The sequence below is a fragment of the Cyrtonyx montezumae genome, unplaced genomic scaffold (assembly GCF_038088225.1).
Source record: "Cyrtonyx montezumae isolate F1298 unplaced genomic scaffold, pur_monq_1.0 scaffold_8, whole genome shotgun sequence".
Taxonomy (NCBI): Eukaryota; Metazoa; Chordata; class Aves; order Galliformes; family Odontophoridae; genus Cyrtonyx; species Cyrtonyx montezumae.
This window is the reverse complement of record NW_027072089.1, coordinates 27,218,088-27,362,266: the sequence shown is the minus strand read 5'-3', so window position 1 is coordinate 27,362,266 and position 144,179 is coordinate 27,218,088. Positions and strand designations below refer to the sequence as shown.

The 144,179-nt window shown below is 38.1% G+C and overlaps 2 protein-coding genes and 1 long non-coding RNA gene across 8 annotated transcripts; 2 read left to right on the top strand and 1 right to left on the bottom strand.

Moving 5' to 3' along the window:
* Positions 1 to 52,320: 52,320 nt before the first annotated feature.
* Positions 52,321 to 57,810, bottom strand: LOC136058411 (uncharacterized). Its single transcript, XR_010623131.1, has 3 exons — positions 57,723 to 57,810; positions 53,365 to 53,488; positions 52,321 to 52,385 (listed from the first exon to the last, which is right to left on the bottom strand). It is a non-coding gene; the product is annotated as an uncharacterized LOC136058411 (long non-coding RNA).
* Positions 57,811 to 57,954: 144 nt separating this feature from the next.
* PKIA (cAMP-dependent protein kinase inhibitor alpha) lies at positions 57,955 to 91,497 on the top strand. Of its 2 annotated transcripts, none has more exons than XM_065751829.1 (3): positions 57,955 to 58,018; positions 85,457 to 85,634; positions 89,038 to 91,497. In XM_065751829.1, exons 2-3 carry the CDS (start codon positions 85,484 to 85,486, stop codon positions 89,115 to 89,117), a joined length of 231 nt encoding a protein of 76 aa, XP_065607901.1. In that variant the 5' UTR covers positions 57,955 to 58,018; positions 85,457 to 85,483; the 3' UTR covers positions 89,118 to 91,497. The 2 variants fall into 2 exon arrangements, with proteins under 2 accessions (XP_065607901.1, XP_065607900.1); XM_065751828.1 differs by lacking the exon at positions 57,955 to 58,018 and adding an exon at positions 58,133 to 58,332.
* Positions 91,498 to 112,344: 20,847 nt separating this feature from the next.
* Positions 112,345 to 138,662, top strand: ZC2HC1A (zinc finger C2HC-type containing 1A). Of its 5 annotated transcripts, none has more exons than XM_065753619.1 (10): positions 112,345 to 112,531; positions 123,616 to 123,689; positions 124,395 to 124,511; positions 124,690 to 124,825; positions 125,220 to 125,368; positions 126,359 to 126,458; positions 127,339 to 127,447; positions 133,026 to 133,148; positions 137,006 to 137,113; positions 137,729 to 138,662. In XM_065753619.1, the coding sequence occupies exons 1-10, from the start codon at positions 112,345 to 112,347 to the stop codon at positions 137,913 to 137,915; spliced, it is 1,290 nt and encodes a 429-aa protein (XP_065609691.1). In that variant the 3' UTR covers positions 137,916 to 138,662. The 5 variants fall into 5 exon arrangements, with proteins under 5 accessions (XP_065609691.1, XP_065609687.1, XP_065609689.1 ...); XM_065753616.1 differs by having other exon boundaries at positions 112,402 to 112,446; XM_065753615.1 differs by lacking the exon at positions 123,616 to 123,689 and having other exon boundaries at positions 112,345 to 112,446.
* The last annotated feature ends 5,517 nt before the right edge of the window (positions 138,663 to 144,179 follow it).

Genomic DNA, 144,179 nt, shown 5'->3' with positions numbered 1-144,179 from the left:
TATGCTGAATTCAGTATATGCTGAAACACATCCAGTTTACAGTGAACTCTGTGCTTATGTGTTAACTTCAAAGTCAATCCAATGGCATTTCCCTGGTTACTGGACCCCACAAAACTGACTTCAAAGCAGTAGTTGAAAAGAAGTTGTGCTGTTCTTACACAGCCAATTCACGACGCTGCAGAATACAGTATGAGGAATGCTCAAAAGCTTTAAGCTGCAAGAAGTGATGATAAGCATCCACTGCTTGCTATGAAATACACATTCTTGGGTTTGGTACTCGTATTTGAATCTATTCAATATTATAGCTAATAGAAAGTCTTCCTGAGGAATCAAATAATATAAGGCCTGGCTGCTTAAGAGCTGTATTTAACCTTCTGTACAGTTAGGAAATTGAGATCACACAGGATCTCCTGCCCAGTGTCCTCAGGTTTTTTCACTTTTTGATTGTATTGGTCCAAGTTCTTTCAAGTCTCATGTTTCTGTAGTTTCTGCTTCACCTGCTTTACCAGGGTAAACTTATCTATCTGTGCTTTGCACTCTACATGTGACTTTAATAAGCTTCCAAGCCTGAAGCTCCAGGTGCAATGAGCTCAGTGAAATCAATGGGAAATATCTGTGTGCACCAAAGGCCAGATTTTGATCCATTGTGTTCGAGCAGAATGATCCTCATTAACCTAACAGATAAAGGCAGCAATGAGCGGCACTTCTGTAATATCCATGAAATCACTATTTCATGATACCAGCGAAAGCCCACGGAGGAGGTTTCTTGGTTGCAATAATTAATAATTTACAAAAAGCTTTAACTAAGCAAGACATTGCCCACCTGGAAATTGGAATGAAAGGATATTAATGAAGCTGCAATGCAGATGGTCATGTTGGAGGTGATGAAGAATTTATTAGGGAGACAGCCATCAGAGCCTGTGTAGTATATGAAGCATAAAACTGCTATAACTAATGACAGCAAGTAGTTTAGGCAAGTAATGGACAGCACAGCTACAAAAGGGAACATGGAGATATATTATTTAGTAATAAAGTTCTCATAAAAATGTGAAATATGAAGTAGAAAGATTAATATGATTGCACAAGCCATCTTAAATATCCGTATCCAACTTCTCCATTTTAAAAGAAGTAGACTGAATTTATGTCCACCCAGCAACATGTAAGTCACAGCGCTTATTTACATAGTTTATGCAAACTACTACAGATCTTTGGGCTTAATTTATTGAAATAATGTTTGAAAGTGATTTAATTTATTGCATTAACAATAGAGCAGATGTTATATTTCTACCTGCCAAGTGATCCAGGAAGTGTAGGTCAGGTTATCAATCATCATATCATACTCCAGAAGATTCAGGGACCTGCAGGTTAGCGGCTGCTCTGCTTTAATAATTCCAGACTTCCCTGAGATTGACTAATAATCCCCTTTACTTCTCCACTGTCAAAATTAATCTTTGCACTAAACCTGGGTGAAAGAGCTTGCTGCAGAAGACAACACAAATAAACATTTCTTGAGACACTGTCTCCAGCACTTTGTATGCAACTGGAGCTAGAAAATACATTTTATTAAACCATCTCTTCTGTGGCTTTCTTTTAGAAGTAAAAGTATTTAGTAGTCGAAGAAGTATTTTAGATTATGCTAACACTGGCATGCTTAGGCGAGTAGGGGGAAATTACTGGAGATTCTGGGTTATTTTTAAAAGCTGTTTAAAGCTTGATTTTCTCTCACTCATCTGAATTCATAATACATTAGGAAATGCGTCTTTAATGCACGCATTGATCAAGCTACATAATTAGAGGAAGCCATTCTTTTTTTCCACTTCTTTTTAAAATGTATGAACGCTCATCCCAGACTAAAACCACTGTACTTGAATGTGAATTTTTCATCTAAAATAAAGCACTGTTCTAGTGCAGATACTCTGTACTATAAAAAGGATTGTAAATTGCTGAATTTCAGTCCACAGTATGAGTTTATTCTTCTCTCTAGATTAAAAAGAAAACACAATTCTAAAATATTCTTCATGTTATCAAAAAAGGGGATTTTTCTGCATTTGCCCAAAGTTATACTAATCTTTAGTGAAATTACACTATCCTGAGATTAGTACTGAATAAAATACAAAAGGATTTTTTTGAGAACATTAACTGATCTTTCATCTAGAAAGCCAACTATTTTTTCAGCCAATCCTTTACTTCGTAAGGTCTTAATTATGTTATTTTTGCATCCTGGCATTTTTCTATAGAGAGATACTTCTGGAAATGGCATCAGAACTGGGAACACAGCAACTCTGGCTTCCTGAGACCCATTTGGAAAGGAGCAGGAATCTAAATGATATATTTTTGGTAAAGACTGTCAAAAGATGCTCTGTCAGAGTTTTCATAGCCCTCCATTTCTGTGCAGAGAATTAAAAATGGAATTGTCTCCCAAGGCCAAGGGTAAACCTTCAATGCAAATCACTCAGTCTCTGGTACTAAGCCAGTAATTAAGCAGTGAATAAAGTGTCTATGTATATGTAGATAGATATCTAGATAAATAAAATAATCTTTTTTAAGAACGTTTTTCTGCAGGGTACAGATAAGAAGCTAAGAACTGTAGATTGCATTCAGAATCTTAAGCTTTGCCTACAAACACAGGTGATAGACTTCTGTAATGGTGGTTATGGAATGAATATATCCTGCATCTCAGTCTAAGGACTACCCCATGTGTGTATAGCATTTAAGGAAAGGGAAAACTTGCACTGAAAGGCATTTGCATAATTCAGAAACACACTAAAGGAAATATAAAGGTTTATTTTGAAATGTCAGCAGTAGTATTATGTTCACCAATTCTGGGTCACTAACTATTGAGAGAATTATAAAATCTTCTAATGGGTATTAGTATGAACAAATCTATAGCTTTTGTTGCTTTGAGGCACTTGTTTACAAATCATATAATGCCTGCTATAAGGAATATTCCATTGGGGCTTTAAACCATTTCTTTTTTTATTTATCTCTTTTTTTCTTTTGGAGGGGTAAAAAGCTCAGAAAAAAATATAACTTACAGGGTGGATAATTTTCTTTTTTCCACAGCACACTGAATTATTCTGCTACCTGGATGTAGTTTGTCATATTTAGTGGAGGAGTTTTTTGAAACATAAATGAATAAAATAGTTCATTTAACTGTTACTGGAATTTCGCTCTTTCCCCTGGTGAGTGGTTTTGCTGGCCTTGTAATACTGTTTTGGCCAGTTGAAATCTCATGAGTTATGAGTGTTATTTCCTTACAATTGCACATATTTTCCATATTTCACACAAACCAATTATTTATCACACACATATACATGTGTTTCAAATTATTTTTAAATTAGTCCCTTCCTATTTTATACTGTTTTTAAATTACTCTCAGTGTTTTGAATCTTAAAATAAATGATCTATTCAGTGCTTGCTAATGTTTTTTGAGATTTCATGGAATAGCTGCTGGTTTGTTTACAAAGACCATACTTTCTCACCCATGCATCTTATGCTCATGCACCAAGGGATACTTGGGACAGGATTCTTCCTTTCTCTCCTATGAACAGTGCAGATTCTGATCAGTATAGTAGAAACCAGGAACGCTTGAGGTTCAAGATATTCCTATAAATGTCTTCATTATCCATTTTTATTTTTCCAGATGGCAAAGACTGCAGTTCCACATGTCAGTCCTGTAAGTACTGGGTAGATGAGAAAGGCAAACATGACACTTTAACGAGATTTTTATACATATAATATTTCATATACACAATAGACATATGAGTTTTTATTTATGACTTATTATATAAGTCATGGATTTGTGTAATATTTTAAATTATATATTTCTATCATTTCTATATTTATCTGTGTCTAGCATTTTTTCAACTCTATACACATTCATAACCAGTTCTGCTATGTTTCTCTAAACTCCCTCTAACTGGTCACAAGTAATAGGCTGTCCTCAGTGCCCACAAGGAGGTTGTACCAGGGCTATAAACAACAGGTTTATTATCTTTTTGTTTTGCAAAGTGACACTTCTGTAGATTCTGCCTAGTATTGCGTTGAGCCTTAGTGCTGTCATTCTGCATTGCAAATTTGTGCCTATTTTTCTTTCCATGATCATTCATGAGCCCTTCTGTCATTATTTCTTTCCAGGTTTCATTGTGTCTGTGAATATTTGAGTTTTGAATTTTATTTACCCCAGAGAGATATATGTGGGAGTTTTGTTTTTGTTTTGTTTTGTTTTGTTTTTCCACAGTGAATTTCATTTACTTGTTTTCTTGTACACTTTTTAACTCCTTTAGCTCCATTTACAATTTTTTTTTTGCTTTGTCTGTAGCTGACTGCAACGCTTTTCGGTTTAGTACCACTGATGAATTGCACAAATAAACCTATAACCCACTTCAAAATCAATGCAAAGAATGTTTTAGAACTTAAGCTCCTCCCTTTTCAGTCTATGGCAATTTATGTTTTTTTCTTGTTTTATGGTTCTGCAGACATATTTCAAGCTGTTTTCATGAGACAAAGTGCCAAAAGCTTAACTAAAATTCAAACTTCTACTGCTTTTCTTTCATCAGTTTGTTTTACCTGCACTCACAGCAAAACATTATCATCTTTGTCTATCAAGATGTCATTTTCAAACTTCATTCCTGCTCTAGATTTAGTCTCATGAAGATATTACCCATGACGAAAGTGCTGCTTCTGTTGCAGACCAGACAAACCGTTTGGAAAGTAAAACCTTTTTTGCTTTTCTTCGAGTGAAGGCAGTTACTCCATACACTCTCTGAGCTTCTAAGTGGGATGTTATGAGAAGATGCAGAAAACGTCTTCTCCTTCTTTCACTTCTGTCTGCCATTACCTCTTCTGCCTTCACATATAATTTGAATGAAGTTGGCTGAAGAATAAAGGATGGATGTAATCTCTGGATGGCTGAGTAGTCTAAGTTCCAGTGAGATTTTTCTTCTCTCAACATTTTTCCACTACTCCTCTGGGATAAGAAGAGAATCTTCAGAATATAATTGTCAAAATCACTGTTCTTTTTCCCTTTTGAACTTCTTTTGTTTTCTTTGTAGTGTTCTCATAGTTAACCACATTTCCATGTCAGATCAACAATAATTGCCTGTGGCAGGGTAAATGAATTTCCTAATTACCTTACTACCAGTTGGCTTGTACAATTTGTAAATGTTCCACTCTTTCAAGTACTCTTTTGTCTGTTCTCTATCAATTTATATCTGAAAAGGTCATCATTTGCTTGTTACATAAGCTTTATTTTTTATGCTTCTTACTTAACAAAGATCTTTCAAAGGACAACTGAATTTCAATAATTTTTAACCATTACTAATGTCATCATCTCCCCCTCTTTCTTTCAAGGTTATATTTTCTTTCAAGGATTTTTACTTCCTAAAAATAATTGTAGTGTCCTTTTCATTTCCTTAACAATTTTAGCATACAAGAGCTAAAACAGATTCATTTTTATTACGCAAATTTTCCTTCTACAAACTACACATTTTTTCAGATATTCCTCATAAATTTAGGTTCATTTTTCTTCTTCCAATTTTATGTTCTGAAAAACATGAAGCTTCAGAATATATGACAGATTATTTGGAAAAAATACCAGTATAACTATTTCTTCTTTACATTCATCTTTCATCACAGGTAATGTTGATCCTGAATTAATGCAGACTTAAAATAAGTTGCCTTGAAGGATGGCAGAGCATCCTAATGAACATCATGCCCCACCACAGAATGCAGTCTGTGCTAGGGGGAAGTAAATGTTGATTGAGTACTATGTAATTGTAATTCACTAATGTTGTATCTATGCTAACTTTTATTTGTTGACGTTCTTCTTTACTTTTACAAATAAAAAGTTATGTTACAATATTGCCTTTACCAAAACCACCCTTCTAGGTGCCACTTAGTCTTATTAGGACTATAGATGAATTCCATCATTTCCGTTTTCCTGGCACTTGCTTTTTGTTCCCCTTTCAATGTTTTTTTTTAAATCCTTGATGATGATTAAATATAATAATTCTCCTCTTACTCAGTGTTTTCTATTTCATGAATACTTCATCCTCTATTTTATTTTGAAGCTACATGCCAGGTCATACGGCAGGCTGTAGGGTAAAAACAGTGGATGAATTATAGAAATTTAAGAATAGAGTGATTTCATGAAGAAGATTCATCACAGACTGGATGAAGAAAAACAAGATAAAGGCAACTTATACTACTTGTTAAGTCTGAAAGGGACCCAGGACTAAGAAGGTTAATCATGTGTGAGCAACAGGGAACTTACCTAGTCTTGCCCTTAGGGAATCACCTTAGCACTAAAGAGAAGGAAAAAAAGAAAAAAGTAAGAAAGAAAGAAAGAAAGAAGAAGTAGTGAAGATTTGATCTTGCTTTTGGTATCAGATGTGGAGTCTGTGTGTGTTTCTGAGATGCTGAATACTCTTTGGTTATCTGTGAAAGGTAAACTAACATTGAGCAGGTGGTGAAGGTTATCAGTGTCATACTGACAGTGCTTACAGCAATGGCTTTCAAAAAATTCCAATGTGACCAAGGAATTCTAAGAGAACTTTAGCTAAAATATAATCTAAGAGGGAACAAAAAAAAACAAAAGCAAACAAACCAAAACAAACAAACAAACAAAAAACCCTCACCTCTCCGGAAATACTCAGCACATAATGACAGCAAGTAGCTTTCTGCCTAGACTGCTAAGTGAGATATAAGGCAAATATTTAACATAAAAACACAAAAGTTGGAGGTGGTTTTAGAAACTACATTATCAAAATGAAAGAAAGTTTTAAGAAAAAAAAAATCTGGAACAGGAAGCTACGCATCAGTTTTAAGAAATTAAAACTCAGGGAAAATACTGTAAGAGTTTTATTTCAGTAGATAGTCTAGGTGTTATTCCAAGAATTGATTCTGTAAGGTAAAACAAATATTGAAACATTGCACTTTTAGAAAATATCTGCAATCAACATAAGGCTTTATGGAATTTTCTTTTAAAATATGAGACACATATAAAATCTAAATATCAGAAAATTCAAACATGATTTAAATAATTAAAAAGCAGTCTGTCATAAGACATGCCATATTGGAAGGAAAATGACTGTCCATCAGAAGTGTATATAGATATAAAATATCTCAGAATGCATGACATACATATGACTGTGATGTGTCCATCACAGTGCTTACATGTCCTTAGCCAGCTGTACAAGGGATTTTAAGATGAGAAAGGATCATCAGTCATCTATTCTGATTTTCTGCATGATAAAGGAATAGCATTTTCAAAGCGCATACATAATTTAGAAACATATAGACTGTGGGGTTCTCGTTAGATGCCCGACTCCTACCGATTCCACGTTTGATAAATGACATTGAGTATCTTAAATCTCTAAGGTCCAGATCCTCAAAGGCACTTTGGAAGCTAATTCTCCCTACAATCAAAGAAAATCAAATGCCTAAATGTCTTTGAGGACCTGGGCCTAACCCATTTTTGAAAAATTTGCCCTTTATGTCTCTCTTGATAAAGATAGGTGCTGTTAGATGAGGAGCCATTTTCATTTTCCTTCATAAGGAGGTGATAATGCAGGCACTTGTCTTTAAGCATTCATCTAGGAAGTGGATGACTTGGAATCATCCCTCTCCTCTGTGTGAGGATATTCTAATTACATCTTCTGCCTCCCAAGAGGATGCCCTAAGCGGTACTCTGTGCTAAGCCATATTCTACACTGTTCAGGAAAGGGTGCATTATCCACTGTCTTTTGCACAGTTAACATGCAAGAAGTAAATTCATGATTCAGTGGGCGACAGGGAGAAACAAGCACAAACATGACATACATGTGGAGAAATGAACCCTGGTCCCTGCCTGAGTTCACAGTTCATCTGTATTATCATTATGGCAGATACAGCGGTGGGTGTAGGAACAGGAGGTCTAACTGCTCTCACCCATCAGGGAAGTGCTTTAGTCACTGGGCTTCTCAGAGAACCATCACCAACATCAGTGCAGTCATTTGGATGGATCTTCTTTCCCTTTTTCACCTGTGTAGATTGTCTCCTTTATTGAACAAGAGGGAGTTTGAATATGTTTTCAGGAATTTCTTTTTGGAGACTTAAGCAAGGCTCCTAATCCTCAAGGACAGCTAAAATTGTATGCTCTTTCTTAGAGCTTTCCTCATTGTCTACTGTCTGCTGTTGCTAATCTCAGGTGTTCCTTGTTAAATAAGTAGACTTTCTGATTCTAATTCAAAGGAATGTTACCAACAGCCTCCACAAAGTGTCAATTGCCAGGTTACATTCTACAATACTGTGTATTGGCACTGCTGGCATTGCATCTAGCTTTTAAAATCACAGAATCACAGAATGTCAGGGATTGGAAGGGACCTCAATAAAATAAAAATAAATTACCAAATATCCATTGCTAGATGCAGTATTAAGACACTAAATAACACAGCTATCCTTTCCAAAAATGAACAGAAATGTGGGATCAGGAAATCCCAGGAAAATCCTAACATGAAGGTACTCTTGGGAGTGCAAGAAACAACTTCCCAAGGTACAAAATGATTAGTACAGTTTAAAAATCTCTCCTGACAAGTGTCTGAACAGCTAAATGCACCTTGTCTAGCATGTAATCCATTCCCCTCAAATCAAGAGAGAAGAAAAAAAGAAAATGTTACAAATGTGTTGATTAATGAAAAAATCTAGATGGGAAGATCCTGTGCCATTTTCCTTCTGCTGGAAAAGCACTGGCATAGTCTATTTAGAAAGATCAACAGTAGGCTTTAGGCAAGACATGTAAAGGGGACACAGTAGGCCTGACCCTACAGTTATCCTATGATTTATAGTCATCTTACAGCAATGTACTGTATTTGACATTGGCTAAGGGGTTAATCAGTTCTGAGCGCTGGCTTGGTAATAGGGTCCTGCCCTCGGGGTCTGTTCAATCAATCAGAGTTGTCCAATGCTGTAATGCCTCAGTTCTGAGTGTAGGCAGATGAGCGTGTTGTCTTTCAGCATCCTGGAGGTATATAGGCTTTGAGAAGTGTAGTCAGAATTCCACCTAGATCAGGGCTGTCAAGCTCATTCCGCTGAGAGCAGTGAGAATAACAAGTGAGGTGACCATGTTGAAACAGGGGTCACCACCTTCTCTGAGGGCAGCCTGAAGCCTTGGACCTGCTGAGAATAGGAAGCTGCAGCCATTTTGAAGGAGGAAAATGCTTGGCCACAACCTCTCCAGAAAAAAATTATTCAGGTCTTGATGGATAAGAATAATCTTATTTTGAAGAATAGAAATAAAAATGACTATTAATTTGAACACTACTCAAAATTGAATTGAACATTGAAAATTTGAATAATTCTCAAAAATAGCAAAAACAAAACAGACGGCATATAAGTTCAGGAGGAAATGAAACTGGCGTATTTCAGTAGACAGTAGAGAGACTTGAGACAATACTCAAAAGCATAAAGAAATATTATGTCATAAGCTGTAAGAAACTGGCTTGGGTTTTCCTGTTGTTCTGCTGTACAATATGGCATCTAGCTTGTAAAAAATCATTCTTAACCTCAGTAAACAGTTCAGTACTTATGTACAACTTTTTAATCAATTTCTAAAACAAGTAAATTACCTTTAGTATAGGTGGAATTATCTCAGAAATTTTGGTTAAAATATGTTCCAGAGATGTAAATTGGCTCCTCACACACAAAAATAAGAAACATAGCAAATCGAGATTTAGCCTCAAGAAAACTTTACTTTATTTTGCAATTAAAGAAAAAAGGGACATAAGCCGTAACGCTAATGAAGTTTGGTTTCCCCCAGATATTGTGGTTTCTTTCTTAACCTCTTCCTCTTTCCTTTACTTGCTGATAATCTCAGGATTGCCTTCATGTCCCTCTGATACAACCTGTTGGTCAATGGAGCAACTGCTTGTATGTTGAGCAGAACATGTAAGACCTCTGCTCTGTCCATCACACCTATGTAAGGAGGCATGGATTTTCACAGAAATTGTAAGAAAGCAGTTGTCATTGCCACATTAAAGCCTACTTCAAATCTTACTATTGATAGTAGTTGATGGAGACAGATGGAAGTAGCATGAAAATATTTAAAAAAAATCATTATTTTAAATAATACATTTAATCCTGGTGCTTTTTTTTTCTTTTGCAATCTGTGGTGTATTTTTGAAAACTGAACATGTGAACATGGAGGTAAAGTAGAATCAGAATGCTTTTTTTCTCATGAACTTGATCCTGCTGTGATACAGACATCACCACTAGTACTACAGTGCCAAACACAGCTGGATGTGTCAGTAGCTACGCTACTCTCTAATGTGTTGTTGCTACAGAATGTATCCACATCTACCTGGTCTACCTGGTCTACCTGGTTTTACATTTACTTTTACCTTGAATATAAGGGGAATTTCCAGCATCACTGGCAGTGCTGGAGGTCCTTGTATCAATCACTGCCTCCAGATAACTTCCAGGAATAGCTGGTACTCATAAACTAAGAACCCCCAACACACACATGTATTTATAAAACTGACTATACTCAAAATACAGTGCATTCCAACAGTACATATGTTGTGCAAAGCAGTGTGGCTGCTGTGGAGAAATGAGATGATTCACATGTAGCAATGAAGGTCAGAGCTGCTGTAAAGTATAGAGAGAGAGCACTTTACTTAAATATTTTGTTAATAGTCATTCACAAGTATATCTGAAGAAAAAGAGTAGCTCTCTAAAGATAGTATTCCTTATTCACCCTAATTATAGCTCCATATGAGATTACCCAGAAGTAGGTATCAGAAGAAAGCTAAAGGAGCTTCCTGTGGTAATGGTACATATGTGTGAGGTCAAGAGTTTTTCAAAAAGCTTCTGAAATACTCTCTGAGTAGAGGAGAAGTGGAAATGTGATCCTTCTCTCTGGGTGGTAAATAGGAGGTGTAGGAAATCATGTGTGTGCATATGGGGAAAAGTGAATAAAGGTTTCTGCTAGACCTCAGTACAGCTTTCAGCAGCCAGTATTTCAAAACAGAAACAGGAACACGTTTGACACAACGGCATACGCTTGGTCTTTTCAGTAACAATAGAGAATATCGTTTACTTTGGTCAAAATAATATTGATGATACAAAAGCTGTCATCCTTAGAGTGTGGTTTTTACCATTGGGTTCAATGGGGCCAGGTAGAAAATCCATTCTTACTGAAATCTACAGTTAACAAAACATACACATGTGGGAATCATGCGTATTTCAGAGATGGTTCAATATCAGTTTAAAAACTTAGACCTAATGAAGTTGCATTTACTATTGTCCTAAATAAGCTTAATAATTGTGTTGCTTTATTTTAAAACCTCTGTGGAAGAATGACTACACACATTTCAGTGCTCTAATTTTTTTTTCCTTTATTTGCATGGTGTCACGCTCCAGTATAAAAGAAGGAGACGAGGTTCTTAGATTATGTGTATACCCGGCATGAGATTAAGAGGCAATGGTTCAAATGTTGGTCCGACCAGTTTATTACCAATATTGACCAGGGAGATGGGGAAGGGGCACAGTGTTACCAATAAGGATGATGGGGAAGGGAAGGTGAGCGATAGGAAAGATAGGAAAGAAGCAAGGGTTTGTACAACGCGGGGAAAGTCAGCAGCCAGGATCCCAGGGGCTTCATGTGGATCCCAGGTTCCACAGGTTGCAAGCGGCTCCGATGGTCTGAGGCAGAAGAGCAGGGGCAGCAGAAGCGGGGAGAACAGCAGCAGCGACGGGCAGCCCTTGAGCAGCAAGCAGCTGTCCTGGAGAAGCGGCACCGGGTCAGCACGGGAGAAGCGGCGTGGGGAAAGTTCAGGAACAACATCAGTCAGCACCGGAGGAGCAGCGAGCAGTGATCAGCTCGTGAGGGTTCAGATGGTAGAACACCTCGAAGGAGCGGCGAGGTCCAGGAGAAAGCAGCATGTCTCAGGCAGCAGGCCCAGGAGGGAGTTCAGCAGCAGGGATCAGCTCATGAGGTTTCAGATGGAGGAACATCCCCAAAATCTCATGGAGGCCGATCCCTCTTTTATCTTCCATTTTTGCTGCCTACATGACAAATCCCATGCTAGAGTGCCAGGCAGGCATCTCCTGTGATGGCTATCTCCCCACAGAGATGAGTACCACACAAAAGAGTGTTCAGCAGCCATTGAGCTGCAGCTTATCTCTCTTTTGTTGCCCCAGGACATGCACATCTGCTTGTCCCTTAGACAAAGGATTTCACAACCCTTGCCCAGGACTAGCTTGGACATGTTCGGACATGTTCATCAGCAAACTTTGAGGCAATGGTATAAAATAATAGTCTCTTACGCATGGATATAGATCGCTCTTCTAATATTTTATTTTATTTTATTTTATTTTATTTTATTTTATTTTATTTTATTTTATTTTATTATTTTATTTTTTATTTTATTTTATTTTATTTTATTTTATTTTATTTTATTTTATTTTATTTTATTTTATTTTATTTTATTTTTTTATTTTTTACTGGAGCGTGTTGTTTGTATCAACAAGAGTCATCTGCATTTATGGCAAAAGAGCTGCGGGTGTCCACGAAAGGAAAAATGGTTGTTTTGTATGGGTTGCCTCACAACGTTTCCTCCAAATATAGAGGATGAAAAAATACCTTTGTTTTTCCACTATTAGTCATTTCTGATATAACTGACAAAGTTTAGAATAATATAGGAACGTAGGACTGGTATTGGAGTTTTGTTTTGGTGAGTTTTTGTGCTTGTTTTGCTTTCTTTTGTTTTCCTGGGGGGTGGAGAATTTCTTTGTCTTTCTATTTTACACTATCTGTGAACGTTTTAATGATTTTAATTATTTTCTTCAGTTATTGTTCTTTCTTTTCACCACTGGGGGACAGGGGAGCTTAGTTAAACTTACATAACCAGCACAGAATTACTGGACACAACAGACAGATTTAGCTAATGAAACAACATTTTACAACGTTTCTACTGTTTTAATACATTTAAAGTTGATAATATATTAAATGCAATAGTGACTCCAGTAGTGGCTCTCTATGAAGACAAGTAAGAGAATAATAGCAATATATCAAGGTAGTTGCATTTTAAGCTCAAGAGAACTGACTGCTGAGAGAAGGCAGTAGGGCCTTTTGTGAATCAAATAGCCAAGGCATTATTATTAGCATTGAAATATTTCAGTCATTCTAAACAAGAACTAATTTGGGTAAAACAAAAATAACAAAAATAAAAATAATAATAATAAAAAAAAAACATGATTTCTGGACAATGTCATGAAGTTGAATTTAATGTTCAGAAAGGATTTTCATTACATATGACCAGACAGATGTGTAATGGAGAGAGTCTTTTTAACTTAGGATGCAGGATCTCTTTGACATCTCTTTCTTTGACATCAGCATTGTAATCAGCCACCAATGCTGCCATTTCAGCAGACAGTACAAAATTACCAGTCAAGAGAGAACAAAAGGAGGCAGTTGATCTTTTTATAATGCTTTTAAATAATGTTGCAATTCACAAAATGAATGCTCATGTGGTGCATCAAGTAGTAGAGCACAGTACGTTGAAGCTTCCTTTAACAAATAAAATATTTTTAAGCTAACTGCTCTTGATAGGAGCATAATGCATAAACTGGCCATGGTCTGACTGTAATTACAAGTCCTGGAGAAATAAAAAGCCTTCTTCTTTATGTAGATCAGTTTGCCTTTGGTTTCCAGACCTATATTTTCTGTGTAAATACTTCAGACCTAAAGCTGCAATGAACCTCTGTGGGTTTTATTTTTTTTCTGTTAAAAAACTTTTCCGGAAAATAAAAAAAATTTAATCTCTAATAGCTTCTTATTCTATGCACATGAGTCTGGAGTTTAATAAAAAACATTTGTCACCAAGACAGACATGATTCTGTAACAAAAGAAGTTTTTCCAGTGCATAAGAATTTTGTATCCAAAGATAAAATTTCCAAGATTTTACTACTTCTGGAAGAAAGTGGGCAACTTAAATAAAAAACAGAAACCACTCATGACTCAGGGATTTCAAAAGAAATCAATAATTTTGAATAGTTGATACTTTATTGATACAAAATACATCAATATAAAGGGAACTGAATTTTAGAAAGTACTGAGAGCTCTTCCTGATGTACACAGAGTATATTAATTGCAGTGAATGCAGGTAACATGCTGCAACCATTACAACAGTTAAGACAATGTAAATATGCTGCTGCTGTAGCCTTATGGTCACACCCATTACTGATGTCCTGCGTCATTGAAATACTTGAAAATCTGTTAAGTAAAACTGTCCAAGAAATTCTGTCAAGTGCACTCTGGTCCACAGTTAGAATGTGAGGTAAAATCCTGGAGGTATGAGTGAACTTGATCCCTTAAATCAAAATCTAGAGATCGGCGTAAACCTAAATGACACATCAGTCAGATCTCTGATTGCTTATCAAATGCCTATAAGAACATATGACTTCTTGCCCATATTGCTAGATTTTGTCCCCCAGAAATGAAAAAAAGGAAAAAAACCCATAAAACTCACAGACTGTACTGAACACTGAAAGGGGGAAAAAGTGCTTCCAGGCCACTGCTAGTAACCCTGAAACTTATGTTACAAAAGCTGCATGAAATCCTCCTTCCTCTCCTCTAGAAATAACTAATTTAACACCCAGAGATTTCTGTAAGGGAAGGTGAAGGTAGAGCAGTGGTTTGGGAGCAAGCCAGACTGCTCACTCCTTACAGGCTGAAGTCCAAATCCCAGAGCTGGGAGCGTGCCTTTGGAGCTGAGGGCTGCTGAATCGAGCTCCTCACCAATGAGGTGAGCAGCACCATCCACCTAACAGGATGTTCCTGACAGTTTTGGCTGAAAGATCCTTCAGGCTCTGTTGCTGATCCTTATCCAGTCACTGCTGATTTCAGAAGCAGATTAGATATTCAGTGCACATGAAGACACCTATAGAAAGACAATTAAATGTAAGAGTCTTCGTTTTGTGATTATTTCCATCACAAAGTAATGATTTTACTTAGTTTCTAACTTCTGATTTACTGAAACTGATTTAGAAAGTGGAACTAAAAATGTAGTGTAGTGTTGTATGTTTTGTTTTTTTCCCAAGGAACATACATCGTTAGCACTAGACATATTCCTTCAGTAATGTAAATAGGGCTTGAAGTCACTGAAGTTGCAGTTTGGCCAGTTAGACTTTACAAATAGTAAAAACAAAACAAGAACTTTACTTACCCCAAAATGGTACAAGTCCCCAACTACGACACATATAAACTGTAGCTCTTGTATAATTAGTCTCTCAATATGTCATTCATTAAAGCCATATGTTTTATAACATGCTATGTTTGTAATAAGGCCTTTAATAAGCCATTTTAAACAGACTGGGATATGATGACTGTGGCATAGTCTCATACAGAGGATAAGCAAGTAGTTGTATTGGATGTAAAGAGTAAGGCACAGTCCTGCATCCTCAGTCTGACTACTATAGCACATCTTCTCTGCGTCTAGCTTTTGCTAGACATATTTAGGAACATCCTAAGTAAGTATTCGTCTTTCTTCTTGGATATACATTTCTCACGGGTCTGGACCCACCAATGAAGCTGAGGAATAAAGTATCCAACTAGGACACAGGCTGTCAGCCAAGAAAGGGGCAGAGCGTATGTGTAAGTTCAAGTAAATGGTTCACTGGATCTTTTTACTGCTTTAAGTTTTACTTATGAGCTTTGTTGGATTGAGTCCTCACTAAACTTACAATATCAAGTAGAAAAACAAGCTTCTCACAGCTACTCAAGAAGCTGAACAACCACAAGTGGGAAAAGCCAAAACCCAAGCATCAGCAGTTAGGAAGCTAACTATTATTACCTTTAACACCACTGGAAAAATTCATTCCAGACTGGTATCTGGATTCTTATTCAAACAAGAATAATGATTACATTAAGTTTTCTTAATATTGTAGTCTGTGTGTAAATGAAATGTAATGTTAAAATGTCACCTATTTGGAAGAAAATGACTTAGTGTATGTTAGACAAGCATATTGACAGAATGATATTTCCTGCTTGAAATCAAAAAGAGATCTATGTTCCTATGGGAATTCATAATGTAGCTGTAAGAAAATAAATAGGCAATTGTACATTAGGGTGTGTGTAGGGGGAAACTTTTCAATAAGGTTGCTATTATTCTATTATTTTTAGGTGAACTATTTCCAATGATAAAATCTTTTTAAAAGAGCTGATTGGCAAGAAAAAGTGAGTCATTAATTTGTATATAAGGTTATTGCTAGCTTTTTGAGTGGTTGTGTTTTGTTTTGTTTTGTTTTCTCCACTTTCCAGAATTTCCAACACAATTGCATTTCTATTTGTTTAAGAGATGGAATAGCTTTTGGAAGGCTAAGAATTGTAACTGCTTACCATGAAGTAATCCCTATTTTCCTGCAGGGATTGGATGGTTTCCTCTGAAGTCCACAGAAAATTTCCAACCACTGCCTACTACCTAAGCAAACTATGTTTCAATTCTGAAGGTTATTAAATTTTCTATTACATGTCCTATAAAAAAAAATGTTGTCTACAGAACTCCAGAGCCCTCTAGTGCTTGTGCTTCTGATTCCTGTGTATCTTCTCAGGAATAATTCCATCTATTGTAATGGAGTGAATCACCAGAGATTAATTCAGCTTGCTGGTACAAAACTGTTGCTGCTTTCATACATGCTGGTACCACAGTAAGAAAAGCCAGTGTGAATCTGACAGGGTGGTGAGATTGTTGAAGCTCTGGACAGCTGTGATTTCCACACATTGGTTCACTTCTGGGTAAATGATCACTAATCAGAGTCACCTCAGTAGTAGTGTACTACTTTCTGGAGCTCTGCTATCTGAGAAAGAACAAAACACCTTTCATACAATAAGTTCTATGTATAGATTATTTACAGGAGGCTTCTCAAGAATGTACTGGAGGAGCAAACAATCCTCCTGGTCAAAAACTTTTCTCTGGCACATAGCCCACACTTATGGAATCAAGATGGAAAGAGACTTCACTGAAGTATAGCTCTTGCACTATTCAGAGACACCTTCTCAAGTATTCAAACACATACACACAAAATCCAGCAGGATTTTTCAATAAACTGTTAAATAAGAGCCTACATTATGCTTTAGCAATAGAAAATCACAAATTTTGGATGGATATTTATAGTAGTCCTATCCTTAACAGGAAAATAATGGGCTCTGTTTGTTGTTTAAGTTGGTTTTGGATGAATTAACTTAAAAGGAAAGAAGAAAAAGCAAAACTGTAGTTAGCATCTATGTACTACTAAAACTATATTCCCAGTGTAAATCTCTGGATTCAGACATTTATAACTTGGAGAAGTTCCAGTCATTTGAACTTTATTTCACAGCTATTATTGTTTTAGAGAACTGAAAACAAAAAATACCAACCATTTCTGACTTCAAGATGAGGGGAATAATATCAGAGATAGTCGGAATAGCCATGCCATGCCCTTTGGGGGGAGGCACACAGACTCTTATGGAGACACCACAGAGGTTTCATATGCTACATCTCTTGACTCCCATATTACGTTACTCAGACAAAATGGAAGTTATTTACTTATATGTTGTTTTTTTGTGACCACAACACATTTTGCAACATCAGGGAGATCAGAGAGAGAAGGGTCACACATCAGTTCCCATGACCAAATAAATGTTGTTCATGCATTTCATGTGACATAGCTATTGTGAACACATAAGAAGGAATACTTTTATTTTGGTTATATGTGAATGTATATTCAGAAGAGCTGAAAAGTTGTGGTATGCTTGAATAAATGGAGCTGGATTGTTTTCATTATAGTTAACCACCAGCAAGCATGGTGCGCTTAGTTTGATTATGGATGTCCTATACCATTAAAAAGTTGGAAGAAGAGTAAATAGAAACAAAGAGGGTCTTTGAATTGTATTTTGGATAATTGATTTCTGACATTGAAATCCCCTTAAAAATTACTGTTCACATGTATTAGATTCATACTGCTTTGATTTTGAGAATAAATCTCCTCAAAATTTTCTCTACATTGTACAATTCAGACATATCTTAAACTGTAACTTCAGACTGCCTGTAGCCACCTCTGCTCCCTGTTCTGGTGTTCCTCTTCCTGAGCACAGGATTAGGTTTTGCCCCATGCTTGGCAACAAAAAAAAAAAAGAGAAAAAAAAAAGCCATACGCCCCCAATGCAAACGAGTAAACCCAAACACACAGGAAAGAGAGAAGTGGCTCAGACAGATAAGAAAGGATTGTGGAGGATGAAAAGGAAAGTGCTACGAGAGGATAGCCAGTCATAGGACTAGGAAGCCAGGAGTAATACTGAGTCTGGTTTAGAGAATGAGACCTGGGAAAGGACTCTGGAACTGACTGAGCAAGGCTGGTTTACAGGCTTATAACAAAAATGGTAAAATAAAACCAAGGAAGAATCAGGTCAAAAAAGAACAGAGAAATTGGATATTGGAATGAATCAAGAATGATTTATCATGCAGACTGGGTAACAATCTAATGATGGGTATGAAAACCTTAGCAGTAGAAACTACAACCTATGAAACCATCTGCTATCTCTGCATGTACCAGAGTCCCTACTTGCACAATATGCAAATAATGAGCAAAAAATGAGACAGTCATTAGGCCAAATGATGAAAATATTTTTGCCATTCTAGAAGCATAATTTTAGAGTGTTTTTCACCATAGTAGCCATTCAACAAATGGCTTTTGATATCATAATGCTCAGTGCTGAAATGCTTACAAGTTATATACTCGGCATATTCAAACAAGGAATTCATAAGGCTGAGTCAAACATCCAACTGTGCTCTACACTGTTTGGAAGAAAAACTGAATCTCTGGATTATACAGAATATGAAGATGCATATTCCTGCTCTGTCAGACAACTTCAGTGTACCTAAAATGTCTTGCTTGAACCCAAGACGACACCTGCTCCGTGGTCACAGCTCAGTGTTCCAGGTGCCAAGCACCTGAAACCACTTCTTCCACTCATGTACCAGTTTGTTTCCAGGGTAGTTTAAATATTAGCCCTTAGGAAAAAAAAAAAGAAAAAGGAAAAGGAAAGAAAGGAAAGAAAGGAAAGAAAGGAAAGAAAGGAAAGAAAGGAAAGAAAGGAAGGAAGAAAGGAAGAAAAAGAAGGGAAGAATGAAAGAAAAGAAAGAAAGGAAAGAAAGAAAGAAGAGAGAAAGAAAGAAAGAAAGAAAGAAAGAAAGAAGAAAGAAAGAGAGAAAGAAAGAGAGAAAGAAAGAAAGAAAGAAAGAAAGAAAGAAAGAAAGAAAGAAAGAAAGAAAGAAAGAAAGAAAGAAAGAAAGAAAGAAAGAAAGAAAGAAAGAAAGAAAGAAAGAAAGAAAGAAAGAAAGAAAGAAAGAAAGAAAGAAAGAAAGAAAGAAAGAAAGAAAGAAAGAAAGAAGAAAGAAAAAGGAAGAAAGGAAGAAAGAAGGAAAGAAATAAATAAATAAACTGCAGAACTAGAACCCACATGACCCTTGGCCAAATTCCCAAACCATTATTTACAGGGTCAGGTTCCTACTCTCTGGTCTGATGGGCTTTCTCCTTCTGGCTCTAATATATCTCAGTGTTAACAGGAAGAGAAGTTCAGACTTGGTCAGATCTCTCCAGGGACCGCTGGTACAGATGCCCTCCTAGAGTACAAAAGCTGAATGTGAAAATCCTCTCTCAAATTGAAGCTAGATCAAAGAACTCCTTTGGTAAAGAGTAGAATTACTTTATTAGGCTATCATGCAAATGTGGCCAGCAGCATCAACTTCCCCTGCACTTGTGCAGTCAAAAAGATATGATCTCAGTGAGTCTAATTAGCTGCTCATCTCCTGGTCTGCTATATGTTCCAGCCTGACATATTCCATACTCTCCAGAACACTGAATAAAGTTTTTCTTAATTATCAGTTCTAGCTACAGAGTTTCCTAATCTCATGTTTAAACCGATTCTGCTAGTCTGATTGAACCACTGGGAAAAATAAAAAATAAATATGTGACCACCTCATTAAATGCATTATCCTAACTACACTTTAGATGACAAAAAGTTACATACACAGCCTTTAACTGCATTTTCAATTTTTGAGTACTTGTATCTTCCACTGCAAAAGAGGTAAAGTTATGCTTCCATGCCGTAAGCTAGATAGCTGCAACATAGCAGCAGTCTAATTGAAAGACTTTACTATGAAAGGGATATAGGAATAACTATATAGTACCTGTGCAAAGAAAATTAATAATACGAAATAAAGAAAAAAAATATTAAGAGAAAAGAGTGCCCTGAGAATTAGAGCTATATTTATATTTGGATTGCTGAATAATTTCCCATGGGAAAGGAAAAGGCGTTCCAATGCACTTTTATAAAAGTTCCAGTCAAATGTGGACATTCTCTCTCAAAGAGTTCCTAAATTAAAAAGGAAAACCTAATTCTCTTCCACTTCTGAATAGACTTTCTGTTTTAGTGGTACAATGGTTAATTTCTTACTTACAGTGGCACAAACTTGTACCAAATCTGCTGACTATAGAAGAGGAAGAAATCAAGTCTTTAAGGTGCTGAAATTCTCCTATCCACTATGTACATATAGACTTCAAAAATCAAAATGATTTTTGTTCTTTACGATATTTCTGATTACATTTCAAAGATGGTTCAGCACTCAACAGGGTAAATAACAATTTCCTGGCTCAGTGAAAGCAAATTCACATATAAATAAAACAAATACTCAAATCAAGACCATCTCTGCTGGAGATACTACTTGATTAGTAGAGACCATGTTTCATATAGTTTTCTGTAAATTAGAAGGAAGTTGCTAAGTAAATAAATTAGTGACATGCTGGTCTATATGTACTTTCAAGACCTTCAGTTGGATCTATACAATTGCTGTAAATTGTGGAAGACTCCATCAATATCAGTGTCTTTTAGATTATTTTTCCTCCTTTGAAAACATTATTCAATAACCACCACTGTTATGGCTAAGTATTTATCAAAATTTTGAGTTTTGTTGATTGCATATCCTATGAGATTCAACTGTCAGCTGAAACATTTAATTCCTGTGCACATAGGGATTATCTCTTCTCTACAGTTACTTCATTTAGGAGAAGTGTGATAGCCCAAGTGTAGAAAAATGTAAGTTCCCACTGGACTTGTCCACTGCAAGAGTATGCATTAGAAATCCCTATTTGTAAGCATCAGATCCCAGTAAATGTTGACAGAGAACACTATTGCATATGGTACATTTTTATACTTAGCTAGATCTACTCTTTGAAGAGAAGGAAAAAAAATATTTGGAACCTAATATTGTTTAAATGCATGGTTCTGGAGTTGCTTTAAATATAGTATTTTAGGGTTCAGTTTGGAATGAAGTAATTTCAAATCTGAGTACGTTCACTCATACATTAGTGGGTGTAGTCAAATACAGACCCAAGACTGCTTGCAGCTAAGCTGGAAAATCTGTGAGAACTTGCAGAAACTTACTTAAATTGAATATTACACTTCCAGGCAACTTTTTTAGGTAGAACAAGTGTTTGCAGGAGAGAATAAGTTAAATTCTTTCCCTGCACACACAGACAGAACAACAGGAGTTATGTTAAAATAAAACTGACTTACAACATTAAAAATACTACGCTTTCAAGCACAGTAGCTGTACTATAAACTTAACTTTTTGCAATAGGATAAAAGAAATAAAATTCATTTTTCCAGACAGTTGCTGCATTTGGGATTTCAGTAGGCTCTCAAAAGTCAGATCACTGGTATATTGTACACACTGGATGAAAGTTTGCTGTTATTTCATTCAAGTGAATGAGGCTGCATATGTATATTTGACAAGACAAGTAAGGCCACACGGATAATCAACTGGACATGTAGATCATTTGAAAAGTCCTTACTTTTCCTATTTTGCGTTCTATTTCATAATGAAAACCAATGAGGGACTGGCTGGCACCATCTCAGAGTACATTGTGGTTTGTTTCCTCATTATGGAAATTTGTGGTTAACTTTGCATTTTGTTTTTTCTTTTCAACATTGTCTCATTGTTCTCCCTCCTTATGCTTAGAAGTATCTTGTTCAAATAAGAAAAGATACTATTTCCCTGTAGAAATAAACTCAGGCACACTCATGAAGAGAACTATTCATAATATAGGGTTAGAATTAATCTAAAAAATGCCCACTGTGTTACAGAAAAGACCTCTGATTCATGAAACTATACTGAATGCCAGCTCAGCCTTCTGAAAGAGCCAATGTTTTACTGTTACAAAGTTTAGACAAATATTTGCTTCCCCACAAGCATTAGTCTGAATATTTAAAGGGGTGCTCATATTAAGGCAGCTAATTTAGGCACTTACAACTATTCTATCAGTTTCCAAAGGTGTCGATTTAGTTGATAGTGAGAAACAGAGTCCCATAAGGGCTAAAGCCAGCTATAGGGCTGTGTAACTCTCCACTCTGTTTGGAAAGTAGTTAACAGCACCGTTAGGGATGCTTGGAAACTAGAGAGAAGAATCATGCTGTTTTACTACAATAATATTATTCATTCAAGCTTCTCTGCCTCTTGTCCAAATAAGAGTTTCTTTCATTCCTCTTTTGCCATCATATCAGAGAGAAACTCAGAAAGATTCATGGAGGGCAAGTGCTGTGTCATAAAGCGAAAGGAAACAGATGGTCACCCATGACCTGAACAGTAACACTGCAAATAAGCAGTGAGGGCTGAACATCTGTACTTTCGTTTCTACAAGTAATGGAAGAGATGGGGTCCTTTGCTCAGATTCATCTGAAAGTTTTTCATAAGTTTTAATCTATAAAATAAATAAAATATTGATTTGTAGGCAAAAAGATAAACTTTGGCTACTACTCCACAAATACGTAACCTTACAAAAATTTGGAGTTTCATCTATACCAATAAAAGGCTGAATTTGGGCCACAGAAGAACTCTGTGTATGTATGTATGTATGCTTGTTTCATAAAAATTCTGACCTAAACCATGAACTGAAGCAGAATGCCAAGCATTAGAAGTGGAAGCTCAAAAGGAAAGCCAAAGAGAAATATAATCACTGTGGCTTATACATGGATGACGGAGTATTCCAGAGATACTTTCAGTATCAACGTATTTCCACAAAGATAACAGACCTAACAATCTAGTCAGAATATTCACTATAACATTCCATTATTAATTTAGAGTTGCTTTGAGTTGTTTGCTTTTTATCTCTAGCAAGTGATATGCTTTCTCTCAAAGTGGTATGCTGATCAATATATAAATTAGCTTACTTGGAACTGGCAATTTGCCTCATACAAACAGCAGAAATATCACATCCTAACTGTGATTCCTCTCTTAATAATGCTTCATTCCAGAGAGCAAGCAGTTTGGTTCTTCTGTTTGTTCTTTTATTTAAATGAAGGAAATTAAAAAATAAAAATAAATAATTAAAAGAATAGGAATGAAGATAAAAACCTATTTTACAATAGAAGCTGTCAAAAAATATTAATCAGTTATTACTTCAGTTCCATAGGTCTCATTTTCAATTATTTGCTTTAAGCTCAGTACAGTAGTTGCACTCAAACCAGTTATCAACAGTTCATCATGAAAATAAAAGAACAGATGAGTATCCATGCGGGTATGTACCTGTTGTGTATTCATCAACCTTGCTGACAGAATAGAGAGTTTACTTATTACAACTGCAGATAATGACAAGATGATAATTATTGACAGGTTATACTTTTAAAAATAAAGAAGCATAGCCTATGTGGACACTGAATGAGAATAAGAATAATCATCAGACATCTTGAAAATAGTACGTATGAGGAAAGATAGAATATTTTGGTTGGGTGAAAAGTATGATAACATAGTCCCAAAAATAGCGAAGATGAGAAAAAATCTAGTGGAATTTTGTTTAAAGGGCAAAAAAAATTGGGCTAAATAACAATAATCCTTTATAATAATTAAAAAAAATACAAAGAAAATTAAGCACTAATGAACATTGGCTGGAGAATTTGTGGAACTTCCTAATTCATTAACATTTAATACTATAGAAGCAAGGAATCACCAGGAACAAAGTAAATAGAATTGCCCAAATTGACCATATGTGAGTCACAGATGAAGTGTTCTGGCAAAGTATCTTGCAGGACGACCCATAATTCTTATTATTCTACTTAAAAAATATATTTTAATAGATGATTAAGTCAATATCTAAAAAAAACTTAATTGCTAAATATATTTATATTTGAAAAAAAAGAAGTATGAATTTAAGTATGAAAACACTGTAACTGGAAAAGTACTGCAGCAATAAAAGATCATAGAGAAACACTGAAATGCTATTATCAGCTGCAGTGTGATTTTATTTTGATACACTACCAGAAAGTATGGCACTTTGAACAACATAGTAAAGTTGAGTAGCACCTTCAGTAACCTGGATGAAAAGTATGGAAACTCTCCCCAGAGATAACAAATACCATGTGATAGCACTTCAAAGTAATTGTTCAGGGATATCTTTAGAGTTTGGATGTGAACCACCAGTTTACAGTCACTTGGAACCAGTACTCATCATGCCAGATACTACAAGTTCCCTAACCATAATCCTTCCACTTAGCTCTCTCTATATTATTAATATGAATGAAAATGTATTTTGGTCTAACCTAGATAATACTACATTACATCTGAACAATGCTACTACACTTGAATAAAAAGCAGTGATTTTTAATGAAGTATATAAATGAATAGGGATGGTTAAAGTGCTCATATATTATTGTGACAGAGGCCAATATAATATGCTAGACAGACAAATGTATCAAATTGTACACCATCAGATTCATCATATTCATGACTTTGGAATTTGTCTTTTTAATGCACAAACATCAAAAAGACTGGAACATATGAAGGTTCACAAATGCAATTTATCATACAAACAAACTGCAATCATATCAGATTGAACAAGGTTAGCCTTGGAAGGAAGAAGAAATGTATGACAGCAGGGGAGGATTCATCTGATCAAATGTAGCCTCCTACAGTGTAAATCTGATCTTGCCAGCTGGATTACCCTTCTTGCGAGTGGAGAAAAACAAGTACACATAGGGTGTTATTCTTCACATCTTATTTAGGATAGGTCAGATTAATTATGTCCCGCAGTGCCTTTGTCTTCCTTTAGACTATAAATGGAGCCTAGGAAACGTAGTTCAAATGTGGACAGTCAGACTGCAGGCTTCTAAGGTGATGTGAGATGAATTCTACTCTTAACAACCTTATATCTTCCGCATGACAACTCTGAAGTTATGCAGAAAAAAGGGAACAACATGAAAAAAAAAGTAGTTTGTCAAGAAGCCAGTATTTTTCTTGTAAAGTTTTCAGATGAAACTTCTGACAAAAAAATTAGCCTGCAAATAGGAAAATATGATAAATTTAACAAAAAAAAAACCATCAACTAGCAAAATATGATAGGGTGCTTGCTGTTTTCATTTTTAATAATCTTTGTAAAAAAAAAATAGTTTTTCATCCCAAATTGGTTTTTAAAATAAAGGTGTTTTGTTTTTGTTTTTTTTTTCCCCCTCTAATGAGAGGTACTAATGAGAATCTAAAAGTACAGCTATGGACTCAACTCCATCTTGGTGTGTGTCTTTGTTGACTTCACTAGAATTCCGCAAAATGAATTTGACCTTGGATGTTTTCAATCAGTGTGTTCCAAATGAGAAAAAATTGTTGTTAGTAAAGACCAAAGAGGGAAATAAATCAAAGGCACAAAGGGCAGTCAGTCGTCCAATTCTCTCTGATTCTCAGTGGGAATTGGGTGCTTAGTATCCTTGAAAATCTCCTCTTGGGATTTGAAAATGAAAAGAGAAATGAGTGACCTCTTTTACCTCCCAAAAATTGCTCAGTGAAAAGTTAGGCCTTTGTATTGTTTTCTGGGGAAAGTGAGTGAGATGGGGAGACTGAATAATTGCTGATAAATAAAATTTTCCTGTAGTGGATTACTTCAGTAAGTAATGAGAGTGCGTTGTGTGGTGGAGGGATGTTATTTTCTTGTTTCGGCTTTCAAAATGAATGTTTGAGCTAGTTTTCTTTCCCTTGAGCAAAGGCAAGATACAAAAAAATAAAAATAAAAATAATACAGAAATCCATGCATGGATCAAAATAGTTTAGGTATTAAAAGGAGTATGTATGTTAGGTTTCTGTAAGGACAGTCATATCTCTTAAAAAAGGGGCATGGGAAGCCTGTACCTTTGCAGGATTATAGAGGTATTAAATGAAAAGACCAGATTAGTCTAGTAATATATGTCTTCTTTACCATTCATACAGTAAGTTATCTACTTCTTTTAATCAACCAAATTGAAAACAAATATACATTATTTTCCTTTGCACATGGTGTGAGAGGTAGGAGAGAAAAATACATATAGACAAAAGTTTAAGGTTAAAACACAAATCTCATTACAGTTGTGACGATGAGTCAGAGGTAAAAATGAATTCAGGTCTCTGCATCACTTTGCCTTAACCCAATCATCCATACAGCAAATTACCTGGAATGATTAGATTGCAGAATTGTACCCATGGGCCCCTTCACCGTTAAGCAGGGGGTGCTAGAAACTCTGCTGCTGCTTCAATAGGAAAGAAAAGAGTAGCTAACGTTATACAAGATGTTTCTGTTCTGCAGCAAGTGCCAGGAAGGCTGCAGCGTTTAATCCCTGCAAGGGAGTTCCCCTGTCCTTCCTTTTTAAAGTGTATTTGATTGAAAGCTTTTTACTTATTCCTCCCACAAAAAGGAAGGTAAACACAGCTGTAGGATTTTAATGGCCTGAAGATAAGTGCACATATTTCTGTTGTTTTGGTATTGCAGTCTGTTGACTGAATTTCAAAGAAAGCACTAACAACAGAACAGTGAGGAATTGTACTGACTCAGGAGAGGCATTAATATTCAGACCATTCTACCAAATATGCTTGGGAATATTTTCAAGCATAATGAATTCACCACAAATTCCTGAATTACTACACATTGTATGCTAGCACAGGCAGCTGGTGAAATCTGAGGAAACTGACCAAAAACAAGGTTATACATTTTATAAATGATTCAGGCCTCAAGCTCCCCTTGGCTAAGTAAGAAGATGCAGCCAGGTATAAAATGAATAGAGGGGCAATGGCCTTTGCTAAAACAATATAAATGAACGCATTCATGACATGGTTCTGGCATGTGACTGAAGTCACATATCTGAAGTCATTACTCGTATTAAGTACATTGTGTGAATGCTGACAATGAAGAAAAGGAATTATTTAAGGTCTGTGCTTCTATTCTGTTTTAAAGATCATTAGGCTCCACAGTCAGATTACAGCTTGCAGCTAGCATATACATTTCTGGGTGACAGAAAACTAAACTTGTCACATGATGCTCTGGATGCATGCAACTACTCCACGAGAAGTAGAATAACAGACATGCTACTGAAACTGACCGGGTAGAAGGGTTGTGTAGGAACTGAGCCGTAATTCAATAGGTATATGTGCAGGCAGAGCACATCAGCTATTGGTACAATGATTAACTATACTTCCCTACCCTTCTCCTATGGACGTGAAGGAAAGGATCTTCACCACTGCCATTATACATCTACCATGCCTCTGAAATATTACTGCTTTACCCAGACTCTTCACAGTTCAGTATCCAAGGAATCACTTGATGAAATTTTCTTCAGACAGATAAGTAAATATCCTTTTCTCTTTAAAGTCTCCTTTAACTACTGGAACTCTGGTTCTGAAGAGCTATGACTCCCACGGATAATAGATCCCTAAATATGCAGGAAAAGACTCCTTTCTTTTCCTGGGAACCACTGAGGCCTATTAGAGAAGCACCCCAAGTAGAGCAAAAACAGATAGAAGCCTAACACAAGTAGTTTTTACTGATTTTATCTGATAACGCCATAATCCTCCAGTTCAATCCACTCTATCAGAATGAGCAAATACTATACTACAAAAAAACAATAGGAGACAAATTGCAAGGTAACATTTATAAACACGACAGCTGATTCCTAGATTCATGACCAACCTACCTCACAGTTCCCTGGTGAACAATAAAGCAGAAAACAGACACAGTTTCTTAACTGAAGGAGGGTGTTTCTTCTGGACAGTACAACCCTCTGTACAGTAATATAAAGGGATCACCTGTCCTGAAAAAGCTTATGATGGCTGTTCATTCGGGGACTGCCTGCAGGTTCACTGACAATATTATTCACCCTCACACAGCTACTTCCATATCTTGGTCTCGTAAAATAATATACATAGTAAGTAGAGCATGGACCAAAGCAATGAATAACTGAGTAAACCACCATTCAGTTGCAACCCATCTGTGTTATTCATTGTCTGTTATATTCAAAGTATACATCTAATCTGCACTCAGCATTACTGCCAATTGTAAATAAATGGAGCAACCATTCATATAGATGGCTGATCAGACATATTTATGCATATAATGCTTAAATTAAGTGTCTGCATCCCTGTCTGCATGCATGAGATGTCCCTGTGTTCAAGTATTTTACACATACAATTGCACAACTAAAAAGTGTGGAGAAAAAGTAGGTTTAAAATGCAATAAGAAATAAAGAAAAACTGCTTTAAACATAAAAATAGCATTTCAGGACAGCATCGTTCTAGTGTATTTAATTACTGCTTCCAGTATTGCTTGTATTTGATTAGCTGGGTACTTGGGGCCTTGAATTTCTCATGATGTTTTCAGCAAAAGGATTCACAAATATCTATCACAGCCTGCTTGTACCATGAATAGAAAGGAAAAAAATAGCAAGCACAGAAATATGAGCATTTTTAAAATAATAATCCTTATGTACAGGGCTGCAATATTCTCAAACAATTTGAAACATAAAAATAAATCCTTACTCCATGAAATTGAAAATCTTCACAAAAAACCTTAATTGCAGTCTGCTTCACCACAGCAGTCAGTACCCAGAAAAAAAAAGAAAAAAGAAAAAAAACAGGCAATTCTCAGACAGCTTTTGCAGCCTTGGCTCAGTTCTCTAGAATGACACAGCTGCATTTACAAGGAATACTCTTTTTGTCTGGCACAGTCTTTCTTCCAAATCCTGAACACAAAAACATAAAACCTGTGATCAGGTTAATAGCACCAAATCAGCTGAGTACATTGGTTTTCCACTGGTGTCATGGTGATGGGGAAGCTGGAATTCCCATATTCCATCGGTATGAATCCTCCAACAGCTTGAATTCCTAGTACTATGCTTCATATGGATTTCACCAGCAGACTCAGACAAGCGACTGTAATATAAGGAAAAGCCTGACTGAAAACACATCGTGCCCTTGGAGAGAAGTTGGATTTTGACCCAGGTTTTGTGTCTGCTCCCAACCTATACTGGGAAGAGTCAAATCATGACCTGACTTTCGGGCAAATCCCCAGCTGGCTTGTACAGTGATAGTCCTGGCTCACTCCTCATCCATTTTCTAGCTTTGGAGCTATAGTAATCCTCTCTGTTTCAGGCCCAGCCAAACAAGACTATATTTAGTCAGAGCTATGCAGAAAAGTCTCTCTCTTCCAAGTACATTTTAACATAAAACGCTGAAGATAATATCTTAACAAACTGGATATTATTTCACACAAATTCCTTACCGTACACACTCAAGACATAGCTAGCAATATTACCTCTTCTAATGAAATGGATTCTTGAGAGTTTGATAAACAAGGAATTAGAACCACCAACTGCATTGACATCCTAGTAACAACGTGACTATGTCCAACTATTCTGTGTTTTAAAGTATTTACAGTTTTCTCTGTAGAGATCTTATGAATCTTTGAAAGAGTTTATAAACAGAATTTTTATTACAGTTTATATGTTCTCAAAGATTAAGGTGTACAATAACTACTTTATTTACCAAGTCTTCTAGTAAAGGGGCAAACATAATAATAGCAATTAAAATGGAAAACAGCAGGAGCACTGAGCACAGCAGTCTGGTTACAATGGAATTCCTGCTGGTAGGACAACAGGAACACATCAAACAAGAAGCAGCACTGAAGAGAATGGAAGCCAGCAAAAATAATGAGCTTTTAAATCATAAACAGAAATGGACAACCTTCTCTTTAAACAATGTAGAAAAGGTGAATATAAAATTCAGTTACATTAAATAGGCAGAAAGCAACTATGAATAGAAACACCTTAGACAAGTTATTATAGAATGAGGGCTGTTTGCTGCATGGTTGTCAGTGAAAATGTATTGCTCTTATATTCCTTTCAAAATTAAAATGCTGCATCTGGGGACAGCTGTTGACTGATAAGGAAAGACTGCCTGGATTTCAGTGACATTATTTCTCTGCAACAGCATGTGGAAATTAATTTAGTTAAAGGGTAGACATGAAAATAAAACTGAAATAGAATGCATTTAAAGATGCTTTCTTCCAAAATGCAGAGTTTTTATTATTATTATTAATATTAATATTTTTTATTATTATTATTTAGCTTTTATTTCCCTTCTGTTTCTGGTGCTGAAATATGTTTCTTCCAGATGACTCTCCTGTTCACAAATCTGAATAACTGAGATTATAACACAGCAAAATGACAGTTGTGAGCATAGGAGGATTCTACACATATTTTGATTGAGCATTTACATTCTATATCCTATTTTGTAATGCTTTATTTGAGTAGAGTGAATATCAGCCAATACAAGATTTGTCTGGAAATGAACCAGCAGCCACACCTTTGCTGTCATTTGGGCTGAATGCCCACAGATTTAATGGAATAGTATACCTGCCATATACAAAATACTCATTTTACAACAAAATGAGGGTTGTTTTTCTTCTTTTTTTTTTCCTTTTTTTTGTTTCCCAGAATCAGAAGGAAAACCATAAACAAACCAGTTATCCATCAGCTATACTGGATGATGGTTCTCATACATCAATATTTGGGGTATTTTTCCTGGAAAAAAAATGTTTTTGTGTTTGTTTTATGTCTGTATTTCTTGCCTGGGAATAAATTCATTAAATATTGCCTAACATTCTGTGAGAATAAAGCTTCATTCCCATCGTTCCCAATGGAAATCTTAATTATGGGTTGCCGTGAGAAGCTGAATTATTAACACACTCATCAGTTTACAGTTTCTACAACTTCTTTAGATATATCAGAAATGGTGGTTCTTCTAGATGCAGAAAGTGCCTAAAGAATCCATAGATCAATGATTTATTGTATAACAGAGGAGACAGTACACTTTTTCCCTCTACTCAGGAACAGAGCTCAAGAACACAGCAACTGTGTTCCCTAGATGTTCTGTTTCTGATGAAGTCTTATTGCTATGACAGTGCTCTACACAAACTCATATGGCACAATATTAAAAATTTACTCTTTTATTTCTAATGCTCATCCCCTTTCACAAATCAAAACACCCTAACTACCCAAGATGTTCAATCTATTTTAAATGAGGACACACTAACTTTCAATATCGTGGCAAAAAAAAAAAAAAAGAGTTTTACAGAGCTTTACAAAGCTTTACATCTTTTCAGACAAAGAAATTTTAAAAAAACATAAAGTTTGCAAAAGGAAGCACTCACAGTAGAAGTACCATACAACCTTAACTCTGTCCTTTCTATACGTTACTGTCATCTTTCTCCACACATAGCTGCTGTTCTTATTAAAACAAAAGAGTCTTGTTTTCTCACTCAGTGCCTAGGATGCATCATGCTCAGGGAACACAAGCTGTGTGATACTCCACTTGACCTACAGAGTTTATTTACTGTGTGCTGCCAAAGCCCCTCTGCAAGCACTTTCACACAATTCAATACTCAGCCTTCTTCACTGTCTAGCAGGCACACAGAGAGGCTGAACATGAGCGCACTGAAGTCAGTGAGGATTTTTCTACAAATTTCAGTGCACACTGACATGCCCTGAAGGATGCAAAGGTCCCAGGGAAGAGCAGAATAAGATTCCTTAAGCAGGGGTGGCAATGTGACAGACAGCAGCGGGGCAAAGTTTGAGTGCAACTCCTTAGCCAGATTCATTGTCCTCTGTCTACCACTCATCTTGTTTGAAAAGTAAAATGCTCTGATCTGAGCAAAAGAAAACTCTGAGAAATACATATACTGTAAGTCTCTATATATTGTCAAGACTACTATGTGAAGAAAAGGATTTTCCTCAAAACATTGTCTTTCTATTTATACACAGATATAGTGTCAAGGAAGAGAATCTGGATCAGCAACAAACAAACAAACAAACAAAATCCAACATTGTACATGTGCATTGCAAAGTAGAGAAATAAAAACTGATTTTCATGAATTAATAACAAATCGCTGATGCAGTCTCAATTCAAATCTCTGTTTCCCTGCCTACCACAAAAACACCAGATTGCTTCTTTTTTTAAAATTAAGGTATTTTCATGAAAAAGTGTTTCCTATTCTTCTCCCTTCTATTAACCCTTTCCATTCTTGTGGGTTGAAGCACAGAAATTTCTCTTGTTAAAATTCCAATAGTAAAAGTGGATCTGCAGCAGCAGCCAAGCAAAAATCTTTAAGTCTCAAAAAGGAACAAAAAAAAAAAAAAAGAAAAAAAGTGTCCAGGAAACTCTCTGAGATCAGTTTAGTCTGTTTAAAACAATTCAGAACTGTTCTTCAAAAGAGATTACCCTAGATCCCTCTTGGAAGTTTGTCTATACTTCTTTATTTCTGCTGCGCTGAAATTTGTGGAGATGCGCTGCTATACATCTAACAAGATCATAAGAAAAGTGATCAGGGTGAAAAAAAAGATTTAGAAATGTAAGAACTATTCTCCGTTGAAAGCCTGGTATGACATAAAGAAAAGAATCAAAAATGTTATTTTCCCATGTCCTAATCACGTCCTAATCATACAGAAGAATCTTTATGGAAGAATAGCTTCTCCTCACAATGTTAGTGAGGAGTAGCTGGCCTGACTGTCTTCAGATTAGCATCCCAACATTATTCATCTCAGAAAAACATCTATTGATGTAGCCAGAAACTTACATGAGCCAAAAATAAGCAAAGCTTGAATAACTGTGCCAGCACATACATTCACAAACAGTAAAATTCGAAGTTAAGCAAAGCAAAGAAAATCTTTTTAAATCCTGTGTTAATAAAGATGCTTTGGGAAATATTTGCAAACGAGTAGTTTAAAAGTTACTTAATAATTTAAGAAAAACAACCCAGAGAATTAAGACTTGTAACATACAGAAAAGCATTAGTCACAGAAAAACACAGAGGATTTTGACCCTGACTGTAACAAGACAAGGCTTTGACCTCTGTTTTTTTTCCAGGGCAGACTCAAAAGCAAGTTTTTGCCAAAGACAACCTGTTGTTACAAGACACCAGGCAGCTAACAGAGCAGCTTAGATGCATATTCAATATACCGCACACCTAATTCTTTAGAAATGCTACTGACAACAGTTGATCAAAACACAAGCCCATGAACCATTCTAAATACTAACTGTCTCTAACTAATGCATTCACTGAGTTATCTTCAAACACTGTCCTTGCAGAAAACTGTAAAACCAGACAGGTTTGTTGTTGCTTTCTTGGGCTGGCATCTCACTTCTTTTATCAAAGCTAGCATTTCACAGCCTTCTATGAACAAAGAAAGTGTTTGAGTCAGAAAATTTTTCTTTTCTCTGTAAAGAATGAAGCAGGAAATACTGTTTTCCAGAACATTTTATGTGCCACTCTTGAGAAATCAGAATGCACCAAGGATACGGGAACATGAGCGATTTCTTAACCAACTGTGCCACCGTGAGGCCAGAGTACACAAGTACACTAAAAATATGGGTATCTTTGGTATTGAATGTTCTTTTTTTTTTTTTACATTAAAAGCTTTAGTAAGCATATATCCTACATTTTTGTTTTAAAAAGTTAGAAAATTCAAAATGCATATATTCAAAATGCAACAGTAGAGAAGTATTATTTTTGTTCCAAATTAACTGTAAATATTTCAAAAAAGAACAAATGAGAATGAACACTAACTCTTGTTTCTCTTTCATTTCCTGTGTTTATGAGAGCGCATTAGAGTTTAAGAAATTACAAAGTGGGGGTTGAGATTAAAGATATTGGGTTGCATGAATTCAAGAAGGCTGCATTAGCACGAACTTCTTCACAGTTCTTGCAAATTAAACAAAGGTAGCTTGATTACCTGCTACACTGATCAGTGCCACTTGGGGCCCAGAAACTAGATATTACTACTTGAAAACCTCAAAGAACCCAAACAAATAGGTGTTCACAGATCACATTCAATGTATAGTAAGAGCATTAGTACGAGCATCAAGCACAGCAGCTACTGTGGTTCCTTGGCTCAGGGAACAAGAGGTACAATAGAGCTATGAAGTTTCATATCATAACCTAGCATTTAACACATTCTTCTAAACATGAGGAAAAGAGTCTCCAGCCCTCTACAGCCATTAATCAATCCAGACCCACTGTTCAGGAACACACCACTCTCATCTCATATGGACATAATGAGAGGTTTGGAATGGCAGAGAACAAAGGAGAACATTAATTCAAACAAAAGATGTAGAGAATGGATAGCAGACAGGAGAACATGGTCTAAACTCTGCTGGTTGTTGAGATCACCATGACATGGAGTCACACTGCTCAAGTGCAACAGAAGAGTGGTTCTTCCACTGCTAGCTAAGAGAATTTCCCAGTGTGCAGGGAAGAGAGGAGATTCATTTAAAATGAAAGGCGCTAAAGTTTACGTCATTCAGTGTCATTGCCTGGAAGCTAAGAATCTAGTCTGGAAACAGTCACTTTCCAGGTTCCATCAGGTATGTGGACAAAAAGGCACAATTCAGAGGCCTGAACATAAGCATTCAACCACTTTTGAGACACCACAAGATTTCTGACAGACCTGCATGATTCTGGCAAATGTAACAGAAGTCCAAAGAGAAACTTCTGCAGATATAGGTCTGCATGAGATTTCTGGTAATACATCTCAGCAACAGAATTTTGCCCTAAATCTCATTGCCAGCAGTGTGCCCAGGTGGCCAAGAAGACCAATGGCATCCTGGCTTGTATCAGGAATGCTGTGGTGAGCAGGACAAGGGAAGTAATCCTGCCCCTGTACTTGGCACTGGTGAGGCCCCACCTTGAGTACTGTGTTCAGTTTAGGGCACCACAGTACAGAAAGGACATTGAGGTGCTGGAGCAGGTCCAAAGGGCAACAAGGCTTGTGAAGGGCTTGGAGAATATGTACTATGAAGAGAGACTGAAGGAACTGGGGCTGTTTAGTCTGGGGAAAAGGAGGCTGAGGAGAGACCTTATTGCTCTCTTCCATTATTTGACAGGTGCTTACAGCGAGAGCGGGGTTGGTCTCTTCTCACAGGTGACAGATGACAGAATGAGGGGAAATGGCCTTACTTGGAACCAGGGTAAGTTTACATTGGAATCAGGAAACACTTCTTTAGAGAAAGGGTTGTTAAGCATTGGAATAGGCTACCCAGGGAGGTGGTTGAGTCACCATCCCTGGAAGTGTTTAAAAACCATTTGGAAGTGGTGCTCAGGGACATGATTTAGCTAGGGCACTATGGTTAGGTCAAGGTTGGACTCAATGATCATTTAAGTTTTTTCCAACCTGACTGATATTATGATTCTATTATTCTATCTGGCTGTATCAAGAATTTAAATATTAAGGAGTCATATATACAAATAACATTATATAACTGCATTTCAGTCTCTCAGTTCAGAACTAAATTTTAAACTAAGTTTTGATTTGAAATATGAGACCTTACAGTCTGGTAGATCATCTAGGGAGCTATCCAGAGGTATTCAGTGCCTTTTGAGATGCCCTCAGATACCTTACCTGGATCTTAGATGCCTCTTGAGAAGAGTTGGAGCTTCTCAGAAATTGTGTCATCTTTGTCAATCAAGGTAGACATCTTGAATAAAATACAACACTGACTCAGAGATCAGCAAATACTTTTGCATAGGCAGCTAAAAGAACTTAATTCCTCTCAGCTGAGAGGAATGCCAACTCATTGAAGCAGCAGCAGTAAACCTGCCAGATCTCACAGACTGGATTCAAATACAATCTTCATTTAAGATGTAGACATAGATGAAATGTACTCCTTCATGAGAAAGGGGTTCTTACCAGTGGTTTTCAGCCTGAAAGATCTGTGAAATGTTTCTTAAAGGGTCTTAATAGGTAACTAAGAATGGCCTTATATAAGTAGGTTTTTTGTGGTTTGATACAAAAATTGAGATTCAATTTAAGTTGTAGGCTTCACATCTCTAGTGAAAGTTATTTAGGTTTCCAGAAATCAGGAGAAATTCAATGCTATTTTTCTGTCACAAGAGCTGCAGCAGATATTCCCTCCTGAATATGAAGCTGGTGCAGAGCATAAAGCAATCCCTGAATCCCACCTTAACTGATATCAGCTGGGAGGCATACAGATGCTCTGTATCTCTGAAAAATCCCTGCTGACTATTTAGCTGACCCTTTACTCAAGGTCTGCTGACCTTATCCCTGTTGTCTAGTGCTAGTCTAACATTTCAATATTGTATAGGCAATTTTGAGATCTGAAGTGAAGTGGCAAAAAGTTTGAAGGATGACACTTAGCAGAAAATTATTATTTGCCTGTTTATGCTTCCCAAACTACTACAAGGCTGGTAAATGAAAAAGTTATAAGAAAAAACAATTAACTTTTAATTTTCTAAATTTCACAATTCTTTATACGTAAAGAGACGAAGACAAGAACCTTTAATAAACAGTGCTGTAAGGTTCCCAGTTTAGTTTGATGTTTTATTCTAGGAAGACTAAAAGACACATATATATATTATTTTCTTGAAAGTGAATGATAGTATTTTAAAATGCAAGTATATTCCAAGAATTTGCTGATTTTATTCGTTTTTGTGTGGGTGGGTGATGTTTTTCAACTACACTCTGCATATTCATACATGTGTATGCACACACAAGGCCTCAGTTTGGAAGATCTGCCTTGAAAAACAGATCCAATATCTTCCAAATTCGCAACCGCCACTAACAAGGACCACTTTGATGAGCTCCTGCCTCTCCATCCTCTGCTGCTTCATGTTTGTGCAGCATACTTCAGGATCTCTTTTCCTCTGCCAGAATTCTATTTATAATCTCAGAAGATCAAGGCCAAGTGCATAAAAAGCCAGGAGAGTGGCATGGCACAGCACCATCCACCATCCTAACAGTAGCTGTATGGTAGATGTGGAGCAGAAGTATGCCCCCCTGCATGCCATGATGAGAACTGAGGCATCTGCATGTTGCTGATGAAGGAGAGACAAAAATAGTTGTTTAATATTGTTATTATTATTATATATTTTATATTTTTAATATTATTATTTTCTAGCAACATCTCTAAATCATTATTACTATTACATATAACTGAAGACAGTAGCCAACACCAGGATTTTTCTACTTATAATAATGGCTCAGAAATAAATAGTTAACTTTTAATTCTGAACTCCACCTTTTCAGAGGAACTGTAAACATACCACAACACTATGAGAAGCCATAGCTAGGTAATATAACAGAAGGAGAGAAAAGGTAATTCTCATCCTCAGAGACAGATAAAAAATGATGCTTTAGAAAAGAAAGCTATAAGGAATCTGTGCAGCAATGAAGGCAATACAGTACCTTCTACTAGTACAGGAGCACAGGTGTACAGGTGTACATCAAGATTTAGTTTAGAAAGTGACACAAAAAATGTAGCTCACCCTTTCCAAAGGCTCAGGGAGTCTCAAGAAAGGCACAGTCTCCAAATATAGACACTGCTTTCTCAGCTTGCTAACCCATAAATGGAGGTGAGGAAGGACGGACCCTGTGTTTCCTTCCACCTGTGCTCCCTGGTTTAGCCATACTTTCTCATCTGGTGCTCCATCACTGGTCAGGCCATGACCTAGCAATTCCCATACAGAATCCATATGTATTTTTCTACTCCTGTGGAATCATAGAATAATTTGAGTTGGAAGGGGCCTTTAGAGGTCATCTAGTTGAAATCTCCAGCAATGAACAGGGACATCTACAGATCAGGGTGCTTAGAACCTGGTGCTGCCTATCCTTGAATGCCTCCAAGGATGGGTCATCCACCTCCTACCTGGGCTATCTGTTCTAGTGCCTCACCTTTGCCTAATTGCAAAAAACTTGTTCCTTATATCCCATCTGAATCTCCCTCCATTCAATTTGAAACCATTTCCCCTTGTCCTGTCACAGCAGATCCTGATAGAGTCTGTCTTATAGTCTCCCTTTAGATACTGTAAGGTCACTCTCAGGTCTTCTTGGAACTTTCTCTTCTCCAGACCCAGCTCACTCAGCCTGTCCTTGTAGGGGAGGTGTTCCATCCCTTGGATCAATTTTGTGGCCCTCCTCTAGACATGCTTCAACAGCTCCATGTCTCTCCTGTACCAAGGCTCTAAATCTGGACACAGCACACCAGGTGAGACATCACCAGGCTCAGGTGGTAGAGAGGGCAGGATCACCTCCCTTGCCCTTCTGACCATTTCTTTGATGCAGCCCAGGATATGGTTGACTTTCTGGGCTCTGAGTGTACACTGCTGGTTCCTGTCCAGCTTGCCATCCAAATACCCCCAAGTCCATTTGGCAGGGCTCTGATCTATCCTTACACCCTCCAGTGTTGTCCACTGTACTGCCAGTGTGGGTTGCTACAACTCAGGTGCAGGACTTTGCACTTGGATTTGCTGAAACTTCTGAGGGACACCTGGGTCTACTGCCTGATCCTGCCCAGGTCCCTCTAGATGGCATCCCATCCCTTGGGCATGTGGTGTTGACCACACCACACATCTTGATGTCCTAAAGTCTATCAGAGCTTTTGCCTTGCTTCTTTTTTTTCAAGTTTACTTTAATTCATTCAATTCTTCAGCATTTCAAAAAAGTAACATTATTTGAGATTACTGCATCATTTTAACACATCATATTATTTACATTCCTGAATAATGCACAAAACTTTGTGTGGTTATAGCTTACTTTTCAGTAAGATGCTTTTTTGTAATGTAGTAATCAGTTTTTTCTGAGTTTAAGAAAGTTTGACAGAATATGCTCATCATGACTCAGTAAATATTTCTCTTTTTCATCCAGCATACAGAAATAGGTACAGCAGACTGATGTTGCACTGTGGTGTACATAGAGGTACCTTCCCACTTGGGTGTGTTATAAGCTTATTAATGTTTTATAATATTTCTTTCCAAGGATATATCATGAAATAAGTTATAATTAATTCAGCATGAACATTCAGAAATGAAGTTGAAAGTCCAAAGTCGGGAAATGCAACTTAAAAAAAAAGTCTAAAAGCTTTTTTGTTTACATTTTGGTGCCAGTGGGAAGATATATTACGTTCAGATTGTTCAGTTTATTTTTGCACTTAGTTTCACTGAATGTAATTGAAAATCTCCTGAGAGAAAGGCAAATGGATTTGGCCCGGTGTGTTTCTGAACACGCTGTTTTAAGAAAATGATACAGACATTTAAATGCATCTCCAACTTCTTTATACAGATATCATTTTCCATATATATCAAATTTCACGCATACTGATTGTCTCTAGACAATTTAGAGAAAGCCAGTTAGATTCAGTACACTTTATTTTAACTTTCTGTTCCTTTTTGAGATCTGACAATACAAGAGAGGCTCTTTGGGAATTACTTCATGGCTAGATCATCCTAACTTTCACAATCCATGTGGTCAAGTCAGACCACAGCCCACACTTTTATCAGTATGGCATCCTAGTTTTTATAACGATACATAGATAAATGTACAAGCACTCAAAGCAACTAAGCAATAATTAGCATTACAAAAAATTGCTTGCATCATTGGTATTGAATTTCCCCAGTAGGGGCTTGGAAATGAGTCTATCTCTACCAACACTACCTCAATAATACTTTTACTCAGAATGGCAGAAAAATGTATTTCTACTGTTCCATTTCCATACAAAATTTCTGTCAGAAAACCATGGTTGTCATCATCTGAAATAGACAGCATTTATCTCTGACTTCACACGAAGACATTTCATGTCTTGTAAGGGATAGATATGAGATCAGATTATCAGATTTTTTTGGTGTCAAGGTAGGAGACAAAGCTTTGCAGTCCAAATCAATATCTAACTATATACTGATATTATATATATATAAGTACTATATTACTTACTGACATAATTCATAATAATATTACTCTCTACAAAGGGCTGTTTGACTAATTTTTAGATGTCTCCAAAAATTATGGATTCCACATTTTGTCATTCGTGCATATTTATAACTAAATCTTTAGCATCCAAGCAGATTTATCTAGGATGCAAAATATACTATCTTCAAAAGATAAAATTAGCTGTAGATCGACTTGACTGTACACAGTGGTGTAAATCAATCTTTTATCCACTTTCACTTAACATTTTCCAGCACATTTTACACAAACCTAGAATGATCTTTCAGGAACTGAAATTCCAGTTATTGTCATTGATTCACTAACTAGGAAGATACTGGAGGTAACTTGCCATACAGCTACTTTACATTTTCTGACTGTGTATAGGCTTTTCCCAAAATCAGTATAATTTTCTTTCAAGCAGGTTGCTAATCAAAAAAAAAAAAAGCTGCCTTAAAATGCCTGTAGATATAAAGTGTGCAGAGAAACCACTGTATAGCTTGTACCAAATCTGATGTGTCAAGATAGGACAAGCACAGGGCCACACTTCACCTCCACATGGGATGTCCCCTTCCATCACCTCAAGTGAAATGACTTTAGGCAGCTTAGGCCTCTAGATAGGGTGAAGAAGCAGCTCCATACCAAGAAGAAGTGGCTGAAGGTCCAGTGGGGAACATGATTGTTGCAAAAGGAAAGGAACAACACAAAACCATTTTTGTCTTAGAAAAAGAAGGCAGAGGCAGAGATAGTAATCTCAGTAGCTAACTAGTATACGCATTCTTGGGTTATGGAACTATAAGTGAAAATTCTAGTTACTAGAAAATGTCATTTGCGAGTGCAAATTGTAGCCTGACATCTGAATAGGAGGAAGAAAAAAATGTATCTTGTGTTTTAGATATCTAGTCAAAATATTGCTCACTTGTTCATATTTTTCAAATATGGAGAAATTTTTCTAACATTACTGATAAAGAAGACCTCACATTGCATACACCTTCCTATTATTAGCCCAGTTCCATACTTTCTTTAAATGAGGAATATGAAGCTCTCATCCTAAGCAAGAATAGGCAATAGGAAACCTGTTGCTTTACTTCCTCCCTCCCTCCATAAACAACACACCTGAATCCTAATTACAAAATGAAAGGCAATTAAAAGTTCCCCAACCGTATGCATTATTTATAGCTGCACTCAAAGGATGCATTGCATCATTACCACAGTTACCAAACTGCACAGACTGCTCATCACCAGCATAAATTCCATCTTTCCAGTATGCCTTGCCTGAATTTTCTAGTTTCTCCATTTTTTCTGAAATTTTCTGAATTTTCTCATTTCTCCAAAATGAGAGGATGAGGAAGCAGTAAAGGGATACATTTAAATTATTTCTTCTAGGCCTTTTGTTTGCCTGCTTTTCACTGCTACATATGTTCCTGAATGAAGTTCTGAGAATAGGGGATGAAGTGCTGCTACAATGAGAAAATTATTTTTATTCAGTAGCAAAAAGCCTTTATTATTGTAGAAAAAAGATCCAGCAGAAACAAGAAAAAGATTTTAACTGTTGGCTACTTGTTCCAAATTTCCAGTGACAACAAAAAGTAGGAATGTAGGAATATTCAAACATCAATTTCTTTAAGACTTCTTTCTTAATCGATATTAGAAGGATTTCACAGTTTTTAGTCATCAGTGTAACCAAGAATTTTTATATAAACTTGATAAACTGTATAAAAGGAATCAAAATAGCACAGAAAAACCATAACAAGAAAATAAACACTGCCTACACGAAAAGCATCAGCTTTTGAGTGGAAATCGCCCATTCAGAAACTTAGGCCTAGCCCTTATTTTCAAAAAGGAATCTAGGATATCAATCCCTGAATAATATTTCAATTTAAATCCTTGATTTTTTTCTACATTCAAATGTACAGAAATATAACGAGTGGTATTGCTCTCATTTTGCCACTTGAGGGCAGTCGTTTAGTGTCCTGTAATAAATGCTGCTCTTTCGTAGCAATTTCTCACTTTGCAGTTCAGCCGTTCGGAGTCATGCTGACACACAGAAATAAGCAAAGAAAAAAACACAAACGTTCTCTTCTGTACAGCCAATCTAATCTGAAATTCTTCTCAGTCAGCCTTCAGGAGAAAAAGCTAATAATTAATGCTGCTTATGACGATTAAAATCAATGACAGAAGTGATAAATGTTTAAATAAATGATTAAATGTCTTTACATGGTTTGATAAATGTTTAAATGTCAGTGATAAAAGTTTAAATAAGAATTCAAAAAGAGGAACGAAAAGAACATAGAAGAAGACTTAGTTGATTTCAGTCCACTAGGCTTAAAGGATATGCTTGGGAGAATGCAGAGCACCTGCAAATAGAGAATGGGCGATATTTCAAGGAAAAAAAAAAGAAAGAAGAAAGAAGAGAAGAGAAAGAAGAGAAGAGAAGAGAGAGAAGGGAAGGGAAGGGAAGGGAAGGGAAGGGAAGGGAAGGGAAGGGAAGGGAAGGGAAGGGAAGGGAAGGGAAGGAAGGGAAGGGAAGGGAAGGGAAGGGAAGGGAAGGAAGGGAAGGGAAGGGAAGGGAAGGGAAGGAAGGGAAGGGAAGGGAAGGGAAGGGAAGGGAAGGGAAGGGAAGGGAAGGGAAGGGAAGGGGAAGGGAAGGGAAGGGAAGGGAAAGGGAAGGGAAAGGGGAAGGGAAAGGGAAGGGAAAGGGAAGGGAAGGGGAAGGGAAGGGGAAGGGAAGGGGAAGGGAAGGGGAAGGGAAGGGGAAGGGAAGGGGAAGGGAAGGGGAAGGGAAGGGGAAGGGGAAGGGGAAGGGGAAGGGGAAGGGAAGGGAAGGGGAAGGGAAGGGGAAGGGGAAGGGGAAGGGGAAGGGGAAGGGAAGGGAAGGGGAAGGGGAAGGGGAAGGGGAAGGGGAAGGGGAAGAGGAAGGGGAAGGGGAAGGGGAAGGGGAAGGGGAAGGGGAAGGGGAAGGGGAAGGGGAAGGGGAAGGGGAAGGGGAAGGGAAGGGGAAGGGAAGGGGAAGGGGAAGGGGAAGGGGAAGGGGAAGGGGAAGGAAGGGGAAGGGGAAGGGGAAGGGGAAGGGGAAGGGGAAGGGGAAGGGGAAGGGGAAGGGGAAGGGGAAGGGGAAGGGGAAGGGGAAGGGAAGGGAAGGGAAGGAAAGGAAAGGAAAGGAAAGGAAAGGAAAGGAAAGGAAAGGAAAGGAAAGGAAAGGAAAGGAAAGGAAAGGAAAGGAAAGGAAAGGAAAGGAAAGGAAAGGAAAGGAAAGGAAAGGAAAGGAAAGGAAAGGAAAGGAAAGGAAAGGAAAGGAAAGGAAGGAAAGGAAAGGAAAGGAAAGGAAAAGGAAAGGAAAGGAAAGGAAAGGAAAGAAGTGCTATAGTGCAGCTAACTTCTGCTGCAAGAAAAGTGTTTTTGAAGATGTTTATAAAGTACTGAGAATAATACAATCCATATTGCATTATAAATAAGCACTCAATAACATATAATTCTTCAAGACTCTAAATTAAAAACGTATCACCCTAAAATATATTTCTCCTGTGTTATAACTTATGAATCAGATTTTACAGTACTTGCTCAAATAAATCTATTGAAATCTTTTCTGGGTAGAACTATGGTCCTTTATATCATCCTGAAATACTGTTTCAAGATTGATTTCTTTTACAGAGTGACCAGATTTAATTTCACTTAGTTTGTGAAGCATGCCTGAAAGCACTCTTTATCAGTAAACTTGGAAAATAAATAAATAAATAAATAAAACCTTCAAAAGAATAGTTCAAAAAGGTGCTCAAAAATTGGACACACAACACTGATAAAGGATTAATTTTTATTATTTTTCACCTTTTTTATAATTATTATTTTCAGGTACTTTGGATAGAAAGTATGACAATTTTCAACTTTCCAGCTTCTTTAAGTAATGTTGTTAAATACTTAATTTATTTCTGTATTCTGGATTATTTATAGTGTATATAATTGTTATTTTATTCAGGAGAAATAGACCTAGCTTTAAGTACGTTCTGATAGATTTATATCACTGTTTTAAGCAAAACTCATATATTAGCATTAATACTTTAAAAGCATTCTTCTTTTTTAGGATATTTCAAGAAATATTGCATAACTGTTTCAGATTGCTTGCTAATGTAAACCCATGCTATTTTAGGGTGAGATTAAACAATTCTGGAGACACACATTGACCAACACCAAGTAAACCCAGGCAAACTATAAACTACCTAAGGAAAAGTGCAATTTTCGCTATTTGAAGAAGACCACGTGATTCCTTTAGAAATAAAGTGAAAACACAAATCTCAGGAAGAAAAATTACATTTGCATTACTAATAAGCCTAATAATTCATTAATTAAAAAAATTATACAAAATAATGCATTTGTTATGGTGAAGTGGGAAGAAAATTATAGGCCATTATATACTGCAAGAGTCATCAATGTTTAAAATGCACTTCAGTGAAGATCTGATGCTTTTTGAATAAAAACAGAACTCAGTGAAGGAATACAAATAACCTATTGGCCTCAAAGTTAAAAAAAAAAAGCTTTCTCTTTTACTTTTAAATACACCAATACTCGTTACATTTAAAATTTGGTTTGGTCTGCACAATGGAATTTATGCTATTTGGAGCACAGTGACTTGCTGTGTTACATCATCTATTCACTTACTGTGGAATAAGGGAGGTGGGGAGGGAGATAGTCAGAAGGACCCACTCCTGCCATGCTGTGGTGTTATTAGCACTGACAGAAAATGAAGTTTTCCAAGAGTGATAACGAGCAGATTTTCTGTACATAAAATTAAAATCTGGAACATCCACAGGTATCTCAGGCTTCATAATACATAGCTTTATCGTAACTAGTCAAAAACACTGAAAAAATTCATATAAAAGTCTTGGGCTTAGGTATAGCTCACAATGAGAGAGTGATAGCGTGAGTTTGGATGTGTTTTCATTAATTTTGCATGTTCTGCATTCATTTATTTTTATTATCTCATCAAGAAAATGCTTATTCTCACTGAAATAGAGAAAACAACAGAGGCCAAATACATCCAGATGTTATAGTCTTTATTTCTGCCACCAAAGAGCGTCACTTGTGAGCTTGCAAATGCACCAAATATTTATTGTTCCACACAGTTTTCCTTACCTGCTTATTTAAATTCATGTAATTAATAAAAATAAGTAATAAATGTTTACATCCATACTACTGACTGAAGTGCTCTGTATTACAGCATGGCCTGGAAAATGACCAGTCTTCTTTCATTTTTAAGTACTCATCCTTATTTCAAGCAATCACTTCATTTTCTTTCGTTGGTAGCATGTGGAAAGGGAAGACTGAAACAATTTGTTTTGCAGGGCATACACTGTAATAGTCAGAACAAGTTAGCCTAAGGAAGCCTAGCCCCTTAACAAAAATCAACCACAGCTTTAAAAAATTCTCCTTTTTTAATATCCTAAAACTGTACCTATAATAAAAATCTTTGATGTGGCTTCCTAGTTTGAGACTCTGGATGTCAGAACCTGATTGTGCCCTAAAGTCCTGTTTCTTTATGTCGTAATCATGGAAAGAAAACTGGCATATAAAAAGAAAATCTAAAAAAGGGAATTAATCATTGTATAAGCAGAAATGATCAATCATACCTTTTACTACAGATGTTTAGTGAATATATCGTAGAGAGTAAAGCTTTGAAAAGTCTGTAGGTTTAAGAGTATTCTAGCCTCCTGGGACAGCATCCACTGAATTTTACTCAACTACTGAAAAAACAAAGGACTTCTAAACCAGCCACTGGAACTGGATAAGAGATGATCTTCCTTTGGTCTCATGGCAAAGAGCAGATGCATGCACCAGGGATTTTCAGAAGACAGTTTGAATGGGAATACTACTCCCCTCCCACTCCCCACTGCCACAACTGGACTAGAACTGGGCAATCTGGTTAGAGAAGCAAAAAAGAGGAGATTAATGATGTTGAGGCAGAGGTCCATCTGAGATGCTTCATCAAGGCTATCTTAGCTAGTGACTACTTAATTAGTCAGACAAATGTGCTGCTTGATAAGAGTTACAATCTGTTTGATACTGAATAATGTGCATATATCTCTAAAAGACAGGAAAACTTACTTTTTTTAGGAATACCTTTTGACAGAAATGATTAAAATTAACACTGGAAAAAGTTACTGTAAAAATACACTTTCAGAATTGCTTTGGTCTGCCTACAAAGTTACAGCTGTGATAGCCCAATACATTCAGCCACTGAGCAAGCAAAGATTTCATTTTTTACATTTACTGCAGGCTAAATGCTATCTGCTATAGACTATAGTATCTTGGAAGTGACAAATAATACTTATTAATCATAGAGATCGGCATGCAAATAATAATTTAAAGTAGAGCCATACATTATTCATTTTTATTTTGTTAAATTACATCTTCCCATGGGTCATGAGTATGTTGATAAAATGTTACTTAGTTATGCACTACATAAAAGATATACCTTCAGGAGAGTACGTTTTGCTCTTTCAGTAGTTACAGACATTTTTAATGGTATGTATGGCTATAGTTTTTGCTAAAATTATGCATCAGTTTCTCTATTGCTCACAAGTAGGACACCACACAGTCACCAGGAATACTACAAATAATTCCAGCAAAGTGTCTAGGAACAAAGCTGGTGATTTTGTGTTTTGTTGGTCACTGCAAATAAATGTGAAAACACAGAAGCTCACAAGGTGGATGCTGCAAAAGGAGCTAAGTATACCATCATATCATTTGGAGTTACTCACATGAATCATTTGAAAACAGGGTAGCATGGCTTTCTAGGAGCAGCAATGTCTAAAATATTACCCCTTAGCAAAACAGACTTTTGTTTATTGACAGTTTTCTCCTTAATAAGTAAACAATTAAGAACAGATGGAAATTAATAAAAACATTTTCCTCTGTGGCTATTGGTACTTCAAATAATAAATAAATATTTTCCTCTGTGGCTATTGGTACTTCAAATAATAAATAAATATTTTCCTCTGTGGCTATTGGTACTTCAAATAATAAATAAATATTATCCAAATAATTTCTGATAGTTCTACTTTAGTCATGCTTCAAGGAAAAAAAAAAAAAAAGGAAAAATACAGCACCAGATGGATTACTTCCCAAAACAAGCAATGAAACTGTAGCTGGAATTTTGAAAAAGTAAAAAGCTTACTATATTCAAATGACCTGAACTTGAACACAGAATTATCATCTCTGGCTCACATTGATAATGTGAACTCTTCAGGATATCCCTCTATCTGCAAATTAATGGAAACAGAAAATTAATATTCACTTCTAACTATTAAAATTATTATAATAGTTCAATTGAAGGGGACCTACAAGATCATCCAGTCCCACTGCCTAACCTCTTCAGGGCTAACCCAATTTAAGTCATGTTAATGAGGGCATTAAGTCATGTTAATGAGGCTCATTAAAGCTGACAGCACCAGCATGGGGCACCAGCCACCTCGGTAGGAAGGCTGTTCCAGTGTCTAACCACACTCACAGTAAAGAAGTTTTTCCTCACGTTCAGGCTGAACCTCCCCTGGTGCAGCTGTGTGCCACTCCTATGTCCTGCCATTGGTGACCAGCTCAGCACTTTCCTAAATTTAGGTTGTCAAAGATGTAAAAATACTTCTCAAATACCTTTTTTCTCTTCCAAAATTTCAAGATAATGGGAGCTACATCATTTTGTGGCTCTTGGATACCTAGAAATATTGTGTATGTCTATAGCTGAAAAAAACTTAAAATATTTTGATGAGTACTGAAACTTACTAATGCTGGGGACAATTTTAAATAGCAATTCGATGCACACTAACTTGTATGTATAGAAGTAAGAAGAAAATATATGCTTGTTTTTGTGTTTTTTTTTTTTTTTCCATAATGACCTTTTAAATAAAATATGTTCTTAGGTTTTCCTTGCAGCTCTACTTTATATCCACTTCCCTGGAAGTCTCTGAAACCTCTGCAAGATCCTTGCGGCTCTGACAGCAATTTCTAACCATGCAGAAATTGATTTTCAGTGTTCTGGGAATTCAGTTAAGTATCAGTCAATGCCTCTCTGCTGTATTGTAACTTTGTAAAGTTATAGATCAGGAATCTGACTTTATAATATCTTTTTTTTCTTTAATTCTAATGTTCATTAGCTCACTAAGTAATTAGGATGAGGAAAAAAAAATGTCCTAACACAAAAAACAAGTACATTGCTGCTTTCAGTCAATATAAAACAACCAGGATGATTCCAATCTTTCCCAAGGTACCATCAGTATCATCTTCCAGCTTGGCCACAGTTCTTGGCATCTGCACAAGCCCTTAACAGCTGCTTTGATATTACTTTTAATGTAACATCAATACAAAAAGACTATGCATGTTGTACTTTTCTATCTTCAAGAAAATCATACAAATATAATTCTATATGCTTCCATATACCTGTGTAGGGGATCTCCAGGCTTTCTCTTTTCAACAAGGTTGACAATTATATAAAAGACTTAAAATGTTACTACGGGCTCATGATCATGCCAAGCACTTAAGGGTTTATAAGCTTTGTTCCGTTGCTGGCATCATCTAGTGAGTGTAATAATTTTTTTCAGAATTTTATTCTTTCTTTGAATACCAAAGGAGGCAGAGTATTAAATCCAGTCATTAAATTTTGAATTATAAAAAGGGAAACATTCCTAAGAATGTAAGTTAAGGAATGAGTGGATTATATCAGCTATACTCTGTACAGAAAGCAATTTCACAAGATGTCAACATTATTGTTCCTTCCCAAAAAAGTATCATTAAATAGCAACTATTAGTTTTGAGATTCTAGCTAAATGTTTGATACTTCCTGTTACAGACATATGGACTATGAACTGGGGGTTGAACTTGATCTCTAGAGGTCCTTTCCAATCCCTGCAATTCTGTGACTCCATGAACATATTAGTGAACACATTAGTGAAGTTAGTATTTAAGGATAACAGTAAGATAAGTCTTTTTTTTTTAATGAATAAAATTAATGAGTAACAAGGTTCATTATTGTTTAAGACATTTATAGACTAGCCATCAAGAATATTTTGACATCAGTCCATATTAGTGAATACTGGCTTTATTTTCTAAGATTTGTACAAAGTATATATTTGAAAACACCACAAACACATTGACAAAGAAGTGATCAAGCATATCAACAGATTAAGGATTATAAAACATGGTGCAATATACATAACTAGTGAGTATAATTTACAAATGGATCAATGAATCACATCAGAATAACAATATTTTAAGAGCTTAGTCAAAGAAAGTGGTTATAAAAAGGCACATAGGAATACACATAACTCATCACGAAGACATTTTGTGATGGAACCGCTAAAATTTCACTTTGTTAGAAACCTATTTACAACAAAAACAAAGTAGGTAGTATTTTACATCTTTCTGTTTTACTGTGCTAGCAAGAACTACTTCCTATAATTATTTAGTAAATTTTCTACAGGGGCCTTTGTTATTAAGAAGCAGGTAGCCTCTCTGTGTTTATTTAACCTACTAAGGAGTCTGTCCTGTTAATAAGACCTAAGAGAAGTTGACATTTTAATTCTAAAAGTTGGGATTTTCTACTTCTCCTTCATCAGAGAGCTCCTTCATCACTATTTCGCCTTACATTTTGGATGTTGTATTTAATTTATATATTTCCTTTATAAGCTGCATTATGTCTTTCTGAAGAAAATGGGCTTTTTTAGCTCCATGAACACATTAATGAAATATTACTTATTTTTAAGCCAATTTTCCAATTGTCTTTTGCTGTTCTGGTTCTACTCCTCACAATATATCTTCTGAGATGTAAGATTCTCTTTTGACTATAGCATACACATTATACCAACTCTTACAGTTGATGCAGTCTTTTCTGCCTGATATTATTTCATGTGATTTGGACAACAGGCATTTCATGGACTCCAAATCTAAGCTTTGCTTCTCCTTTCACTTTGGATTCTCTTTTCTATATTTTTTTAAATGCAGAAAAGTAGTTCATGCTAGCCAAGAACTTAACTTTCCTCAGAAAAGTTTCATGTGGGCTGACAAACTTCCTTTGCTTGGCAAATTTTAATTACTTCAACAAAAGTTAGCTCTTTGTATTTGGAATCTGGGACAAGTCAGAACTTGATCTTTTATAAATCCCCCAGCATTCTTGCATCATTAGGTCAGTTCTATCCTATTTTCTATCTAACTTGTTTATACACTTCAAAAAACTTCACTTTTATGCTTATTGTCCCAGTTTTTCAACTTACTTTTTAAAAGTTCATACAGATTTTTTTGCCATATTCACATATGATATTTCTGTAGGAATCAACAACTTGAAGTATAGCAGGTTCAAGGTGGAAAAGTGTCCCGGATATCACTGTTATACCTCCAAAATTGTCTTGAATGCTGACTGCTTATTGTACTCTCTTATACGCTGTCAGTTAAGACATACTTTTAGTGTAAACTTCTAATTCAATTCTTCTTACTCTTCCAGATATCCCAGAAAAAAAAAACAAAAACAAAACTTCAGCCTGATTATTTTGATCCTTTTAATTCAGTTTATGCACAAAATCTCAGTACAACACACTGATGCAAGTGAAACCTTCAGAATGGTAAAGCACTGAACCTACAGCATTCAAGATAGAGACAAAGCCTACACTGTAGAAAAATATTCATGCAAAATGTTCAGACAACACATATATTGTAAATCAAACAAGGGAAGAAAAAAATAGAGCTGCTCAGTCCATTTTAAGAGGAAAAAAACACACCATTGTTTTTCCATGGCATTGTTATAGATAAAGAATGCTGAATAAGTGATAAACTTAGCTTCTGTGTGATTAACTGCACCAGCTGTATTTTCAAATTTTTACAGTCAACTACATGTCTTTCAGTAGCCTTTCTAACATGATGTTCTTCCACACAATGTAGACTTGAATAGACACACACAGAAGCTACCCAGCCTAGAACAAGCCCAGCTGTATCCTGGGCTGCATCAAAAGAAGTGTGGTCAGGAGGTGATCCTGCCCTCTCTACCACCTGAGCCCAGTGAGGCCTCGCCTGGAGTACTGTGTCCAGATGCGGTGCCTTCAGTACAAGAGAGACATGGATCTGTTGAAGCATGTCCAGAGGAGGGCCACAAAAATAATCCAGTGATCTCTCCTACAAGATCAGGCTGAGAGAGCTGAGGCTATTCAGCCTGGAGAAGCCTCCAGGGAGACCTGAGAGAGGCTTTTCAGTATCTACAGAGGAGCTGGAAGCAAAAAAGGGAATAGGACAAGAGGAAATGGTTTCAAACTGAATGGAAGGGAGATTTAGCTTGGATATAAGGAACAAGTCTTTTACAATGAGGGTACTGAGGCACTTGAACAGACTGCCCAGAGAGGTGGTGGATGACCCTTCCCTGTAGACCCATTCAAATGATAATCCATTCAAAGTCAGGCTGGACAAGGCTCCAAGCAACCTGACCTAGCTACGGATATCCCTGTTATTTGAAGGGGAGTTGGACTAGTTGTTCTTCAAAGGCATTTTAGAAATCAAATGATTCTACGATTCTACATCTTAATGCTTCAAATCAACATAATTCAAAATTACAGGAGTCACTGAAATTACACTTGTGATATGACACAACTTAATGCAAAAAAGCTTAAAAATACTAGTGTCCTGAATCTCCTTATTACTTGTTACTGATGTCATTAAATAGAGTCAGAATTTCCCATAAAGACAAGTAAAAGCAGTCTTCCCAAAGGGTTATTTCTCCAAAGTAAACCAACCTGGCTACATAGCATTAATAATAAGATCAAGAAGCGATCCCTACACAGATGTTCCAATTTATTCACTTACACATGCACACAAATATTGCATAATATGAATTTTATTAGGCCTATTTATTTATTTATTTTAACTTGCTGCATTGTCTGTCAAAGAGAAGAGGGAATACTACAAAGACCCTTGGTAAATTGCGGGTTTGATTTTGGATAAACACCTCTTCTTCAAGAAGAAGAATTGTCACATCTAATTAGTTAAAAGCATTCTGGTTCCAAGGCCCTTTTTTTGTATGCAGGATCAATAGAAAAACCCTTCCACTGTAACCCACTTATATAAATGTTTCCTTCCCCGAGGCTGCATTCAATTTAAAACTGGAATAGTGAAGAGTCAATAAAGACTTGACAGGGACTGGCGGACAAGAAAAATTTTTGGGCCTTTTATTATCTTACTTTTGTGGACCTTTGAGAAAGCCAGTAAAAACACTGAAATCAATTCAACCATTATATCTACCTATCACTGGGAAGCTGAAACAAATTTCCTGCAGATTCCAAACCTTTAGTGGCTGAGCCCCCTATGGGGAAAAACAAAAAACAAACAAACAAAAAAAACCACACAGAAACAACATAAGTACCAGTTACCTTTTAAAAAGCAGATTGGTCTGGGTTTGTCTCCACTTTGACAGTCTAAATATCTATGCTAACACTGAAATGATGGATTTGTTCAAAAAAATCTTCAAATTATAGAAGAAACCTCAACAGGAGAAACAACCACTTGGAAAAGTAAAAAGAGAGGACTCTTCTTCTGATTTGCTGTGCCTTGAGACAACACAAACTTGCTATGTCTTAGCACAAGTTCATTATATGGTATAAAACATTTATATAATTCTTAATATTTACTGACTAAAAATAAAGCATTAAATATATAACAGAATAACACAAGATGAATGAAATGAAACAACATGCCATATACACTGGAGGATGGTTGGGCTCGATGATCTTGTAGGTCCTTTCCAACCTAGTGTATCTATTAATCTATACTCAGGTTTGGTTGCATTCACCTTAAAATAAAGTTTATATCAATCTCTTCTGCTATTTAATCATACTAAAAGAAGTGAACACAGGAAATAAAATAAAATAGTTTTTCAGTAGAAGATAATACAGTTATAATTCTGCTATCTTTTTGTGAATTCTACTAGAAACTTGAGATGATTGGTCCAATACATTATGAGCTTATTCTATAAAAACCACCTCCCAAAGCTGTGATCTCTCTCTCACAATGTTGTTTGAACACCTTCATGTGTCATAAGGAAAAAAACTTTCAATATTTTTTTCTATAATTGCTTTCCATCTGGAAATTAAGATCTGCTCCACAATATTGTCTTTCATTGCTGCAAAAACAGCAGCTGTTGAAAAGCTCAAATTTAAACAGTAACGCAAATACAGTTTAGACTGAGGAACAAAAGTCATCTTCCAATAAGCACTGAAGTGGAGAGAAAAAAACATACAGTTAATGGAAAGCAGAGTGCTTAAGGCGCTCAAAATTGTCAGTACCATTTCCAGCTTTGTCACAGACTTCTCACTTGATCTTGCTTATTTGCCTTCAGTGCACTCCTAGTCTCCATTTGGAATGCAGAAATTCAAGATTCCTTCTTCCTTTCTTCTGTCCCTCTGTGCACTGATGATTCAGATTATGAGATACATAAGACAAACATATATATATATATACAACAATATATACAATATATATACACTTATCATGTTGTATAGCTGCATGACGTGACTGTTATGACATGCTTTTTAATGATGCTGAGCTGTCAGCATCAGTTAGCTGATGTCTAGGCTACAGGACAGTTCCTCTAAGACTTCGGCAAACAAAACACACTCTGAAATGAATAGAGCTTCAGCAAAAACTAAGCCTCTCTGTTCTCAGTGAGGGTCATTCCTCACTTTCCAAGGGCCTTATTTTAGGTATAAAAGAAGTTCTAAGGACAGTCAAGGAAGAGAAGTTGATTCCAGAGAGCCATTCCATGTTGGACTTAAGCAAAATGTAGAGATTGAAAGTCACAGTAAGGCAAAATTTAAACTCAAATCTGAACTTTATTGCCATGTGTATGTACACTGAGGACACCGTGGGGTTCACTCTTCTGAGAACAGCAACAAGAAATCAATCTTTCTCTCTACCAAAGATTATCAATGTAACTATTTTCTCATGAACATTTTACCTCACATCATGAATATGCACATTTTGTATTGCATACTATTGTATGAGATACAGAGATTTGGTTTCATAGATTAACTAAACACATTGCCTACTCCAAGTTGTGGTTGTTCTTTTTTATTTTAAATGAACGTCTGTCTGACAGTTTTCAACAAATGTTGCAATAATAATCACAAGTCTCCTGGTCCACCAGATTTTTTCCCTTTTAGAATTAATGACAATTAACTAGCTACCATAATGAAGATTGCTGTAGCTGCAAAATCAATTAAAGCACACAGAAATCCTCAGTCACAACAGAAGATTCATGTGAAAGCGGGATGCCTACAGGCATCATGAGTTTCTGAATAGACAGACACAAGAACCAGTTACAGAATTTTCCGGTACACACTCAGAAATGAAACCATACAATTAGAACAAAATCATCACAAGCTATTTACTTTCTATAAAACTGGGAGGAAAAGATTCACTCGCATCAATTAAGAATCATAAAAGCACTTGATTTGAGAATTATTTTTAAGGAAAAAGTTGCAAACTGCAACTGAGTTAATTAAAATCACTGACCAGCTTTACTCACTGTTAGCAAAATTGTTTTTTTTCCTGTTGAAAAAGGAAAGATTGAAATATAGACATCTGTTCAGCAATTAAAAGGTTCATTGGGAAATGAAAAACGTCATAATTGATGTAGAAGAAGTTCCTAAAGATGACCATCAATCACCTCAACCATTAACAGTCCAGTTATTATCTTGACTGTACAACAATCAGGAAGAACTACACTTCTGTTGGAAAATGCAGGAGTACACACCTAGACCAAAGCTTCAGCAGCCGGTAACCGAAGAAACAGTCAAGAATTGCAAGTGTGACAAAAACCAGGAAAACTATATGTTTAACCACCACCTACCCACCGACAATTTAAAAAATAAAAATAATAATAAAATAAAAAAAATAATAAAACAAAACAAAATAAAATAAAGTAAAAGCTTCTCTTAATTAGAACACTGAATTTTTTTCTTTAATTCCTCTGGATTGAAATCTGTTGCCCAACAAAGCTGAAAAGAAAGGAATGCAGAAAGCAAAACAGGAGGCAAAGCTAACACACAGAATCAAAACATGCCTTCGTCAGCTTTAGAAATAGCTGTGGCCAAAGTTTTAGAAGTGGTGGCATGTTACTGAGAAATCTGCCTAATACCCAGATCATAGAATTTGCTAGACTTAGAGTTAGGAATGGTTGCACTTTCTGGTCAGACTGATGGGGTTTTCTCATTCCTTGGCCAATTTCAACAGTTTTGTCAGTGAATGATAATCTAGAGTACACAGGAGCACACTGGCATATTTCTGCTGTTTGGCAGCTCTCACGGACTTTGTTCCTCTCCTCTTTGCTAGAAGTAATTGTTTATTATGAAAGGTCTTATGTATGCTGTAGGATTCTCTCAGCAGCACTGCATACTAAAAGGTGGAGAGTATGTTCTTTTGGAGCAAGTTCTGCTGAAAGATCAAACATAGCAACAAGCTTCTGCCCTCACTAACTTCACTCCTAAACAGGTTCCTCAGATCACTAAGACAAACAGGTGGAAAGGAAGGAATCTGGATAAAAGTTAGGATTAAAGCTTTTAATTTAAAATTTGTAGCAGGGCAATGAAAGAAATAAAGTGTAAACACTGCATCCTGCTGAACTGAGAGGATCAGCATGTAAGACAGAAAGGTTTCAAACTGAAAATGACAATTGTGGCCAATCAACACAGATACCAAGAAGAGCCTATCTGTTGTAAGATTAACTCACTACTTTGGACTAGACTCTTTTCATCACAGTTTTACTTTTTTTAATCAATTGCCACACAAATTTTAGTATTGTACCAGCTTCAAAATTTAATTTAATATCAGTCATTTTTTTTTCCCAAAAATTGTCAGGGTAAATCCAACCAGGATAAAATGAAATCTGATGACCACTCATAGTCTACATGCTTTGGATGAGGAACTTAACACACCTGATTCAATTCAAACCTATTCAAATCCTGAACAGTCTGAAAAGTAGACACACTGAGTGAACCAAGAGGTTTTTGTAAAAACCTCTTCTAAGATGTCACTTGCATTCAGCACACCCTGAAGTAAAGTCAGCAGAACTTCCCATTAAGCAACTTACTGAGCTGGCAGTTCCAGAAACCCAAAGACTTCATGTATTTTGTCCTCTGACTGTCAAATTTATTTGGACTGCATGGAAAAGGAAGATGCAGAATTCATATGCAGAGGAGACATGAGCTAGAAAAGGGTTCATTTAAGAGGAAGAGTACATTGGCTCAGGCTTTTCAGAAAGGGATGAAGAGGTACAGCAATGAGACAAAATGACACTGTAGTTGGGGAGACATGAAGAAGCAGCAAAGACTTAACTACAGAGCAACTAATATCATTGTTCTGCCATAAATTATTTGTAACTTGAAAATCCCATGACCTGTAGAAGAGCTACTCTGAATGAAGAACAAGTTACGTTATGAAAGAGATGAAGGGGAAGGAAGGCAAAATGGAATTCAAGAGGAAAAAAATGGAAGTAGAAACATGAAAAGAAAGATCTGAATAAAAGTAAAACGGGGTATAATTTACCAGAGGGTCTGGCAACGAGTGGGAGATCCTGAAAAAAAAAAAAAAAAAAAAAAAGATTGCAGAAAGAAAGCAATGATTACTAGGCAAGGAGATTGAGATGAAGATTCCTCGTGACTAACATTTGTGGGGACTGGAATGAGAAACCTGCAGGCGGAACTTTTGGTTGGAAGGTTGAGGAGGATGAACAGACTGAATTAGAAATAAGGCATGAAAAACATATACTGAGATCCTCCAATTTTTGTTCTTCTGCTGTTGACAAAATTTGACTCTGCGATTCAGTGCTACTAGAGTAACAGTAATCCTAGAATAGCAGTCGTTTAGGGAATTAGTTGCTAAATCCATCAGCCCAACAGAAGCAAGGCTGTCATGCCTCCATGTTCTGAGGTCCAGCCAGTAGCAAGTATGAGCACGTATTCCAAACTGGCAAAAACACACGCTTTGTATGTATACACAACTAAATATAAATGCACACATGGCTGGTCTCATAGATAACAGAAACACAAACACTCATGCAAGGAGAGATGGCACGAACAGTGTAATCCTGCCCTGCTCTCTGGCTCCAAACACCCCACAGCAAACCCCATACAAATCCCCAATGCTCTTCCTCTGATGCATCTCGTAACACATCCTACACTCCCAGGCAGTAAACCAACCAGCCTGTGGGGTAACCCAGAGCCTCTGGCTTGTCTGCAGAGCTGGGCATTCCTTCTGTCCCGTGAGGCTGAGGCTCCCCTAGGACAGCCCTGCATGCCCACGTGCCTGATGAGTTTAATCACACAACCCAACAAAGTGTAAACAGAGATTAAGCATCGGTGTTGACATGCAGCCAGCTCAGCACGCTCAGATCCGCCGTGGCAATCAAAGTAATAGTAAGAGAGGGAGGAAACGGGAGCAGCTCCAAATTAGCGTAACTGCGCAACTGCGCAGGCACCGGGAATCGAATTAAAGATAATGGCACAGTTTGAAGCCTTTCCATAACCGTGATAAAAATAAACACAAGCTATTTCCAAAGGGGAATTCAGGCTCTTAGTTCTTCTGTTTCACCTGAGAGACAGAGATGAACAACCTCACCTTAGTGGGGCTGTTCTCCCATGCCTACCTTCCCAGCAGTGCCAGGCTGCTGAAGCAACTCCTTCAGGAGCTCTGCTCCCGCTTCAGACTTCCCCACCACGAAACCCGCGGCGTTTCCATCCTCCCCACGCGGGCAGAGAGCGGGACACAAACCCCGTCCGTCCCCCACAGCCGCGTTCGGGGGCACAGCTGCGCGGCGCCTGCGCGCCCCGAGGCGGCGGGAGGAGCGGGGGGAGCCGGGCGCCCACGCGCGCAGGCACGAATGACAGCGGGATTTCCTTCCGAACGGGCGCGTACAGCACCGCGGGACCGCGCGCACCGCTGGTACGGCTCCGGGCCGCGGGGAGGAGCGCGGGGGCCGAGCGGGAGAGCGCCGGCCCTCGGGTGGGAGGGAGCGGGGGAGGGGGGGATGGGGGACGGCCTCCCCCTCCGCGGCGGGAGCGGAGTGCGGCGGCCCGGGGAGGGGGCGGGGAGGATGACTTCATGCCGCCGGAGCGCCGTGAATTTAGGAGCAGCAGCTGCCGTCGCGATGCGGGGGTGAAGCGTTTGCGGGAGCTGGTTGAGAGAGGAGCGAGCGGTGCCGGCAGGGGAAGAAGGGAGGGAAGGGAGGACGATGCGCTGAGCCGGCCGCTGGGAAGGTGAGAGGGGAATGGCGGAGCGGCCGCGGTTCGTCGCTGCGGGCAGCTCCGCAGCGTTGCGTTGTATCAATCGCCTCCGGGATGCGGCTCGGTGCCCTGCCCGGAGGGGTTCTGCCGGCCCTGGGGCTGCGACAGGTGTAGGGCCGCGCTCCGCAGGTGGAGGGGAGACATGTTGGGGCAGGAGGGCTGCGGGGCACGTCGTCTCGTTGACCTGCGTGGTTTGGGAGGTTGCTTTGCAGGAAACTGAATGGAGCAGGGAGACCCCGACCTAATGCTGGAATGGATTCTGTTGGCTTTTCACGGGGTCTCTGTGCTCTCTCTGTTTTTCAGTTTTCATCGGCTAGAGCATGGTTTGAAAGAAAAATGCCAGTGATGCATAAATATCTTTGTTTGGTCAATGGAAGAACCAGCCAGTTGCTTTGCCTTCATATCATCTCCTGAGTGCAACTTGCAACAGCGTAGCTTGGTCGTTGCCCTTCACCTTCCTTATGGTACAGCAGTATGTACACGAACAACCCTTCAGAGCACAGCAGGAGGGAAACAAAATTTGCTTGGCCTGAATCTGCTGTTTCTTCCTTCTTTATTGTGCCCTGGAAAAGGTTGCTCCAAAGATGGCATGTCGGTATTGGAGGCCAGGGATGGTACACGTAGGTGGATCATTAGAGTGAGCTCTAATGTGAAGCAGTGGTTAATGGCTGGCTCTGCACGCTTCAGTTTAGAAATGAAAATAGTGATTATGTAGTGAGGGAAGGATAAGGTATTTATTTTTCCATACTGAAAAGTGGAATATTAGAAGCTGAATGTTATTTTATTGAGCACCTATTTACTTACGCACTTGTTGCAAAGGATCCTGTTGTCCTGTGTGTTTATTGAGCAGCTCATGTAATTGTGATAGTTGTGGTTCCTCAGTTGTGGCTGAAGGCCTTGAGCATAGTGCTAGTGATAAAAATAATACATACGGAGGTAACAGGCAGTTGCTTGATCTGTTGCCATTATTTCTGGGAAGATGTTCAAATACATCTGTTTGCCTCGGTACTGTTGCTGGGTAGGCAGAAGGCTGATGACTGTAGAGACAGGAAATGCATAGAAAAGACAATTGAGGCTTCACAAGGCAGAAACAAAGAGTGACTGGTGAATTGCAATGTCAGAATCAGTTCAACTGATGGATTTTTCTTCTGTAGACCAGTCATTAACTATGGTCCATATAAGTTATTCTAATCATTAACTGTGGCCCCATATAAACCTATTTAAGCTCTCCGTGTCACATCCAATATATACCTTTTAAAACAGGTGAAGAAACATCCCGTTCCATCACATCTTTATCTTTCATCTACCAAACGTTTGTTGTTTTTTTTTTTCTTGTAAAATTTTTGGGAGGCTGAGTTATCGTGCGCCTGCTGCTGGTTTTGTTTTGGTTTATTTGGTAATTAATGTTTTTGTTTTCTGTCCAGAAAAAGAGTATGTTTGTGCATCTCAGCAATTGTGCTGTTGTAGTTGATTTCTCTTGTAATTGCCTCTGGCTGGAGAAAGAAAGCACGCATCTGAGTTCAGACACGTGTCATATTAGTCCACCCATTCTATATTGAGTCCATTCCTTTCTTGAGGAAAGCATCAAGTAATGGCTTCCCATTCTGTTGCTGTAAATGTGGGGTGGTATGAGTTCTTGCTAATGTTGACAAAGCATTAGCAGAGTAAATATAGCTGTTTGTGCTTCCTGGCAAATGTAAATAATGATTCAAAAGAATGTTAGTGCTTTTTAAAATAAGTGGAGGCAGGGAGGAAGGAGTGGTTGCTCAAGAGTCGTTGCCATAGAACATCTGGTTGGTTTGATGCTGAAAACTTGAATTGCTTTTGTTTTTTATCTTGTGTACACCAAAGACAGATGGTATAATCATGTCAAATGGAAGAGTGTATGCCCCGATGGATGGGGGTGGGGGGGCGTAAGTGTGTATATAACGATCAGTGTGAATTTAGTTGAATGATTTAGTTGAATGGTATCACTGATGCAAATCCATTTCTCTTTCTGAGCTCCTTCTCCTCTTTCTGTTACAATAACTTCCCTACCTCTGCCAAGCAAAGAAGACAATCTGTGTAGCAGTTAATCTGGGGCAGGAGCCCTGCTGCCTGGCAGAGCAGCCCAGTTGGCCAGCTGGTTAGTTTTGGACAGACTGGATAGCAGCTGAGACTTTGCCTTTTTCTCTGAGGGTCTGCTAGTTTAGATTTCTTCATCTAGATTAGTTCTGTGAATTTGTAGGAGCTTAATTATCTTTCAGATTTCTAGGCCACAGCCAGCCTTCAAACTGGCATGTTCATTTAGCCAAATTTATGAGCAGGGGCCAGACAGATAGGTTTGCATGAAATTTGTTTCCTTAGGAGAACAAACTGGAAAACCCTGTAACCCTGAATGCACTTGAAGAGTTTGATTTGCTTGTATTCCTTTGTGAGGCTGAAATGGAACCGTTCAGTTAATGAATTTGTCTTAATGTGAGATAGTCTGAAGGCAATGTTTCTAAATGCTGTTTGAACCAACCCAAATAACAGCCTTCCTTCTGGAGTAAGCGTGTAATGTTTGAGTTATGTTGTTACTAGGCTTGGAGTTGGTGTATTTTTCCCCAAACTAAGAATTCCTTACAGTCTAGGATGTAAAGAAAGACTGGAACAGAATGTGAGTAGACAGATATTTTCTTAACACTCACATGCACTTGATCAAAGAAAACAGTATTTTAGCTGTAGTTTACTGTCTCCATAAGAAAAAACAATTAAATGCTTTCAGATGATGCCCTTTATGTAACTAGCATTTGTAGGTGAGAGAAAACTTTTACTTGAGAACTAAATGCCAGCCATCAACTTGTATTTCCTCTTTTACTACTCCATTGATCCTTCCGTTGGATTCTTTAATCGTGGTCAGTACAAGATCTCTGTGTAAGCAGCCAGTCAAAAGCTGAGGTAACAATTATTAGAAGTTTTATTTATCTCAGATATGAAGGCTGCTCCAAAAGTAATGCTTTCTGTTTTACTGTGTTGGCCGACGACATCAGAGGTGGCTGTCAGTAGAGGATAAACTTTTCCTCCAGTACTTCATTACACTTTGTTGCTGTACGATAGATGGCAGCAGAGGGGCAGCCTGATGCAATGGCATCTGTCATGGTAGTGAAACAAAGGGGTGTAATTGAAGACCTCCATGGGAAAAAAAATTGCAACTGTTGACATTCGTTAGCCCTTGATGAATGTTTATGAAGGGCAAACAGTGGGTGTGAGCACTGTGAGGTGGTATGTGGTGTGTTTCAGCAGTGGTGACAGAAAGGCAAACCACATTTCAGATGGCCATGCATGGCACGCAGGCTCTTGTTCATAGCTGGCAAAAAAGCATAGCTAATGGTGATGGCTGTGCTGAAAAACAGTGTTTTGTAGCTGAGAATTAGTTCTGTCATAATAGTGTTATTGTGCTCTTTCTATCTGTTGTAGTTTCCATGGAGATAAATAGGAGGTATTACTTTCATAGCAACCTATGTATATCAACAGTGGGGAAAAAAAAAACAAAAAACAAAAACAGGCTTTAAGTACCTTTGTATATAGACCTAATGTAAATCATCCACACTTCACAACCCAGATCCTAAGGACACAGATTTAATATCTGAAGTACAGAGAGATAAGTGGAGAGTTCGTTTATGTTTCTCAGGAAAGCTATTTGATTTAAGTTTCTTTCTTGAAGAGAGAAAACACATGCTTGAATCTGTATTAATTTCATGATGAATAGAGAGATTAGTATCAAGAAAGTCTTTTGGTTTATACTGTTACAGAATGCCTCTATTAAAATAACATGATAATGGAGAAGGCCTTATAGTGTAAGAATTATATGATACCATAAAATATCCATGTGTTTATATATAAATGTATCAGCATGGAAAGTAACAAAGTGGACTGTCATACAAGAGTGTCGGTGCAAATGCCAGATCAAACAATTAGAGTTTTTCATCTCTTAATTCTTATTATATGGCCAATAAGATATGATAGTGTTCTTTGTGCTCCCTAGCGCACTGACAGTATGCTGTGTTTCTAATTAAACTTTATTTGTGTTGTAATAAAATGATTCCGAGTACTTCTGTCTGCCTTCTTTGAGTGAATCAAGTTTAAAGGGCTTTTATTTTAATTTTAATTTTTCTCCTTCTAGAGAAAGAATTCCCATGCTCTCCCAGGTGTAGTTCTCTCTAGTAGATTTTTTTCTAGTCATTATTAAAATGAATGTTAAAATTGTCAAAGAACAGTTAAAATAGCCCTTTCAGGATTCACGGACAGTTTGATCTGTCCTGTTTCAGAAGTATTTCAGTGTAGCTAGTTGATCTTTGAGCAGTTGTGCATTGTTTTCTGCACTGGTGCCCCAGTGATTCATTAAAAGTGATAGACAAATAGGTCTAACCCCAACATACAGTCCTAGTTTTTCTTACTTTGACTGATTTTTCTGTCACTTATTTGCTCCAGAAACTATCCCAAAAGACTCAAGAATACTTTGAAGTTATCCTGGCAGCTGTTAGTTAGCCTGCAAAATGTGCTGCAACTTTAATGAGACCATATATAATTACATAGATATATTAAGATATATATATATATTTGCTAACTATTCTCTCATTTGCCTTCTACCTCCTACAGAATTTCCATTTACACATATGGTGAGCACATAACTGTGGTGAAACGATCTCACCACCTGTTGTTTTAAAATAGCACAGATGCTTATTAATGGTCCTTCCATGATGCTGTTTATAGTACATGTTAAACCTCACTTAAAATACTGTGGATCATATTGGTAAAGGATATTATTACTTCCATAGCAGCCTTAAATTTGTTCCTGTTCAGCATCTCTATTCAGTCTGTTGATTGGTCATAGGTAGAAAAGAGGCTGTCTTTGTAGGAGAGTCAAAGCTGTCATCTTCACTGTGAAATGTGTTATTGAGTTGTATACAAGGTGTTGTGTGAAAATGGTTGTTGCTATTTGGATACCTGATCAATCCAAAGAACTACAAAATGTACGAGTACACCACTTCTTAATGCTCTGTCTTGCGCTCAGATGCTTTCAGTTCCCTTGTGCCAAGACTAGAGCAGAGCTCTTGCACTTAATGGCAAGGGAAAGTGAATAATGTGAGGAGTTCAGCCTCGATCAAGATCATCTCCTGATTTTTTTTCATTTATTTTATTTTCTGAGGAAAAGTGAGTTCCAAACTGACTAAACTAAATTTCTCTAAGTACACAGTCCATCAATTTTGTGGGGTTTTTTTTGTCCAGTCTAAAGAGTGACTTGGATTCTCTACTTTGCTTTCAGAGTTTCCAGAGTTCTGCCTAGTATGTAACTCTCCTATAACTCTAGACTTGTGAGATTGTTATTTTTCTGTCTGTTTATTGTTTTGGTACAACCTGATCAAAGTAGAAATTAGAAATGCATTCAATGCATTTTTACTTTGAAGTCATCTATCCTCAAGAGGGCAAACAAAAATTCTTGATGTCAAGTGGCAGTTCGTTATCATTCACACTTCACTGGAATGTAAACTTAAAAAGGTGATCAGAATAAACAGGCTATGCTGCTCTTAAACTTTTTGAAGTTCTTGCTTAAGGCACAGTATGTTCTTGGTGTTTGTGTGTTTCTTGTGAATTCCAAGACAGCGTTGTTACGCACTGGAGAAAGTACGTAGCAGAAAAATAAATGAAGGATACATATGTTGAGCAAAAGCTCTAGGGCTCTGCTGCTCTAAGAGTAGCCAATAAAATCATTGTTTACCTTCTGATACTGACTGTCAGATGTCTGCTCAGTCTGTCTAGGGTGAAGATAACTTCTCTGAAATAGAGATTTTGTAGCGTATCAGTACAAAGCTATCCTGTAACAGCAGAAATCTGTTATTGGAATAAGACTGCTGGCAAGCTTTCTGGTAAAGGATAAGATGAAGTAATTCATATATTACTTGTCTATTATGTATTAAGTAATCATCTTTTGATAGAGACTTCAAGCACTTGATAGCATTGATGAAGAGTTCTGTGAGCTCTAAGTAATATTTGCAATACGATTTAATTTCAGGGGACGTGATGTCCTCACTGAATGTGTTCAGTTACTCAGATTTATGTTCTCAACCTCTATAGTGTACCTTGGCTGCTATATGACTTGGTGTATGTGGAGTGTAAGGAAGTCTGTCTCCTTTTTGCCTTAAATTTGTTGCCCTATTGTTTAATGAAGAACCCGTTTAATTGTCCTGATGTGAGAAATGTTAAACAGTTGTTTCTTTTTTACCATCTTACTAGGTGATCTCATTAGATCTATTGCATTATCTTCTTCAAGAACTGTTTCTTCTTGGCCTGTTTACTCTTTCTGCATCTGTAGTCTGTTGCATATCTGATTCTTCATCACTTTGTTTTGCATATATACTTTCCTTTCTACAAACGTATTTCTGTTAGAGCATGGGAACTCTTCTTAGTGGTATGGTGATTTCTATTTACCTTTCATTCCTTTCCTAGACTTATACTATGCTGGAGTTTTTTTCCCCGCAGTTATTCTTTTGTTTGGGCTGGTGTCTGGCACCCCTGTGAAGTTCACTGTAGGATCAGTACTTCTCCTTAGTTTCATATTTCTTATGCTTTGAAACAGTGGGACAATGGCGGGTGATGGAGCTGGGCTCATGTGTGAGAGTATAGATGTGATGATCCAGAAAAGGATCCACTGACGTGTATAACAATTGGAGCATGAGGAAAAACAGAATCAGTCTCTAACAGCCAGACGTAATGTGAAATGCTTCATGAATAAAAAAATTAAACAGGCCAAAAATAGACTTCTGTGTTTTAATTAACTGTTATTTGTAAAGTCTCATGGTGTTGAAGTGGGAGAAAAACATGAATGGAGCACATGTGAACACAGAAGTTGCGTGACTCAAGGAAGAGATATGGCTTATCTGTATTATTACAGTGTGCCTTAAAAGCCTGAGGACACCAGAGCTTTTTGTCAATGATAAGTATGTTTCATGATATATTCATTTATATATAGGCTGCCCATGTTCACATTCATTTCTTAGACAAACATCAAAACCTTCTCCAAGCAGAATATTGCTCCTGAGTTGGGAGTGCACTGATTTATCTGAATAGCTGGAGAACTTCTTGAGTTTCTTTTTCTTTCATGTGTAGATTTGTCTGGGAGAAGTGCGGGTGTTGGTCTGTTGAATGGCAGCTACAATATTATAAGACAGTGAAGATTCATGTAACGGCAGTGTCATTCACTCTGAGTGATGCCATGCAAAAAAGAGCATTGCCAGCCCTGCGTTAAAGCCTTCTGGAGTTAAACTGTGGCAGCTATAGCAAGTGTGATACTACAAGGCCTGTGTGGGGTAGTGGCAGTGTTCTGTTGAATTTTAGAGAAGCACAAACACTGATAAATGGTGAAAAAGAGATGCACGCCCTCCACACAATGTACCGCACTAACCCTCAATGCGCACACACAGCTAGCGTATTTATAGAACACAAACATGAGAGCCACACATCCAGAGGGACACAGATGCTGTGTGTAAGGAATTACAAGCATGTGACATCACTTCCTTGCTAATACTTCTATTTTCATTATATATACATACAGCAATAAGTTTTTAATATACAGGCAGCTAATAATGGTGAATGATTTCATTAGCATAAGGAAGGAGTAGCATGAAGATGCTTGTGTTATGCACTAGTTGTCAGTCTAGAGGTGGATACTTTCCAGTTTTACATTCTTTGCATTTACATCATTACCATACAAACCAAAGAGAGAGATTTATTTTACTTTCCCTCTCTCAGATTTTGGAGAATCGTATTATTTATGCTGCAATTCTGATCATGGAAGACCTCAAAACACTTAACAGCCCTTCCATTTTCATTGACAAGTACAGAATGAAAAGTGTGGTTTCAACACTGTTTTCACACAGACCTATCTTGAGTAGAACTAGAGTGAGAAGAGAGGCCACAAATCTGACCAGTTTTCCTCTACTAGCTGGGTTGTGTGATCTGAGCCACTCACTCACTGATCACTCTGCATTCTTTGAGCCTTGGACAGCACTTGAGTTCTTCATTGTGTCTAGGCATCCTTGTGCACAGATACGAGGTTTAGTTGTTCAGTTGTTGTTTGTATGGAATGGGGATCAATGTTGTAATCTTCCTTTTAATTTAAGCAGCATCTGTGAACACTGAAGACCAGAACAGTTTCCTGTTATACTGTTGAGTTGTTGATTTCAGTACATCAGCTTTTGTCAACTCTTTCTCCAAGGAAGAGCCATAGCCAGACATTGACCACTTTCTATGACTTTACTCCTGTCTCAAGATCTCTGTGTATAACTTAAAGCAAACACATCCTGGCTTTTGTATCTACTTGCTTGGTTTCATGAGGAAAAAGCTGCACACTGCTATACCTAACAGTAGCTAGTTACTCATAAAGGGTCCTTCATCCTCTCAAAATCTTTGCGTCTCTGAGCACAAGACCAAGATTGGCATAAGCTCTGCAATGCCCAGCTGAGTTTTTGCACTTGAATCATCTGCAGCATACCTACTTGGACTGTGCACAAGTAGATGTCTTTTTTGTTTGTTTGTTTTTTTATTTTCCCCCGTGGAAACCAGTGTAGACAATGGGAGTGCCTAGCTCTCATCCTAAGATTTAATCATGACAAATGTGCAAAGTACTTGTGGATATGCAACTGTAACGTAACTAGAATCTTGTTTCCTGTTCTGTAGCATGTTCTGGTACACTTTTCTACAAGCAAACTTTATTTAGTAGTTTCTTCTCATCTCAAAATGATTCAAGTCACATTACCACTACTACTGCACTGAGCAATACTGCTGACTTTTTATTTTTCTTAGCTGGAGCATGATCCCTAGCTTTCTGACAAGACTGTTTTAGTGAAATTCCTACTTCCATAACTGCTTGGAAGAGGTTGTGCTTTCTCATCTGTCCCTAGATGAAGGAAGGATGCGTACTTATACACATGAGACTTCTCTCAAACATCCAAATATCCTGCCAAGTGCTGTGACAGAGCTGAAATGGCTTTGCCAACTTGTCATCGTAGTCTTGGCTACTTGAAGCGCCTTTCTGATGCGGTGCTTTGTATTATCAACTAAAATAATTTCGACTTTTTCCCCAAACTGCTTAAGTCTTCCTTGCCTGATTTTTGCTCTTTCTACAAACTTGTAAAATACATTTACTTCTGTGGCCTCCAGTGGAAGGGACATCTGTGGCCCATTTGCTATTCTGTTCCTTTTTACTTTGTGTATACAAGCTACCAAACAGAGTAGAATTAATTTTTCCCATGTTGTTGAGTACAGCTTACTCAAAAAAAAAAAACAAAAAAAAAACCCCATCAGTGACACCAAAATTTAAATGAAACTGCCCTCTGTCCTTCTTTCATGCTCCTCTACTCTTTGAGTGTTTTGGAACAGTGAAAAAAATTACAAGAGTCAAATGAAAACTTAGGTCTTTTTTCAAAACAGATAAATATAATAACTTAAAATTACCAATGTGTATCAGTCTAATGTTACTTCCAGGCAAAATAGTATAAAAAGTGATACTCCTTTTACTTAAGGCATTGAGGGACGTTGGGTATAATTAATGCCAATTGCTGCTGATTAACAGAATGAAGAAATGATTCCAACAGGAGATTATAACATGCTGGCTTTACGTATTTTTTGGAGGTTGCAAGTTTGTTTGGCTACAGGACGTAAACTTTGTGGTGTATTTCAGAGAAATCTGAAGTTGATACCATTTTATGTCTACCAACTCAAATACCTTTAGTAAGTACCTGCTGGGTTTGCTGGTTAGTTCTGGATGCCAGGCAATGTGGTGGCAGACAGTTGCAACTGAGCATGTGGTATGTGACATTCACAACATTTTACCCACTCAAACGTTTTTGTACCTGTCACAGAGGTGTGATGAATGTCTTCCAACAAGTCCATGGTAGTGTTTTGGTCAGCACTGACCCAGACTGAGCAGCTGCTTTTGAGCTCACTGTAAAAGGATTTCTAAAAATGGATTAGTTACAAGAGTTTTTATCTGCTCATTAAATACTAAAGCAAACTATCTGTTGAATATGGACTTGATAGTAAGCATTCCCTTTTTCACTCAATCTCTGCAACGTTCCCCAATGTTAGTGGGTGTTCCCTTTTTCTCCTCCGTGACCTGCTCCCCCCGAGCAAAAACAAGAAAAGCAAAGAGAATCTTTTTCTACATTCAAAGGAATCTGAATTATTAATTCAAAAGTAGTCAGGATGTTGCTTAAATACAGCCAGTTTCTCAACAATACCATAAAACATCTTTTTTCTAAGTATGTTTGCTTGTTAGATGAGTTTAAAGACAGCGCAAACAGAACAATGGATTCTCCTCAGCTATCTGAAAGGCCCCTATGACATTGTGGAGATGTTTTTTTTCTTTTCATAAGCAATACAGACCACATTTTTTTCCAAGTGTTTGTCTATGTGGCAAAGTTAGTAAAAGATCTGTGTAATTTTACTGGAGCCTTTGGTTTAACAAAAAGCTAGGAAAGAGCTTTTGTGTTGGTGCCCTGAAAAAGCTTCTGAAAAAAATGTATTTTAATTTTTTTTTTCTGTGATGTTTGTGATATTTTTTCCAGCTCTTGGTCTCTAAAAAAAGAATAATAGTTTAAATTTGGCCTTTGTGAACTTGTTTACAGCCATCTGGCTTAATCTTTGTTGTAGATCACATATTAAATCCACCAGACTTATCACTTTCTTGCTAGAAACCTATGAAACTGTTAAAACACTGAAACTGGGGATTTTTTTCTTTCTACGTGACTCATCACTTTGCTTGCCTCCTTTAAATGTTTTACACCTCATTAATCCCTTGTGATTACTTTGTGTGTCTTGGTTTTTTCTCCTCTGTCTCTGTTGGACAATATGAACTTTGTTTCGTTTGTCTTTTTGCATTTGGAACTTTGGTACAGGCTGTTCTCCCCTGCAGCTCCTCTTTCCATCCTCAACAGGGTAATACTCTTCCAGACATCAGTATGCTGCTTAAAGATCAGGAGGGCAGTTTAACGTTGCATTACCTTCCCTATTCCTCTTGCAGTAGATAAAAAGAAAACTGCTGTGAAAATAGAAGACTACCAGCTGTGCCAGATGCATGCTACCTAGTAGCATGAAGAGAACCTCTTGTATAAGGTGCTCTCAGAGGATGCTGGCTGGGTCTTTCAAATTAATTATTGAAAATGGCATGAGAAACACAACATGAAGAAACGAGAAGAAAATGTTAGCAATTAAGATGAGTAAGCTCTCAGAGTCTCTGAGAAGCAGCTTTTAAAAACACAACACCAACAAACAAATTTATAAACTATTTGTTTTTCGCTGCTGTGGCCAGAACTCAGTATGAGAGGTGCCTTTGTAGACTCCTTTGTCTTTGGCCTCTGGCTGTTCCAGCTCAGTCTGTTCTTGTATCCCTCCCCTTTCTTCTTTCTTTATTTTTCCACAAATGACAGAAATGTGGGTCCAGAGCATGTCTGAGTGACTTTCATGGTACTATTTGTCTGCAGCTTCTTTCTTAAATTGCTTGGTTTGGGCAGAAAAAATTCCAAGTCTTTCTTCGTTCGTAATGTCCGTGTACTAGTAATGAAACTCCACTGCAAAAATGCATTGTGTATGTAGCATTCATAAGACTGTTACTTGTGTGCCAGTTCCTTATGGAGATCATAGTACAGCCTCCAGTACTATGCTACCCAGGTTGTAGATAAGATGCAAGACTTATTATAGTCTGTGCATAGGTGTTAGTAGTAAAATACAGCAGTGTTCCTCTTCCAGTTATCATCAAGCTCAGGGCCAAAGTGTGTGTGTTCTTGCAAATTTAGGAGTTAAATATGGAAATCTTCATCTTCTCTTGAGAAATTAAATGTGTTTGACTGTGTGGGTAGAATTTGATGAGGATTCCACCAGTGAAAATTCCTCAGTAAAAATAATTACAGCTGGTATCCTGAGAGCGCTTTGCATTAATTTATCAGATAATGCTTTACTTTCTGCAACCTTAATTAAGCAAATGTAAATGGTTACTCAATCTGTAGCAATGTTTTGGGCTTAAAAATATCAGGGGGCATATTCCTAATTGAATATTGGGGCCAGTGTCTTCTGTTCCCCTTTTCCAAAAGAGGGAATAGGCTGATGTAAGCACAGGGGGAAAAGAGGTAAGTGTCAGCTCATCCTTGAGGACAAGAAATAACAGCAGAATAAAGACAGCAAAGTAATTAACAGGTCTTTCTGCAGAAGATGAGGTGGACTTTACTGTGCCTAATTACACAGACTGTAATTTAATAGATGCTGCCTCAGTCTCCCAGTTGGATCTTTCAGTGACTGGTTCCTGCAGTCAGTCTGAGTGCTTACATCCTAGGCCTGTGAGCAGAGATCAAGGTAATCATTGCCTGAGACCACAGGCTGAGGGAACAGATTGCCTTGTGAGGAGTCAGAGCTCTCATCCTTTGTGGTTTAGTGTTATAGATTAATCCTTTGTAGATTAGTGGCTTTGGCCTGTAATGTTAACAGTTTGTATTGTAGCAGCATAGAAAGGGGTATCAACTTGATTCTAAACCTGAGCTGTTATTCTTCAGCAAATAGAGCTTTAATCTGTTTTTATGAATCTGTTTAGAGGTGATTAAAAATAAAATATCTTATTACTTAACTATGCATCAGGATCAAGCAACTCTGGAGCAGGCCAAACTAACTTCAGGGAGTCATCCTACCATGACTCAGTTGCATGTGTAAACTGGGGGCTTTACTTCATCTATGGCATGATGCTGCTAATAACGACAACGTTTTAAGATCACTCATCATAGATTAAGTAATGTGTATGTAGACAGGTACCCTTTGCTGTAACAGAGCTTTTGTTGAGTTTGGGTTCTTGATCCAAGAAAACATTTTCGAACTGTATGTAGCTCTGTGGTAATAATAACTGGTACAAGTTGTCCACACTCACTGTGGGATTTAGCTGTGCATGTCCCTGGTTGACATGTAAAGTGAAATTGACACTAAGACAATGAGAAGCAAACTAAATAAGCATTTCCAAATTAATGCATTAATGAGTTTGTAATTGTTTAACATATCTTATTCTGATGCAGAAAAATACAAATAGATATGTGACAACAAGCACTGCAAGCTAAACTTGCTCTTCTGTCAAACCCACCCACACAGAATATATTCAAGAAAAGCTCCATCACATGCTGAAATCTGAAGACTGAAGCAATCTTGAGATCTAAATTTGAGTACACTTAATAACTGTTTATCATTCAGCGTTCAAATTATGCTGGTGTGGGGCAAGAAACAACAAAAATCAAACAAGGACTATAGAACTTGATGGCGTTTTATAATTGTGAATGTTGCCAACATTGTTCTAGACCTCACTTTCCTTCCCTGAAGGGTATTCACTTTCAATAACTCCCAAAGACTTTCTGCACAGGCCTGGGGATAGCCTGTGAAAAATATTTGTTCTGGAAGAGTCAGAAAAGAAGATATATCTGCTGGTAATGCCCATAGTGTCAGAATATGAAGAAACTGTTTTATATAGAACAGATTTCTAGACTGATTGTCCTGTACTACTTGGCTTATAATTTGCTTTTTTCTGTTTATAATTCTTTCCTTCTTTGTAACAAAATTGGTGTAGGATTATGACTCCTAGTTTCTGTGCTGATTTATTTGATATTAGTTAATCAACATTGCTTTTGGGGCTCTGTCATGGCAAATAAATTAGTCTTGCAGTATCATGTATCTGTTTCTGCTTTAAGGAAAAACATACAAGGAGGAGTTATTTTAGTAAATTATACAAGCTGAGTAAAAGCTGCTTATTCTTCTTCATGTATCTTAACAGTCTTTGCTCTCTAAGAATCTTCTCTAGTATCAGGTGCAATTCTTTTTGTAGACCTCCTCTGCCCTGTTCCTGTTGGTTTAGGGTACCCAAGATTAATAAGAAGAAATGCAGAAGAGCCTTATATAAAGCTGAGCAGAGCAAAAATCATCTCAAAGTCATAAGGGCTAGATCTGCAATACTTGATTACCACTGTCATAGCACCTGAAAGATGTAATGCTTTGCAGTTCCCTAGAAAGTTTATGCTATATTAGTAGAGCTCACAGGATTATTTGATTACATGCTTAATAATCGAACTGAAACAGTTTGTGTTGGCAACATGATCACCATCTCTATTTGCCTCAAATCAGAGATGGTGGTCTGTTCTCTTTAGCTTTATAGGGTAATTTTCTGTTACACTCTTTTTGGGTTTTTTTGTGGTATTTTTTTATCTTTCAAGTTAGCGGTTAACTAAGTCAATTACAAATGTCTCAAATAGGCTTTGTGAAGTATTGATTTAGGATCGTGTGTGTGAGAGTTGTAGTTTGTTTGTTTTCCCTGGGACCACGGTGTGTTTTTGGTGGGGTTTTTTTTTTTGGTGGTGGTGGTTTTCTTGTTTGTTTTCTGAGGTTCAGGGCTTTGTTTGTTTGCTTTTCTTTAAAATAAATCGTTACTGTTAAATTCTTGAAGTGTGTACAGTGACTGTCCTAATCCATGATGTTTTTTGTCCTGACGATGGCATAGCTCTTCACTCTAATCTTGTGTTCTAATAATACCATCTTCTGATCATCAGACTCAGAGATTTAGCACCTTTACACTTACTCTACAATCTAGCTTTATATTGTTGAAGAAAAAAAGTTGCATTGTATTTAATTTTTGCTAGGGAAAACTGGATTGTTTGCTTTCACTTTCTGTTGAACTCATCAGCTTTAATAGTTCCTTAAACAGTATACTAAGGTATACCAAGCAGGAGAATAATCCACAAGAAAATAGCTTTACCAGACCTCAGAAATCATTGCATCATTTAATGTGGAGTTTCAAGGACATAGGGAATTTGGCTAAGTTTGCCTCATTTGGCCATGAGTCAAGTGACTAAAAGATTTGTTGTGCTTCTCCCCAAAAAATTATTGGCACATGTAGATCACTGCTGTCTGGATACGGAGCATTATTCAAGTAATGATGTCATATAAACTTGCTCTGTGAAAAGGAGCGGACACATGCTGAGATATGTGGATTCAGCACTGTTCCATATAGAAGAACAGAGGAAGCAGAGATTTCTATTTCACTCTAGCTTTACAGATTCTTGAATATTTTTCCTGTTTCAGGTGTTTGAACTCTTAAAAAAATACATTTAATAATGAATAATGGAAATAAATATATTTATCTATCTTCATATATGTATGTTCGAGTAGTATATTTGAACAACCACAGTAGAGTGCCGAGCAACAAGAAAGGCAAAATATATAAGGGGAAAAATACTGTCTGATTCTGGAAGTCAGACTTAGATATGCATGACAAAGCAAATTGCTTGGGAGGAGGAGGGATATTTTGGAAATAAATATTTTTAACAGAAAAACACCGAGGCTGAGTAGGCTATGTCCAAGGACCCTCATATAGAGGCAAGACTGTGCTGAAAAGCTTTTCCTAAAATGAAGATGTCTTTCCATTTTTAGTTCAGCTCTGATTTCATCTAGATCTATGATGAAGGCATAAATATGGATTATTATGTTACACAAACACCAGTGCTGTTTGTGTGAAAACACTGATGCAGTTTCTGTCAGTTCACAAGGAGTGAAAGGTGGGAAGCCTAAGGTTGAGGCAGTGGAAACACTTTTTCAAAGAGTAGAAAAAAAAACTCAGTTAAAATTTACTTACCTAAAGGTTGCCTATGAAGCACACATCCACTGAAGTTTTTCATTCAATACAGTCAGAAAATGTGGGCATCAAGTGCCACATAGCAGAGAGAAAATTGTCTTTTTCCTTTAATGTTTTTAACAGTATAGGTGAATTCCTGACTCAACTGAAATTATAGTGTTTTCATCAATGTCAACAGCTCTTGGAATTAGTACAAATTTCATGGGTAGTGTCCTACATTTCAGCATTACAGTAAATTGAATTTTCAGAAGGGTTTGCCATTTTGTTTCACTGCTTACCCTAAGATATTTTTTTAAGGCTGGTTCTTATTCATTTCTGAATGTTGAGGTTCTTTGTAATACCTCATTTTGGCCACATGAAACTGAAAATGAGCTTCTACATACTGGTAGTTCACCGGAACTTGGCACATTACTTGTCTATGGGCAACTGTTGTTTTTTGTTGTTGTTTTGTTATTTTGGGGTTGTTTTTTTGTTTTTGTTTTTTTTTAACTTACTGCTCTCGTGGAGTATTTACATTTTTAATGAGTTAATCAAAGCTTGGCCTACAAGCCATAATGTCACCCATGCAGCATGATTGTATCTTTGGCCCTTCTTCCTCTTCTGACAGAATTCAGCAGAATGATGTGGTGTGATTTTTTATTTTTAAGAACTCAATTTTGTTACTATAGTGAATGCTTTCTCAGAAGCTGCCTATAGGCTTGAAAAGCTGATATGTACTCCACCTCCACCTTTCTTCTGGTACAGAAACCTAAAAATGTCAAGACTAATCTCATGTATAAGTTATTTAAAGTAGCAGAGAAAAGAGTCCTCACCCTTTCTCATGTAAAAAAAGAAGGCCTCAGTCTTGGGAAAACCACGCTGCTTTTGTTGTTTATAGAAATCATGGCCACAAGGATCATGGTTACTGAGAAGAACATGGAGAATATCCTGGTCTATGATTGTATAGACTGATGTGTAGACAGTAATGCCTTATCCATTGCTCATGGTAATCACATAGTTGACATGTAGCCTTCAGTTGGAATGAGACAGTCACATATCAGCTACGTGGCATCAGGGACATGTAACAAACGAGGTTCTCATGTGCCTGTGATTTGCCAGTATGAAGAAGAAAGAAACTGACAGCAGAGCAGTCTCAGCAAGCTAGTAGATTAAAAAATACACTGAAAAAGCTATTAACTTAGCTTCCCATGCCCATTTATATCTGCATAGTTATCTTGTGATATTGGTGGGTATGCTGGTGTCAGGGTATTGGCAATGGGGTGTCTTCTGAGGAGAGGCTGGGAGCTGCCCTGCAGCGTACAGCCAAGGTACCAGTTGGCTCATCTGCTGAACCCAGTGACCAAATTATTGACAGCCACCCCTTGGAAAACTAGGCATCTCTAGTGCCTGAAGCACAACCTCTCCTTCCTTCTTCTTTGACCTTAGTGTTCCCTCTGCTGTTTCTCTTACTTCTTATTCCCTCCTCCGCCTTCTTTTTTAAGCAGGGACAAAGTGCGTCACACAGGCAATTATTACTAATTAATAACAATCTAGAGTGGAGAGAAAAATAAACCAAAAACACCTTCCCCCCATTCACCATCTTTTACCTTCTCCCCCCAAAGCAGTCAGGGGCTGCAGTCAGTTCATAGCATTTTGTCTCTGCTGTACCTGCACAGTCACTTTCTGTGCCATGCGAGGTCCCTCCCACAGATGCTGTCCTTCCCCAGCTGATCCCACATAGCCTTCCCGCAGACTGCAGCTCTCCAAGCACTGCTCCAACATGGCTTCATACTGCAGGGCCCTCCTTCTACACTGATCTTGGTGCCTGCACAGCTGCTTGTCTCATGTTTCTCACTCCTCTCTCCCAGCTGCTGTTGCAAAGCAGATTTCTTCTCTTAAATCTGCTCTCCCAGAGCACACCCAACATCACTTGTGGCTCAGCTCTGGCAGCAGTGGGTCCCTCTAGGAGCAGCTCGAGCTGGCTCTGGTTTGACATGGAGCAGCTGCTCATGGAGACCACCCCTACAGATCCTTGCTACCAAAACCTCACTGTTTAGAACCTATACATACTTCAAAATATCATACTTGAAGTGCATCTTCCTTTTTTTCTTTCCTCGTTACTGCATGGATAAACAGTTGGACACTGAAGTCCCTCCTAACCATGGACTGTAGTGTCTGCCAACCAGAAAGCTGGACGGAGGCTGTGATCAGGGAGAATAGACCAGCATGTGTACAGTTTACCCTTTAACTTTTAACAGCAGGTAAAAATCTCCCTATTATCATGTTTCCCTGCAGTTGCTTTTCTTACTTTTGCTGTAGTGCTTCATATTATCTGGGAGGGCTAGGCAGAACTGACATCACTCAGGGATGACAGCAGTTCCTATGGTTTGCCTGCAGTTCAGTCAACTCTTCTGAAGAGCTGTGATTACTCTTGGCTGTGAAACTGAAAGGAGAGTGAGTGCTCCAAGCATTACTTAAAGGAAAGGGAAACCTACCTGATGTGAACTTTTTAACAGTTAAAGTAGAGAAAACAGTTCAGTTACAAAATTACTAATACTCATTCATACTGACAGAGAAAAGCGTGGTAATAAAGTCCAAACTTTTGTTTAGGAAATTCTCCTGGTTTCTGCTGCTTTCATCTGGTGTGATAGTGTTTACCATGTTGATCTAGCTCTAAAGATAGATGCTAAGTTAGGACAAGAGAGGCTTAGAGCTTGTTGCCAGCATCCCAAGGTCTTTGCAAGGAGAAATAATGGTTGTAAAGGGGGATTTCTTTCTACCAATTTCATCCATCCAGGATGGACTAGATGCTGATTGTTAATTCCTGCTCAGTTTTTTAAGTGCACTTATGTTTATTTCTACATGCTTGCTTATCACAGTCTGTCTATATGTCCTTCTTCAACATTGGTTCTCTATTTATTCTATTTCTTTATTTCTAAATCAGGTCTTTCACAGTGCAATGCAGCTCTTTTGTAGTGACATTAAGAACCATATGTGTGTTTTCCTGATGCTTTAGGCATGGAGCAACATCAACTCATACACACAGTTCCCTCCTTTCTCTGAGGCTATCTGGCACCTGACCTTTGATGAAAATGATACCCAGAAACACACACCCGTGGATGATTCTTATTCTCAGGAGTCCTTTTCCCTTTGCCAGGATTTCAGAACCGGAAGACTTAGAAAATATTCTACCCACACATACATACTTACTGTAAGCAGACAACTGGTACTTCTTTCACCATCCACAGTACACCAACAGGTAGATAGAAAGAAGGGAGGGCCTCGGGTTTGGTGTGAAAGTACTCACGGTCTGACAGTGTGAATTCTTTCCTTGGGAACTTTGTGCAGCATGAAAGTCTTTGATCTCTGCTCACGCCTGTATGTGGATGTCTTAGCTCACAGAAAACATGGCTCGTGCTTCATTACATTTTATTGTTTTTATGCGTGTATGTAAGAATTGCATTTTAAGATTCATTTTAGGCTTTATTTTTTTTTAACGTTTCTTAGTACTCAGCAAATGCTCTGACAGTGCTGTGAGGTAGAATTGGAGCTTGAACTGCTGAAAATTTGTATTGGGTTGGCTGAGTAACATTTTTTGGAGCAAACATAGTGTGTATTGTATGACAATGCTTCTTTAAAAGAAAAAGAAATCTCAAAGGATCTTGTAAACATTACAAAATTACTGCTGTCTTCCCGTTTTCCCTTTGGAAGTGTGAGGGCAGATGTGCTTCTGAGGGGGCCTTGTATCTGTTTTCTTTGGGTCTGGGAAACATCTTTTCTCTTTTTACCTCAATGCTGGACTGATGCATTGCTCTCTATAGACATAACTGCTGCTGAGCATGCTAAAATGGACAGGAAAAAAAAAGAGGATGACGTAAGATATTTCCTTTCATTAAATTCTCCTTTGTACTATTAGACCTTCCTTTGTCCCCTCTGCCTGGCACACAGTGAGACATTTGACCCTCTTGGGTTGACTGACTGATGCTTTAACAAGAGCCTTGTGTTTATATTGGTCTACAGATTGTTACAGAAATAAATTAACTTAAGCTTCCCAAATGAGCCGGCAATAAGAAAACAAAACACGTTGGCCTGCCCTTGCAGCAGCAGCACTAGAAGGTCATAATGAGAAAATTGCAGTTTGAGGCTGGAAGGACTGAATATCACAGGGCAGTTTCTCAAGGGCAGCGTGAACTTCCATGAAGTTCATGACATCTATTGTGTGATTTTAAACAGGTAGAGTTTTGCCCTCAGGAATTCTGAAATCAACATATGTTATAATGGATGCCATCTTGGAATACAGGTTTCTTCTCTTGAGTCTATCAAAGTTGAATTCAGATAAGAGGAGGTTTTTTGGGAGGGATGGGGGGGAAGGTTGGTTTCTTGTTTTATTTTATTTTTTGTTTGGTTGGTTGGCTGGTTGTGTTCTGCTTTGCTTTCTGGTGGCTTATTCGAAGTGAAGTAGAGGTTTGAGGTTTTGTTTTTTCCCTTAGTGGTAAAAACTTTCCCCTAGCGAAGAAACACGTGATTCTTCGACACCTAGAGAATATCTGTCCAGAGTGTAGCAGTATTTGAGATGTTTATGCCTTCCTGTTTCAATGCCAGAGGTACATGCAATAACCTTGTTTTTGTCCTATCAGTACCAGGACTTTCTAGGTGACCATGGTCTAATCTTTTGATAATAGTATCGGTGGTCCATTATAATGAAACAGTAAAGTATTCCTGCTGGAAACAAGTCTAAAAAAAGCGTGTTTGAGAGGATTATTTCAGAAAGCCTTAAGTAGGCTATGCTGTTGCATAGCAACAGAACCAGGCAGTCCTTAGACTCTAAGGCAGTCAGAGTACACATGGGAACAGAATGCAAAAAGGATGGAAACCTTGAAAAAATGTGAGACCGAGATGAAGACAAACTGAAGTGAAATGATATGCAGTGTAGAATGTGAATTTATCATGTGAGAGGTAATAAACTGAACTGCTGTTAAATCAAGAACTGAAGTGCTGTCAGCTTAACTGTACTTTTTTTCTTTTTTTTTCTTTTTTTTTTTTTGGTAGCTTCTAGGTAGGCATTTAAAAAAAAAGTCAGGAAATCTGGCGGCCAGAAAAACTAATTCAGATGTAAAGTAGATGTTTAATGCCTGCAAAAGAAAAAAAAAAATTCACGGAAGTGTTGGATTTGTTACTGATGAGCCAAAAGTTGACTAAGTATATTATGAATGAAATATTGAGTAAGGTATTATAAAGAGGTTGTTATTATGAAGCTACATGCCTCTCATTCACAGCTCTCCAAGCTGGCTCATGGTTTATCTTTGCCAGTACTGAGCATTGCAGTGTTATTGGGTGTGTTCTTGGCAAACTCCAAGCCTGCAGGTGGAATGTGAGATCCCAACAGAAGCACATTACAGTTTGGCAGCTGCTTTCACAAGGAATAATCTATTTCTTATTAAAAGCAAATAAAGGAGCCAGTATTTAATATATGGTAATACAGGGCTGTTGATCATCTTGGTATCCAAAAAGAAGGCTTCCCTTCCTTCTGGTGCTACTTTTGTCACTGCCCAAGAGGTTACAGCAATGAGCTCTTCTGTTCTGGATGCTGCAACACATACTTTGATGGTGAGTCATGACTGAATGATTTTGAAAGGTGGTCACATGCAGACAGATAAACTATTGCATCAGAACCTGCTGAAAATAATTACAATACACGTTGCATCTGTCTAGCAAGTTACCATTTTTTTGTACAATTTCCGACACATGCTGTGTGATTGCACATGATTTGCACGTGATTGATCTGTTCCATAACCTTTCCTCAGACCTCTCTGTTTGATCAGGACTGCTGTTAGATGGTTTAAACCAGCTTGGCAGTCATGTCTGACAGCTCCCTCAGTGCCCTTGGGAAGATCCCCTTTGGCCCCATGGACTTCTGACAGTCCAGGTGGAGTAGTGGGTCTCTAAGTGTTTCCACCTGTATCATGGGGGATTTATTTTGCTTCCCACTTCGGACTTCCAGGTCAGGAGGCTGAGTACCCCAAGGATAACTGATCTGACTGTTAAAGACAAATGTAAAGAAGGGATTGAGAATGTCAGACTTTTCCCTGACACATCATGTAAAGAATGGAGATTCTCCTTGGCCTTCCTCTTACTGTTAATATATTTCTAAAAACATTTTCTTGTTGTCCTTTACCGCTGTGGCCAGATTGAGCTCATAATGGGCTTTACCCTTTCTGATTTTCTCCCTGCATATGCTAACAACGTCCTTGTACTTTACTCAAATTGCCTGTCTCATCTTCCACAAGTGGTAAACTCTTTTTCTTCCAGAGCTTTTGCAAAAGTTCCTTCTTACACCATGCCAGTCTCCTACACCAGCTCATCCTACAGCACATTGGGACAGTCTGTTCCTGTGCCTTTAAGACTTCCTTCATAAGGAATGACCAGCCTTCTCAGACCTCTTTGCCCATCAGGACTGATTTCCCTCTCACCCCCCAGCTTCATTAACGATAGAGATCTGTTCCATTTTGTGGTCGCTCTGCCCAAGGCAGCTCTCAACCACCACATCTCCCATCAGTCCTTCTCTGTTTGTGAACAGCAGGTCTGTCCCCTGTAGGGCAGCTCCCCTAGCAGATTCTTACCATCTGTGTCAGGAAGTTATCTTCCACACATTCTAGGCTGCTTCCTTTGGAGTGTATTGTATTTCTAGCATATATCAGGAAAGTTATTCCATGAGAACAAGGGCTGGTGATTACGTGACTTCTGCTTATCCATGTCCTCATCCTCATCTTTAACAGACCCCCACCAGGATGTCAGCTTTGTTGGACTTACTCTGATCCTTGCCTACAGCAACTTCACCTTATTCCCTGCCCTGTTGGAACCAGTTCTTATAAAGCACAACCACATCTCATTTAACTGGAAAAGCACTCAAAAGTGCTTCGTATTGTCTGTATGACACTTCTTGTTTGGAGATTCGGGTACATTCTCTGATGAGAATTATGTTGATAAATACCTTTAAAGCTCTGTCTGTGTAGGTTGGCACTTGTTGACAGAAGTCTCTGAGTGAAAGAACTTGTTTGCAGCTTGAATTCTGTATTAGGAAGAAAGAGATGCTTCATGAGCAAAACCGATGACTTTTTTTTTCTTTCCTTTTTACTAAATGTCCTTGTGCATCTACTGTGTTTTTGCAGAAAGGAATATTGGACTAAAATTAAGTGGTAAAAGAGAGACCAAATCCTATGGTCATAAGTATGGTCAATCTTGAATAAGCATAGACAGAATATTTTAATCTTTGGCTTTTGGTTCTGTAGATCTCTTTAGTCAGAATATACTGAAAGAGCATTTAATGTAGAAGGGAGACATTAACTGTCTTTTTGAATTATTTCTTCATAAAAGTTATGGGCTTAAGAATATATGACTCCATAATGCTTTTTTAAGGCAGATTTAAAACGACTTTTGAATTTTTTTTCTTGTTAAAAAAGTCTGGGATGGTAACTTCATTTATTCTATTTCATTAATTTTATCAGTTGAGTTTCCCAATAAATTCCAGTAAGATATTATTGTTTTATTCCTCAACTGTGTCTGTGCAAAAACAGTACTGTTTGCATGATAGATATAATCTTTTGTGGAAAAAACATACTTTTATCAAGTTGTTGCTCTGTTTCATCTGTTTCCATCATAGCTGTCCATGCATTAGATGGGAATCTTAAGTGTACAGGTAGCTGTGGAGTAGAGCTGCCCCATCTTTAAGCCAAGGCTGAATTTGGAACCAAAATTTATCTTAATAGCATAATTATACATCTCCAAAACAGACATGCTATTAAATGACAAGTTCTCTTGTTTTTTGTTTTTTGTTTTATTTGTTCCTTTACAAAAATGGAACATAGATATTTTAAAAATGTGCTGATTGTGAAACAACATTTAGCAGCCAGAGCCAGGGAGAGTTTTATCTAAAAATCCTTTGATTCAACCTCATCATTAAGCATGTGTGAAGAAGGAAGGGAAGTAAATATTGAAGGATTGTGCCTCTTAGACATACACGGCATTTTCACTGAGAACATGGCAGCTCTCCTGTGCTAGCAGGCAGCATATGTCAAGTCCTGTAGACAAGCCATGTGTCAAGTGCTCATTCATACTCTCTGTCATCCATTTTAAAATGAAAAATATCAGCTGGCAAGAATATTTTATTAAAGAGCTTTGGAGTTCTTTTAGGTAGTTAGTCTCTTGAAAACATTAAATTCAATAGCCCACGAGCTGCAGAGACGCCGATTTATGCTGGTGTGTCACATACTTATATGTACTTTCACTTCCCAACTCTTGATAACAATATCTTTGTTGAAAACATCTTTCACTGAGTTATGAAATCTCATCAAACTGGGATTTCATTTATGAATGCTTTCACTAAATTTTGGATTTTTAGTATTATTTTTCAGTAAAACTCAAGCATATAGAAGAAGGAAAACAGTATACATTTGATAGTTACCTCGAGAAATTGGAGGTGAAAAACTTAATGGAAGTTAGGTTGCGGAGGCCAAGAAGAATTCAGAGAGCTTTCTGAAAACACCGGTGTTCTTTCTTTTGTACATACTCTCTACTGTTGTTCTTGTCATCTTTTTCTCCTGCTGAGTTCTCTGAATACTAATTGTACTCCTCACAGTGCTTACAGTAGAACTTCAGTTTCATAGGATATACAAGTAGACCCTTTGTAGGTGTTGCATGATGTGTTATATGGAATACTCTTTTATAATAACCAAGGTGCCTTATTACATGGGCTAAAATCCAAGACTGACAAGTCTCCTGTGTGCACGCTGTATCTGTTTACCTTCCTCCATGTTCTCAACCTCCATAATTATTTAAGAGCCTGGAAGTTATTCTGAAAACAGCTTCCTTAGAGAGTAAGGAGCTGGGAGGTAGAAGGAATGGAATTCTTTCACACATTTTCAGAAGTTTTATGAAACTAGGAAGCTGAGGAAAGAGGTTTTATGAAAATCCCCAATGCTGCAGTTCACATTCTAACCTTTTATCAGGCAAAATGGCTCCACAGTGGGGGAGGCTTGATATGGCAACCCTGCACATATAGCATGGGGGTTGGAACTAGATAATGTTTGAGGTCCCTGAAATGAAGAAAAAAGGTCTTTTGGAGTGAATGTATCACCTTAATGACTGTTTCTGTGACTGTATTAGAGACTGAGGGGCATTGTGCCAATCACTGGAAGAGGAGCTCTCAGGTGATGTTACTGGAGTTCCATATTTGTACTGTAACATCTCGAGATAATGCCAGTGCGTAACAGAATGGTGTTTGACATTTAAGAGAAGATGCAGACAGGAAAACTTGGAACTGATAATAAATGTATGTTTGGTAACATTCTTTTTCTGTTCTGAATGTTACGAGTAATGCCATATTGAGCCTATAGAAAATGAGCCTTTTAGGTTTTCCACAACTACATTTTTGTATGGCTTTATCGCCTGTTTCCTAGCTAAAATTAAATTAGTAAGCTTGAGGATTCCCTTGGTGCTCTCCATTTTATGGAGTTTCTCATGAAGATTATAAACTCACGGAAGTGTAATCTGTGGAGTGCAAACTTCGTACAGTCAAGGGAGTTGTTCATGGAGTAGAGCATTCCTCATTTTGCTGGCCTTATAGACACATAAAGAGCTTGTTCCATCTCAGTCATGGACTTCCCTGCTTATTCCTGATGCACTGATTTGGATCTTCCAAAGTATTAAAAGAATATCCTTATGTGGTGGTTTTGGTTGGTTGGTTTGGTTCTGTTTTCCCTCACACTAAGTGAAATTAACAACTTGGCCAGAGTGACAGCTCTGATGACTTTGGACTGACACTGCACTAGTGACAAAATCCAGGTTGTACATTCATTACTTAGATCTTGTAGTTTTTCTGCAGGCACAAACAAATAGTAATGCCAGAAGTTTTCACTTCAGGCATTTTGTATTCTGATTGTGCTGGATGATATTTTTCAGTGAACAGATCCTCACTGTTTCTTTTCACTTTTGCATTTTATACGCTTCGTTGCCCCATTGTTGATATACTTGGTACTGAAACAGCAGCACCCTGGAGAAAGAACAACTGGTAGATTTCTCACTTGCTTCAGTATTCTTGTGGTACTTCAAGAAGGAAGAACTGCACAGGAAGAAATGTACACGTGCTTGTGAAGGCATTAGTATAGTAGCAGTAGTTAATTGTGAGGCAAAGCACCATTTAGGTGTGTCAGTGCTGACCGCTTCCATTCCTTGGGTGTTTGTTGTTAGGTTTTTAGGGTTTAGTTTTGTTTTGTTTTTTAAAAAAGCAGTTTCCTGTTTCACAGTGGCTGTTCATAGGAGTAAAATTTCCATGTCAGCCATCCAGCTTTTGGCATGAGACACCAAAGCTTGATAGCCCTGAACTTTTTCAAATACGTCAGTCTTGCAGAGATACTTGATACAGTTATATTTAGTTGTGATTAAAATATGGTTTAGAACCATCTTTTGGCTTCTCAGGTAACTTACATGTACCCCCTCATAGAGCTGGCTGAAGTTGTGGAGGTGAGGGCTAGGATGAAGATGAACAAACAGAATTTGAGAGGATAATTTGGATCTAAGTGTAGGAATGAGTTGGTTCTTATCTTACATACCTATTTAAATAAAGAGTTTATATGAAATCAGTTTTGGTTTTTTTTCTTAAAGAGATAAAAAGCTGAATCTTTGGCTGCTCTTATTTGGGGCATCCTCAGTGTCCAGCTATATCTAGCTTGCAGGGCATAGCTATTTAAGCTGTGCATTATAGTTCAGCTCTTCTTGCACTCTATTAGCTTGTCTCCATTCACTTCAGTGACTTTTTGGTAACACATTCTCTTTGGTTTAAGTACAGCACCAAAATAAATTCAGAGAGGTCTATATACCAAACCAAAATTAACCATACTACAGGAAAGGCAAATGCACAAAACATATCAGTGCCTGTGCAGGAGCACATTGTGTTATCAGTCAGTACTTTCTTAATCCTTGTGCTCTGCTTTTTGTGCAGAGAAGAACTTTGTTCCACCCCCTACCTTCCTCCTACTTCCCAGCTAATATTAAAAGCAGAGACAGCTCTATAAAGAAATTATGTTGCTTAGGTCATTGCTTTTATGAAGTACTCAGTAGCATTTTATGAAGTATGATAAATGAAACTGTTTAAAATGCTGTTGTATACAAATCACAAATTCCACACCTTTTTTGTGTTTGTTCTGTTTGGGGATTTTTTTGTTGTTTCGTTGTTGGTGGTTTTGGTCTTTCGGGTTTAGGGGTTTTTTTTGTTTTTTTTTTTGCATTCCATTATGTTTCTGCTCTAATTTCTTAAGGTTTAAAGATTGAGGTATCTCCTTTTGCTGCACACACAGTCCACTTTTCAGTGAGAGCTCTCTAGTTCTTCTGTTCTGCTTCCATAACGTCATCTGTTCTGCTCTTCTAAGTGTTGGTGTTTTCTTTTCTCTCACCCAGGTACTGCTATGTGGATATTTGTTAGCAATGACTGATGTGGAATCTACATATGCAGACTTTATTGCTTCAGGAAGAACAGGTAGAAGAAATGCACTACACGACATACTCGTGTCCTCTCCAGGTGGGAACTCCAGTGAACTAGCCTTAAAGCTATCAGAGCTGGATATAAATAAAGCAGGTGAGTGCATTTTGGTCTTATAATATATTAATTAAACCTTCATGAGAAAAAAAAGTCCCTCAGAAACATTCTTTTTTCCTGCAACTAGGGTGAGCAGATGTTGCCTGCAATAAAAACCCACGTTTTACTTGTTTGTGAATAATTGCTACTCAACTAAGAAAAAACTTTCTTCAGTGAGTGCCTGATAGCTGAATCCATGTGAAGAAATTTTATAGAAGACAAAGATGTAAGGAAGAAAATAAAGAAGTATTTATTAAGACCTGGCTTACTGATAGCATCTTTTAAAAGGAATCTCTTTAATCTGAAGCCTGAAGGAGAGATCATGTGGCTGCTTAAGTTTGTGGAGGTTAGTTTTGTTTTCAGCTACCAGAGGACAGAGAAATAGCGATGCATTGTTTCTTTCATTTGAATCTTTGTTTCCAGATGAGTTATCTCTTCTCCTTTTTGGTTGTGCTTTCTCCTTCTTTTAAGGTGATATGCACCAATGCAATTTTAAATCTTAGTCCACCGCTAACGTTACCCAAATTTTTAGCTGCTTGTGCACCTTCAAATGGGAGAAAGGAGGGGCAGTATATAGAGATGGGCCTTATTTGTACTTACTTACTACAGCAACATGGCTGTACATTTATTTTCTTGTTACTTGGGTGAGAGTTAGTGAATGGATCTTAGAAATATTTGAAAGATGTTTTCTCGATTTCAGGAATTGAAAAGGCTAACTGTTGATAAACATCTCTCTTGTGGACATCAGAGATAGGCAAGAGTTCTGAGAGACAGTTTTATCACTGGACAATCAGATATGGCAGTATGAAACTGCAGTGGTTGTAGTGCTCTTAGGGGAGTGGTTCTTTATTGACTTTCACAAACTGAAATAATCTTAAATCACTGCTTCTGCCATTTCCCCCTTTGGGCCTGTAGCATCTTTTAGATGCATGCACTTATGGTTGTGCAGGGCTCTTTTTTTTCTTCTTTTTCTATCAAAAAATAAAAGTGATTAATACATGAGCATGTGTGTAGGTGTCTATTTATTCTAATGTGGGGGGTCTATCTAAAACGTTGGACAGGTATTTGAAATGCATAGTGCCTGCTTAGTTTCTTCAGCCTCAAATTTACACTGATCTTGCTTGATCTTGTCTATTTAGAGAATATACACGATTCCTACCTTTCAGTTGGCTGCTGGAGTGCTTCTAAGCCAGAACTATGTTCTTTTGTGAACTATAAAAAGAACATGACTTTGTACTTGTGATATACGTCAGTGTGCATTTTGCACATGCAGTTAACACTGAAGTGATGAAAATGGTTTAAATAGCCATTCTCCTAAATGTTAATAGATAATTCAGGGGTTGATACATAATACAGAGTTGCTTATAAAATTACCTTAGGTGGTAGATATACAGAAAATGCTAGCATACTTCTTCGGGCATGCAGTTTGAATTAGATACTATGAAAATGTACTTTTATTCATAGTACACTTTAGTGCTGGACAAAAACCTCCAGACCAGGAATACTGGAAAATACATTGATTATCATTCCTATGAGTGTTACAGTACTATCCTATCCTGACCTTCCAAACTGAAGATAAAAAAATATTTTGCATCCCCAATAGCAGTTCAGCTGATGCTTGCAGGGTGGAGATTTGCAGCTTAGATTGGAGTTAAGAAGAAAGCAAATATTTAGGAGTTAAGTATCATTTTTGTTTGAATACTACCTGTTAGAATCAAAACGTGATGAAGAAATTGCAACTCTTACTTTTAATAGCTTATAGCAATCATGTTGCAGAAGGAATAGCTCCAGAGTGTGCTTAGGCAATTTTGGAATTCTCAGAACCTAGCTGCAAAATTATTTCCACAAATGTATTGGAAGTCTGTCAGCAGAAGCATAGGTTTGTAGTACCACAGAAGTGTATTATAGATTAAATAGAGCGAGTTTTTCAGTGAGTTTGGGAGAGCTCACTTCTGAGCTTTTCTTCATTGAAGTAGTGTATCAGAAGCTTAATGCCATTTCTCTGTATTTTTGTGCACAGCATTTAATGTTTAGATAGCAAATATCCAGGATGATTTTTCTCTTAAATGCAAATATATGCATTTTTTTTTAATCATGAGTTTTGTCTTCTTATATAAAAAAACAACTCTGTTGGTTCTTTTTAACTGTCAGTATGGATAGTGAATAGAGCAGGCAAAAAAGGAAACAAAAGTGACATTACACATTTCTGTTCTTACACAGTACCAGAACAAATGTAGGAGGCTTTGTAGAAGGTGCTTGGACAACTCAGGCAAAGGGGATTTCTGTTGAGTAAGAAGTAATAGCACATAGATCAATCCTCTTGGAATCCCCTGTGATTTGGGAAATGAACGTGAGAAATAAGGAATGTGTTCTATGAATATGAATTGCAAAGCCAATTGTTCCTTTAACTCAATCTGTAGCAAACAAACATTTTGAAAGTAATCAACTTTCTGTACAATTTCTTGTCAGGTTGAATTCAATAATTATCAAAACCTTCTGAGGCATTTTGCAGCAGAAATACAGTCTGTGCACAAAACACAGCTATCATTCTGAGTGTTTTCTACTGCTCTTTGCAATGCGAAGATTATTTTCTCCATTACTGCTACGCCATTTCTTCTATGTAGGAAAGAGAAGGTATTTACAGTGTTCATCTTCATACACAGAAATAAGGCTACAGATGTACAGTGTGGTTTAAAATGGGGAAATGATAACTATCTGCGTTGAGAATTCTGCCTTTATTCTTATGACTGTAAATAGTGGGATGGCCTGCAAAGTAAGTTGTAGGCTCAAAACTGGCGTGACTTCTTTGCAACTTAGACACTAGTATTGTCTTCTCTTAACTACTGCCAGTTCAAGTAGACAGGCTTTGAGGTGTGTGCTCACTGTGTCATTGTAAGATGCTTTCTATTCTTCAGATGGTTTTGTGGTTTGCAGTGAGACAGCTGGGCCGACAGCCCTGGGACATGGCACTGACAGTGAATGCAAAGAATGAACACAGCTTTCACAAAACTGCTGCATCTATTGAAGTTGCACCTCTTTGTATTAATCTCCGTTCAGAATTGGTGTGATGAGGTTTTTCTTTTCTATTGTCATGGCATCACAGTAAAGAAATTGTCAGAAAAGCACAATTATATTTCACTTTTGTCGCTTATATCTGCTTAAGGTGTGTACCTGAAATGACAGTGGCTTATGCAGCTAGGAATTTGTTGCTGAAGGTGACCTTTGAGATGCAGACTGTAGCTATTTTAGTAGTTAAAGGTGTTATGTGTAACACGAGATACGTGTTCCATTTCAGTTTCTTTTAACTCTGTTTTTCTGATTAGTGGAAGAGGAGTTAGGGTTCTGCTAGCAAGATTTCTTTGGTATAAGGGGTTGTCACTCATCCTTTTGTTGCATCTTACAGAAGGAGAAGGAGATGCACAACGAAATCCAAGTGAGCAAACTGGAGAGGCCCAAGGGGAGGCAGCAAAGCAAGAAAGCTGACATCTGACTTTGACCGACTGCAGCAACTGCTGGATGTTTTGAGATTACAAGAGCATGCTGGAACAAATTTGTTTCCATGAGCAAGCTGGTGGAAAGGAAAGTGCATGTGTCTTCACTGCTGGAACCCACTCAACACAATGCTAAAAATGAGGGTACAAGCTGTGGCAGAAGACAGAATTTTCTCTACCTCTGTCATCAGCAATGGTTGAACATGTTATGTTTTGTGGGATAGTGTCATCAGATGGATCCCTTCATAATGACTACTTGATGGGAACACTTCTGGAAAGTAGAACAAACAGCTTATTCTTGTAGCAAATGGCCTTTGAAACATTAGAGGATCTAATTGTGTATCTTAAGCAAAGGCTTGTGTGATCCTCAGAGTTTAAAGTTCTCTGGCCAAAGTGTTCACCCATTTAGAGAACTGTAAAGAAAGCACTGTTTTTAGAACTTGCATCTGTTTTACAGCTCTGTTACTTACAATGGTTTTTGTATTGTATGACTTAGATGCTCCACACTGCCCCTTCTCAACTGCTTACGAAGAATATTTCTGTTACTGTGAATTTTTCTACCACACGTTTTGAAAGGGCTGGTTTTTTGCATAATGTGGTGATGTGCACATGGTAGTTTTAAAACGTCAACTGCTAAACTGGTTATGCCTAAACCTAAATGACTCGGAAACACTCTAATTTGTTACTAGATGAGCCTTCAAAACGATTCATTAATGTGAATAGTTTGATGTGTTTTGTGTCCTTGGTACCTTATTGCCACTTGCCTGTAGTTAGTAGCATATCAGAGACTCACAGTGAATCTTTGATGTTATTCTTCCCCATTTTCTAATTTTACTCCCAATTTCTTAATCTTTCTCCAAGCTATTTTTTTAAAATGTTAGTCCAAGTATTTTATTGCTATGGTAGTTTTAAGAATACATTTATAACCTTTTATGGGTTAAAATTCAAACAAGTTCCATGGTGCTAGAGATTTTTTTCTGGTTCGCATAGTTAAAGATGGGCCTTGTTTACAAATGGGAAAATAGCTGGCATAGGTTATTGCCAGTTATTTATCTAGAATGATTTTCAGCTTGCGAGATAGTCCAAGTAGTGGATCACGAGTTGGATCCAGCCCAGGAGGGTTACTTTGTTTTGTTTAGACCTTGGCTTTGCCTTGGGTGATCAGGCTATTGAGTTTACACAGCCAGTAGCACATTTATGATGCACCAGGCACAGCCAAGCACTAAAAAGCAGCTACAGCAGCCTTTGGGCCGAGCTGTGGAAGTGGAAGTGAGAGAGCTGTAATCTAGCACCCAAAATACCAGATTTATCACATTTCAGCTATTCCAAAATGGCAGTCCAAACGGAACATTCACTGAAATACTGCGATAGCTTTTCCATCTATTGAGATGACTTCAAATAGCAATGAATGAGTAACCTATTCTGCAGTAGCTGTGTTGATTGGTTTTCTTCCCATCCCAGCCCCAGTAGACATGGCCAGAGGCCGAACGATGCAGGATGGGGCAGTGTCACACTCCGTGTCGCTAAGGTGAGCAAAGACAATGACTGACTAGTAAACCATGGCAATCACATAAGCACTAATCACAGAGTCAAAAGATCTTTTCTTAATGGGAGGTGATGTCACTTTCTTTATATATATTATATATATTATATATATTTTTGTGTTGTTGTTGGTTTCAAATGTTACGCACTTTTTAATGTTTGTAAACTTTTACTAATGAATAGTGTGATTGCTTCCTGAATATATTACTCATCAGTTAACAAAACCTATTTGTGGCCACAGCTGTTTGTTTCTGCCATATATATCATAGTGTTTGTCACATGAAATTCTTTTGTGAGATGCGTGGACAAAAACAAACAAACAAAAAACAGAAACAAAAAAAAACAACACAAAACAAATCAAAAACCCAACCACCACCACTTCTGATTAGTATTATGAGCTCATTCATTAATGTTAATAAAACAACAACCAACATCATGCTTGCGGTTCATCAGTGTAATATTAACTCACCTTTTACTGTTTGGAAGTTGAATGCCTCACTGTCTTATTAGCTGTCAAATGCTTTATCTTCTTGGTAGCAGAAGCTGTCCATTTGCTTTGAAAATACTGTTACCTTGAAACCAATTATTTATTAATTTGTTAATCTTGATGTTCCTGAATCGGGCATTGAAGCTGAGCAAAGAAGCCAGTTGCCCTTTTGTCGTGAATGACAAGTTAGCGCCAACTAGCACTAACACCAGAAGGAAATAAGATTCTGGGGATTTATATAGTGTTACTTTATTGATGATTCATGAAATGCCATCAATAAATTGTCACGGGAAAACATAATGGAATAAGTAATACAATATATTAAAGTGTTGGCTTTTCCTTATTTTACTTCACTGCTTTTATTTTTTATTTTTTTAATTATTTCAGTACATTTTCCTTCTTCCTAGGTCTTCTCTGTTGTGGGATAAAATAATTTCAGCCATTCCTTTATTTTCTACCTGTTTCTTCCTTCTAGTTCCCTTTTTCCTTTGTTTCCAAACAGAGGTGGAGGCCTTCACTGCGTTTTGGTGCATCTTTCTGTGATGGAAAATAGCATGGAAAATTTTAGTAGAGCAGAAGGATGTTTTATGTTCCTCATCCCCCAAAAGTATCAGTGCTTGCTTTTTTACTTGAACTCTGATGGCTCTTTAATATGGTACTCTTTGAGGTGTTTTCTTTTTTTTCTGTAGCACATATAAGCAGCCTAGCTTCACATGAACCAGTTTAAATATAAAGTAAATCCAAATAGCAATGTGAAAAGATGAGTAGCCCTGATAGCTATATACTACAGAACAGTTCTAAGGAATATTCTTAGCCACTGGAATTTGATTGTTTATGCCCTTGAATTATTAGCTTTCTCTCCAGCGTGTGTCCAGCCTGCACCAGCTGAAATTTCGGAACAGGACCACTCATAAGACATAAAATATTTTCAGTATGTGCTTTGCTGTTGACCATGCTGCTTTGGAGGTGTTCTTTGAAAATGTAGATGGTGGATTTTTATTTGATGTCCGTTCTCAGTGCTTGAGTACAGATCATAGGAATATTTATTTTACCACTGCTCCACTATACTAGAATTCCTTCAGGGCTTCTGAGTGTTTATGTATGTGGTTCGTCTGTACCAAGTCATGCCTCTGTATCTTGAGTGCTGTCACTATCCAAGCAATTGCAAAGCAGCTAGTTCAAGTATAGTCTCACTTCTATTGCAGTGTAACCACACCAGGCATGTTGATAGCAGAATCATACTTTGATTCAAAGCAAAGACTGAGAGTTGCTGTTGAAACTGAGCACTGTAATACAAATTGAACTTGGACAAAGTTTGTCTTGCCTCATCAGTAGTCTCAAGGTAAATTGCCATATGACAAGCAGAACAAAGACTAAGGTCAGGGCACAGACGTGTTTGGATATGTTTCTGTTCTATTCAGTAGAATAGTATTCTAGAAGTAGTTAGACACTGTATTGAATCTGCTGTATATTTAACTTAGAGTCTTGTAGTAGAAAGTGTTTCTCATTGTCTTCTTGAGAAAAGCACAAAGTTCCCAACATAAGATAGAAACAAAGGAGCCAAGAAGGAAGCATGAAGTCAAGAGGGTCACCAATATCAGGAGGACATCTTCTCTTAAAAGTAAGCAGTGTGGAGACCAGTGCAGAAAATAGCTTCCTTCATCATAGGACAGACAATCAGCATGTGCTGGTCTCCAGCTAAAAAGAAGACATCACTCAACTTCGGTTTATAATTTATCATCAGAACCAACTCTGGATGTTCAACAGTGCTCCAGAAGACTACATGAATCTGTGGCTTGTACCGTTGAGGCCAATGAAAATAATCAGATTCTAATGAGAGAATGAGATAATACATGGTAGTCTCTGAAAGGCAGAAACAGTTAACAGCTAGGAAAATTATAGAAGTCAAGGTAGTAGCAGGAACCTTCTCACTGTTCTCTGCAGCCCGGTGGGCTAACTTGTTTTCTTTCCTGATTTCTTGTCATGATCAACAATATTATCCAGAATGCCTAAGGACTGAGGAGGTTAATATGGATGTTTGGTATGTGTCATTTATGTTACATATTGACCATAATTTACTCTCAGCAAGATGTTAGCAAACATGTTAATAGCACTGAATCAATTCCAAAGTATATGACTAAGAAGTCTAGTTGTGAGTTAACAAGAGTCAACTCAGAAAAGCAGAGAGTAAAGCTAAGCATAAATGCTCAATAAATTCTGCAGTTGAGCAGCATCTTGGTCTTTTGAAAGCACCAGAACATTATGCTGTACCCTCCTACTCTGATTCTTATATAATGGGTTGAAGCTGCTGAGTTTTTCAAATGGAGGCAGGAAAGATGTGTCAACTCATGACATGTGTATGTACAAATGACCACTTGGTATTTTCAGGCTTTATGCTTCAGTAGCCTGAAATGATGCAAAATAAAAAGACTCATACTAGCAGCATCTAGCTTACATGCTCTTCAGTAGAAGTACTGATGCAGATTAGCATCAGTAGATGTATTCAATCCTATTTGCCATTAAGAAATTCGCCAGGAGTGGAGTTGAACAGTTGGTAGCCTGATACAGACTTGACCATACAGAACCTTAAATGCTGCCAAAGTGTCTGAGATGAAAATGAATGCAAAAATTCGCTCTACATTCTTTAACTAGCAGGCAGATAATAACAGCATTTTGTATCCGTTAAATAATAAACCTATTTAATGAATGGTTAAACAGTTAATGCTGAATTCTACTTCCATGGGAAAGAAAAAAATAATTTTTATTTTTATCTTGAAAAATAAATCACAGTTTGTTAAAAAAAAAACAGAAGCATTGAGGGATGATAGAGGAAATTAAAAAAATAAAATCAGATGTAATTTATAGTAAATAGTGACATATAATCTGAGAGATGAAAGTGAGATATTGGCAGGGAGGTCAGATCTTGAGCAGCTCTACAAACCACCGTTAAGATTAAAGCTACTTGCCATTCCATCAGCACTAGTGTACCTTGAATAATGCATGTCTGCAGGTAAGCTGATCTGTTCTATGTCTGTGAGGTTGCATTAGCATGTAAATTAAGTCTCATTCTGTTCATCAAACATGGACATTATAAAAACATCCAGAGAATTTTTAAGTATAAGCAGATAAATAGATGCTTCCAAGGCAGCAAAGGGGACTGCAGATTTTTGCTGTGTAGCATACTGACAGGTCTGTTTCGTTACTGATATGGATCCATTGAAAGTCACTCTTTTATTAAAAACAACACAGATGTAATTGTGCACACACTATGATACTGAATTTCTTTGCATCAGCAGAACCATTCATTTGTTGTAGCAAAGTTCTGCTTTCACTTGGGACATCAAACAACAAGAATCTAGCCAATCTTCTGGAGAAGAGAAGGCTCCAAGCTGACCTGAGGGCAGCCTTTCAATATCTACAGGGGAGCTACAGGAAAAAAGGGGACAGACTCTTTAGCAGGGTCTGTGGTGACAGGACAAGGGGAAATAGTTTCAAACAAAAAGAGGAGAGATTTAGATTGGATATAAGGAAAAGGTATCTTACAGTGGCACTGGAACAGGTTGTCCAGAGAGGTGGTGGGTGCTCCATCCCTGCAGACATTTAAGGTCAGGCTGAAGCAGGCTCTGAGCACCTGGTCTAGCTGTGAATGTCCCTGTTCATTGCAGAGGAGTTGCAGTAGATGACCATTAAGCGTCCCTTCCAACTCTAAAGATTCTACAATTAACCATATCTCGTATTGTGGGACTGGCTGTGTCACTCTCATTGGAATCTCACAAAGTCTACTACTCACTTGCCTGTAAAATGATTTCTGCTGTCTACATTATTGTCAGTTTAGTCACTGCAGTGTAGTGATTTCGCTGTCTACTGATGTTAGAGCACAGAGCGTGAAAGCTAGCAGCTTAGAATCATAGAATCACTGAGATTGGAAAATACCTCTAGATCATCTAGTCCAACTGTCCACCTATCACCAACATCAACTACTAAACCATCTCCCTATCCACACATTTCTTGAACACTTCCCTGGACAGCCTGTTCCAGTGCATTACCACTCATTCCGAGAACGAGTTCTTCCTAATAACCAACCTGAACCTCCCCTGGTGCAACGTAAGGCCATTATCTTTCATCCTATCACTTTTCCTTTATAAAAGAGACCAAACCCGACTTTGCCACAGCCTCTATTCAGGATGTTGCAGAGTGTGATAAGATCTCCCCTGAGTCTCCCCTTCTCCAGGCTGAACAATCCCAGCTCTCTCAGCCACTCCCCGTAAGACTTGTGCTCCACACCCCTCTTTCTCTGGACACATTCCAGAGCCTCAATGTCTTTCTTGTAGCGAGGGGCCCAAAACTGAACATGGTACTTGAGGTGCAGCCTCACCAGAGCTGATTACTGCAGGACAATCACCCCCCTGCTCCTGCTGGCAGGGCTATTTCTGATACAAGCCAGGATGCTGTTGGCCTTCTCGGCCACCTGGGCACACTGCTGGGCTAATATTCAGTGTGCTGTCAACACTCACAGATCCTTTTCTGCTGCTCAGCTTTCCAGGCACTCTGCCCCAAGCCTGCAGGGCTGCATGGGGTTGTTGTGACTCGTACAGCAATGATACCTCCCTGCTGCATTAATAGTTCTCTTTATCTAGGGCTTGGAACTACTCAAACTTCCTGGAATTTCCAACTCTGTTCATTATTCACTCTGATGTAGGCATGAGACTGTCCAAATGGTAATAAATGTCAGCATTGCTTTAAGTAAGAGTACTGTATAGAAAGTCTCACAGTTATTTGTAACGTTCCATCAGTCATTATGGATCTCTCCATATATTATGCTTGTATTTACACTGAAAATACACAGGAAATGCTTCAATTTAATATCACAGACCAAGTGGGGGTGTGCAAGATAATATTGTGATATTTAGCTTTTCACAGTATACATTCATCTTCTTAGTTTTAATTTGCAAGTTACATATGAATGCAGATAAGACAACTCACATGTTTCCTGGAAATATCTTCATTTCTACAGCCTCATCTTTGATCCTGCAATGCAGTCAAAATGCAGACTGTGTAACATCTCATTATAGTCATCATTTCCCTAGCAACAGAATGATATCCTCAATGCGTTATACAGTATATTTCAGAGAACACTGCATGCTGTAAGGGAGAAAAGATGGATGACTTACTAGATATTTTTCCATCTATAATTATTCTCAACCAGGGAAACAACTGGCAGTCCCTCCAAACGCAACTACGACATCCTCATTTGTTTGGTAGCAGAAACACCAACACTACATAATAATAAAGATTCTACATAAACTTCCACCACTGCTCTGTTGTTACAGAGCTTCCTTTCCGGCAGAATAATTAAAGTGCCCCAGAAAGTAACCAGTAAATAGCACACGGACACCTCCTGGTGGCACTGGGTAGTATTTTAAACAGCAGGATCAGAACTTAAACCTACAGGAACAGATCCAAACAGCTGTGCTGGATCTGGGAAGATTAATGTGTTGAGAACTTGATATTTTTTAATTATGAGAGCAAAGTAATGGAAGTGCATCTTCTACATGACTGATTTATAGGCTCGGCTTTCATCCTTAATCTCTTAAAACACCTATTGTTTTTTAGAGCTTGTCCAGGATCTGCATCCCTACCCCACAAAGAAAACTCCCATAAGTGCTCGAAATAAACCTGGGGTTGTGCTGCAGGTCCTGCAGCTGATTCCAGCTGATGAGCAGAAACCAGAAGTGCAGCATTCTGTCTTTATACAACATCTGATTGCTAGAAGGACAGCAGACAGTCCCATCCTGAACTCAGCAATCTGACAGCACCGTCAAAATTCTGTACCCTCCTGGTGACCTTTAACATCAAAAGGCATGAATCTGAGTGCACCAGATGATAGGCTTGAAATTGAAAGAAGTCCTCACAGCAACAATGGAGAAGGAAAGCAGTTGGAAGCTTTGGGAAAGTCCACAATCTAAAATCCTTGTCCTCCTAAAGGAAGCACTTGGCAAACTAAAATTTGGTTATGACAGAATTGTCCATGCATCTCAATCACATTACATCTGCTGATGACAATGTATAATCAGTGTTGCTGCAAATCTGGTGAATAAACCTAGCTACTAAATTTTCTCCTGAGGTCTGAAAAATGAACTAGTGCTGCAGTGGACCCCACGGTAGGTAATGTTAGCATCTAAAAATCCATTTCCACAACTTTCTCATTGCACATATGTTCCATCTTCAAAATCGAGTTCTTAGGCCAATAAATCTTAGTTTACAAAACAGATCTGCATGACACAAAACCACAGAGAGAAATTATGATTCCTATACAGTAACCTACCCATGCTCTCCCAGACTCAGGAACCCCAGAACGTTGCAATGTGGCAGTTAATGACAGCAACTGTATGTTCTCATAAAATGAGAGTCCCAACCATCGCAAAGCATTATGCTTCCATTGCTCAAAGAATAGCAAGTGCTGTTTAGCTGTTTCAAACACAATTCTGCCACATGGCATTACTGGCATACATAATTGTGTGTAACCACATATCGCCTTATCAGTTGTGGATCCAATCCTTCTTTTTGGGAACACATTCTTCCTCAAAAGCTTCTTGGCTTTTCTAGAAGGTGAAAATGATAGATCTCCCAGATTACAGCTATATAAATTCCTGATTTATATATGAGAATATTCAAGGACTGGAAAATATAGGCAGACATGCCTTTCATTGGTGCCTTTTGTACTAGTAACTGGCCTATAAAAGTCAAAGCAAAACAACTTCCCACTCACTAGAGCTCACAAGATCTTGTCCATCCATCCCTGCTGCTTTAAAGCATTATTCCATTTCTCTAATAGTGATTGCTATCCATGGCTTGTGAATTCAAAAAATACTTAAAAGTTACAATTTCTGTCTCCCAGATTGTTATTCTTCCTTCATTTTTTTTAATTTTTTTACTTCTTTAAGGTAATGAAGACTATGCAGTAGATATTCCTGTCTGCTAAAACACTTTTGACAGAAATACCGAGCATGAGCAGATGTAGAGTGAATAACCCAAAAGAACAGCATCCACAGAAAATAGTGAGGTGGATGTTATGTTTTGTGTGGCTTATCTGGGTGGTATACAGACAACCAGTAAATAAAGAAAGGCTCACCTATTACAGATGGTCAAGGCTTGCCCAAAACTCCACAAGGGAGGGATCTCCAACAAGAGATCCTTGCCCAGTGGTGGTCAGCCCTTAAATGGGATCTGGGAGAGGTGGAGCCAGACTCCACCCCTTCTGGTCACACAGGTGAATTGCCTTCCCCTGTGCTCCTGTGGCTGACTCAGTGCTCGCTGAGGGAGTGAGCATCAGTGATCACTGGGATCACTGCAGGTGATCAATCAGTGCTTCAGGCTGTGATTCAACAGTTCCCATACAGTGGATGAGAAGAAGTGAACAGCTAACTGCAGGCTAGGAAAGAAGCAAGTAACCACTTCGAGTTGTACACCACGCTACTGATACAAAAATAATAGGTAACCTATAGAATGATAGAATCATAGACCTGGGTTGAAAAGGACCTTAAAGATCATCTAGTTTCAACCTCCCTCCTGTGGGGTGAGTTTCCAACCACTAGACCAGGCTGCCCAGAGCCACATCCATCTATGTTCAGCACATTCTGCAAAAATAACACTTTATTTTTTAAGGGCTTTGCAGAATTGGACACAAAATGATTTACAATGCAGTTGCAGTCAATAAGCACACAGGAAACACTACTTAACACATAATGATGTACTAGACTGGAAAAAAGAAAAAAAAAAGTCTTGGAAATTATAATCAAGCAGTACCCAAAAAGAGCACTCATCTGAGTTGTCATGCAAGGGGATAAATAAAGCACACTGGTATCCCTGGTAAGAAGCATCTGGAGCCTGCTCATGGCAGCACCCCTGCACATAGCTGCTAGGGGCTGAGCTGCCAGCTACATGCCTCCAGCAGTAATGGGCAGCTACAGGCAGCTACAAGGCTCTGTTTATAAACCTTCAGTGGCAACGAGTAGGAATTCAAAAACTGAAAGGGTCATGACAACAGTCACGTATTTCACGTTAAATTTCTCTGCTTTTCCATGGCAGAAGGAGGAGGAAGATGTATGTCATCTTGAAGCATATTTCCTTTCCATTTACTACCATGCTCTTTTCTATTTTTAGAACTGAATAGAGCTGCAAAGTTAATATAGCACAAAAGCTATCATAACTAATTAGATCAGTGGTGATATCTGGGACTGAATATGCTATTTAACATTCAATATAGCTACACATTATCTAGTATGTTTTTACCAAAGCACATTTTATACATATTAGTAAGCTAATTCTCTTTCTTTCTCTGGTTACCTACCATATATTGCCATTTCTCTCTGCTGTTCCCAGAACCTTCAGAATGATGTCTTTCTCTGTTCTTGCTGTGGTTCATTTAAAACCCTGTAACAAACATGTGACATCAAATTAGGTTGTTGTGCCCTATTGGTTTGCATTTTCAGTAACTTCTGCTGTTACTTCTGTTTTTGTCATTGCACCATTTATATATCTTTCCCCAGTTCGATCCCCCCAAGATTATTAAATATTTATTCTCAACAGGATTGATTTTCTGCTATTTTTTCTGCTATTCTTTTCTCTTTTACCAAATGATGCACTACTGAGTTGACTACCAGCCCCACCACAGACACTGCACTCTATTTTTAGCTTACTTTGTTCTATACTCACCACATGAATTTGCTTTTGAAATGGCGGATAAGTAGGCCACAACCATTTCTGTATTCATAAAAAAACTGAATGGGGACTTCTAAAAAGAATGATTTTACCACAAGCTAGGATTCATTCTTTAGTTTGCTCTAATCTGCATGATTAGTTACAAGAACCCTTGAAACCCTTACTTATATGGTATATGTTATCTGGTGGGTTGTGATGCTCCTGTTGATGTTTCCAGAGCAGTTTAGCAATTTGTGATACAATGTTGTGTTTTCCTATTTTATTTAAGAAAGTAAAGGCTTTTTCTTACACCAACTACAATCACATGGCAATTCAGTCATTCTTTTTTTTTTTCAATTTCAGCAATAGGAAAAGCAAAACACATTAACACTTAAGTAGTACAGTCAGGCTGAGGTTATTTCTGTCTTCATTCAGATAGATAAACCGCTTAATTCAAAGGTGTATCACATGTCTATTATGGAGATGTAATGGCAAGCTAGCATGTACACTGCGACAAAGATATTGCAGATAAATTACAGGATAGTAAGTAATTTTGTCTTAAAAGCTTTTGTGTTGTAGTTTGACAGCTTAGGCTTTGAAATCTGTGATTTTTATGAACCAGTCTATCAGGCTGCACCACTAGGAAGTACAAATGCACTCTACATGAAGTGAAGGTGTAGCATATGTTTAGAAGCCTACACATGGGAAAAAAAAAAAAAGTTAACCCTTCATTTCAGTCTTTGTCTTTCAGCTATGAGCTGATATCCTCCCTCATCCCTAATAAAAACCTGAAATAAACGTTGGAGGAAGAGTTCTTCCCAGACATTATTTTTAACAAAGCTCATTTAGTGGCTCTGAGTATGAACCTAGTGAGACACGAACTTACTTCCTAAAACCAGGAAGTTGGGTTCCTTTTCCTTTAAACAACCATCCATCAAAAAGAAAAGAAAACAAACAAAAAAACCCTCAATCAAAGCCAATAGTCAAAACTCAGAATCTTAAATAAGGCTTCAGAACAAAGGCACTGAGTCCCTTTGAGGCTGAAGGTAAGATCTCTTCGCCTTTCCTGCTGAACCCTCCGGAGGCCTCGCAGCATTTTACTCTTTGAAGAAATAGGGACCAGATAATCATGACAGTAGAGCATGTGTTAGTCTAACCATCAGTAACACTGGTCTTCCTAGGAAATCATTTTATCAAAAGTTGTAGCAATAATGCCTTTTCCAGTTTCTTTCCCCAATAGTCTGAAGATTAAAGCACTGACCCTAAAGGTGACATCAAAGATCAGAATAAATCCTTTACTTTGCAGAGGCTTTGAATCTCTATCATCTGTTTTCCAGGCAAGAATATATTCTGGTACTACTAAGCTCTCCTTTTAAAGATTTCCTCACTACAAACCTAAGAACTGACAGGCCTTGCCTTCTCCCAGGTGAGTGCCCTAACCACTGGATTACCTGACAATGGGTCCAAAACCACAGTGGTTGTTTTCTTGAAGGAAAAAGTAAAAAGAGCTGGGTGGATGAACTCACCTTCAAAGGAAAATATTCAAAGGGATTTACATGCTTAATAAGAGCAGTTAAGCCAAAGAAGAGAAAGGCAACTCCAAACCAAGGGGAGAGGTGCACATCCGGGACAAGTAGGCCTGAAGCACCCCTTGTGCTGTTCTCTGTGAGCTCATGTAGATCTTCTACTGACACTACTTTTGTGCTCAAAGCCCATAGTTACTCTGGGCATGATCGGGGGACAGAGTGTTGCCATAGCTGTGTCCTCTCTGTAAACAGAGCCAAATATTTATGAACTCTTCAGCTCCCAAAGGAATGATCATAAACCACTACTGATCAGAAGCATAAATACAATTTTCCCTCCAACAATCACAATAACAAAAAATGATAACATATAACTATCCAACCAACCCCAGTGTCATCTAGAATAGATGACACTCATCTAGAATAGATGACACTCATCTACCCATCTCAGAATAGCACATTGTTCTTAGAGTTTAGAAGACCAAGCAATAAACTGGAAACAAAAACACATGAAACAGAAAACTTCAGACAAAACCTTGACTATTTTATTCCTTCCATATTTATTTGGCATTAAGCTTTGAGAAGTTATTTGAAGAATCAAGAAGAGGGAATGCAATTATTATTATTATATACTTCAGTATATGAAATGATAATTACTGTTTCCTTTCAGTACTAGAAGGGAGCTTTTAAGTAGAAGGAAGATCGACTTTTTACATGGTCTGATAGTGATGTGAAAAGGGGAATGGCTTTAAACTAAAAGAGGGGAAATTAGGTTAGATTTAGGAGGAAATTTTTTATTCAGAGAGCAGTGAGTTACTGGTACAGGCTGCCCAGAGATGCTGTGGGTGCCCCATCCCTGGAGTTGTCCAAGGCCAGGCTGGATAAGGCCCTGGGCAGCCTGAGCTGGTGGGTGGCAGCCTTGCCTGTGGCAGAGGGTTGGAACTAGGTGATCCTTAAGGTCCTTTCAAACCCAAGCTGTTCTATGATGCTATGATTCTTGTTACAACCAGTCATATTACTATACTTCAGTATATTTAATGGCATTCATAATTATTGTTACAACTAATAATCAACAATAATAATTATCATTTAATATACTTAGGTATAATAATACAATAATATGTTCCTTTTTTCATGGTAACCTGAGTCTGTTAGACTTTCTCATAAAACAGTCATCTAAATAGAAACATTGTGTCATATTCATAAAGAAAAAAAAACAGTTTGCATTTGTTTAATATATGGTAAGTAATTAAATTAATGTAAGGGTAACAGACATCTACGTGCCTCCAGGTTTTATCCCTAGGACATACTCACCCTGGTGACTAACAAACCCATGAAACTGGGTGATGCCACCTCTCTATTTCACCTTCACCATTTTTTTTTAGTGGGAGGAATATAGTGGAAGGTATCCTAATTCCTCTACCTGAGACATGGTGATTTTTTTAACTTCTTATCCATATTTGCTGAGGTCAAGTGCTGTCTTCAGTACATCTAATTTTCTTACTATCCAAAACAGATATTTTTCAGATCATTAGATGCAGTTTCCTTCTAAAGGAAACCACACTGCAGCAGGCTGAATGGGAACACTGAGATGGTTCATACATACAAAAGTTTTAGTGTGTGCATATATCATTTCAATAGCTATATGCAAGTGCTTGGATCCATACTGCAAATAAGAACAACACAGAGATCCTGCAAATTCCTGCACAAAGTAGAATACTGCCTGCTGAACCATATCCAGGATCCATATCCCCATATATATCCAACTATCATTATAGCATCCATATAGGTATGAGACAGGGACCTCAGCCCGTATACAGAACTAAGAAATCCTTTATATACAAAACTAATACACAGTAATTGTACATCAGATGGCAACAACAACAAAGAGCCAATTGCCTCTAAGTCAATGGCAGCTTTCAGTCCAAATTTTTGCTTATGTTTACAGAAAAAAAAACATTTCGTTAGCAGTAACCAGATGTTTATACAGCAAGCATATTAAGTGAATGCCACAGACTCAAGTATAGGATAAAATACACAAGTGATGACTGATTAAGATAATGGATGATTAAACACAGCAGATAGAAATGGCTTTTAAGATTTTTTATGGAGGATGTACATGGAAACATGGGATTGAGAAACGCTGAAGTGGTAGTTCAAATCCAACATCCAAAGATGAAGTTATGGAAAAATGTTTGTGAATCTTGTTTAAAATCAACAAAATCCTCAAAAATAACATGAAAGTGGTGTAAGAATAAAAACAAAAACCAAACAACAAAACAAACCATACTTCAATCACTGAAAGTGTAAGCTTATGTGTAAGCCATGTGTAAGCTTATTTTCTCAAAATCTTCTTCAGTACCTAATATTAAATGAATGTCAAACTCAGTTGACTTTACAAGTATTTGGCTTTTCCTATGCTAATAGGAAAATGATTGTGATGCCGGAACAGAGAGCGGGTGTCACGGAACACAATCTCACAACTCATAATTCCACAAATGGCATTTTGTGTGATTTTACTTTCCCTTTCCAAGTCTTACACTGCCAGCTTCAGTAACAGTTTGAGATCCAAAAATCTCCAGAGCTGCAGTCTATTGTTGTTCTACATAATAGCTTCCATATCCAAATAATTTTCTTAGGCTGAATACTTCAGAGCAAAGATCGGCTTAATTCAAGCTCTGAGTTCAGTGTCTTACAGTATAGGATAAAAACAGAAATCCTTGGTTGATTTCACTTTCAAGTCCATTATTTGTATATCTTTTAAGTCAGTCAGAAATGTCATAGTTATCTGGACAGACTGAGACATTCAGTTATGTCTTATCAAATACTCCTCAATGAGTAAAATAATCTAAGATTTTTGCATTCCCAAATTCTACAATTCAATCAAATGGCAAAAAGTCACTATGAATATACTTGGAAAATTATTTTGCACTGGCATGATTCCCCTCAGTTATCGATTTCTATGATTAAAAATGAAGTATGCAACAGATAGGTTGTTGAATTCCTCCAGTATGATGCCATCAATATTGTGGGCCTATTGCTCAAACTGAAAATGTAGATGAATATTTCAGTGTTTCTTGCTGTTTCTTAGTAACTTCTTATAAAGATGTAGAAAAGAATGCTCCATGCTGTACTGTAAATTTAAATTTAATACTGTATGCTTTTCTTTTATATTAGAACCTAGAGTAATTATTAAAGTTACTTACAAGCAACTATCCATTTCCATGAATAATATTTTGCAATATTCTGTGCCAAATGTGTGAAGTAGCCATATGAATCTACAAGTATCAGGATTAAAGCACACAGTGAAATCATTTTTTTTATGCAAGGGTCTAGCTACATTGCAAAGCTGATGTGTACAGATAAAGTCACTCAGCTCACCAAATGTCACTGCATTTCTCATAACAGCTTTCATTTTTTTCGTAGATTTCAGTACATTGGTCTATACCTAAAAGGCTGTTATTGCAATACTTTGTTGTATTGGCTCTCAGAAAGGTCGAAGAGCCAATTTTCACCCTGCACCGTAAGTAGTAATTGTTGATACAACACAGGGCATGTAAGCATCTGGCACTTGGGAAAGACAAAACAAAAGAAAAGAAAGCAAAACAAAACAAAAAACCTCAGGTCATTATGAGATGGAAGGATTTCTCACCATGGGGATATACCTAATGCTTCTCATAAGAGCAAGTAAAGGGAGAAAAGGCAAAGACACATACGGAGTGAAGTTGTGGTCTTTAAAGGAAAAATGTTACAAGAGACAATCAGCAGGAGGTCAGCTCCAACTGGAGGGGGTCTGGAGAATTCATAGGTTAGGCTTCTTCTGTTTCATGTAAAAAGAGCAAATCCAGTGAAATGACACTTGTATTAGATGAAGCTAAAGGTACTATTGCTTTTAAGTTTTTCTTTCTTTGCCAAAGTGCACTGTAGAAATATTTTGACTTAAGAAGAATTTTTATAACCAAGTCCGTGAATACATACTACCAATTGGAATTAAAAATATGTAAATTTAGTCACTTAGCACAAGATTTAAAGGGTTTGGCACTGCATAATCTGTCTAGCCTTTTGTCTAAGAATAGAAGAATCATGAGATCACATTCTGAGACAGAAAACTGCAAGAAGTTGAGTATCTTAAGCAATAAATAAAAAAGGAAATGAATATAACAATATATCATATTCTAAAAATTCATTTCCAAATGACTTTACATCATTAATTACTATGATTTAACACATTTTCCTCTGAATATTAAAAAAAGGACGCTATAAAAATCACTCAATTAAAGAATATAAATTAGAATGTAATACCCATTTTAACTTCTCAATCCAAACATTTCTCTAAGAGAACGATGCCATGTTTGTTCTATCCACAAGACCACAAGGCATATGTACAATTTTCATTTTAACTGCCATGTAAGGCATTGGGATAATTCCAGAAGACTAGAATACTTTACCAGCTGCATGGTCAATTGGTTTGTACAATACATAGATGCAAGCAATTTTTGCATGCCTACACAGAAAAGTCCCTTTTCTAAGCAAGCATTTACAAAACAGAAATTCATAAACTACTTTGCACATAAACTCTTATCAAACTGCTTTGCTAAATCAGCTTTATAGTACTGTTTTGCTTCCCAGTAATCTCTCAGTTCTGGCTTCTGCCATGCCTCAGAAAACAAGACCACATCCTGAAACAAGCTCAAGAGTGTCAGCGTGTTGGATATACAACACAAATGGTGCAGGAGATTTAGGAGAAGTCAATGTCTGGCTTACATATACTGTGCTCTGATTTTCCTACTGATTTCTTAAGAACTAGGCTGCTAGTAGAGCTGTGAAAACTAACAAACACCCCAACATTTGAGAACTGTTATATAGGTTGCAAATGCCAATATATCGCAATAAGTGGAACTACTGTAGTCTATAAAACTTTAACTGTGTCTCTACTTAGACTTCAGAAGAAGAGGTTATACTAAAAAGGGGGTATATCATGCCATTTTAAAGTTCGGCATAAAAATGTAGAGACTAGACTGTTGTGGTCAATGCCTAAATCTGGAATTACTGAATTTAGAGCCCTGGCACTTGCAAATTAAAGAAGGCTCCCTCAGATAGAAAGCTGCAGCTGAGGGAGTGCTAATACTGCTTTACAGGACAAAATATAAGCAAATATAAGCACTGTGAAAGCAAAGAACTTAAAGAACCTCGTGTTTCTTCAGATCTGAAGCTTGGACCTTACAATACCAGCTTTACTGGCACCGTAAGCATATCCTGAGTAGAAGAAAGCTTTATCATATAGCAAGAGGACACTGACTCCACACCCTGAACGGCAACTCTGAACACCAAGGGTTTGGTCTCACTCTCTTCTGGAGCTCTGGTTTCTCCTTTCTGCTCTGAGCAATGACACCCTCAGGCGTGGGTAAAGGTTGATAGGAGAACATGCCCAGAAGAAGCATAGTTTGGGAAACCTATTTATTCAAAACTCCCTGCTGTTCTAACAGTTTAGCACATTCCACTGCTGTGATTTTGGTACAGTCTCTAAATATTATCCTATCTGGAAAAGCAAAACGTCAGGATTTCTTGGAAACACAAGGAAGAACATCCAACATTTCATATTTTAGCCAGACTGAGAAGCAAGAAACAGGAATGTCTACGTTCCTCATTTTGGTCCTTCTATTTTTAAAATGGCTGCTACAAAATCATGAAAGGATTTGAACTCATTAATAAATAAAAATAAAATCAGTTCTATGGGATTTATATTATAGACTTACAGACATACAGAGACAGCGCAGCCCAATCCTACACACAAGGCTGTATTTTAAGTTCTACGTTTTTCACGTTTCTGATTCAAAAAAAGATGAGGCATTTTAACAAGGAAGGGCTATTTACTTAAAAACAAAATAGGAGATCAGAAAGAGATCAGCACTAAGAGATGAGAAGCCTGCAGGCTTTTTGCAAATTCTCAGACTAATCAACAGAGAAGAAGCTATGTATTTTGTCACTTTGTCCAAAACACTGAGCTGATGAAACTCCTGATTTGATCTTGTATTTAAATTAATACAAACTTCTAATGGAAGTGTCAGTTCTGATTTCCTGAAAGATGCTGGCTACCCATTCTGATTTTGATGCAGACACCTTTCCTGCAATGGCACAGTTCATGTAGCCATGAAGGGAACCATTAGACACGCAGATCAGATGAAGGTTGAGCAAAATCTGTTCACTCAGACACTTCTCAACAATGTTCTTTGTGGCCTCTGGTCTTGTTCCATCTAATCTGGGAGTGTCACAGTGAACAAAACTATAATGTGAACTGAAAAAGAATAAAAATAAAAACTAGTCTGCTAAGAAGATTGATAGGAAAATCATGACACACCAGTTCTGAATACAAATCAGGTCTATAACCCATAAAAGAAGAACAAAAGGCACTCTTATAGTAATTCAACTGAGGAATTATTTCAGTAGGAAAGTAATCATCCTTGTCAGTAGTCCTCAATTAGTGTTAATTGTAAGAAAAAGCTTATTAGGAATATTTAAATTTTAAACACCCCCTGTGCAAGCATATCTGAATTCCCAGTAGCTAGTATTAGTGCAAAGTGTATTAATTAAAATGCCACTTTGGGAAATCCTTCTGTATCCAAAGTTCATTATTAAGATGAAAGATAGAGAACAGGTTTTGATTTTCTATGAAGATCTTAGTCATCGTGACAAGGATTCAAATGGTGGAGGAAAGCATTTGAGACGTTAATGGAATTCTGATCGTTTTACAAGACTTAGACCTTTTATGACACTTCTGACCCAAATGAGGGATTTGCACAGGTTGGCAAAGATCTAGGACAATGCATTGCCAGAGTCAGGATCCCAAAACACTTCAATCACTTTTTAGAGTGACTAACGATTTTTGAGTGCTTCAGTTTAGACGATCTTCTATACTAAAATATATATACACATATTTATTTCACAAGTCGCACTGGCCTGCCTAAACAATTTAAATGTTTCACAGCCTATTTTATAGAGCCCCTTTTAGCTGGGCTAACTGTTGGCCACATGGGTAAGGGCAAGAATTCTGTTCCCATTGCATTTTACCAAATCCTCCAGATCATCATAATTCAATTATCTCTATAATACAAGGCGCTGCATGAGAAGTAGGAAAGTAAGGCCTGCACACAGAAAGAGCTGGAGCTGTGTAACCAGTCACAAGAACTATGCACAAGGAAAGAGACAACCTCACCTACAGCAACATACCTGGGACCTGTGTATATGGTCCTCCAGTTCTTCCACAGTAGGCCTTGATGGACTCTGGCAGAAAGATCTGGATTTTGAAATTCAAGACCCTTTCAAACCTCAGAGCAAAATTCCGAGTCTCTTGTATCTTTTGAAAACAGACAGCTTTATATGACCAAAGATTAAGCTGTAACTTGCCTCTATGCCCTCAGCAGGCAGGGAAATTGGGCCTCCATAATCTGTCACAAGGTCAGAACTTCTCCCTGGCAGATGGGCCCTCTTTTATATCAACTAAAACTGAGAAACTATCCTGAGAAAATAGCCTTCTGAGAGACACTTATGTCTTTTTGGAAACTGACTCTGAAGCTAATAGGGTACCTCTATACTCCTGTCTGATGTTTGAGCTTACTGCAGAGCAACTCTCGCCTCTCTTCTTTGGAATTCCTCCCAGAATCTGATCAAATGTATTTGTATCTATGCCAGCATTTATATTTCCATTCTTCTAATAACGTGTGAATGGGGCAAATGTGACCACTGCACTTAGGGCCACGTTTCCTTCTTCCTTCTCAGAGATACTGAAGAATCAAACTGAAAGTGTTCAGACCGTATTACTGTCTAGAGGCAAAAATTCCTGTCATTGCTGCCACTGCAAAACAGCTGATACGGAAAAGGAGCTAAATATAGGCAAGGTGCCTACAAGCTTACAATAGCATAGCAAATGTAACCTAAAATGCATTAGCAGAAATACTCCCGTCAGAGGTGAAGAACTCTAAGAGATACTGTAAGATTATCACCAAGGGACAGTTAAAGATTCTGATCACATGTGAAATAAGGAAAAACTTCTTTACTCCGAGGGTGACAGGGCACTGGAACGGTTTGCTCAGAGAAGTTGTAGAGTGTCCTTCTCTGGATATTCAAAACCTACTGGGATGTTTTCCTGTGCAACCTTCTGTATGGAAACTGCTTTAACACGAACATTGGACTCAGTGATCTCCAGAGGTCCCTCCCAACCCTATGATTCTCTGACTCTTTGAAATATGAACTAACGTGGAATAGGTGGGGAAAAAAAAGGGTACCATGATGACTATAGACATGGGAAACACAGTTTATGAAGACAGTTCAGAAGAGCTCTACTTTGTTTAGGCTAACAAGGCAAATACTGAAACAGAACATATGCTTATTGACTAAAATTACATCAAAGAGATAAACAATGCGGAAAATATGTAAACTGGAAACCAATGATGGCACAAGAAGACAAAGTGGAACCAGTAATTAATAGATTTAGCATATGATTTGGAAACAATATCCTAAATAGTATATAAATGTCATAGACTAGCTTTTGGAGTAGTAAGTCTAGAGCAAAATAGTACAGGTGTGGTAGGTCAGGTTTTTTTTTGTTTTGGGGGGTTTTTTGTTGTTGTTGTTGTTGTTCAAATATGTAAATGAGATAAAATTATCAGTGTGGCATGGTGGCAATGATAATAGGGAAAGACCCAGCATTGGCCATCGTTTAAGATATGCTGTACATGTGCATATTTGCACAACAGATGTTCATACACCAGCCACAAGAGCCAGGAGGATCATTCAGCTTTGCTGCAGAAGAGCCACTTGCCTATTAACCTTATAAGCCATCTCATGTCCTTCACTTCCCAGATGAGTAATGAAATGACACAGTCAGTCAATGGCACCTTGGCAGAGCAAAACTAAGCAGTACATTTGTTTCCAGTACAGGATCCTGTCTGAAGACATCTAGGGTAGGATTTGACTACACTGATGTGGTTGTTGTCTACATCTGAGCTAGTCACCTGGCACTAATACCTGTTCACTTTGTAGTTAGCACAGAGTTACTAAGTCTAATTCTTTCTCTGGCTGCAGGTTAAGCTCTGATTCATCTCACCAAGAAACAGGCAGTATGTTTGGCCAGATGGATCTCACTCTTATCCCACAGACTTACATAATCTACAGAAACAAATTCCCATTGACTACAATGGGAAATCTGACAATTAGCTCAGCTCACCATGTTGCAGACCCTTAAAAATTGGTGAGATTAAGTTATATTCTGCTCTTGTTTCTGGTTTCTAATAAAAATAACCACAATTTTCCAAGAGAATCAAGAAACCAAATCAAGCCAAATGCTCTTCTCATACAAACCATTTGCTAAATTGCAAACATAGGATATAAGTTGTACTTACAACTTCATTATAAAGGACTTGCCTGCTGAAAGATGGAATTATCCTAGGCCTCTGCTTTTGAATTTTCAGTCCAAGTACAGAAATTTCACAAAAGAAAGTGAACTTCTGTTTGCTACCCTCATGGCTAGGTAAGTAGCCAGCATTTGGCAGCTTGGCTCATTTGAGTTTTATGTCAAAGATTGAATGGACAATTTGCAAAAGTTAGGACTCAGCAGTGTAGTGGAAAACAGCTTCCTTCTGACAGGGCCTGTAATTTTACAAACATGAGCTCTACAGATCAAAGGGAAATTTAAAACATATTTTCAACATGGTTCTGAACTACCCAGAAAAACTGTAGCTAGAGTTACTGCATATCTTCGAAATTTTTGTCTCAGTGGATGATTTAAACATTCACTTGCCATGGTTACGTGCTGAGTGTCAGGCATGCAGCATTTAGATCTATTTGCCCTAGGCTAAGGCAATGCAGAGAACATAGCATGATCACAGTTTCAGGTCCAATTTAAGTTTTACTTACTTGTCTTGCTTTGAATTACATTCCCAAATGCACTGTAATTGTAACAGTGATTCCATGGACAAGGAAATATGGATCAACCAATTTATCTAGAAGAAACAGAGCCTGATTTCAAAGTGCACAGAAAAGAGAAATAATTTTGGTAAGATTTATTGTTACTTACACTGGAGAGTTTTATTAGTTGTTTGCCAACCACCAAGACAAGTAAAGGAGCTTAAAAATTAATCCTAAGAAAATTACTGAAATGCTCTTGTTGATCCAAAGGAGCTCTGGTAAAAAAGCACCACAAAAGCACTGTTATATTTGTTAGTCACTGGAAGTTTAGTGGCATTGTTTTCCAAAAAAAAAGGCCTTACTCAGATGTGATCTTGTAGCATGAGAGGCTCTGAGTGGATAAGGAACTGGCTGGAATGCCACAGCCAGAAGGTTGTTGTCCCACCTATACCCAGGTGGAAGTCAGCAAGAAGTGTCCCCCAGGGGTCTGCCATGGGACTAGTGATCTTCAACATCTTTATCAATGACACAGATGATGGGTTTGAGTTCACTTGCAGAGGACACCAAACTGAGTGGCACAGCTGATAAGGTAGAAGGCATGCCATCCTAAGGGACCTTGACAAACTTGAAAGGTTGGTCCTTGTAAACCTTATGCAGTTCAACTAAGACAAGAGCAACTTGATCCAGGGCAATCCTAGTTACGTATACAGACTAGGAGAAAAACTTGAGAGCAGCTTTGCCGAGGACTTGGGGGTTCTGGTAGAAAAGAGACGTTACATGAGCCAGCAGGGTGCGCTTGCAGCCTAGACACAATGCCAACCACACCCAGGGCTGCATCAAAGAGGGATGGCCAGCAGGGGAGAGGAGGTGACTGTCCCACTCCACTCTGCCCTTTTGAGCTCCCATCTGCAGTACATGCACACCACACACCGTCGCCCCCTCCTGCCAGCCGGGAGCCGCTTTAAGGCAGGCGGCACGCAGCTCCGCTCCCACCCCGCCGGCGCGGCCCTGCGGGGCGGTGAAGGGCCGCCCCTCCCGCTCCGTCCGCCCAATGGGAGCGGCGGATGTTAGCGGGCCGGGAGGTGGCGGCGTTGCCAGGGCAGCGGCGGCGGAACGGGGCAGGGTTGGGCTCTGGCGGTCGGGACGCGCCATGGAGGGGCTGGAAGGTGAGGGACGGCGGCGGGGGGCGGCCAGGAAGGCCCCAGCCCTCCGGCGGGGGCCTCTCGGGATGGGCCGCGCTGCAGCTTTATGGTGCGGCGGGAGCTGCGGGCCGGGCGTCGCCTTCCCCTCCCTCTGGGCCCCTGGGGCTGCCCGGCATCGCCGCGCCGCAGTGCCGGGAAGCGCCGCCGGGTGGGCGGTGAGCGGAGGGGAGAGGCGGCGGGGCACGGCGGGCTCGGGGTGCTGGCGGGCGGGGTCGCGCTTTGTCCTCGGATCCGCTTCGCTGCCGCAGCACGGCAGGCGGGATGGGCGGTTCCGCCGCCCGCTCGAGAAGGTTATGTCCGCTTCGCTTCTTCTGCTCACGGAGGATGAAGTCATAGTACGCTCGTAATTCCTGAGCGGCGTTCGGTGCCGAGAAAACGAGGTGTGTGTTTGCTGACAGAGTGTTTGCAACTTTATCCCGTGCCAGCTGCTTCAGTGAAGATACCATCGCCCTTCCAAGTATCCCTCGCGGTGAGATGCCAGCCTAGAGCTTGAGGAGTTTGCAGCTTGCCTTCGAACTCTGCCGTTACTGTGTTTGATGAGCTGCTTTGACCATGTCAAGAAAAAGTGCAGCCTTGTTCTGAGTAACTGTCTCAGAACTGTCCTTGATGCACCCGTGCTATGCTTTGCTGGCAGTAATGGTGTGCTGGAACAGGGGTGAGCGCCAGCTAGCCTTTGTCCTTTGTGCCCCCCAGCACTGTGGGACAGCAGGCGTTATTCTCAGTGCACGTCTGTCCTTTCTGTGGTAGACGTTGTGGTCATCAGACTCTGCTTCTACGACTAGGGACTTCGGCAAGACTGTAGATCAGGGCAGCGTGATTTGGCATTAAAATCCCAAGAGGTTCTCTTTTATTCATTTGCTCCTATGCCTTTCCTCTTAGTGAGATTTGAAAGGTGATGTCCAGTGGTTTATCAAATAATATTCTGGGTTATTTATTTTTTGGCCTCTGACTGATGACAATCCGATGTTGCCTGCCCAGAAGGGAGAAGCTTGCTTTGGTTTCAAGTCAGCTATGTGTTCGCCTGCAGTTGGGACTGCATATAATCTGCAGCTCATCTATCAATTGATTTGGCTGTGAGCTAATTTAGTGAAGCCAGCTGTGTTGTGTAAGCTCTAGTACCTTCATAATGGAGAGTAGGCAGAATGGTCATCTACAAATTATGGAGGGCTAAAAATGTTTGTCATCACTGGGGTAGGATTTCTTGCTGTTCTGACTGCTGGTTTGCATGCCTTCTGGAGAAGGCTTGCATTTTCACTGTTTCAGTAGGTATAGGCAGTGGTAGGAAGAATAGCTTTTAAATTATAGCACTAACTCTCATGTTTTCTCTCAGCACTTTCAAAAGCTAGAGCTTATCAGAGTTATTTTGTTTTCCGTGGCGTGGAATGTGCCTTCACAACACTCAAGATCAATTTGAGCATAGCACGGGTAGTGAGGCATTTCTAAAACTTGAAATGACCTTTGTTCTGAAGACTCCTATCCTACACTGCTGTCTAGCTTCTTTGAAACTAAATAATACAATTTTCTGAATCTTGGGGTTAATTTGTACTACTTTCCTTTCTTTAAAGGTTGCTAAAACACAAAATGCTCCTTTTTTTAATTTTTTTTTTTGCATTAAAACATAACCCATCTGTGCTTAAGTACACAGGGCTTTTGTATACAAGTTTTTCAGTTTAAGATGTCTCTTTTGCACGTTAGGTTTGGCTCTCGTGAGGCTCATGTAGGAAGATGGACCCAAGAAAGGAAAACATAGGTAAAACCAACAATAAAGATAGACTATTTTGCTAAGTGTTCTGCTTTTCTCCACTTACTGCTTCACTGGTGACTCAGTTAAATTTGTGTTGAGGAGCACAATTGCCCAGTCATTCATAGAAGCAAGGGCTGCTCCTGAAATCTGGCTCAGCCTGCTCCTTGTCTGGGGTTAGGGCTCAGCAAACCCAGTTCCCAGGGCTGATTTGCCCAGCTGGTCTGGGGAGTTGTGAGGTGAGGGGTGTAATGAGGGTGCAGGGCAGGACTTTGGCTTTTGACTGTGTTCTCCTGGTATGTTTCCGTGGTGCTGGAAGTGCCTTCAGGCATAGGTTGCCTGGCCAGGGCTTCTTGCCTTCATAAGCTGATGCTTTATTTTCTGAAGCTCAGCAATGTAGAGGCGAGATCTGTTTTATTTCTGACAGTTCAAGCATGCTTTTAATAAGAAGCAACTTTACACAGTTCATAATGATCCTTTCCATTATGTGGAGTGTTGAATGTGTGTTAGTTGGCATGTTGAGCTGCATTAGTGACATTTAAAAAGCCAAATAGTACTTTTTATGTTGTGATTGTGTTTTTCTCACTATGAGCAAGTTTAAATGTTCAGTAAAATGGCTTTCTGAAAAACCTAAATGTTGCTTTCAGAGTTCACTTGCGCTGTTTTTTTTGATGTCTGCTTTGTTTTTTCTGTTGCAGTATTGTTGTATTACTAGACTGGTGCTGAAAGTCAGATTTAGAACTACAAAGCTTTGTAAAAAGGAATCTGTACAGACATTTCAAATGACAAATATGTTATATGCTTTGAAAGTTGCATCTCAGATTCCTGACTTGATATCTGTTACTCTGTAGCCTGTGTGAGTTTGACTGTTCATCAGTTCATTTAATTCCTTTAATTTCCTGGCAAACATACTGAGAGCAATGACTGCAGGAAGCAGTGACCTTTAAGGTGAGTTAAAAGCCCTGCCCTGGGTAGCATAGTGCTTGCCAAGTCTGAAGGCTGCTTCTCATGGTTTGGTGTGTGCTGGTGGTTCTCACTGCTGGATGGCAGGGGGAGAGCTGTCACATTGGTGCTGTTATCCCTCTGCTTTGCTGAAGATGATGGAGGGAGGGGCCCAAGTGCCAAATTCCTGATTTAAGCAGGAGCAGTCCAGTGGTAGCATTAGATCAGCTGCACTCTAGGCTCTTTTTTTTTTTTTTTTTTTTTTTCTGTGAGGCTGCTGAAGCTGAAGAAATACTTATTCCCACACTTGTTCTCAGCCATCCCAGCAGGTCAGGACGGCTGCTGCTCAGAGGGTGAAGGGCACAAGGCAGCTGTGAGTGAGGGCAGCGCCCACCAAGCTGCAGCAGCTGGGAAGGGCTCAAAGGGGATGGGTGGCTGCAGCCTGAAGCTTGCCCTGCACACGCCAAGCAGGGACTATTGCTGCCATTAAGCATTCAGGCTTTGAGCAGTCTGGGTGTGCCCCTGAGGACTGTTAGCAGTAAGGCTTGCTGTACAACATCTCCTGGGAGCTGAGGGCTGTGCTGACAGAGCTTTTGTCTCTGGACCTTTCACTTACCCTGACAGTGTCTGAGACCCCACCTCAAACAGATGAAACGTAATACTTTGGGGTTTGCCATTAGTAAGATGACTGCTGGATGCAAGTGCAAGTGCTTGCTTTATCAGGATTTGTGAGTAAGCCAATGTCTCCTTCTTTGCCTTTTTTTTTTTTTTGTTATGCTATAGGAAGTTATTACTTTATTTTAAAAACAGAAATATTAATGTGAGCTTCCTCTTTTTTTTGGTATATGTCTTTGTCTCGCCTCTGAATGTGTACAGCAGCCTCCTTAACTTTGGCAGCCATTTTCTTAAGCTGCATTTAAGGCCTCCTGCATTTCTGTAATGCTCTGGCCGTTGTGTTTTTGTTGTTTTTTTTTTTTTTTCCTCCTGAAAGTATCCAATTTATCTCAGAGAAGGAAAAATTAATTTTATGGTACTATTCATAAATCAGTGATCTGGAATCTGCTGAAGTCAGAAATCCAAAACTAATATCAATATGACTGTAGTAGTTATTAAAGCGTAGTAAGTAACTATGTGTTGTACTGCTGTGTTTTACATGTATTTGCCCCTATGGTAAGTGGTATGGTTTTTACATTTAATACAGTGATTAACCATGGGCAAGTTTAGCTTTTTTCATGACAATTATAATTTTATTTTTGATTAGTGCGTATGTCTTGGGTAAGAAACTGGGAAGAGATGTTGTACTTGAAGAAAAATTCTGAAAACAAAATTTAAGCTGATGTGGTAGAGGGGAGGGAGGTGTGTTATCAGAATATATTTCACCTTTAAATACAGGAAGTAGTGCATGTAGGCAGGAATTCAGTTGTTTCAGATCACTGTTTCTTCAGCATCTCAGAACAAACAGATCTTATCCTTGCACATTTTTAACTCAAATTGCAGAAACAGGTTTGTAGTAGTCACTGAATCCCATGGGCTGACTAAAGTAGGAAAGCAAATGTGTTTTACCTGCACTCATATCATGTGGTTATTTTCAAAAGTTGTTGCATTTCAGTGAGATCTAGTTCCAGGACTATGTTCAATAGTTGTTGAGGGAGAGCTTGCTTTTTAAATAAATTCCTTACTGATATTAGTAATCGGTATATTATTTTAACACTTACATTTAATGTATAATTTTGGTAGTACTTTGGTTTATTATAGCCATGTGATGCACAGACAAACGCACAGCCTGCAGCCAGGATTGTTGAGTCCCACTGCCTTCAAGTAGCAGTGTGTGAGGCTGAGCTTGGGGGCTGGCGGAGTGTAAGGTCAGTGTGAGGAGGCTGGACTGTGCTTGGCTACCTACTTACTGTCAGCACTGTGCTTCCAGCTGAACGGAGCCAAAATACAATTCTTCACCATACATAGATTTTGCAAGTCATGTGCTTTCTAGTGGTGAGTAGCTGATGTTAAAGCTCATTAGCAGAAGACCAAATAACGTGTTTGAAAGTCATATTGATCACAGAGTGCTACTTACTTGCCTTGGGTTTCACTGTGGTTGTGTGTCTGTTGAAGGAGAAGTGCTCACAGATTTTTTTTTTGGTTAGGCATCACGAGTGAGTGCCTCTCCAAAGTGCCTGCACACCCAGACTCAATGAGCAGAACAAATAGGAGGAATTGGAGGTCTGTGTGCAGCTTCAGGGCTGCAGTGTCGCTGGGACCACAGGAACACATCAGTGGCTGCTGCAGTGTGGATGTGTACAGACTGTGCAGGAAGAACCAGCCAGATGGCAAGCAGAGAGGTTGCCTTTGTGTGGGAGGGCTGCAGAGCATTACTGTGGGATTGAAGAGGATCAAAATCAAAGATAGCAAACAGAGCAATATGGGAAATGTTGTAAGTCTGCTACAAGCCACTTGATGAGGAAGATGACCCAGGTGAAGATGGACTGGGAGAGGTCTGCTGGACCTCACAGCTATGAATAAGGAAGCATTGCCTGCAGGGGTGAAGGCCAGGGCAGCCTTACTTGTAGTAACTGTCAGGTAAACGCATTCAGGGTCATGAGAAAAGAGGGTAGAAAGGAGAATCAGAGCCCTGGGCTTGAGGAGAGAAAGCATTGGCCTGTTTAGGGATCTGCTTGGAAGAATCACTTGGACCTTCTTCTCCACACAGTGATGCCTAGGAAAGACAGTTATTTTTAGCGATACTTAGTGTGACATCAGCTTGTTTTCATATTAGAAGTTATGCTTCGGATGAGGAAGGGAAGAAGAAAGGGTAGAGAGAGTTACAGAAAACGGGAAAACACCACGATACGCATTTTGTGTGTGCCTCTGTTACTGTTCTAGACTGTGCAATTCATTTCTCAGTCACAAGAAGAACTTGTTCACAAAATCCTCCTCCAGGTTGTCACTCTGAGGCAGAGGGGTTCTCCTCAATGTGTTATTTTCAAGGAGTAATAGAGAACTCACCATAATCAGACTCATGTTAGATGTAATAACAGTAATTTTGACAAATATAGTATACTTGCTTTGTCAGGCTGCAGGGCTGTTGGGGGAATATGCAGGAGGTAATATGAAAGCCTTTCTGAAGCTTTTCAGCTTGAAGGAGTTGAAGTTTTGCTGCTTTTTGATACCTTTAGGAAGCAGAAGTGACAGGTTTACACAAGATTAGACTCCGTTGTCACTACAGAAGTAGAAAAGAATTAATCTTTTCTCTAAAGCTAGGCATATGTAGAAGTAGACAGACTCACAGAATGGCTTGGGTTGGAAGGGACCTTAAAGATTAAAAAGGACCTCCGCTCCCCTGCTGTGGGAAGGGTTGCCACCCACCAGCTGCCCAGGGCCCCATCCAACCTGGTTTTGAACATCTCCAGGGATTGGGGCACCTACAGCTTCTCTGGGCAGCCCGTGCCAGTGCCTCACCACCCTCTGAGTAAAAAATGCCTTCCTAGCATCTCCCCTAAATTTCCCCTCTTATAGTTTAAAGCCATTTCCCCTTCTCCTATCACTATTAGACCATGCAAAAAAATCAGAAGTAGACTGGTTTATTGTGAATACCCTGATGGCACAAAAAATTTGGATTATGCAAAAAGCTGAATAGTAAAGCAAGACCTTACTGCCATTTCCTCTTGCTTGCTCTGACTCTTTGTGTGTGCTGGTGAGTGGCATGGGCTACTTAGGGTTGGCCTGGGGGGTAAATCATTCCCATCATCAATCAGTTCAGCAAAGTACTGAAAGTATTGCCCATCGTTAAGCAGAATTATGTTTGATTTTATTTTTTTCATTTTTACTTCAGACTTAATTTTATCAAAATAACAACTTGTGGAATTAACATTCTGGTTTTTCTACCATTATTGGTGTACTGTTTTTCTATGTGCATTCATCTTTTTGTTATTATATTCAGTGTTCTTTAAAATTGGTATGTTAAGCTGTTCAGAGAAATATTTCACTATTGTATTGTTTTGGGTGTCTTGGTTGTCAACAAGCTTTTTGATGGTGGATGTTGTTAGTTAATGTGTTGATTAAAAAATAAATAAAAACAGATCAGCGCTGCTCAGTGGACATATGCTGGAGTCTGATAGCCCCTGGAAAGTGATGCTGTGGCTTGATGATACAATTCCTCAGTCAGTGAGGGGAGCACATGCACTGATTTCTTTTGGTACCTGAAGCATATGGAATTAAGCACAAAATAACTAACTTCTGGGGATGTGAGCTGTGCCAAAAACAGCACGTACAATTTTCCAGGAGAATTTGGCAAGTGCTCTTCCACAAATAATTTTCAGTTGTAGAGCACTTGTCAAGTAGGTGACCCCAAAGCTGGAATTCATATGAGAGTGTTTCTGCATGTCTGAATGCAGTGGGACTTGGTGGTTCTTGTTATTACAGTTGTCTGGCCAAAGGCATTTAGTACTGTCATTGCTGCAGATAAATGAAAGGATGAGAAGGGCAATCAAACAGATCTCATAGCTTACAAAATACTGTTATTAAGACTAAGTACTGCTTAGTACTGCTTTGATCTTTGTAGTCTTGTTTCTTTGCAGCATTCTGCACCTTAGGTATGTGTGTGCAGATGTACATGGAAGTACAAGCAAAAACTGTAACAAAACTTCAATTAATAACTGCTCAGCAGTACCAAAGGCTTCTGCTCCTTCTCAGTGTGCGGTCTATTTACACAGTTACTTCTATAGTCTGTTACACTGCTTATTTCTTCATCATGACAGTAGGAGCGAATGTTTTGCATCAAATCAGACTTGTGCATTTCAATGGGCCCAGCCATTGCACAGGAGAAGATAAATCTGAGAACTGACAGCTTGTACTTTCCATTCTAAACCAGTTGCTGTATTTGAACATTGTGGGGAAAGGAGGAGCCGTTCCCCGGATATGTAGTTTTCAAAGATTTAAATACATCATAATTGTACTGAAAGCCCTGTGCTGCATCTGAGGCACTGCTGTCAAACTTCGAGGTCCACCCAAACTTCTCAGCAAAACTTCAGCCTCAAGAAGAAAAAGGACAAGAAATGAGACTGTGACCATATCCAAAAGAAATATGTGGAATAACTTACTCATGTGCAGGTAGAAAAATAAATGAACAGAAGATTGTTGTAGGCTAAGGAGGCAGAGCTCTGACAGGAAAAGTTCAGAAGTGCAAGTGATGAATCTGAGATTGGCTCATGAGGTTGTTGCTATTTTGTTAATGAAACTCCCAATCTGATGACAGTTATTGACAACCAACATCTTAGTAGGTTGAACTCTGGTTTTGAGACCTATCTCAGGCACAAAGTAGAATTGAGTGTAAAGCTGCATATGAAAAATGCTTCGTCCATTGGTATATACCTGACAATTTTGACCATAATTTTCTTCTCTCTTAGATATCTTCTTACAGACTGACATAATTATTACTGGTGAAGTTAATTAACTTCATTCCAGTTTAAAACTGGCATGTAAACTGCTGGTGATAAATTATATTAAAAACTGGAAGGAAGTGCAGCTGTTGGATACTGGATCTTCTGTGGTTGTAATCAGAGTAAATGCAGTTCCTGCACTGTTGCCAGACTTCAGAGAGCTTTGATGCTATCTTGGAGCCAACTTCTACTCTCCTACTCATGTGCCCAGTAAATCCTTTCTTCTATTTCTTGAGTCAGGTGTTACCTTTCATTTTTCCTCTCTTTCCCATACAACCAACTTGAGTCTATTACCTTCTTAATTGTTGTATCTTTTTACTTTTCTGTGTGTTGCTCTATTCCTTTCCCCTGCTCTTCTTATCTTGTCAGCTGTCTTGTTAGCATTGCTGTGCTTCTCATCAGCCTTGTCTGAAGTGGGGCATGGTTTCCTTACAGCATTTTACAGCCTTCAGTGGAAAGTGCTCATGATAGGAGAGAGTTTCAGAGCACATCTGTGGAGGTTCCTCTGCAGAGCTGTCCTGGGTTCTTGTACAACCCTGAGTATGAAGTACAAGAACTGTCAGCTAGTGCTTCTTAATAAATGGGCATCTGTGTTTTGATTTACTCTTACTTATTAGTGCTTTTAAGTCTTAAATGCACCGAGGAATGCTGTATCAGGCTGAGAGATACCTGAAGACTGCCATCAGCTGCTACACTTCAAATTGCTACTCTAGGGTAACAAACCCACCAACTTTTTTCCTGTTTTATAAGTATTATCATCTTTTATTTTAAAATTAGCAAGTTCCATGTTGATGTTGTTCACCTTTCTGTAAAGGAAGGCTCCCAGCTCTTAGAAAGAAATGTTAAAATGTTATAGATTTATTTATTTTTCAGTTCTCCATTTTTACTTAATAAATAAAAAGAATAAAAAGGAATGAATAAGAAGGGAAGAGATGAGTGCAGTGGGTTTTGGATCAGTGATCTTGTGTTACAGGGGAGGTTTTGCCAGTAGCAGTAGCTCTTAGCTAATGTGATTCAGTACCTGCCAGGAGCAAAGGAGAGTTAGGAATGCTGTAAAGAAACAGAGCTCAGTAACTGTAGCTGCAGTGGGTGCTAATTAGCATTTGTTGTGTTGATATGTCATATGTAAATACTGCTGGATTAGTTGAGCATCTGTCAAGTCTACTTTTTTTCATGGTGTATTTAAGTATAAACATAAATTTCTGAGTGAAGTACTAAGAAGAATTTGGTGGAGCGTGTAGCTATTCTTCATTTATCAGGGCAGAATATGTGAGAGTTATTCCCTCAGTTGAATCCTTAATATTAAACTATACACCTGATTACAAGATCCCTAATAGTTATTTATTTCAGCTAATTTATTGAAGACACAAATGGTGTCAGTTTGTATTTCTGTGAAATGCTTCTCTCACTTGTTCCAAGAGCTGAGAATTGTATTAGAATAATGTGTCAAAATAAATTTGATTTTTTTTTAAACAGAAGTGACTGCACTGATAACTATAAGCCTTATTAAGAGTGCTGAGAATCCAGAAGAGTGAAGGGATGAAAAATGAAAGTCTGTGCATGTCTGGTATTTTTGATTGTGAGAATCGAGGAATGCTTACAGCCATCGCTACTTTGCCTGCCCTTGCAAAAAGTGATGAGGGCTGGCTCTAGCTGTGAGAGCTATCTGTGAGCAGTTTGCACATTGTTACTTGTGATTAATGTTTAAAGAAACAGACCTGTGGAAAAAATTTCCACTATGATTTTTTAAAGTAGAGATTGGAAAGATACTGTCAACAATAATTTGAAAAAAAAAACCCTTCCTGTTACTTATTGTTAACGTGCAAATGTAATTCAGATGCAAGAATAGAGGAAAAACAAGAAAACTTTTACACTTGAAAAATGCATTTACTGGGAATCACCACAGCTGGAATGTGCACTTACTTGCCTTGATACATTTTGTTCAGCTTTCCATTTTCTGTACGAGTGGTACTGCAGTCCTAATTGACACATGTGTACCTTTAGTTGGAAAATTGTTTTCTACTGAGGAACTGGGAAAGAAAATAATTAAAACTTTGAACTTTATGTTCATATCTTTCATGGTTTCAGCTACTGATTTACTAAAAGGGCAAGTCAGTTGAAGGAACTTCTATTTTAACTGCATAAACAGAAGGGGCTGTACTGTCAGATTGAATACAGAGGAAGAAACTAGTATATCTTAAGCTTGATCCAAATTTATTCCCTCTTTATTGATGTATATGTGGTTTATTTCTATAGCTGTGTTATATTGCTTAGTAGGTACCTGTCATTCGTAAACTTTATGTAGCTTTTCACCTCTGCCACAACTCTGTTGCATATTACATACTATATGAATATACTGGCTTGAATGAATTTGGATGTGACTTGTTAGGTTTTGTTTTTTTTTAATCTGGTTCTATGAATCAGCCAGTGCTTGAATAGAGAGATCTGAAATGTTTGTGTCAACTGTCAGCTTATAACCTAGATAAAATGTCTCATAAAAATAACCTTCAAGAATTTTTCTTTCAGAGTGTAATAGTTTAACTTGATAGAGAGAAATAAGTGATGTGATGTGACTTCCATGTGTTGTTCTGACTGGTGGTTTTCTTTCAAAGACACGATCCCTACTAAGTATTGATGTTTCTCCATGTCTGTGCGTGTCTGTTTGGACTGTTGGTGAGACTTGTAGTAAATGAGTCCTTTGCATGCTGTTGTGCAGCTATTCCTTCAAAGGTGCAAAGTCTCATGTTCTACATCATTAGAACTCATGCTGACTTTTTACTGGGCTGGGTGGCTTTGAGACATACGTAAAGAGTTGTGTATCACCTTTTCCTTTCTGATCGATGCAGTCTTTGCACAGTTCAAAGGATGCATACTTTAACAGTGACAGCTGTTGTTATTGCAAAGTATATGAGGCTAACAATCCAGAAAGAATTCTTTTTAGTACAGATTTAAACACATTCTCTTATAGATGTATGTGGTTGATTTTTCTTTTTTGTTGTTGTTGCTGTTTTTTTTAAGGTGAGGTTGCAGTGCAAACTGGAGATCTGTTGCCATGTAGGATTTGTGGAAGGACTTTCTTTCCAGCAGCACTGGTAAGTGCTTTGAGCACTGTTGGCTTTTATATCTGGTAAGCTGACATGAAAATTAAGCAGCAATCAGCATAGTTAAGTAGAGAAGATCTAGATTATTGCTTTTTTTCTGTTTTTATTTTCTTCAAATTGACCATTTCCATTGTCTCAGTTGTGAAGCACCTTAAAAGATTAACTTTATTTTGGCATCTTGTCACGTTCTGAAAATTCACGTTTCTAAATACATTTTCTCTGGAGCCACAGAATCATTCCTTGTCTCTGCAAATGTAAGGCCTAACATCATGACATCTGACCTAGCAAATGGTGTGTTCTGTTAGCTGTTTTCAAAATTCCCTTATCTTCAGTCTTAATGTAGGTTGAGTTGTCCTTAAATGTGAATATGAATTTCAGACAGTTTCTGATCCATTTTACCTCCCAATACAAATGCTGCCTATCTACCTATCATTTTTTTATTTGCAAGGAGAAAATATGGATGCCTCCTTTTTTTTTTTTAACTTGCTCAGATCCCAAGTTTTTGTGATCATGTATTTGTAAGTTCCTGATTGTCTGTTTAAAAAAAGTAATGTCTGGCATAAGAATTTGAAAAGCAGTGTGACCTTACTTGAGGGCCTCATTTGCTCATTGGAATATCTAGAAAGAGGAAAACAACATTAATAACATATTTCCAAAAATAAATTCTGCATTCTCTTTATTTTCTTCTGCTTGTAGAAAAAGCATGGACCCATTTGCCAGAAAACTTCTGCCAAGAAAAGGAAGACATTTGATTCTAGCCGACAGAGAGCAGAAGGAACTGACATTCCCACAGTAAAACCTCTTAAGCCACGGGTATGTTATAATTTACTCCATATATGGACATTTTAGGCAAAATATGTATATAATACATTTTATTTCTACTGGAAATTTGTGATAATTAGATCAACTGAGATCTGGAAGAAATTTGTTATAAATGTATTTAACATGAAGAGCTTCAAACGTAAAAAGTTGTATTTTTTTTACTTCTTAGCCAGAGCCTCCCAAAAAACCATCCAATTGGAGACGAAAGCATGAGGAATTCATAGCTACTATACGAGCAGCCAAAGGACTTAATCTTAAAGATGGTGGAAAACTCCCTCCTCCGCCTCCACCATCATATGACCCTGGTATGTAAAATGATTGAGTTCCTTAAAGACTTTTTTTGTAACTTTCATATCTTGAACAAACAGAATTGTTTGCCATTCTTTGTTTAGCCTCACCTGCATTTTCTGCCATCTGAATTCCAAACTGTATCTGTCTGTGTTTGACTGCCTTCCCTGCTGAACTGCAGCTCTCAAATTATTTCTGTTTTCACATGAGTTATCTCTGATCTTCAGCTTCTCATTCTTATCAAGCAAGAAATGTCATTGGACAATAATCTTTTCCCAAGTAATGTGTATTTCATTTTCAAAATCAAAAGAGCTTAATTTTCTCTGTGCAGGTCTTTAAAAGACTTTAAAACACTTTTTTTTTGTAACACTTGTTTAAAACACATTATTAATAGTTTTTTGTGTTTTTAAGATTACATTCAGTGTCCATATTGCCAGAGGAGATTTAATGAAAATGCAGCTGACAGACACATCAATTTCTGTAAGGAGCAAGCAGCACGTATTACCAATAAAGGGAAACTGGCAGCTGATACCAAAGGGAAGGTTCCTACTCGATCACAGGTGAACTGCAGTTTTTTCTTAAATAGTAATTTGCTCTGGATGTCAAATAATGCTTGTTAAATATTTTCTGTTGCCCTTAAATTGAATTAACTGTTTTATTCTGTAATTCTATTGTTTTATACGCTACATTATTATTTTATTAAATTAGATACTAAGCACGGAAGAGGTTTTTCTACGTAAAAGTTGCAGTCAGAGGTTGTTAAATCAGATAGTAGCAGTTGCAAAGCTGGAAGTTATCAAATATTATTTAGACTCGTGAAAATGGCCAATAAAGGTAACAGCAGGAAGTATGAATGCAGTGTTTGTAAACAAAGTTTAATTTCTTTTGTGCCTTCTGAATTCACTTCAAGACTATTCCTTAAGTAGACAAATAAAGGTAGAGCATTGTTATATTTGCCTAGTGGAGGCTTAAAGAACTGAAGCAAATCAGGCCAAGGACTGCAGTTGTTAACTTAGGGATTAACAAGTGAAGAATTTTAAGTGTGTTTCCTCATTTGGTGGTGAAACTTTTTTAGGAAGCTGTGAGCAGTAAACAGACACAAGCAGTTAGTCTACTGATTCTTGTTCTATATTCTGAATTGGTATTGAGCTCACTGAGAGTGTATATGTTAAAATAGGATTTCAAGGGCAATTGTTGCCTTGGAATATTCTTAAAATTACCAGGTAAAGAAGTAGTAATGTAAGCTTTTGAGACATCTATGGGAAAAAATATACGAGCAAAGCAATAGAAAAATTGAAAGAACATACCACGTGGTTAAATGGGAAACAAAACAATCAATGCCATTAGCTTGGACAATGTTTTCTACTGGTAGCATCTCAATACGTATAAGGCAGCAGGCTACTAGGAACCATTTGTCTGACCCAGGTACCAACAAGCTGACTGCTAGTAATGGTAGTTTATTTTCCCACAGTGCCTCAAATAACTAGCTGTCATATTGCATAGATAGTTTGACTTAATTGCTTAAATTTCTAGGCTGTATTTTGTTACAGTACAAGCCTGCTGCAATTAAGAAGATGCCTTCTGCAGTGTCAGCACCACCATCATCATCGCGTCTACCACAGCCAAGTGGTGTTAGCAAAACAGTTGTAGGTATGAAATGAATTATAGCAATTTTGCATTTCTTTTCTAAATACTATTTTCAGGCTATATAGTAAAAGTAGTGTAATAGCTGGAAGGATTTCTAAAGCATTGCCAAGTGATTTAAACTGAAAGAGTAAAAACTTCATAGGAGATGAGTGTTACAAGGGTGGATAAGGTGGTTTCTGTCTTTCATGATAAAATTCCTTAAACTTTAGTACCCTGATTTTTTATTTTTCTGATTACATAAATGATGGCTTTGTACTTTATTGCTCAAGTTTATACCATTCTTTGGAGATGCTGGGGAGATGAGGAAAGCATAAGTTGGAAGTGGCACAGGTTGTTCCCTATTCAACAAGGCTCTAAAGTATGGAGGAATCTTGTGTTCTATATAATAGGTCAAATTGGGGGATTTTCTGGAAATTGAACCTGCAAAATCATTTCCTGGAATATTGTGTATTTTTGTCTAATTCTGCTCTTTCACATCAGTTATTTCTGTTGCTTAATTCTGTAACTAAATTCTGTGCTGAATGTGATCATGAATTGGTGAAAATAGACAGTCAAGCCATGTATGTTTTAATTATGTAGGTAGGTCTTAATATAATTTCAGTTGCCAATAGGATTGACATTGTACATACTTTGATATTTTAGACTTTATTTCTGAAGAAATTGAGATCTAAATTTTTATCAGAATACAAAATTTTCTCAATTGAGTATTTGCTATAAACTTCTGGAAGCTCACCTGATTATTTTTTTCCCAAGTATATTTGTTGATATCTCCATACTTCTGAAACTATTGTTTTGAATTTTACAAAAAATATTTAGTGAAGGATGTCTTTCAAATAACAAAATCTTATGTTTTCTTATTTCCCTGCTTGCTTCCAACTGTAAGGTTCCTCTTCAAGTAAAGCATTGTCTTCATCTGGATCAAGTGTTAGCAAAATTCAGTCATTATCTCCTGCTCATAAAAATACATTGGGAATGGTGAACCCACAAGCAGGGTAAGTTCCCATTTAATGTTGTCATTAATGGCTTATTTCATGTTTATTAGTACTAGTTCTAGAAGAATATTTAGGCTGGTTTTTTGTTCCTTTTGTTCTGTTTTCTGAAAGCTTCAAAGTGCAGTACTTTGAATTCACACTTTATTTATATAGGTAGTTAATGTTTAAGGGGCATTGGAGGAGGTGAAGTTCATTTTCTAATGTTAAAATAAGAGCAAAGGATGTGAAGTGATAAAATTACATGAAGTTTTCATAGTTAACAGAATATGCAGAAGCAGTTGGAACTGTACTGTTTTTCTTTGTAAAAGTGAAAAGGTTTAAAAAGACAAAATATCAAGCACAACTTCTAGAATTTTGTGAAAATAAAATAAAGACACTTCTGTTGTGGATCACAAGGTAGTTGTGACAAAATCTTTCCTCTTAGCACAAGAGAATGGACACCTTCCCTCCTCTCTTCTTTGTAAAATAGACAAGACAGTGTATGAAGGCAGTAGAATCCTGTGCTCTACAACAGAAACAAGCAATGGTAGATGTAGGTTACTAGTAGACTTCTGCTTTTCTGTTCCTGCTGCTCTCTTTTTCATGTGTCTTTCCTTCAGAACAGTAAGATTTGATAAAAGTGGTTCAAATCATTGTGAGAGACAAGCACCTACAGAGAATTGTCAGGCTATGTATGTCGTAGATAGTTACTTCTTGGTTGGGCATTGTTACTACTTCAGAGACAGCAAATAAGTAAGAGTATAAGAGTAGAGGAAAAGCTCATCTGGTGCATTTCAGGAAAATGAAATAAGTTGGATGTGAGCAAAGGGCAATTATTTTTTTTATTGGAAGCAAAGGAAATAGAATTGGGCATGATTAGAAGTGAATGTTACTGCAGACATGATCAGTGTGTGTATGGCAGGAACTGGTGATATAAGGAAGTAAGAATAGGTGGAAATATTGGAAGTATAGCTAAACTGTGGAAAGGAAATAATAGAATTCAGAACAATGTGCAGTGAGGATTAGATGGCTGAGCTGCAGAAGTTGAATTAGCACCTGAAGTAGGTCTGCAGAGCACTGCAAAATGAGTCAGCTGAGAAAAGTTGAAGGCACGTTTCAGACTCCAGTGGTAAATTCCAGCTGTTTGGGTGAAGTTCTTTCCTACTGATAGTTTGAGTAGGCGCAGGTCTTGATCTTCTAAACAAAGAGGTTTTGTGGAATGCTACCAGTCAGTTGCTCACTGAAATTACTACTTACTTTTATCAAGTTTGGAGGAAGAATTGTGATGTGACCAGATCAAATACTAATGTATGGAGAAGTGTTAGCATATGTTCTGTTTTCACATGCTCTTGCCTGCAAAAAGATGACTTCTTTTTGGCATAGCTCTCAGGTAATGTTTTCTGCAGAGAGACAATGAATACTAGCTTGGCTTATAATGGCACATAGTTGCCTGTACAGTTGCACCTTTCTTTTTTTTGTTGTTGTTTTTTAAAGAGTATGAGTGTTTCTGCCTGCCTTCTGTCCTTTCCACTTCTGTTGTTAAAAAAAAAACAAACAAAAAAACCCACCAGTGTTCCATTCTTGCCTTTGCCAAGCAGTCCTTGTGTTTAATTGGTGGCCATACTAACCAGTCTCATCACAGATAGAAGTCAGCTTAATGTGTGTCTTTTCTAAGCATTCTAATTGAGACCTTTTCTATTGCCTGTGTTGTACTTACCTCTGAGAATGAGTTTGTCAGGAGTTATGTTGAAGCAAAGAGACACAGGAGTAGTTACAATGTGAAAACCATGAGAACCATAGAGTTCTATTGAAATACCTACAGAAATCTATCAGCATAGGGAATGAGACATTAACAGTCAGTAAAGTCAGAGTAAAAATAGCATTGTACTGAGACAGATGTTAGGCATTAAAATGTTAGATAACTCAAGCTTTAGCTAAGTGCAGCTTGAAGTATTTTATTTTGTAAAAGTTGCTCTTCCTTCTGAGCTGTTACTGAAGTGAATTACTGAGCACGATGTGCACATACATTGTTTTGAGTGCAATCATTCAAATGTTAAGAATGTTACTTCTCTGGTGGTTGTATTATTTTTGTTTGTATTTGATGTTCAGGAGCTATTTTTTTTTTTTAATTTGGTTTAATTCCAGTCTTTTGCTGTAAGAAAAGACCTCCTGAAGTGTTATTCACTCCCTAAAGCAAAAATTAATTTTGTATGCTTTTGTGTATTAATAAAGTGGGTCTTCCATTTTTGCTTAGATTGTCTTAATTCCAGGTTTGCCAGAGGTTTTAAGGCTAGATAGAATTACAGTTATGATGTGCCATGTCAGGGATGAAGTAGAGGGATATGAGAGAAGGGGCACTTTAATCCTACCCTGTCTCTTCCTGTAGAATCAAGGTACTTGTTCACTCTGATGGATATGCGAAGGGACAAGAAACTAGAATCTTTGGCTAATGAAACAGCCTGATGTGATTAAAATGCTCAAGAATGCAGTTTCACTGTTGCTCGCTAGGTGGCACTCTTGAACCGCTGTCAGACGCTATTGTGAAAGGTATATGAAGCCGTCGGTGCTCTTCTGCTAAAGGTGAAAGCTAGAACAAACTGGGTCTCTCGGGTGTTTAGTTCTGCACAGGAAGAATTATGTAACTTAATTGCATATGAAGTTCAACTCCAGTATTGTAGTGTATATTTTCATTTTATAAGAACAGAAATGCAAACAAACTTTATGAATTCTGTTATTTTAACATTTTTGGAAAAATATTTCTGTCCTTCCCTATGTAGAGGTCCACATTTACATCATCATCAAAATAAACTAGATTTGGCTTTAGTGAGACTGGCTTTGTATGTGTTGGTCTTGCTGTGTCAGCAGAGCTTGGCACTGAGAGTTTCCTTTTTCTACGTTAACAGAATAAAAGCATTGCCATTTATAAATGAGTAAGCAGCATGAGGACGATGTTTTTGAGTCCTAGATAAGCAAAAGTGCAAGAGTAGTGTGTGACTCTACTGCTGTTGGAAGACCTCCGTTCACTTGAGTGAATATAGGATTTCATCTTTCCCATATTGAAGAACTGGGAAAAGTTAATTCTATGTAAATTTGTAGTTGAACTTAGATTTTGATGCATGATGTTAAAAACCCAAAGCTTGATAGATTTTCTGTAAGAGCACAGAGCTTAACACTTGCCTTGCATTTCTTGTGGAGTAGGGCTGATGTAAGCTGCCAGAAATAATAACTTTGGGAGGGAAAATTGGGTAGGTCCTTCTTATCCTTCTGCTAAGCTATCATCCAGATTCCACCCACACAAAATAAGTTTTGCGTAGCAGAACTTAACTCCTTGTGGCCAATCAGAGGTCTTTTGCATGTACAGATTAATTTTTTATCTCTGCATATTTCGTGTGTGAACATAACATTTCTTTTCACTGTGGCTTGGAAAATTGTTTTTCAGTAGGGTGAGTGTGCCCTTAGAAATTACCGTCATTTGATTTCATTTTTGAGGTAAATGTTACTGTTTAATGCTAAGCTGGGTATGGCGACTGGGAGTCACATCTGTCAGTGACACACCTAGTGCTGCTGTCTTACAGCTGAAGTGCCACGTGTACTGCTCATCTAACTCCTGTCAGTACATTGTAAATCTCACGTGTTTGCCGTACAGTACCAATAGCCTTTAATAACAATCTTCAGTTAATTTCCTTAAATGAAACTCTAACACAGCATTGTTCAATGAAATCAAGTCTAGTAAGTCATCTTGGTGGCCAAAGATTCTTTTGATTGCACTTCTATTTGCTAGTACTTGAAAGGGCTCTCCATGTTGTGGGTTTACTTTCTTTTTGTGTTAAGTGTGGAGGGGTATTGCAGTTCTTCATTTTCTCAGTCATAACTGCTGCTAGGATACTCTACAGAACTCTACAGGTGCCCAGAGTTCACCAATCATCTCTCTTTAGAACTTTCAGTAACACATTAACGTAAGGAAATCAAAACAGGTTGGAGTATGTGTCATGCTGTGCCAAAAATCTCAGTCTTTGCTTCTCATTTTTGGGAAATACAGCTTTGGTCAAGCAGAAATTGATTGAACATTTCCTGAGTTAATTAGCTTGAGCTAGAACATCTGTTGGGAGGAGTGGGAAGAACTCAAGAGGAACTTATCTGATAGCCTGCATTATTTGGGAGCTAAATTGTCAGACTAGTATCTCAGTGCTCCCTTCTGATTTAATAACGAATGACTATCGCTTAGTGCTGTTCAGTTTTTGGCTTCATATGAGGAAATTTCCTTTGATGTTTAACAGATGTAATGTGGACTGCAGAGTTCTCGAGAGAAGATTCTGAAAACCTAAATTGTCTTGCAAAATGTATAGGCTCTGTACCTTCTAATATGCTAATGAAGAAGGAGCATGAGAATTGTGTGATATAGAAATACACAACCCCTTTTTCTAATGTTGTGGATTTTTTGTTTAGATATTAAAAGCTACATGAAAATAGTCAGCTTCTTTGACAGCTGTTTAGTAATTTTTCTAGTACTGTAGTTCATTAAGGTTATATGATGAGTCAGAAAAGTCTATCTTAATTTTAATGCATTATTTCTCTCAGTTTGAGAATGTATTTTTTTCATTGTTACTTACGTTCCTTTGTTTACCTTATGATTTCCAAGAGAGGCAGGGGGCTTCAGAAGAGCTTAGCTTCAGCAGCCTAGACATTTTAATCAGTTTTGGTTGGTTTGTTTATAGCTCTTTAATTTCAGAAGGATCAATAAAAATACTCTGAGGTTGTCATAATTTTTCAGTTAGAGCTGAGGTATTATTTTTATTGACAATAAGAAGAAACGTTTTGTTACATTACTGACATGGGAATGGAGATATAATTGAGTTTTGCAAGTTTTACTGTTTTAGGATGACAAAAAAGAATTTTACTGGAAGACCTAATTTTTCTGATAAAAATTATGATTCCTCAGTGTTTTGTGGATTTAATAATCTCTTTGGTTTGGAATTCTTATCCCTAGTAGTTAGGAAAAGAAGTAATACAAAAGTACTGCCTGCATACAGTGCTGTCTGTTGTGAGTGGGTGTTTTAATGATTAAAACAAACTTAATCTTCTTTCAGGCTTTCTTCTGTGTTTTTCTCCTCATTTCTTCTGACACAACCTTCAGCTCTTTAAGAGGAAAAAAAACAGGGTGGAGGGGAAAACTATTTTTCTTATTCTAAAGTTGAAGAGGCTTGTACTTGCATCTTTTACTTTCTGGCATCTTAATACAGTTAGCGTGAATTGTAAATAGGAACCTTGTTTTCTAGATGGGATGAATTTAACGTTATAAATTAAGAAAAAAAAAGCCCAAATATAAGTATATATTGTAAACTGTGAATATAACTAGCAATAATTTTATCTTATTTTTTTAAATATATGCATTGGAAATTTAATCCAACTATGAGATTATAAAATCATTCCCTTTTTAAAGTAAGAATTTCCCTCTTGTTTGCTGGATTTATGTCAGATAAATGTCTTTTTGGTAAATAGGAATTCTTTGGGAATATAGTTATGTAATTGTACTTTTTATTGCAATAACTTAAATAGTAATCTGACAATCTCCTTATGAGTACCCCTTTATATATTTTAGTAGTAAGATGGACAAGTTAGGCCCACCACTGCGAACTGGAAGAGGTGTGCAAAGGTTTTATGACACTGATACAAAAACAGACATTACCATCAAAAGACCAAATGAATTGTTGCCTATAAAGAAGTAAGTATCACAAATGAGCTTGATTTATCAGTTATACAGAAATGTTCCTCAAAAGCATTGGAATATTAGAAGCGTGGCCTTGATAGATAATCTGCTTCCCAGTATGTCTTGGCTATATATGTTGTGGGAATGTAATTAGTGTAAGTATTTCTTTTGCATTAGGCAAACTGCATTGTGGTAGGAATGGAAAGGTGATGAAAATGTTCTTCAGGTTTGATTTCTTCTGTCACTGTTTCTGCACTCAGAGTGATATGCTCTGTAAACCTGAGACAAAACTGAGGTGATATGATGTGATGCTTAAGTGAGGATTTAAACCTGTAGAACAGCTGATAACTTTATAAATGATTGCCTTACATGCAGTTACTTTATGGCAAATAAATATTTCCTCCTTCTCTAAGATAGCTGTGATTGTCCACGAGTGTAAATAAGGTAAGCTTTATGATGAAAGATTAAAATCAAGGCTGCATTGGAAGAAAGGATGTTCTGTCCTTTAGAAAGGAAATAATATAATTGTAGTTAACACCAATAGAATTTGATGTCTTCCCAATTACAATGGACTGTTTCTTCATAAATACCTCAAAGTATATTGCAAAGGAGTATTTAGTAGTGAATTACATAACCCATATTTGGAATGAAATGAGAGAAACGTGTTTAAATCTTTCAGTGCTGTTTTAGTGTTGTAACCAAAGATGAAATATTTTTAAGAAAAGGCCAGAATATTTGAACTTTGGTTCCTATTAAGAAGCAAAAGGAGAAAAGGGGAGGGGAAGCCTTTAAGAGAGGTACAGACTATGTGTGTGTTTGTTTCTTTGCACACCTAGTTAGAGCCATGAATCCTGTGTGCTTTTGAAAATGAGGTGAACTTAAATTTTATAATACATTCACTAAGCCACATATTCAATATCTCAGTAGTTCCTAAGCATGCTTACAGTAGCCCTTGTGTGTAGAGTAGGGAGCTCTTTAGAGATTTTATTTTTTTGAAGAATATAGGCATGTACTGTGTTCTTAATAAGCTTACTCTCCGAGTTGTACTTACTCAAATGTCTTCTGGAATTGTGGCTTAAACTTCTCTTGGAGGTTATTTAATATGTTACATGCATACGACACTGAAGAAGTGTGAATAACTATTAGCCAATGTTAAATTCTACATAGTGATGTGGATGATAACAGTTCAGGGCAAAGACTCTTCAGTGTACCTGCTGAAAATTATTTATGATTTTGCAATGAAGTGTGAACTATGGTGGGTGATGGTGACATCTGTCAAGAAAGTCTGAATACACCTGGTTTAGGAAGCAAACTTGGTTATTTCAGTCTTGTATAGTAAATAGCAAATGCCTAAATAGAAAAAGGCAAGCTTCTCATGCTACTTTGTTTTAGTTTTTAATTTTGCAGGCAGTGGTCATTCAATTAGATATACAACATAAACTACTTAGGAACGGAGGTTACCTTCGGTCCTAATTCTTTTGAAATTGAGATGTAATAATAAACATTTGTAAAGGTATGTCTGGCCTTAAGAATAAAAGATGACACTGACAATCTCATCTGCTATCAGGCTTCATCAGTACTTCATGTTATGCAGCTATAATACAGGTATTATGTGTATCTTATCTGTAATTACATATATGGAGATACATATCCATAATTATACTGAACAGTTGGATAGAAATAGCAGAGGTTGGGCAGGTTGGAAGAGGACAAGCTGTAGTGACAGAAGTGGGGCTGATGAAGAATCTCTGGCCACACTGGAAGGCTTATGTCTCCATGGATCAGATTGCTTACTGCAGATTCAGTTTCAAAACTGGTTATCATATATATACTTTAAATCTGATGCTAATTTTAGGGTCCTGATCTGGAGTGTGTAATGTTACAGTGGCAGCCTGCTACTTCTACTGTTGATACAGTCATAAGAAGGTAGAAACCAATGCAGTTATTTGCAAGGCTAATATATCAGTCTAAAAATAGATGTTAGGATTTTCTTGCATTTTTCAGTACTGTTTTATTTCCTGGTTTCATCAATAGCCTGTGTGCCATACTGGACACCATTCAAATGATGGCTTTAAGATACCGAAAATATGGGAAAAAAACCCGACTCATTAATAGATTAGGAAAAATTGGTTTAAATTATCTGGCATTATCTAACAGGAATTGGGACAATTCTATTCATTCTTTCATCATCACTGATCCATGATCCAGTTTCTGTTTCTTCAGTTGAATTATTCTTAATATACTTTTCTAGCTTTCAGAGCAAGTAAAAGTCCAGTATGTGTTCCTTCACTACTGAGCTTTAATGAATTTTATTTACATTTAGGGAAAGGTCTGTCTCCAATGTAAAGTGAGATAGAGAAGATAACGCGTGCTAATATTCATAGCCTGTACAGTTTTGTAACAGCATAATCTGAATTGGTTAAAACTTTCATCCTGGAAGTCTGTATCTTCTGAAAAACTGATATAACATAGGTTTTAATTATGATATATAATTATGTAGTGCTTTTTAGTCCACTATTTATATTTATATTTATATTTATATTTATATTTATATTTATATTTATATTTATATTTATATTTATATTTATATTTATATTTATATTTATATTTATATTTATATTTATATTTATATTTATATTTATGTTATTTGTAAAATCATCTTTAGAATCTCTTTGCTATGTAAGAGAGCAGACAGGAAAACTAAAGAAGAAAAAGGTGTTATTCTGCTCAGTGAGCCAAAGTCTTTGATAATTCTCTGCCTATCAAATGCAGAAGCCTTTCAAGTTAAATTTGAATATTCTGTCCAAATATAGTTTCACTTGATTCAATCTCAAATTTTGTTCATGGATTCAATTTTTATGCTTAATCATTTGAACATTTTTCCATTGAAGTATTTTAAGTGTCTGGTTTTAAAGAGAAGAAACTGGAAAGCCCTCCTTAGCCTATGTTATTGATATGGAAGAAAAAGTTGCCTGAAATTTAGGAGTTGGTACACTGATCTTCAGTTGTGCCAGTGCTGCATTTGAAGTTTTTTCTTTCTTAGTTTTGTTTTGTAAGTATAAATAATGTGTTGTCTGTGATTCTGAAACGAGCTGATAAGATCATCTGGAAAAAATCATTGTTGGGGTTTTTAGTACTGACTGGGCTCTTGGTGACTAAATTTCTTATGAGATCTTTTTTTAATGTTTCTTATGTCTGTGAGCCTGTCTCAACGTAAGTTTCATTTATTCATCAGTGTTCAAGAATGAGAACATAAAAACTTGGTTGGTCATGTGCAAGATATCATAGTCACTGAAGCCTTGCCAAAGAAGAAATTCTGATGAATAGTTATACTCTTTGTTCTTTTCCCTTGTGTCACAGAGATTTCTAGAGAATTATGAAGTTTTTATTACTCACCAAAGCAAGCACAGAGATGTTCAGTGTGTTTAGGATGCGCACTGGAGTTTAGAAATTATATTCTGATGCTAGTAAGACTTACCAATTTGTTGTGACCTGCAGTGTGCTGCTTTCTGTTTCTCTGAAATCCCTGCTAGTACTTTAAAGTGACTTGCAGTCTGTCAGGAAAGACCTTAGAATATACTAAGCAATCGTTAGTATGGATTCTACGTGTATTTTGGCATGGATGAAATGAAGTACATGGGCACGATGGGACTTGTGCCGTCCTTACAGTGTAAGATTCAAATTATATGCAATCCAAAGCGAGCAAGTTGGTAGCAAAGATTTTCAATCTGGTGTTCGTAGGAAATAAGTTGTTATTAATACTGTAAAGCAATGGCTGGATTTTTGAACTAATTTTTGTATATAACATGTAAATATCTATTGTGTGTAAATATGTAAGTATGTAATTAACTGATAGTTTTTTTCTGTTTTAGAGGTGCAACAAAAACACGGATGTCAACCCCTCCTAGTGTGGCAAGAACTATAAGCACGGGTGCTCTATCAAACAAAAGAAAAACTAGTAATTCAGACGGTTACTCAAGGTAGCTTTTAGTTTTGTTATTTTGTCAGCAATAGAATCCTCATTTAGGAGGGAGTATTTGTTGCAGAATAAGTTGGGGAAAATATTGTTCTCTGTGGTTAATGGATAACTCATCGCCAGTTTTACTTGTCCTATTTTAGATTCTCAGAATATATTTTCCATACCCTAATATATCAGTGTTGTCATCTGGTGTCTAAGATATGCAGGAGACAGCATTAGAAATGTCAAAAATCTCTTAGGAAAAGCTGAATGTTCAGGTGAATGTCGTGGTTCAACAGAAGTTAAATGAAATCTATGCGCACAGTAAATAAAGAACTTGTTTGCCCATTAAAGGGGAAAAAAATAATGCTCTTCTATTTGCCTCTCTCGTTTTGACAAGCTAATGTTTGTAGGTTTCCAAATGGTCTGGTTGACACAATGATTCAAACACTTGATCCTGCTTCTAAAAATTTTGGTACTTTTTGTTGTCTTGTATCTGAAGAAAAGTAGGGGAATTCCAGTGCAGTTACAAATTAACTATGAAAATCAGGATAACAGCAATAATTCACTGAAAGGATTTAAATAATTTTGGATTGAGTTTATGCTTAACTGAGTTCTTTATATCTGTTTTTTTCAGGTCTGATGGTAAAACTGGGAATGACACTACTGACGGCCTATCCTCAGTCAATGGAGGAAGTTCAAAAAACAGTGAAGGAAATTCATCTGTACAGTTATCCAAGTTTTGCCATGAATGTGGAACAAGGTACCCAGTGGAATGGGCAAAGTTCTGCTGTGAGTGTGGAATTCGAAGAATGGTTGTGTGAATGCATTCTTAGAAGCAGAGAGAAAAGGAGATCATTAAAGCATCCGCTATGTGCTGCTGCACTGAAGGCTGAAACGCTCCTTCCAGTCAGGCTTCATGCTGCAAATACCTTGAAACGTTACCATTTTCTGAGTGCAATCTGCTGGTTACATAGTAATTTATATATAAATATGTATACTGTATATAAAAATAACAGGTACCTAAAACTGTGCCATTCGAGGAAATGCTCTTCAATCTCAGTTGGAAACGTTAGGGTAAAAATGTGTTAAGTAACTTAGTTAGTGGAAGTGGTTCAGTGTTACTTTTCTTGTATAATCTTATAGAAGTTATTTAAGTCACTCACCCATAGGGAACTAGCCATGAAGAACTTCTGCATCCAGAGTTTCTCTGTGAAGGCATTTCCTTCATATGTGATAATAACTAGATGCTATCTGTGTTATAAGTGAAAACAACACGAGCAACTCCCTATAAATTCCTTGTTACAAGTGCAAAAAGACTGGAGTCCTTTAATCTCTTTACTATAATACCTTAACTGAATTTTCCAGTTACTTGTACGATTTTTTTAAACGATTCAAAATAGGAAAAAGTCTGAAAATTCCATTCACATCCAAGAAGATCAAAAGTTGTGGCTGTTGCTCTGCTCACTCTGTTTTTGAATAAGAACTTGTTAATATTTTATGTATTTATGAGGACAAATGTGATACTCTTATTTTAATCAGTTACTTTTATTCAGAAATATTTGTTGTCTTCTTCCTGTGCTCTCCACCATGGGTAGCATATGTAAAAGCTCTTTACTTTCATCCTTAAAGTTTTGCAAAGGTCCTATTTTTCTCTTCCCTTGTCTCCTGAAAGAGGCTCTATTTGCAATTGTATCTAAATCTTGAACTTGTCTTTTAAAACAGCCTTCTTATTATATCCAATACAAAAAGATGTCCATTAAAATGTATACTATTAGAAAAGTAGAAATTAAGTAATTACTGTTTTTCATTCTGATTAGTGTGCAAATAGCAGGTCCTGAGTTTGTATATTTACAGCTCTTCATGCATCTTTGTGGTGGGTTTCCTTGTTTTGCTTTTTTTTTTTCCTCCCCTCCCTAGTTCTTTGTATTCATGTGCTCTGAACAGCAACTTTGTACTGTTTGTAACAGTCTTCATGTGAGTTTATTGGTGAGAAGTGTCAGGACCTGTATCCTGGTCCTTTTTTGGTGGTTGTTTTGGGTTTTTGTTCATTTTTTAAGCAACACAATCTACTAAAACCATTCCCAAGCTGTGTCACTTGTGTCTGAATGTCATGATTTGTTTTGTAAAGTTTTATTTTGAAGTACTACCATCTTATTGGAAAAACAGTCAGAAAGGACTTAACTGTGCCTTTACCACAGTACGCTTTTTTTTTTTGGACAGAAATGGTTAGTTTCAGCTCATAAATGTTATTGGAAGCAATTTATGTAATTTTTTTTTTGCTTTTGTAAAGTATACCGCAGTATTGTACTATAGTAACTTAGTCATTGGATACATTTTAAGAACTTGTAATTACCATCAATGGGGCCAATTGTGAGTAAACATGAAGAGGTTATCTTGACATCAGGTTCCATTCTTGGAGGATAAGAAATTTATGAGGCTTGATGTAGTCATCTTCCAGGCCATAAGCTATTGATGTTTTAGAATTGCTTCAATGGTATGAAATTCTTACACTTTGTATAAAGTTATTTCTAGAGATTATTCTTTCACCTAGTGTAGTCTTGTGTTGTCCCCATTTGAAAGGTCTGGACGCCCTGGGGCTAGCGATCTCCCCTCACTAGGGTCATTGTGACACAGACACCAATATGAGGATATAGCACATGGCATTTATTAAGGCACGACAGTTCTTTATATACACATCCCACTTTGTCTACGCCCCTTAAGCACGCGTCACACATCACTCACAGAGCAGGGAAGGTCCAATTGCATCACATCCCAACTCCTCGTTAACTCCTACTACATCTCCCCCTCCCCATGCTTGGTGAAGCCTTGCCCCATTACAGCATGAATGCTACCTGCACCTTTCTACAATTTCTCACACAACCTGTGATACTCCATCTGTCAGTCAAAAGTCTTTTCCATCATTCGTTGCAGGCAGTTTTGCAAGCATTTTACAAAGCACAGTTTTGCAAGCATCCTACAAAGCATCAGTAAGTGTCAGCGATACAGATGTAGTGCTTCTCTTGATGAGTGGCTCCCGGTCTGATGGTACATTCTTTGGTCGTTCAGGTGCTGGCTTCAGTTTCCGTAGAAACGTTCTCTGTGAACAGAAAACTTACGTCCTGGTCAAATCCTTGCATACTTTGCTGATAGCCAGTTTCACCTTCCTTGATGGAACTCACATTATTTTTCCTGTTTCACGATGTTTTATTGCTGCATATCCTCTACCCCACACCAAGATCATCCAGCCCAACTCCCATACCCCACTATCAACCTTCACCTTGACTGGAGGTCCTTCACTTAATATCTTGGGCTGTCAATGCTTCTGTACAGGGATTTGGCTGCAGTCTCGGCATTCTAAGTGATTCAGTGCGTAGAGGGCCTTTGCTAAGATTTCTGCATGTCTACCGACAGGTATTCTGTCCCTATACCCTTCCCCCTACCTGAGGACGCATATCTTATCCTTCAGGAGGTGGTTAGCACACTCCACAGTCGCTCGCTTGCCCTTGGGAGTTGCCAGGGATTCCTGTAGTATGAGAGATTTCCCACAACGCTAACCACTCCTGGGTTAAGCATGAGGTAAAGCGGGGACCCATTATCAGTCTTGATCTGACTAGGTAAGCCCATGATGGCAATAGCGGTAACCCAATGGCATTGGGCCGCAGTTGAATTAGACTTGGTATGTTAGGTGGCTACGATAACAGAGGAGAAAGTATCCACTGTGATGGCAAGCCAGGAACAGGGGGACAAACGAGGCTCCCAGGTGAAATGTTTGCCAAATCTGTAGTGGTCCAAGGCCATGGGGCTTAATTCCAGCCCCTATCGTAGGTGCAGAATTGAAATGAGGACATGCCTGAACAACGTTATGTGCAACAGACAGTGGGATTGAACAGGTCTTAGCCAGTGCACAGGCACCTATATGAAGGGTGGAATGAAAGTCATGGGCTTTTCAAACCATGAAAGCAAGCGTACTGGCAGCTCTGTCCGCTACTGCGTTTCCTGTTGTAAAGAAGGCTGGCACTTCAGAATGGCTGTGGACATGTAAAGTGGCTACAGGGGTCACGCGAGAGGCCAAGGCTTCCTCCAGGAGGCCAGCGGCCTCAGAGCTCGGATGTCCTTCTTGGCCCATGCAGGCAAGCAGTCTAGCCACAAAAGCAGAATCAATGACGATGTTACAAGGGATTTCTCGCCATAAACGTACTGCTACCACCACAGCCATTACTTTAAGCGTTTGTACACTAACCATTTGATCGGTAAAAACGGTGGTCTCCCAATTGTTACTTGAGTCCTGCCAAACCACCTCCCCCTGGCTGGTGGTCGAGGACGCGTCTGTGAACAGGGTGGGCCCCTCAAGCGGGGAGATTTGGACACGAGATTGAAAGGAGACATGGAGGGGCCTGGCCAAATCAGAGATGGGTAATGAGTCAGGGCACGCAATCGTTCCCCCCAAAGCCCTGCAACACTGTAAGAAGGGCTTCAGGAAGCGGTTGCACATCGCAAAATGAATTCTGCAAGTATATTACATCGGGTTCTCTTGCTAGGGCCCACAACAATAGCAGTTGGGACTTCCTAAGCAATATCGCTAAGATCTTAAGCCAGGAAGTGTAGGCCCTTGTGGGTTGCACTGAAAACAACCACCACAAAGGTTGTGGCTTGGCATCAAGGGTATGGCCCAAGACAGCAGTTGCACCAGCCTTGCATCGAGTTACCGCTACTCCAAGAGCCTGATCAGGGTCCCACCTTGCCAATGACCCTCCCATACAACTTTGCAAAATTTCAAGCCCCATTGGCTGAACCATCTCTAGGCCAAACTTATATCTGAGGTATTCAACCCCCGGGCCTCTCTGCAATTTTTGCTCAGAGATGACAAATCCGACAGTGGTCAAAGTTTCCACTACTCGAGCCTCAGGCATATGTAGCCCCAAGTAAGAGGGAGCAGCAAGCAACAGATCATCCATATAATGTACAATAATGTATTGAGGGAAGTCTCTTTGGACTGCTTTCAGGATATTTCCCACTACTAGTTAGCAGATTGTGGGGGAGCACATCATTCCCTGGGGGAGGATGCGCCACTAAAACCTCTCTGCAGGCCCTTTGTTGTTAGTCATTGGAATTGTGAAGGCAGACGTTTCCCTGTCTACTTCCATGAGAGGGATAGAGAAAAAATAGTCCTTGAGGTCAGTAACCACCATTGGCCAACCCTTTGGAATGGCCGGCAAAATAGGTTCTCCTTGTTGGACTGAACCAAAAGGCACTAGCTTGATGTTAGCTGCACGCAAATCATGAAGCAAGCGAAAGGCACCTGAGTGTTTCTTAATGACAAAGATCGGGGTATACCATTGGCTAAGTGAGGGCTCAATATGCCCTAACTGGAACTCTCGAGTAACTAATTGTCTATGTGCTGCAAGTTTTTCATCTGAAAGGGGCCACTGATCTACTCAAACAGGGCGGGCATCCTGTTTCCAGCACATCAGAATAGCATAAGTAGCAGATAACTGGCAGACATACATTTGTAATTTACCTTACCATAAATTTGTAATGCACGCTCCCAGTCCTCTTAAGAAGTCCCTACCTAGAAGGGTACCTTGGTACCTTAGAAATCAGTGGGAAAAGCAAAACGAGTTTTTCCAGTGTGCCATCTCGATTCATCACTATGATTTCAACCTCTCCCCTCAATTTTCCAGTGGGAAGTGTACCTCCAACCCCTTTAACAATCTGAGTTGAACCCACCAGCCACCCAACAGGCCAGTCCTTATCCAAATTTATTGTAACATCCACCTCCGAATCAATAAGAGTCGTGACCTGGGCAGATTGCGGGCCTGTGTGATCGGGGGCCAGGTCACCAGCATAGGAGACTAAGATTTTAACGAGAGGGCGTTCCTTGCAGTCTAGCGTTAGTGCTGCAATGGGCGAGTGATGAACTCAAGGGGTGGAGCCGGCCCAACCAGTGGGCTGGGCAAGCATGGTGAGGTCAGCCCTGTCTGCAGGTTGCGAGAGGGGCCCTGGGCCTGAGAGACCCTCCCAATCTCATTTCCGTGCTGATAGTACTTCTCCCCCCACACCAACCTCGGCCCTTCTGCTGAACTTATACTTGGGCACTGGCAAGCAGCATGGCCACGCCCCCTCAAAATTTGACAAATAGTCTTTGTTGATCTCTTTCTGCGGTCCGGCGGCCCCAGTGGAGCCCCACCCACACAACACTGTGCTTTAATGTGCCTAAACTGCCCACACCAAAAGCATGGACCTTGTTGCTGTTGCGAGCTGACAGCTGCAACCATAGCCCCGACTATACCACCCTGTATTGCTACTGCTATGCCCTCACTTGTCAAAGGCGCAACTTTCTGTTCATCTAGAACATACTTAATTATGTCTCCCGAGCTACCTCATATTACATGTTCAGGCGCTGCCCTCAACAATGCCTTAATCTCTGCGTGCGATCTTTGTTGTAGACAATCTGCAACCACTGGCCTCTGGGCTGCCTTGGGGATATCTGACCCCTCTACAGCTTGCAAAAGTCATTTTGAAATTCTTGGAAAGATTCGCTTGGACCTTGGGTGATGTCGGTCCATGGGACTGGTGGCTCGGTATTGTGGGCAAGTTTCTTAAACACATCTATCATTGCATCTGTGGCTACTATAAGCTCCCCTGACCTTAACCTAGCCGCTTGAGCCTGCGGGGAGATCATGCCTCTCTCCTTCCCTGAAAGCCACTGTAAATTTGTCCCGTGCATGGAGTGATTCCGATTGACTTCCGCAGACGCGGAAATAGCCCGTAACCTTGCCATCCAATCCAATGCCCATATAGTATATTGTACCGGTTTCAATATCATGTGCATCAGGTTTGTGATATCCTGAGGGAGAAGAGGCCCTGGCATGGTCAGATCTTCCACTGCATTTAAAGTGAGGGGTGATTTCAACCCTCGTTTCTCCACACAGTCCATCAGGCGCATGACGCCTTTAGGATCAAAGGGTACCCACTCTGACCCATAGTTGCCCACTATCACTGGGAAGGCTTCCAGGACCATGCCTTTCTCCAACAAACTAGACCTAATCCAACCCCGATCTGTTAGTGCCTCCTTTCCATAGCCC

Coding starts and splice junctions, on each gene's coding strand:
- ZC2HC1A (XM_065753619.1), top strand. CDS start 112,345: ATGTTAGCGGGCCGGGAGGTGGCGGCGTTGCCAGGGCAGCGGCGGCGG. Junction 125,369..126,358: donor AGGTTCCTACTCGATCACAG/GTGAACTGCAGT, acceptor ATTTTGTTACAG/TACAAGCCTGCTGCAATTAA. Junction 127,448..133,025: donor ATGGTGAACCCACAAGCAGG/GTAAGTTCCCAT, acceptor TATATATTTTAG/TAGTAAGATGGACAAGTTAG.
- PKIA (XM_065751829.1), top strand. CDS start 85,484: ATGACTGATGTGGAATCTACATATGCAGACTTTATTGCTTCAGGAAGA. Junction 85,635..89,037: donor GCTGGATATAAATAAAGCAG/GTGAGTGCATTT, acceptor TGCATCTTACAG/AAGGAGAAGGAGATGCACAA.